The 103,083-nt window shown below is 35.5% G+C and overlaps 4 protein-coding genes across 8 annotated transcripts in view; 2 read left to right on the top strand and 2 right to left on the bottom strand.

The window, feature by feature from the left end:
• Positions 1 to 23,505: 23,505 nt before the first annotated feature.
• On the bottom strand, positions 23,506 to 28,573 carry LOC125677955 (uncharacterized). Of its 2 annotated transcripts, none has more exons than XM_048916072.2 (6): positions 28,257 to 28,573; positions 25,290 to 25,641; positions 25,025 to 25,114; positions 24,788 to 24,931; positions 24,632 to 24,681; positions 23,506 to 23,993 (listed from the first exon to the last, which is right to left on the bottom strand). In XM_048916072.2, the coding sequence occupies exons 2-6, from the start codon at positions 25,630 to 25,632 to the stop codon at positions 23,856 to 23,858; spliced, it is 765 nt and encodes a 254-aa protein (XP_048772029.2). In that variant the 5' UTR covers positions 25,633 to 25,641; positions 28,257 to 28,573; the 3' UTR covers positions 23,506 to 23,855. The 2 variants fall into 2 exon arrangements, with proteins under 2 accessions (XP_048772029.2, XP_056019647.1); XM_056163672.1 differs by having other exon boundaries at positions 27,996 to 28,260.
• A 6,800-nt stretch (positions 28,574 to 35,373) lies between these two features.
• LOC125677944 (carboxypeptidase D-like) lies at positions 35,374 to 73,864 on the bottom strand. Of its 3 annotated transcripts, none has more exons than XM_048916055.2 (11): positions 73,743 to 73,864; positions 60,947 to 61,091; positions 53,815 to 53,939; positions 51,255 to 51,417; positions 47,165 to 47,262; positions 45,791 to 45,963; positions 44,762 to 44,946; positions 43,080 to 43,241; positions 40,857 to 41,009; positions 38,121 to 38,266; positions 35,374 to 35,657 (listed from the first exon to the last, which is right to left on the bottom strand). In XM_048916055.2, the coding sequence occupies exons 4-11, from the start codon at positions 51,409 to 51,411 to the stop codon at positions 35,460 to 35,462; spliced, it is 1,272 nt and encodes a 423-aa protein (XP_048772012.1). In that variant the 5' UTR covers positions 51,412 to 51,417; positions 53,815 to 53,939; positions 60,947 to 61,091; positions 73,743 to 73,864; the 3' UTR covers positions 35,374 to 35,459. The 3 variants fall into 3 exon arrangements, with proteins under 3 accessions (XP_048772012.1, XP_056019637.1, XP_048772020.1); XM_056163662.1 differs by having other exon boundaries at positions 51,255 to 51,315; XM_048916063.2 differs by lacking the exons at positions 60,947 to 61,091; positions 73,743 to 73,864 and adding an exon at positions 56,432 to 56,533.
• Positions 73,865 to 74,111: 247 nt separating this feature from the next.
• On the top strand, positions 74,112 to 93,164 carry LOC125677980 (serine/threonine-protein kinase NLK-like). 2 transcript variants are annotated; one of them, XM_048916104.2, is made up of 11 exons: positions 74,122 to 74,534; positions 76,653 to 76,782; positions 80,164 to 80,219; positions 82,561 to 82,667; positions 82,974 to 83,059; positions 83,931 to 84,140; positions 87,264 to 87,452; positions 87,900 to 88,098; positions 89,412 to 89,505; positions 89,892 to 89,944; positions 90,539 to 90,627. In XM_048916104.2, exons 1-10 carry the CDS (start codon positions 74,344 to 74,346, stop codon positions 89,932 to 89,934), a joined length of 1,305 nt encoding a protein of 434 aa, XP_048772061.1. In that variant the 5' UTR covers positions 74,122 to 74,343; the 3' UTR covers positions 89,935 to 89,944; positions 90,539 to 90,627. The 2 variants fall into 2 exon arrangements, with proteins under 2 accessions (XP_048772055.1, XP_048772061.1); XM_048916098.2 differs by lacking the exon at positions 89,892 to 89,944 and having other exon boundaries at positions 74,112 to 74,534; positions 90,539 to 93,164.
• Positions 93,165 to 101,442: 8,278 nt separating this feature from the next.
• LOC125678024 (tectonic-like complex member MKS1) overlaps positions 101,443 to 103,083 on the top strand; it is a 17,199-nt gene continuing 15,558 nt past the window's right edge. The window contains exon 1 of the mRNA XM_048916138.2: positions 101,443 to 101,544. Coding sequence (XP_048772095.2) covers positions 101,468 to 101,544 — 77 coding nt within the window. The 5' untranslated portion in view covers positions 101,443 to 101,467. The remainder of the gene's footprint in view (positions 101,545 to 103,083) is intronic.

Here is a 103,083-nt window from a genome sequence, read left to right as displayed (position 1 = left end):
CAGTAATAGTGAAAAACATGGGTTACCTGGGAGTCAGAGGCAACCATACTAGTATGTTTAATCTTTCAAGGTATTGAGTAGACATTTCCATTTAACTTGTCATTCGAATCATGACTTTTGACCTTGTGATCTGAAAACCAATAGAAGCTATTTACTCTCTAGGGGCACCATTTACAAGTTTATGTCTGTCAAGGAAATGGCTCTCAAAATATTGAGTGGACAGTATCTTATTATATCCAGTTTAACTCTTGACCTTTGATCTTGTCATTTCAAAAGTTACTCCATAGGTAGAAACAGTGTACTATTTGATAAACTATCAAACTAAGTTTGGTACATGTATCTGCCACGCAAAGCGTTTTCGAGATATTGAGTAACAAATATCTTACTATGACTAGTTTGACCATTGACCTTGTGACCTAAAACAATTGGAGTATTCTACTCCCAAGGGGCAACCACTGTACCAATGGGTTCTTTAGATATTGAGAGGATAATATCTTATGTCCAGAGAACTTTGACCATTGACCCTAACATCAAAATGAACAGGAGTCATCTACTCCTCATGTAGAACCAGTGAACCAAGATTGGCGTATGTCAAGCAAAGAGTTCTCAATCTATTGAGTGGGCAATATCTTACTATATTCTGTTTGACCTTGAGATTTGATCTTATTCTTAGGATAACTCAGTGCACTAAGTTTTATGTTTGTCAAGCGAATGGTTCTAAAGATATTGAGACAATATTTTATCATATCCAGTTTGACTGTTGACTTTGTGACCTTAAAATCTATAGGGGTCATATTCCCTCTTGGTGCAACCACTGTACCACGTTTGGTAACTGTCAAGCAAAGGGTTCTTTAGATACTGAGCGGACAAGACTTGGTGTACAGACCGACAGACAGAGCGACTGACAAAACAATATTTTCAAAGGGGGCTTAAAATGTGAGATGTGTTCTATTCACATTGTTCCTTATGCATCGTGTGTGGGTACCTTTAGTTGATGTTCAAATATGTTGTACAAGATTTTAAAATAACAATATAGTTTGTTTTGTTTTGCGTCCCCAGGGGCCCATTATTTGGCAATAAATAATTGTATTGCATTTTATTGTATAATAAACGAGATAATTTAAACACATGTAAGAAAACCCCAGGAAAGCGACGATATTTCATCAATTTTTACATAAAATTCCCGTATCTATTGAGGATACACCATGATAACAAATGCATGATTTGATTAATAGTCCGTTATGAATCGGTTTTTTACGAAAGCCCATTAAGCTCTTTTTCGTACCAGTAAACAAAATTCGCTTTATAACGCTAAACTTTCGCGAATACTTCCTATTACCAGCCCGTCAGAGTTATCGCGCTTTGATGACTCTTGCGCGTCAATGAACAAGTCTCGCGAGCAAGTGCGAGATTAGCGGGACATAATTAAAACGTTGATAACCCCCCACCCCCCCCCCTTTTTTTAAATATATATATATATATATATATATATATATATATATATATATATATATATATATATAAACGTGGTGTCATATGGTAAAATAGCCATTAAAAAAAACCTAACACTAATATATAAAACTAACGTGTTTTTGAACGCTACATAATGTATCACATCTATTTCAAAAATCGATGTTTTCTATCCGAATTCCATCGACAGTTGTAATTTATGAAATAGCTTAGATGAAGTTCGGAAACATATCAGTTGTGTTCATTAGTGTTATAAACGTAACAATTTTTTTAAAATGCAGTTTGAGAGATGGATAATTTATTTTAAAATATTGGAAAAGGAGGGGGGTGCATGTATACTTATAAAGTCAATGCCATATGAACTTGCGCTAATTCTATGATAAAATATCTTCATAGTCTGAGAGAATAACTTTAAAAGCATATGGATCCCATTATTTGCAAGAAAATTTCGTTATGTTGGATGTGCATTGGTTTTTTTCCGTTACAGTTCTTCTTGCTCTTGCAGTTGATGCTTTATATCTGTCAAATTTAGCAAATTCAGTACCTGTGCTCCCTCACATAGTTTAACAAGTTTGTCTTTTTTCTTGTTAACATAATTTTATTTATTTCAACTTTATAATTCTGATCAGTGTTGTGATTTGCAGTTCTTTATAATTTGTATTCAATGCCGTATTACGTGTGCCTAATGTTTACGTTGTCCCGGTAGCACGACTTTACGCGCCTTTAATTTGAAGAGTTCCACTAATGGAAATCAAAAGTATTAACGCAAAACGTGAGGGTTATACATGTACTGAGAAACTCTCTCTATAAATATATTTATGTAAATCAGGAACTCGTGATTAGTATAATGAACGAAAACTGACGTTTTAATATGCATTTATAAGGTACCTCAAGGTAAAATTTGTTTTTTTAATTATATACAGGTACACTCTAACACGCCTACATTTTGCTCAGGCATATTTCGGAATGTTTGGCTATTAAAGTTTTAGTGAATGCAAAGTTGACTGCGTATTTCTAATTGATTAATACCGGTGTTGATTAGTTAACAACAGCTTTGAATACGGGGGTATAGACTTTCGTCCAATGAAATCAAGCTTCACAATGTCACAGAATTTTAAAGAACTACTGGATTATTAGCCACTCTAAATCTCTGAATTTATGTACTAAGTTAACAATGTTTAATCTACGTTTTCGTTTGATTCATTTGATAACCTGAAAACCCCACTCATACTGTCTCTAGAAAGCACTTGGTGACCTAAGTCATTTTCTTCCAATAATTGATGAATCCACACTTTTCAAAGGTTATGTCCCTTGGTTGTCATCTTTTGAAAATACCAGTAAAATCTCAACGCAACCTTAGTAACTGACTGTTTTATAACTTTGTCATGAAAGGTGAAGATAACGAACAGTGATCAACCCCCATAATTCCCACAAGCAATACAAAATAGACAGCTGGGCAAACACGGACCCCTGGACTTACCAGGGTGGGACCAGGCGCCTGGGAGGAGTAAGCATCCCCTGTCGACTGGTCACACCCGCCTTGAGTCCTATATCCTGATCAGGTAAACGGAGTTATCCGTAGTCAAAATCAGTGTGCCAAGAACGGTCTAACAATCGGTATGAAACATGTAAGACAGCATTTGACCCAATGATAGGTTGTGTTGGCAAACTAGATCGTTGACCATAGAATTAGCGAAATGTTGTCTTCAATCGAGACTGTTCAAACCCCTGTACCATCATCTTATTTGTAAGTAGCTTGCCTCGATTTAAAAACTGACAATACACAGAACCAGCTCTTGCGTATTGAATCAGTTGAGAGATATATGCAACCATATGCAGGTGATAATGGAATATTGCTGGGAAGTTGACGATGGAGAAGCTGATATCATCACGTTTGTCATACAGTTGAATTGTCAGTTTGCCGTTAATGTCTCCTTTCAATAAATTATCTAAAGTACAGAATGAAGCAGAAGTGGACGACTCTGTGGTGTCCTTTACTTCGAGCTCACAGGGATATATCGAATCGACATATGAATGAAAGTTATTATTGTTAATAGACAAAACGTTGTCGATATATCTAAATGTCGAATTGAAGGCCACAGCAAGATATTTTTTTCTTCTCACGTAGAAGTTTTTAAATAAATTCTGCTTCATATGAATATAAAAACAGGTCAGCTAACAAAGGAGCACAATTCGTGCCCATCCGAATTCCAACAGACTGTTGGAAGAGCTGATCAGCTAAGACCACGAAGATATTGTCAATAAGAAACTCTAGCGTATTTTTTATTTGGTATGGGTTTGGTTTGGATATAATTTGTTATCTAGAAAGACCTCTCCTGTGACACAAAATATGTTTCAAAATTTAAGTACAATGGGATCAAAGGTCAATAAGAGATGATCTACTTACATAAAGCAGTCAAATTATATCAAGAGGTATGCGTGTACAAAAACTACAAAGTACAGCTGGACAAGTCTTTTGTCATTTTTCTTCAATGTAATGAACAAATTATTCCATGCTTCTCATGGAGCGCAATTAATCGATAAATTCTTTGCTGTTTATAAGCAAACTCTGCACTTTATTAAGTAAATGTTTCGCGTTATAATGTGTGATTTTTGCGTTATAAAGCGAAAATTACGCGATTATTTGCGAAAGTCACGAGTTTATTTGCGAAATGTTCGCGTTACAACGCAAAATTCTGCTACGAAAATTAGGTCAATTGGCTTTCGTACTAAACACAATAAAATAAAATTAGTCATGTTTTTGCTTAAAGTGATTTAGTATTACAGATTTTGACATTTTGTGAAGGTAACTTTAATTATAGCTGATCAAAAACTGAAATAAGCGGTCGCGGAAACTCAATAGTGGAGCTTTGTAACAAGAAAGTCGTGTCACAGTCGCGTCAAACCTAAGGCTTGCATACAGGTAGTGATAGTTAGAATAATCTAACTATTTCTTGGGACAGGCTCTCACCACAGTTAGAATGCCTCCCATATACCCGTAATGTAGCAGAAAATTGCAGAATCGTTCCAAAACGATTCTAAAATCACCAAAGAATAAATGCGTAAATTTGAAGCTAAAATTGAATACATCTAACCTCACTGATAATTCGTAAGTCCTTAACATTGTAAAAATACGTAAGATAATATTTTTAACTGAACACTTTAAAATGTCACTTTTTTCGATTCAAATTGACTGCCATTTTACCGGAAACTGTTATCGGAACACCCTGCAGTGTTTTCGAAAACGAATGCTCAAAGAAGAACCGCCCACTACCATATATGGAAAACAGTGAAACGTACCTTTTTCAAAGAGCTTGAAGATAAAAAAAAAAAGTACGATGTGCAGTGAACACAGAATTACCGTGTAGAATTGAAAGACGAACAGGCAGAAATAATCTCTGCAGTGCTAAAGGGAAAAGATATGTGTTTGCCAATGCAATCTAGTTAATTTTCCTCATTCAGGCCTTATGAAAGCAATTTTCATCAGAAGTAGAATATTAAACCTTCATATTAATTCAATTTGATGCTGCATTGTTGACTTAACTTATATTTCTTAATTTACAACCTTTGTTGGAAGCCATACGTTAATTTTCTTGTAAAATAACGGCGTAGTAAAGATCATAGTACATTTTCCGTTAAAGGCCATATTTGGAAGCTGTTCGCTTACGCAATGATAAGTTCCGGTAGAATGGAAGCTGTACACAGCGAAATTCCAATTCTTAGGTTTTAATTCTCTTTCTACGCTAATTAAGATGGAATGGCGAGTCAGTTGTGAAGGTACCTTTCTTGGTTGTATATGTGACATGATTTTACCGAAACATGTACTGAGTGCAATTTTTATTTTGCTACATAGCGGGTATATGGGAGGCATTCTATCGTTAAACCGGGTCCGTAGGACATTATCACTTGAACGATAGAACATTCTATCTACGGTAGTGATTGCTCCTTCGCCAAACGCTCGGTATTCACAAGGTAAGTACCATGGCGAATGATACGCAAGAAAAAGCGGATGTACAAACAAGCTTTGAAATAAGGAGAGAATAGCCATCAGTCTACAACATTTAAAGAATAAAGGAAATTAGTACGTAACAAGATCCATTCATCCTACCATAATTATCTAAATACGTTATTGGACCCAGAAGAAGACACAACATCAAAAAACTTCTGGAAATACATCAAAATCCGTAAGCAAGATACTATGGGGATCGGAACACTGAAAGGAAATGGAAAAATTGCAGAAACACCTTTAGAAAAAGCAAACATATTAAACGAGCAGTTTACATCAGTCTTACGAAAGAGGACACAAACAACATTCCCGAGAAAGGACCATCACCATATACACCAATGAAAAACATTAACATCTCCAACACAGGAGTCAAAAAGAGTATCCAGCACCTGAACGAAAAGAAAGCAAGCGGACCAGATAAGATACCCATCACTTTCCTGAAACAAACAGCTGATATCATAACACCAGTATTATCCTTTATATTCCAACAATCACTAGATAAAGGAGAGATACCAACAGATTGGAAGAACGCCAACATTGTGCCTATTTACAAGAAGGGCGATAGAACCACACCAGAAAACTATAGGCCAGTATCACTAACAGCTGTCATATCAAAAATGTTTGAACATATTATTGTATCCCAGATCATGGACCACCTTGATAGCCAAAACATCCTACATGAAAACCAACATGGATTTCGGGCCAAACGGTCTTGCGAATCGCAACTGTTAATGACAACAGATGACATCGCCAAACACCTAGACCAGGGAAAGCAAGTAGACATGGGAATATTGGAGTTCTCTAAAGCATTCGACAAAGTTCCACACATCCGATTGTCGAAGAACGTAAACAGCAGGTAGTAGTCGACAACGCAACATCTAGCACAACACCAGTAACATCCGGAGTTCCCCAGGGAACGGTACTTGGTCCGACGCTGTTTCTAATTTTCATCAACGTAACATAACCTCATCCATCAGACTGTTCGCAGATGACTGTGTCATATACCGACCCGTACTTAGCCAACAAGATCATGAATACCTGCAGAACGACCTAAATACTTTTGTAGACTGGAGCAATACATGGCAAATGAAGTTCAACGTTAAAAAGTGTGCCATCATGCAGTTCGGAACAAAAACAACCAAGAGAACCTTCAATTATACCATGAAGGGGGGCCACTTGAAATAGTTAACCATCATTCCTATCTCGGCGTTGAGCTCAGTGACAACCTGAAGTATAACATACATATCGATAACATCTGTAAGAAAGCTTCCAGTGTATTGGGATTCCTGAAGCGCAATTTCCGGCATTGTCCATCAAAGGTTAAGGAAAGAGCATACCATAGTTTAGTAAGACCAAAACTGGAATACGCAACACCATTATGGAACCCAATCCAAAATAACAAAAAGAAACAGATAGAACAAGTCCAACGTAATGCGGCAAGATTTGTAAAGAACAAGCCATACAATCCAAAAAAGCCGGAGAGCGTAACATCATTGATACAAGAAATGAAGTGGAACACCCTAAAACAGAGACGTATATGGACCGATGCAACACTCATGTATAAAGCAGTAAACCAACTGATAGCTATTTCAACAATCTACTTACCATCATTAGCAATAGTACGAGGAACGAGGAATAGTCACTGCGTGAAGTTTGTGCCACCCCACTGCCGAATCAATATTTACAAACATTCATTCTTTCCGCGAACAATACAATACTGGAACACTCTACCACAATCAGTTGTGATTTCACCATCGTTGGAGGTGTTCAAATCACCCATCCAAACCCTCCAGCCATGGCCCCGGCATTCACCGTACTAGACAGTTACAGTGACCTGTACAGTATATATATATATATATATATATATATATATATATAAATATATATATATATATATATATATATATATATATATATACAAACTTGTGGTTATTTTTGTTGTTCATTAACTATTTAATTGTTGTTTTCTATTTTGGACACTGCCATTCCATTATATGCATGAGCAATAGATTACTCATTAGTAAATGTCCATTTGGATTTTAATGAGTAAACACATTGAACTTGAAAATGGGTCTTTCCGATATGACCTTAAAGAGGCTTTGGCATGTTAAAGAACCTTCACTGTTACGAACGCTAATCATGGGCCTAAATTTGTGGTATTTCGCCTAAAGCTGGTAACGTCTCAATATAAGTGAAAATTTATCGATGGGATGTAAAACAAACAAATAAAGACAACCTTAATGTATTGTTTATACACTGTACAACAGAGAAGTCTGATGATAAAGTAGTCCACTTTGTCAGTTCCACAATATTTCTGCTGTGACACAGGACCTCGATCTTTGCGAATTCTTACAAGCTGCTTTCCAGTAATAGATGGACATTAACGTTAACACAACGTAAAGGCAATTGCGACGTCTCCATATGAGTGAAAAATTCTCAAGCGGGACGTTAAACATTTAGATGCCATGTGCTTCTATGTATTTGAGGAAATGAAACTAACCTTGACTTCAGTATGATTTTTACACAAATGAATTCAGTAATTCTCTGGTAATGGGCTTGAAAGAGCGTTGGTCTCTTATGCACCAGATCTAAATCCAATTTGAAATTTCCGGATTTTGGTAGCAGTTTTGCTTAATGACTCACGACCGACTCCAGTCCTATCTGATGTCATTCATTTGCTGGACATTAAACCGAGTTACTGCATTGTCAATGGTTCTGTGGGCCATATGAAGACTCTGAAGGTTCTCTCTTCTTGCTCTGGAAAAAACATTCTGAATGTTTCTGGAGTATGTTTGGTCTAATTATCGAAATGACAGTGAAAGAAATTTCTTGTCATACTAATGGCAGTTTTTGAGAGAAGACTAAAGGAAAGGTTGTACAATCTCAGTGCACGTATTTTCTTTGTTATTCTTTGCTAATATTCCAAAACTTCACAAAAACCCTTACAGAGATACATTGCTGGATCCAGTAAATATTCTACCAAGTCCTTATATTTGCTCCTCGCGAAAATATTAACAGATGTAAAGGAGAAACTTTGAATGTATTCAACATATACCAGAAATGGTGTAAATCAAATGTATATACTTAAACCTTCTAAAGAACTTAAGTAAATTTGAAATAACAAAACAGTTTTCAAATCAATAACATCAAAACACATGACTTTTTAACACTTTACACAATCATTCCTCACATAAATTAAAGTCTAGACTTTTTGATATCATAGGCAGTTGCTTCTTCAACAAAAAAGGAAATATCTACATCTAGTAATCAGTCATTCAAAAATTACTTTGTTAAACACCACTCTGATTCTAAAGTTGGTATCAATATTATGCAGCTGGTGTTCCTCATTGACAATATTTTCGTGGTTTTTTTTGGTGATCAGGTCTTCCAAAAGTTGTTTGGAATTCCCATGGATACGAATTGTACTTCTTTGTTAGCTGACCTGTGTTTATATTCTTATGAGGCAGAATTTGTTCAAAAGCTTGTACATGAGAAGAAAAAAAAACCTTGCTGTGGCCTTCAACTCGACATTAGATTTATCGACGACGTGTTTTATCCAGTAACAATAATCATTTTCATCTCTATGTCGATTCTATATTCTAGTGAACTCGAAATAAAAGACATCACAGTCGTCCACATTTGCTTTGTATTTAGTTATTTTATTGAACTTAGATGCTAACGGCAAACTAACAATTCAACTTTATGACAAACGGGATATCCCGATGATAGACAAGTTGATATTACAGGGGTTTCAACAGTCTCGTTTAAAGTCAACATTTCGCAAATTCGGGTGTCGTTATTACGATCTAGTTTGCCAATACAACCAGCTATTGGTGTCAAATGCTATCCGATGTTTTTCATACCGTAAAAACCGTTAAGCCGTTCTTTACACACTGATTTTCACTACAGATCACTCCGTTTACTACCTGATCAAAATACGGGGCTAACGGCGGGTGTGACCAGTCGACAGGGGACGCTTACTCCTCCTAGGCACCTGATCCCACCTCTGGTGTGTCCAGGGGTCCGTGTTTGTCCAACTATCTATTTTGTATTGCTTATAAGAGTTATGAGATTGATCACTGCTTGTCATCTTCACCTTTTCATTCACTGCAACACATGGAATAATTCTAACTGACGTTGTGCAAAGCTCATAGACACATCTGTCTTTGCTGATGTTTTTCTAAGAATTTTATGTGAGCATGTTGGCTAAGTTGACTGCAAAAAGGCGAGCATCGGACCCCTTCAGCTGATTTTTGTCCTTATGCATCGGACCCCTTCAGCTGATTTTTGTCCTCGAGCATCGGACCCCTTCAGCTGATTTTTGTCCTCAATCGTTGAAACGGCAATTTTTTTTAAATTCCTGTTATGTTGAAAAATTTTCAATATGGCATGGTAGTTCTATAATCAAATTTTGTACATTTGTGATAGCATGAAGGGGCTCGCAAGGTGGAATCTTGTATTGGTGAAGCAAATTTGAAATGTTTGCTGTCATTAGTGCTGGGGATATCTAAACCCCTCTCAGAATTGATGTCAACTCTTCCTGTAGTTCCCCTTGCTTTTGTGTACTACATCATGGCCTCTGGCTCTCAATTCTTTTCAAGGTCTTGTTTCTTAAGGTTTGAAAACGGAGATGGATTTATGACTGATTTTGTCTTCATAAGATTTCATCTTTGAATATGTATTTGATAAAAAATATATGGTCCTTTGACATTCTTCTGCAAATGTAGCTGTAATTGGGGCAATTTGGCGACCTGCTTCATACTGGGTCAATCTCCACTGAAATTTTAAAAATTTGAAAATCCCCAACGCGAGTCTGTATATACGGATATACAAGTATGACTCTTTTTTTTTTTTTTTACCTTTACATCTGTTGTTTTCAATAGGTAACGTGTAAATATGATTGAAAAATTCTCGACGGGACGTGAAACAAACAAACAATCAATCAATCAATAGTTTCGTTGGTTGTCCAGCATGGTTTCCATGATCTTGCCTATGGGAACCATCTTTCCATACGCTGCCACCTCCTTGTCAACAAGCCTTCCATTTCCATCAATCCTATATTTGATGTTGTGACTTTAGGGACTCTCCTTTCTCCTACGTGCAATTCCTTGCTTCCTAGTTTTCTTTGGATTTCGATTTTCAGTGCTGTAGAAGAGGTACCGGTATGTATAGAGACTTTCAAATAATGTTATCTCTTTGCCCTGCGTATTTACTGCACAAAGTATCGACCACTCATGCGTTGATTAGTGTCGAATTTGTCACAATCCACACCATTTAATTTCACAAACATCTGCATTGCTAGAGATAATACCCTTTTTGTTCTTTACATACAAATATCAAAGCAAGCTTAAGGTATCTGCAAATGACCCGAGATTCTAGTATCTCCAAATGACCTGAGGTCCCAGTGCTAAATTTCTTATACATTTGAAAAAAGTCTTCTCGGTCAAACAGACAGTCATCTAAATTGCCTTTGTGTTTCCTGACATTCTTTGTCCCGTCTTTTATTTTATTTTAGGTTTTTCTACAACTCTCCTTTTTATGATGGTTTTTGCATCAAAGAAGGTTGATAAACGATCTCTGTCAGCTGCCAGGAAAACTTCATTTTTATATGTTCCTATCGGTTTATGTATTTCTTGATTTTGTAGTTTTCCCAGTCATGATGAATTTTGGTGCAGATTTCAAATTTATCTTGAAAGTCTTTTTCATGAGAGATTCCAGAATATTTATAAGTTGTTTTGCTCCGTTCCTGTTTTAATGACACATATCAGCAACAATTTGTCATTTTAACCAGATTTTCTGCGTTTTTTTAGTTGGAATTATGTGACATTGAGTCATTGATAAGAAATGTTTCGCAAAGCCCTATTTCATAGAAATGTGTCTCTCTGCGAAAGGCATCTCATTGTGATGGGAGAATTATGTTATAAATCTTTTTCTCCACGTTCGTTGTAATGTTTCTAGTGCTTTCCTTCGCTGATATAGTTTTGCACGCCAGGTGCTGTTGGCGGACAAATTTGTCATACGGCAAATGCATCCTTGGGTACATATGCTTTACATTTCTGTAAAAATCTAAATCTAAATGATGGAGAAACATTGGATGATTTATTGTTAGTATTGGAGTAAAGTAGTGACGCACCTTTGTTTGAAATGTCTTTTCGTTTAGAGATTTTACTGTATGTAGTCATATTACGTGTAAAATCTATACATATTATTCCACGTCTGGAATAATAAAAAGAATATTCTACTGTGTTTTCATGTAATTTTGTTTGTTCATGATAAGACATAATGGTGCAAACATATTGTTATGAAATAGATTGCATATTGCCCATTAAGTCGGAACATACATGCACTGTTCGTGTGATTTTAAAAGAAAGTTGTTTTCAAAAGGGAGGTAATTAGCTAATATATCTGTAAGTGTTAAAAGTCATAAGTAAAGTCATTTTGCTTTGATGAACGTTATTAAATGAATGAACAATAATAATACATGAAGAGACATTTTTTGTCGAAATGTGCATCTGGTGCATCAAAATTCGTACCGTATAAGTTTTATATTATGACATCTGGGTCGAGGCCTCTGCTGGTGGACTGTTAGACCCTGAGGGTCTCTACAATCCAGTAGCTTAGTACGAATACTAGCTTGATAACATATTAGACATATTAAAACAAAAGTACGCACCATTAACCCTTCTGTGTTTAGTAAACCTGAAGTGATAGAATAATTAGATTGGTTACATGAGGAATATGTTTTGGTTCCAGCTGACAAAGCTTGTAACAACATTCTCTTTGTAAGGTTCATTATTACAACTGTATCTTTGACGAACTTGGCATTAACTCCAATTTTGGTAATCGTACTAAATATTCCAACTGACCTTTCAAAAGATGAAATTCTTCAAAACCATGCTTCAGTTTTAGGCACATTTGGTATCGCAGTCGGTAGGTCGAATGAATATGAGTTACCGTACCTACACTGGATTTCTAAACTACATAAAAACCTTTACAAACAAAGATACATCGCTGGATCCAGTAAGTGCTCTATCAAGCCCTTATCTTTGCTCCTCACGAAAATATTAACAGCTGTGAAGGAGAAATGCCAGAAGTGGTGTAAATGAAATGTGGATTTTAAAAAATTCTAAAGAAATTTTAGCAAACTTGAAATCGCAAAACTTTTCTCAGATCAACATTAAAACCTACGACTTTTCAACATTTTACACGACCATTCCTCACGATGAATTAAAGACTAGACTTTTTGAAATCATAGATAGTTGCTTCTTCAACAAAAATGAAAAACGGAAATATTCATATCTAGTGATCAGTCATCCTAAAACTTACTTTGTTAAACACCACTTTGATTCCACGCACAAGTACTCTGAAGTTGAAATAAAAATATGCCAGAGTTCCTCACTGACAATATCTTTGTGGTCTTTGGTGATCAGGTCTTCCAACAGTCTGACGGAATTCCCAAGGGCACAAATTGTGCTCCTTTGTTAGCTGACCTGTTTTTGTATTCATATGAAGCAGAATTTGTTAAGAAACTTTTATGTGAGAAGGAAAAATATGTCCTTCAATTCGCCATTTAGATATATCGACGACTTTTTTTCCATTAACAATATTAACTTTCATACATATGTCGATTCGATATATCCCTGTGAGCTCGAAATAAAAGACACCACAGAGTCCTTCAAGTTCTGATTCATAATTAGATATTTTATTGAAAGTAGATATTAACGGCAAACTAACATCTCAACTTTATGACAAACGGGATGATTTCAGCTTCTCCATCGTCAACTTCCCAAATTTATGTAGCAATATTCCATTATCACCTGCATATGGAGTTTATATCTCTCAACTGATTCGATACGCAAGGCTTGTTCTGCGTATGGTCAGTTTTTAAATCGAGGTAAGCTACTGACAAACAAGTTGATGGTACAGGGGTTTGAACAGTCTCGTTTAAAGTTAGCATTTCGCAAATTTTTATGCGTCTTTTATTTACCTTCAGTGTGTGTAAGTAAAGGATATAAGCGAAAAACTGTCCACTCTATGAGAGAAAGAACTGATTGAGGCCCGTAAGGCCGAGATCAGTTCTTTCTCTCACAGAATGGGCAGTTTTATATTCACTCTTTCTATAACACTGAGCCATATCAACATGTCTTCCTCTGGTGGGGAGAACATTTTCATTGCACAGTCAAAATTTAAGGATTTTAGTGAAAGTATTGCAAATATTCTGGATATGGAGGGTGAGAAAGTTATGGAGCCAAATTTTGATCTGAAAAGCATTGTGTTTTCGAATATTTGGATGAGGAAATAACTAACGCCAGCCAAAAAAACCCAATACACCTATCTCGTGAAATGAAATTATTCATGAAAGCGAAAATAATAACTCAGAATTAGGATATGCAAATAAAGAAAACATAAAAAAGCGTTGTGCAGAAGTTTCGGAATGTGCCTCTGAATCCAGCGAAATTCAAATACAGTATGGAAATGTGTCTTTCAAATTTAAGTTTTGATGCGATATAGTAATGGCCAATGGAATTAAAAATTTTTGAATCTTACGAGTTGAAGCAGAGAATTCTACCGAAGGGAAATATCGTTTTTAAGTGTTTCAGTGATTTTTCCGATATTTGTGTTGATTCTTACTTGTAGGATTTTAAAATTAAATTTGTATCTCTTTGACAAATGTATTGTCTTTCTCTTATTTTCAGCCTACCTGTAGATGTCTAAGTTATTGGGTTTACCTGGCACTGTCCAATAAGTTGATAATTACTGTCCATTATTTTTAAGAACGGACAGTATTTGTCCATTCTTAAAAATAATGGGCAGCAATTGTCAACTTATTGGACACCCACAGGTAACCTTTTCACTACCAGTGGACTTTCTTCTATATAAAAGCCTAAAAAGACAAAGGATTGCGTAACAAAAATGTTTTAAGAGAAAATGAAAACGAACTGACGGAGTTTTTGTTCACTTGAGAGATTTCTGTTGTAGGATTTTAATGAAGACTCGCACCGGTACCCTGACATAAACATATAAATTTTTCGAGCCTCGAAACCAGCCTCGCTTATGGTCATGCCGAGATATAGCCGTGATGGCAATTGCCAGGAAACAACAGGTTAACTTATCATCATAAAGTAAATAAGCTTATAACTCTGCCTACATTTTTTGATAACTAACAAAGGTAGTGATGAACTCCGCCATGGCTGGTCCCAAGCCCGGATGAGAAAGGAGGAGGGTTGTGCGCAGGGCCAGCAACCCTGCCATGTAAAAAACCAAACCCGTTACAGAAACCAACACTGAGGAACTTGGAACTGGGGAGAGGATAGACGCTACCCAGGGTACTGGATCCATGACGGATGACAGCCAAAGCCGACAGGACACTGACATCCAGACGGCAGACGTTCTCACCCCTAAAGACGTATGTAGAGTTGGATGCTGGAACGTACGCACCCTCTACCAAACAGGAAGGCTAGCACAAGTCATCAAGGAGATGGAGTTGAATAACATCGAGATGTTAGGAGTTTGTGAAACGAAGTGGACTGGAAGTGGATCCCGGAAGCTAGCTACGGGACATACCATCATTTATTCAGGAAGGAAGGATGACCATCATAGCAGAGGAGTAGGTCTTATAACCAACAGAAGACTCAGTAGATGCATGATTGGATGGAAGCCAGTGAGTGACAGGATTCTGACTTCAAGATTTCACTCAAAGTATTCCAAGCTGACAGTCGTTATCTGCTACTCTCCTATAGAAGACTCCGAGGAGGAAGAGAAAGAGGCATTCTACGACCAACTTCAGAAGACAGTGGAAGATACACCAGTCCACGACGTGATTCTGTTATTAGGATATCTCAATGCAAAAGTTGGGACAAACAACGAAGGAAAAGAACGGGCGATGGGAAAACAAGGATGTGGTATCATTAATGACAATGGAAGCAGACTTGTCAACTTCTGCGAGGACAATAACCTGGTTATTGGAGGCACCATCTTCCAGCACAAGAACATCCACAAATGGACGTGGACATCGCCAGATGGACATACCAGGAATCAGATAGACCATGTCCTGATAAACAAGAGATGGAGAGGGACACTACAAGATTTAAGAGTTTTACGGGGAGCTGATGCTGGAAGTGACCATTCTCTTATCCTGACAAAGCTGAAACTGAAGTTGAGGAAAGCCAAGAAAGGGGAACAACAGAACCTGAAAGATCCAGTGATAATGAGAGCATTCCAGCTGAAAGTCAGGAACAGATTCGAGGTGCTACAAGATCAACAGCAACTCGACCTAGATGACTTCAACACAGTGATGATGGAAGTAGGACAGGAGGCACTTGGGTTGAGAAGGAGGAAGAAAGAAGAATGGATATCAGCCAAAACCTGGGATATGATTGTGAGGAGAAAAGCTACGAAGAGCAAGCTTCTGTCAACTAAGTCACCAAGGCTGAAGGAGAGCTTGAAGAGAACATATTCTCAACAGGACAAAGAGGTCAAGAAGAGCGCAAAGAAGGACAAGAAGGACTACATAGAGAGGTTAACTACTGATGCAGAGGATGCAGCTGCTAGAAAGGATATGGGCACATTATACCGTATCTCTAAATCTCTCAGCGGAGGCTTCAAGAATGCAGAAACACCAGTCAGGAAACAGGATGGGGAACTGACAAGCTGTACGGAAGAGGAGCTAACATGTTGGAAGGAACACTTTGAACGAGTGCTCAACAGAGAGGACTCATCAGCAGAAGCAGAGATCAGCCCTTCGGATGAAGTCCTTGATATAGACACTGATAAACCAACACTGGAAGAGGTAACAAAAGCCATCAGGACCCTCAAAAATGGAAAAGCACCGGAATGTGACCAGGTACACGCAGAGATGCTGAAAGCAGAGGACGTGGTAACACCAAGAGTACTGACGGATATCCTGCAGAACATCTGGGAGACAGAGATAGCACCCAGCCAATGGAAAATTTACCTGATTGTGAAGCTGCCCAAGAAAGGAGACCTGACAGACACCAACAACTGGAGGGGAATCATGCTACTGTCCATCACAAGCAAGGTCCTCTGCAGAGTCATCTTGAACAGAATAACAGACATGGTGGACCCTCTCCTACGGAATGAGCAGGCAGGGTTTCGGAGAGGAAGGTCGTGCGCAGACCATATCTTCACATTGAGACAGATTATGGAACAGAGTAACGAATGGAACGCCACAGTATATGCCAATTTCATAGACTTCGCCAAGGCATTTGACAGTGTCCATCGACCTGCAATGTGGAAGATCATGGCACACTACGGAATACCAGACAAGATCATATCCATCATCAAGATGCTCTATCAGGATTTCCAGGCCAGAGTGATCTGTGGCACAAACCTCACGAACAGCTTCCCACTACAGACTGGAGTGAGACAGGGATGTTTACTATCTCCCCTACTTTTTGTGATGTGTATTGACTGGGTGATGAAATAGACAACCAGTCAGAACAACAAGGGATTGCTTTGGACATTTAAAAAGTCTCTAGAAGATCTAGACTTCGTAGATGACATCGCACTCCTGGCTCATCGTTTCCAACACATCCAAGGGAAGACAACCGACTTGGCAAATTATGGCAGCCAGATAGGTCTCAACATCAACGCCGGAAAGACGAAGATCATGAAAGTTAACAACAAAACAGAAAGAGAAGTGACTATTGGGAACAACGTAGTAGAGGAAGTCTCAGAGTTTGTTTACCTCGGCAGTAAGATCACAGCCGATGGGGATTCAACATCTGATGTAGAGAGCAGAATAGCCAAAGCAAGAGCAGCCTTCGCAAGCCTGAGGAACATCTGGAAGTCAACAGCCATCAGCATCAAGACCAAGATCAGGATATTCAAGAGTAACATCATTGGAGTCCTCCTATATGGTGCCGAGTCGTGGAAGGTGACCAAAGGTATTGTCCACAGACTGGATGTCTTCCAGACCAAATGCCTACGACGGATTCTGAAGGTCTTCTGGCCCAACACCATCAGCAACAAAGATCTATATCAGAGAACGTCAACATCACCAATATCTGAGATGATCAAGATGAGACGATGGAAATGGATCGGACATGTCCACAGGATGGGAGCAACATCAATCCCAAAGATCGCCATGAGATGGACACCAGCAGGAAAGAGAAATAGAGGGAGACCAAAGGAAACATGGCGGCGATCAGTAGAGAAAGAGATGAAGGAGTGTGGATGGACTTGGGGTCGGATTCAGAACATGGCAGCAGACAGACAGAGATGGCGATCCTCAGTGAAGGCCTTATGTGCTTTCTAGCACGAAGAGGATTAAGTAAGTAAGTAAAGATAGTGATGGTTTATTCGCTCATTACACGGAATTAGATGTGAAACTAACAAGACTTTTATGTAGCAATATTCCATTATCACCTCCTGTTTTTGGCTCTCAACTCATTCGATACGCAAGAGCTTGTCCTGCGTATGGTCAGTTTTTAAATCGAGGCAGACAACTGACAAACAAGTTGATGTTACAAGGGTTTCAACAGTCTCGATTGAAGTCAGCATTTCGCAAATTCTATGGTCGTTATAACGATCTAGTTTGCCAATACAACCTATCATTGGGTCAAATGCTGCTTCATACCAATTGTTTGGCCGTTCCTTACATACTGATTTTGACTACGGATTCCTCTGTTTACGTGGTCAAGATATAGCGCTCACGGCGGGTGAGACCGGTCGACAGAGGATGCTTACTCCTCCTAGGCACCTAGGACCCCATCTCTGGTATATCCAGGGGGCTCGTGTTTGCCAACTCTTAATTTTCTATTTCTTAAAGGAATTATGAGATAGATCACTGTTCTCTATCTTCACCTTTTGATATAACCTTTAAAATAAAGGTCCCAAGTCACAGTGCACCTTACCACGACTTTCATGTCTCTATCTCGAATGAGTAGGGGGACGTCTTGAAACACCGGATGTGGTTTCAGGTGCCTAGAGGGAATAAGTATACTCCTGTTTTAGTGCACCCATGTTATACGCAATTTTATCAAAACATATGTAGAATAGCACGATAAAACGATAGATTTAGTGCGTGCTTGGAGTTTTTAATGCAAAATCTAGATCGGGAAATGGCAATTAATAAACTTACCGCAACCCTCAGCCTTGAACTTTAAATCATATTAATTAACTCACCCAAACCTTCAGTCTTGAACAGTTGATAACTCACCGAAACCCTCAGTCTTGAACAGTAAATTATACTAATTGCATACCGAAACCCTCAGTCTTGAGACAGCACACAGCACCTGTGTGAACAACATCATTTTGACTGTTTTGTTGGGTACTTCAACGTTTCACAATTGCCAAGAGGTGTAATGTCCTGATAAAAATAAGATAGCACCTAGTGCATTGATTAAAAGCAGGAAGGGGTTACAGTGTGTGATTTGTGACTCCTTTATTTTTTTGGGTAGAGTTTCTCAATTACCCCACCCCCAACAATTAATGTTTTGCATTATACAGATATTTTCCCTACTTTCTAACCCACCGCTACCTTCACCCCCATTCCCACCTCCACAGTGTGTTACAGTTTGTGAAAATGTTTGGCATGGACATCAATTATTTTTTGTGCGATTTTCCGATTTCAATGGTTTTAGCAGATGAAACCTGACCCCTGTACCATTTACTTTATTTTAGCATTCGACTTAGAACTGCGTTAGCAATGCAGTTGCTCTACAAATATTTGGAATATTTACTGATGAAATACACTGTAGTTATATATTTTCTAAAGGAAATTATGATTCATAGTAGTCAATTAAACAGATGCAGTGTATTCTAAACCCTTTTCCATCCCGGACATGTTTATGTGTTGACTTTTGAAATCAAACAATGCGTGGCACCGAGCTATTTTATCGGATACGTTGTGTACATTGATTTGTTGATATCTTGTGTGTTTTCACGGATCTCTGGTGGTTCATCGAGTTCCCAGCAGGTACACTTGTAAGGTTTACCGAAAGACGCAATGTTATCAAATCAGACTATGTAACACACGTCAAAATTCAACAACGCAGCACATAGAACTTTCCTTGTTCCTTGTAACTATGAATAATTTATGCAAATTAGGTTAAATATGACGTCGCAACACTGAAGCAGGCCGTTTAATAATACTGCCTTATCAGGTTTTTCAGAAAGGTTTTCCCCTTGCACATGCGCACTGATCAGGAGTTGAGAAAAGTATAAACTCTTGCGTGAAAAAAAGTTTTTTGAAATTGATCAAGAAATGAATATTTTATGATTTTTGATTGGTCGTGACTTTAAAGATTGATTTACTCCCGCGCAGAGTTGTTTTGTGGCCCGCAATCCAAAAGCATTATTTGATATAGATTATATTTTCATTGTTATGTCATCAGAAAATGGTCCACACACAGACGTATCATAGATTTCATGTACTCGAGCTTCGCCATTTTCAGTTTTGAGATTGGTAAAGTTAGCTACCTAGTAACATGCTACTTAAAAAGAGAAAAGTTAGCTACTAGTAGCCAACTACTTGAACCAGGAAAAGTTAGCTACTAGTAGCCAGCTACTTAATTAAAGTAAGAAAAGTTAGCTAATAGTAGCCAGCTACTTAAAGATATCTTTCTAGATTCAGTCAGGATTTCTACTTATGAATCTCGGACGGTCTGCTCTTCCCCAACATTGTCAAAGGGAGGAGATGGAGCCTTTCCTCGTGCCCTACTTTTACCCTTCCCAATTTTTGTAGACCTTCCTTTTGGAGATATGTCCGCGAGGGTGATAAGATATCCGTTTTGTCAGTCACGTGGCCGTTACAAGTCCGTTCGTCTAACGTTGAAAAAACGTTATAGCAGTTTCTCATGCGTCCCACGTTCGTTTAACCCTGTACTTGTCCTATGGTTTTTAATCGACCGTGGCCGAGTGGTTAGAGCATCGCGCTCAAAATCACGCGGCCTCTTACCTCTGTCGGCGCCGGTTCGAATCCCGCTCGCGCCGGTAAGTGAGAAAGTTTCCCAGTTTACTTTCGGAAGGTCGGTGGTCTTTTCCCAGTTACATTGTAACTTAGCTGCATTAATGTAGCCCTATCCAATTTTTTTTTATTCTGACGTTTTCGGGATAGGGCTACAATTCCATAGGATCTCCGTAATGGTGCAAAATAATTTTATGAATAACCGATAATAAACTCTGTGTATTAGTCCCAAATGTTGTTTACACCAAAAGGAGTACCAACTTTGTGCTCGGGCATGTCTAATAAAGGTGTTTTTCATTAAATATAATGTACAGCATGCAAAATTCTTCGTCTGCTCCGCCATGCTTGTTATCGCGAGATCTCGTAGGTGGATCTAATGAAAAACCTAAACATTGACAATCAGCGCGAATATGTAGTTACTCGAGCCACTTCGACAAAGAAAGAAAAATCATATTGTTGCAGAAAGAATTTACACTCTGCTGTTCGGTTTTTAACTTGATATTAAATTCAAACCTTTTCAATACCGACGAAATAGCTTTCGCCTCCATACTTGTCCATTGATGTAAATACTACCTTATATGGCATATGCAAATGACTTGACAATCGGAAGTTGAAACTTCAGTACATCAAACATGGCGCACAAATATGAATCGAGAAATTGGAATTTATCGAAATTGTTGAAAACGGTAGAATCGAGCCTCACAAATCTTAAGTTGCAGGTTGTAAATTTATATATTGACTAAGAAACATAGAATATCATTTTATTTACGTAAAGAAAGTCAGGAAATGTTTAGAATGAGCGCAAATGTTGCGGGAGTGAATCACTCCCGCATTTGCACCATTACGGAGATCCGAAGGAGTTGTAGCCCTCTCCCTAAAAAAAAAAAAAATCAGAGAGGGCTACATTATTGCAGCTAATTGTAACTGGGTTCTCTCTCCCACATATAAAAACTGGGCACCACCATATAACTGAAAAATTGTTGAGTGTGGCGGAAAACATCAAACAATAACCAACCTTAATCGACCGTTCATTCAAAGGCACTTGTTTCATACATGGGTCCCCCTCCTTAATAATACCACAAGGTACCTAACTAGATTTCGGACACCTCTCGCTTCAAGTCTCATTTTACGATTAGTTCGCTATTCATCTTCACTTTTATGATATAAGTCGCTTTGATAAACATTGTCCTTGCTGGTATATCGTTTTCAGCACCTTAAACGAAGCCCCACGTATGTAAACTACGTGTTTATTCATTTATGATTAATTACTGATAGCCAGCTACCAGATAAAGATTACTGGGTTTGAATATAATTATCTGCAGATTTATTTAAATGGCGGGAGTCGTATGAAATCCCAAACCTCATGCTCAATTTCCCCAGTTACTTAACTTTGCAATGCAAAATACGAATAAACTTTTCCAGCTGAGTGTTTACTTTGAAAATGATTCGGATTGAATTCAGACCTTCATTCATTTGATATCCCATCTATTTTCAGATATCATCTACTGAAACATTTTCATTCGAGATCCCCTGAAATTTCAACATCTGTGTGTATACCATAAGGAACCATAAGATATCTGACTAATTTACTACTATGTACAATCATGTGTATGATGAGGTTTTCAGATACATGTACCACGCTCAAGGAAATGAGCTAATTATACATTTTGATTCGAGATACCCTGATCACGCTTAAGGAAATGAGCTAATTACACACTTTATTTCGCGATACCCTGGGATTTCATTATTAAAGTACTCTACATTCATATTTGATATCTGACTAATTTACGACTATACATATGATGAGGAGTGATATTGGGTATCTTGATATACCATCAGTTTTCTGATATCACGCTTATCAAATACTTAATTACACTTGTTGAATGAAGGTACCCCAACATTTCCATTGTTCGTGAAAACCCTAAAGGAGCTGTGTATTTGTGAAAGGTGAAGATAACGAACAGTGATCAATCTCATAGCTCCTTTAAGCAATGGAAAATAGAAAGTTGGGCAAACACGGACCCATGGACACACCAGAGGTGGGATCAGGTGCCTAGGAGGAGTGAACATCCCCTGTCGACCGGTCACACCCGCCGTGAGCCCTATATTCTGATCAGGTAAACGGAATTATCCGTAGTCAAAATCAGTGTGCCAAGAACGGCCTAACAATCGGTATGAAACACGTCAGACAGCATTTGACCCAATGATAGGTTGTTATACATGACTGCATGTTGAAGCTAGCAGTCACTGATTGGTTGTATATTGTTAAAGTCCCGCTTGAGAATTTTTCACTTGTATGGAGACGTCACCAATGCCGGTAAAGGGTTGCAAAATTTAGGCCTATACTCGGCGCTTACGGCCTTTATCGTGACACACCTGCTGTGACTCGGGGCCTCGGTTTTTGCGGTCTTATCCGAAGGACCGTCCCAAGTCGTTTCTAACGACAAGCAAGGAGCACTGAGGACCTATTCTAATCCGGATCTCCACGGGACCAGTCGGTAAGGAAAATCATCAAAGGACTGATAGTACTCATAGAAAAGAAAAGATTTATACACATCAATTATGAATTCAATTCACATATATCAGTAACGAAAGAAACCAACACAAGAAATCTTTTGAGAAAGGACCATAAGGAAAAATGTTCAACACTAAAACTAGCACTTCCTCTATAATAACCGGGGAGGAATACCAAGAAAGTAGATCAGTGTCATCAAAGATTATGGTTTAGCTCACCTTAACTTTGACATTATGCATCAAATACTTAATACAGGAGTTTCATGATGGCCTCTTTGACGCTAACATTTAAAGACAAAACAGAATGAATATTTGGGTGAGGTAGGGGATCCATAGGGCTATCAATTCCTTGATTCAATTTGAGCCTGTAGGGGTATCGCTTGTTGGATTAAGGGCATCATCGCAAGTCACATCTGAAACGTACGCCCCTCTTCCCTTTTAAATTCAACATTTTTTCTATGAGTACTCTCAGTCCATTGATGATTTTTCGGGGGGGGGGGGGATTCACTATTATAGCCAGTCTTCCGGGGAAGTCTCACTATGTAACATCGATCCGCATTTCATAATCAAAATTAAGTAACAAATGTTTATTCATCAACAAATTTTATTAAATGATCTAACACAATTGAATATATATGTATATCCCTTTAGAGAGTTAAGGACACGCCCACCGCTTACCCTAGGAGATTCTTTAGTCACACGCTGATATTGGAAACAACATGTCAACAATAAACTGTTGAAGCTAACATGTGAAAGGATTATGCGCTGGAATCTGGATGAAAACATTTAGATGGAAACTCACGAAAACAGTACGTGTTCTCTTTAAATCGGAGACACAATTGCACAAGCAAGGAAATGGTGCTAATAATGACATGAAGTGAAAAATGAAATTTCGTGAAAGTCAAGAGAGGATTTGTATATGGAACTTAAAATGATTTAAACGATAACTTGTGGAAATGGGTGAGCAAATCTGTTTGCCGATGGCACGATCTTCAAGGTCATGTTCAGACAGCCGAACAATGGTTGCGATTTGGATGCATAACTAAAGATCTTCAGCACGATGGTGTAGCTTCCCTGAAAGTGAAAACATCACAATTAACTCCTAGACGTAATGAAATTATCAGTAATCAACTCCTATAGACGTAATGAAATTATCATTAATTAACTCCAAGAGGTAATGAAATTATCATTAATTAACTCCAAGACGTAATGAAATTATCATTAATTGACTCCTATAGACGTAATGAAATTATTAATTAACTCCTAGAGGTAATGAAATTATCATTAATTAACTCCAAGACGTAATGAAATTATCATTAATTAACTCCTATAGACGTAATGAAATTATTGATTAACTCTTAGAGGTAATGAAATTATCATTAATTAACTCCAAGAGGTGATGAAATTATCATTAATTAACTCCTATAGACGTAATGAAATTATCATTAATTAACTCCAAGACGTAATGAAATTATCATTAATTAACTCCTATAGACGTAATGAAATTATTAATTAACTCTTAGAGGTAATGAAATTATCATTAATTAACTCCAAGAGGTGATGAAATTATCATTAATTAACTCCTATAGACGTAATGAAATTATCATTAATTAACTCCTAGATGTAATGAAATTATCATTAATTAACCCTAGACCTAATGAAATTATCATTAATTGCACGTTAAATCACGAGAAAGGAAGACTGAGTCTTACCATTGGTAGTTTGGACAGATCTGAGTAAGTGAAGCTAGTCTTGTGAGATTCTGCAAGTAAACATATATGTTACAACAAGAACATATGAATTAAATCTACTACTAGATAGAGAGTCAGTTGTGTTATAAATTTGGAGTTATAAATCGCGGTACATACCTCCTTTCTTCATTGGACAATGGAAGAGGGGAAGCTGTTTGGCAAGATCCTGACAGGCGATATCTTGGTCCACTGAAAAAATGGGGTCAGGACTGTCTTCCATGTACACATCTATATGAGCCTTACCCTTGTCAAAGTCAATAGCTGTCGGCGAAGAAAAAGGAATATTTTAATGAATCCCAGGGTTTTCAGTGAAAGAGAATTTTGTGATATTAATTGTCATCTAAAGGAACTTACGATTCGTAATGTCTAAGGAAATAAACACAGATTTCTGTGGGTCGATGATTCGGGGTTTCCATGTCACGATTAAATGTGAACCCGCCGGTCCTGAAAATATAATTTCGCTAAGTGTGCAAGTTCCCTACCATTTAAAACGGATTTTCTTCAACAAACATATCAATTTGTAAAGATGTAGATTTATCATTTATAACACAAACCTTTAAACACAAAATTGATATACATTGTCAAATTCAATCCATTTATCAAATGTGTATAAACGTACCACAATTAATGGCTTTTCCGGTGTCGTCGTCTTTAAGCCATTGGATTCCTGACAAGGGGAGCATGTTTTTAACCTTCCTTATTTTGGCAGCATTGGACAGCATGGTCAGCATGGAAGAAGCAGAGAACCCACGGGAGCCAGCCTCCTCTGGGACTTCAGATTCCTCAACATCATTCTGTCCCTCACCTTCTCTTCCCCCAAATCGAATAATTTCTCTGACATTGATCTGTTTGTCCACTACGGCGTATTTAGCAAATTTCTGTCCCTCCCATTGTTCTTGAGAGTAGGAGAGGGAGACAAAAAGCAGAATGGCAGCTAGCACTTGTACGGCCAGACCTTTCATAGTCACGGGCTGTGAATAAGAAATATTAATTTCCGTGATTAGATTATGATTAGTTTATTGAACTGAACGTTAGTTGTGCAAAATGGCATATACAAATATATATAAGAACCCATTTTAATCTTCCGTGTATTTGATCATGTGCGCAAAACGTGATTATCAAAGTCAGTCACGGCCAAGTGGACGGGATGAAAAAAGGACATTTTTAAAAGTAGACATTTCTACGTAGGGGCGATATTTGATCAATAATTTACATGTATTTATTATATTCATTGACCGTGACAGCAAATCTTAGGTTCCATGTAGTTGCAATATTCACATTTAATATTGCATTAATATTCAACCATGCATTGACTTGCAATAGAATTATGCAACTATTGAATCCTTCCCCTCTCCTGAAAATGTATGGTTAACAGATCTCCAATCGGGAACAAAATATTGGCTTTAACTGTAAAACTATTTAAATATTGCACTAATATATTTATCATCAAAAGAGCAAGACAGACATTCGTATTGATCTTCGAGGCCAAGGATCAATGTTTAAGGAGGGTTAGAATTCAGCAATTTGGCCCTTATGGAAAATCTGTTTGATAAAAAGTTTAAACGAGCCATGTTTGTAAAACATAATTCCCCCGCCCCTAAATCGATATCCCTTTTTAAAAGAAAGAAATGTTGACATTTTGACCCGGAAACTAATATACAGTGTAGTAATAATCATCAATGCGCCTATGAAGTTTAGTGCCTGCAGTATTGATTGTACATTTAGTAAAACATTCTTTACGGGGCGCCAAATTAACATACAATGTAAACTCAAATAATTGAAAACATCTTTAATTGTTTGAGGATATTATCAATTCAATTATTGCTCTCATTAATTCAATTCAAATGATGAGCTCATCAATGTGGTAGAATTGTTGCTCTCATTAATTCAAATGATGAGCGCATCAATGTGGTAGAATTGTTGCTCGCAAAACCTAATTTGGAGCTCGGTATAAATATAATGATCTTTTTAAATCAACTGAAGATACCTTTGTATTATTTACAACGATTGTGCAGAAGGAATTAATGCGCGCGTCAACTCTTTTCACGATAGCAGCAGTTTAAAAAAAGATGACGAATTCAGTTGTGGATATGTTGAATTGAATAAACATTCTTATCTCCAATTAGATAGTTGCTTTCTCTAGAAGATTAGCATGCGCATCAATTGAATTGATGATACCGTGCAGTCAATGGAAGGGAGCAATAATTCAATTATTGTGCACCTTAATTGAATTGATGCGCGCTGTAATTCAATTGAAGAGAGCAATAATTCAATTCTCTCTTTAATTGAATAGTAGCGTGCATCAATTCAATGGTTGATATCATCAATTCATTTGAAGATAGCAACAATTCAATTGAAGTGGGCATCAATTCAGCAGAATAAAGCATCAATTCAGCAGAATAATTAAAGCTACAATGTAATTCCAAGTCAATTAATGTGCGCAATGATTCAAAATGGAAGATATCATTCGTCATTTTAAGATATTTTTAATTAAATTGTTGTGTGCATCAAATGAATTGATAACGCATTGAAATGATTATAAATATCTTCAATCGAAGTTTATGCTAACTTAGCGCCCCATAGGCGTGATAAGGCTATAAACGCAACCCAAACTTCAGGCATTTAGAAGCGAAAATCGCGGGTCTATCAGATATGGCCTTAAAAACGGAGGTCCCGTATCTCGACAAGGCGTTGGCACGTTAAAGAACTCTCACTGCCACAGCCCTGAGTGCTGAGCATAGGTCTACATTTGTGGTACTTCACCTACAGCTGGTGACGTCTCAATATTTAAGTGAAAAATTCTTGATGGGATGTAAAACAACCAGCCAACGTTCGCAAGATTCAGACAATTTAATATCAACATCTGCGCGGTGTACTATATAGCTAATGCCGTGAAAAGTGACAAAAGGTAATGTGGTCATTTGCCAAAAAATAAATTTTTCAATGAGTGCAGTAAAAATCACGCAATGACCACAGGTCACATGACAAAAAAAAATCTAGTTTTATTTGGCCATGATACAAGTAAATCATCCATGCTTTAAAAGGAAGTAAGAAATTATGACGATGTAAAGTACTTCCTTAATTCCTACATAAAATAAAACTGTGTTCATTTTTTATCACTAAGAAAAATTAATTCGAGTTTCTGGGGTCTGATTCGCGGGGGGAAAACCCGATAGGCCTCTACAGTACACGCCTTTTGGAAGGGATATCCCTTCTTTTACATAAACTTGAATCCCCCTTACTCAAGAATGCTTTTCGTAAAGTGGTTGGTTCGAAACTTGAGAAGAATTGGAGAATGTGAAAAGTTTACGGACGAAAAACAGACCATCAGAATAAAAATGGGTGATCACAAACTGTAGACATCTTCAGATTACCCCGCCTTAACAGACGAATCGCGTGTCAATTAAGTTATACATGTAATGTTTCCTGATTGAGAGTGCAGAAGGAAAACCGTCCTCGTTTTTAACAGGAATAAACTTGTTCCTTAACACAATCGTTTGACAGTGAATTGTAAATCAATTTGCAAGCAATCATTCACAAAGATAAAGTCTTTCTTTCAAGCTATTTGAGAGGAAATATTCCTTACCTTTACTTCCAAACGCGGAAAATGGGGAACTTTCTTGTATTAAAACACAGGAAGAATTTTAAACTTCCGGGATGAACTCTGGGGGATTTCCCCTCACATGGGTATTTAAATGTCGGTCTATTAAAAAAAAAAAGTCAAATGTCGATGAATCGAACAACGTTATCAAGGTACACGGTGCATCATTTGAAGGGAATCGTGTCATACTGTTTATTTATCACTAATTCCTATTTCGGACAAAAAATAAATGACTGCAACAGATTTTTGTAGTACAAGTTCTGTATTACTTTACAAACTTACAATGTTTATTATGTTTTTAAGGGGGTACTATTTGTGGTTGATTTTTTTTTTATACTTGTTGATTTTTTAGGGATTTTTTTTTTTTTTTTTGGTAAACAATATACTGCGGTGATAATTATGAATTGATGACGCGACGAAAATTTTCATACCGCTTTACTCATTGTGGCAGACCACGTGATACACGAGTGATTAGTACCACGCTAAAATGGTGGGCAAGAAGTACGCTTCGAGGGAATTTTGAACAAAAAGTTATACATTTTCCTACTTTTTACAGTTTTAACATCGCCAAATTATAATAATTTTTATTCTATATTATTATACGTTAGTATTTCCACGTATCGAGCTATGGAGCGTATTTATAAATGTATTTACATGTAATGAAGATCATTCATACCCAATCTCTGGACTCAGTCAACGTCGTTCGGCTTTGTTTCCATGGAGCAAATCTACTATATTTTTAAAATTAATAATATTCCAGGTGTATAACATGTACAAAGGACCTCTACTGTTTGGTGCGGATATACTTTAGCATATATATATAATTGTATATGTCTCGGATTCTAGTGGATTATGTGTAAATACTCGAAAAGTTGCGTCATTAAAATTGATCATTAACGATATACATAATAGGATCTACGATCCAAATAAACAAAACCCATGTGAATTAGTAAGATATTAGGGCCAATGTAACCTGCCATTAGGTAAGATGCTGTCTGACACGTTTCATACCAATCGAGACCGTTCGTTACACAATAATTTTGATTACGAATTACTCCGTCTATCCGATTGTTATATAGGGTCGTGATTGCCCTATTTTTGATATTGTATTCTTCATAGGAGTTGAGATTAATCACTGTTCGTTCATCGTTCAAAGAGATTATACAGTCAAGATTTATTCTTCAGAGGCACAAGTAAATTGACAATGTACTTGAATTCGAGCGTGGAATTATGCCAAGAAGGACATAATTTCCAAAATGACAAGAAACTGAGGAAAACACACAACATGAAACATATAGTCAGTTATTAAGTTTGAAGGTATATCGTAAACATGGCGATGCACAGACAAGTTTTTTTTTTAAACTTCATTCAAAGCAATTTATTTATTAATCCATTAGCATCAAACTAAATACTTGAAATACTTTTTTGCAAAAAGATTTTGAATACCCCTACCATTTCACATTTTTCGTCAGCAAAAACAGTGTAGGCCGTTTCGAAAACTACCATGACGTCAAAGTGACATGTAGGAAAACGATCGGCTGTACATTTCTGAGCCGTAATAAAATAAAGTTCTTGTTTTCGTGTAAACATTCTTGGTCTCGTAATGTTGTTTCGAAATATAAAAGCCGAGACATCAAATCAATTATAGCTCTCATCAATTGAACTCATTGATGAGAGCATATTATACAATTATGGACTGTTTAGGAGGGAAACATCAACAATTATCAGGTCTTAGTAGAGTTATCACCCGAGGGCGCCAATGCGCCCGTGGGTGATAACCGTACTCAGACATGATAATTTGTATTCTTATATGATTGAATAATTCCTAGCTCTCTAATTGGCTGAGATCCAACAATGTAGAAATCATACTACGTTATGTTTACCTGCATGTGACCTTCCAGGTGAACATTAGGAATTATTTTTTCCACATAGGACCAAAAATAGGTCTTGAGCGATCGATTATACTTATTTTTGCCGTCCAATGAAATTCCGCGTTTCTCACTGGGTTCGGCTAAAAAACTTACAATTAAAGCAAAGAACAATCTTGAAGGGTTTTTTAATCATATAATAATATACAATTATTGCTGTTTTTGAGGTCAATACGATGATTTAGACCTGAGGAGTACAATATTCACCGAGCCCGAAGAGCGAGGTGAATATTGTACTCCTCAGGTGTCTAAATCATCGTATTGACCTCAAAAAACAGCAATAATTGTATAATGTCTCCCTGATAAACAGTCCATAATAGTTTTAAATCCTGAAGAATCTGAACGTTAAAAAAACTATCACATTTATTGACTTGTACCATACTTCTTTTTTTATTTAAAACGTCAACAAATTCGCAACAACTTTCTCTGCAGACAATTCTTATAACTTTTCAATTTTCAAGTGGTGAAACCAATGCTACCCTCAACTACATGCACTATTTTGTTTTACATTCAATGTGATTGTCATACATTTATTAGATGCAAAGCAAAACACTGAGATTAGAGAAAGTTAAACGAGAGAAAGCTTTCAATTGTTATGTCACAGTAGAATGATGCAAAAAACAACGTCAAACGTACACATTTCGTAACGTATTTCAAAACAAAAATGCAAAATTGCATTCGAATTGGAATATTTTTCTTCTCAATTGTTATTTGTGATCGTTACTGTTAACACTAAAGTTATCGCTTTCTCCCTTGTGCCATTAATTCATCTTCTAGAGGGAAACAACACAGTTGTCACCCTGCGCGTGAGGGAGACATCACGAATTGTCTCCCTCCATATGACCAGCCCTCGACCAATGAAATTGACTGTATTATTCTGAAGGATAATAAACTTGTTTGATGTGCGCATTACTTCATTTGACGAGAACAATAATTGATTTCAAGCGCTTTATTCAACTGACGAGAGCATGCGCACATCAATGTGGCGGGATTATTGTTCGCAAAATCTAATTTGGAGATCGGTATAAATGATTTGATGATCTCTTCAATTCAATTGAAGATATCTTTAATTATTTACAATGCTTTTGTATAAGGAATTAATGCGCGCATAAATTCTTTTAAAGAGAGCCACAACTCAATTTTTGATATCATAAATTCATTTAAAGAAAACAATTCAATTATATCAATTCTGTAGAATAATTAATGCTATCATCAATTCAATTAATGCAAATGATAATTCAGAATTGAAGATATCATTAATTATTTGAAGAGATCTTTAATTGAATTGTTGCTCACATCAAATGAATTAATGATATATTTAATGATTAAATATATCTTCAATTATTTGAGTTAATGTTAATTTGGTGCTCCATAGGACAGGTGGTGCTAAAATAAACCCAGATAGAACTAGTTTGCAACAAATATGTATTCTTTTTCTATGATGAAAGGAATGTCATTTTCCAAAAAAAAAGAAAAAAAAAAAAGAACAGATTCAATGAATGTAAATATTTGACTTTATTCATATTTCCCCCATCTGTTTCCATACGTCTCTAGAAAAAACATATTGCATCATTACTTATGCTTCAATAAGCTTACATTAAAATCATGGTAGATTCGTGTAATCAGAAATAGTAAATTAAAACAGAGGGTTTGTAAAAACATCAATTAAGTTTGTAATTAGTACGTTGACATGCAATATACTTTATTAGCATTAACGAGGATTCAAAACCTAAATTGCCATTAGTCAGTTTACATATCTATACACACCTCCTATTAGAGGGATCGGCATAATATGTAAAATATGTCTGTCTTTCAGAATTTCATATATGATTAGCCTGCTTCCCGAGGCCTCCCAATTCTGAGTTTTAGGGGGCCCAAAAAGGCTGTCATCATGTACAGTCCTTTGAGCATAGCTTTAGGTAACCTTGTCAACAATACACACACAAATACATGCATCTAAATAAACAGGACTCCATGTTGGAGAGGATAAAGGGGAGGAATATGTCTGAATACGAGTTACTTACTTGTTGGCTTCACTTTCCTGAATTTCATAAGATTGTAATACATTGAAATAATATATTGTCAAGAATATTTACATCCAACATTAACACATTCACATAAAAATTCTTTGATGGTTCAGACGATATGTAAAAGGAAATGATATCACAGAAAAAGTCTGCTGCAAGTTCTGATAGCCTGATTAAAATTCATATAGGCATCATAAATCAAATAACACCGTTCTATCATATTGATGGGATCCTAATGTTATTCATACATACAGTAAGGCAATCAAACTCTGAACAAAAATCTAAACAAGAAAGCATCAACATAATTATCAATTATATTACAGCGGTCAGATAGGTTCGAACACTGGTGGAGATTCAGGTAGCCCGGGTTCGAATCCTGGTCTGGTCCGATGCTTTTTTCCCCATCCTTTTACAATGTTGTCTGACTCTATCTAACACATTTTAGAAAATTATCTTTGCATACAACGATTTGGTCCAAATTAACAGTCTCTTTGATTCAACAATATGAGTGGTCAAAATAAATACATATTTCACTTTATCACATCTTCTGCAAAAGGTTTGATGCATGTCCTAGCTAGTACTAAATGTCAAATTTCTGACCAAATGAACTTCTTCCAGTTTTAATGAAATTAGAACTGGAAACCTAGAATATCCACATCAAAATTTAAAATGATTACATACAAATTAATTTATATGTTTTTATACAATACAGTACAAATACTACAAGTATTTTGTAACTTTTGTCTCCCTCTTCATAAAAAGGATGCCAACTCATGCACAATTTTTTATCAAATACTATATTATACAATATACATTACTACTGAGGTAGATGCTATAAGGGGACTGTCTATTGGAACAAACTTTAAGGTGGCTCACTACACCCCGAAATAGTTTCTCAAATCAGTACGAATTGATTTAATCATAAAAGATATAATGACATGTAATAAGTTTATATGCCAAAAAGGCAGAAAATATGCAAATTTGGATAAAAACATGATTTTCAAAAAAATCATTTCTGAATCAACACATATGAACAAAAGACTCTGGCGGGTTTGAACTCGAGATCTGTGGTTCACCAGCCCAATGCTTTAACCACTGAGCTACGATGATAGACAAACAAATCGATCGATACAATAATTTCACAAAACATTTCACTCGCCATCTTGTGTCGTGGTGTCATAAAGCATATAAACTTTAGTGTAGTGAGCTACCTTAACATGAGCTGACTTCATAAGAAAGGAATTGCAAGGGTCAACAAAAATTAATGACCGTAATGAATCTCTCATTTTTACCTCACAGTGTTGCAGATAGAAGTAGTAGAAAACATCAAAGGAAATCAAATTTCCAGTATATGTTGATCTCCTATATTGTGACCTCACCCTAACCCCAAGGGGTCACGATATAAACAAACTTGAATTGGAACTACCTGTAGATGCTTTATACACATCAATATGACTAATCATGGCCTTGCTGGTCTTGAGAAGATTTTAAAATTGTTCCCTAAATATTACCATATAAAACTTTGATCCCATATTGTGGCCCCACCCTAACTCTGCAGGGGGTTATGATTTAAACAAACTTAAATCTGCACTACCTGTGGATGCTTGTAGGACTAATCATGGCTGTTGCTGAGATGAAGATCTTGAAAGATGTTTCCCTATACTGTGTATATTCTTATGTAACACTTTGAACCCCTAATGTGGCCCCACTCTACCCCCAGATGCCACAATTTGAACAAACTTGAATCTGCACTACCTGGAGAGGCTTGCATATCTTAAAATATTACTCATCATAGCCCCATTCTTCTTGAGGTTTTTCCTTTACATCCCAATGTAAAACTTTTGATTCCCCTACACAGGATGTGCCGGAACGACCAATTAGACTTGACGTTTATACACCTGAGTCACGTGATAGTAAGCAATTGTGGGGCAAAGTTGGCATCGATACAACTGGTGTTTCGTTAGCAGACGTTCCATAGAGAGCTATGCGCAGTCCCTCAATGACGATCCAAGTCACTATTGGTACTCAATACCTGGGTGTAAATTAGATGGAAGGAAAAAGGCGCATTTAGACGCGTATCATTGGATGGAAGGTATGAAGTTTTACCGATATCCTCAAGATATTCCCTAGATTTGTTTTCCTCGCCAACTCCCATGATTTAATCAAATGCGTTTTCCCATAAATGGTTGTAGGGATTCCTTTCTTTGAAAAATAGCATTTTAATACAGTAATTTGACAGCAGTTGAAGTATTCCATGCTTGTTTAATTAGTTGTTATTGTAATCCGGAAGAGACATGCCTTACAAATTACGTTCAACGCGTGATAAAAGTCAGAGTGGATCCGTATCTCGAAAGTACCGTATTGGGTCTTTACCCCCCCCCCCCCCCCCCCCCCCCCAAAGGGGCAATGAATTTAAGAAACTTGAATCTATTCATGTCAGAAAACTTTCATGTAAATTTCAATTTTTCTGGTCCAGTGGTTCTTGAGACTAAAGTTTTAAATGACCCCACCTTATTTTTGCCTTTTCTTGATTATTTTCCATTTCAAGGGGGAATGACTCTTCATTGATCAAACTTGAATTCCCTTTACCCATGGCTCATTTGTACCAAGTTTGATTGAAATTGGCCCAGAGGTTCTGAAGAAGATGAAAAATGTGAAAAGACAACGACGACAACAACAGATGCAAGACAAATTTCAACCAGAAAAGCTCACTTAGGGGAGCTAAAAACTGCCCATTCCTGGAGTCTGGTCTTTGTGTTTGAAGATCTTACAATCCTTATGAATATAATTGCTTATTTTACACCATTTCTGTCCTCAAAATACAAATAAACACCACACATTCCACAGTGACACCCTGACAAATTCAGGAAGATTATAAGTCTGCCTACAGAATAATCACGACATACAGCCTTGTATTTTGTTCTCATCCATTTTGTTATCACAGCGTGTGTACACATATATTAACATATCTAAACTAATGAGGATAATTAAAGCTTAGGCACAATTTGATATCACTCTGTTTATATGTGTGTGGTAAGATGACGGGAGATAAACACTGGAGTCAAAGGAGCAAAAATATAAATCCCACTAAAAATAGGTACTGACACACAAACAGGTCACTGATTATTTACAGCAAAGTTTACATCGCTAGTTTTGTTATTCTAGTACATATACTGCAATAATGCTGAATAAGGTATATAAAGGTATGTGTATCATACTCATATACATGGCACTTAAGAAATAATAATGACCATCAGGTGATAACATGCAATGAGCAATGGCTGAAACATAAAAATGCCACCAAACAGTGAATATCCTTGATTTAATGTGCTACTGGATGAAACTGGGTTCCATGAGTTGATGTCTAATCTGGTAGCCTGCCCATTTTTGACAACAAAACTTCTTTCGGTGCTGTTTATTCCATTGTACACCTATTAGAAGATATTGATAGTCAATAAAATTAAAACCTTATATATAGCTGACAAAAATATTTAATTCACTGATAAAAACAATACACAAAATCTTTGAAATTTAAAATAACCAGTATATTCCATTGTTACCTGACTTTTTGTTTCCTTGTTACCTGGAGGTTTATTTCCTTGTTACCTGGCTGTTTATTTCCTTGTTACCTCGCTGTTATTTCATTGTTACCTGGCTGTTTATTTCCTTGTTACCTGGCTGTTATTTCCTTGTTACCTGGCTGTTTATTTCCTTGTTACCTGGCTGTTATTTCATTGTTACCTGGCTGTTTATTTCCTTGTTACCTGACTGTTTATTTCCTTGTTACCTGACTGTTTATTTCCTTGTTACCTGACTGTTTATTTCCTTGTTACCTAGCTGTTTATTTCATTGTTACCTGACTGTTATTTCATTGTTACCTGACTGTTATTTCATTGTTACCTGACTGTTATTTCATTGTTATCTGGCTGTTCATTTCATTGTTATCTGGCTGTTTATTTCATTGTTATCTGGCTGTTTGTTTCATTGTTACCTGGATGTTTATTTCCTTGTTACCTGACTGTTATTTCCTTGTTACCTGACTGTTATTTCATTGTTACCTGGATGTTATTTCATTGTTACCTGACTGTTATTTCATTGTTACCTGGATGTTTATATCATTGTTACCTGGTTATTTCTTTCATTGTTACCTGGCTGTTTATATCCTTGTTACCTGATTGTTATTTCATTGTTACCTGGCTGTTTATTTCATTGTTACCTGACTGTTTATTTCCTTGTTACCTGGCTGTTTATTTCATTGTTATCTGACTGTTTATTTCCTTGTTACCTAGCTGTTTATTTCATTGTTACCTGACTGTTATTTCATTGTTACCTGACTGTTATTTCATTGTTACCTGACTGTTATTTCATTGTTATCTGGCTGTTCATTTCATTGTTATCTGGCTGTTTATTTCATTGTTATCTGGCTGTTTGTTTCATTGTTACCTGGATGTTTATTTCCTTGTTACCTGACTGTTATTTCCTTGTTACCTGACTGTTATTTCATTGTTACCTGACTGTTATTTCATTGTTACCTGGATGTTTATATCATTGTTACCTGGTTATTTCTTTCATTGTTACCTGGCTGTTTATATCCTTGTTACCTGATTGTTATTTCATTGTTACCTGGCTGTTCATTTCATTGTTACCTGGTTGTTATTTCATTGTTACCTGGTTGTTTATTTCATTGTTACCTGGCTGTTTATTTCCTTGTTACCTGACTGTTTATTTCCTTGTTACCTGGCTGTTTATTTCATTGTTATCTGGCTGTTTATTTCATTGTTATCTGACTGTTTATTTCCTTGTTACCTAGCTGTTTATTTCATTGTTACCTGACTGTTATTTCATTGTTACCTGGCTGTTTATTTCATTGTTACCTGGATGTTTGTTTCATTGTTACCTGATTATTATTTCATTGTTACCTGACTGTTATTTCATTGTTACCTGACTGTTATTTCATTGTTACCTGACTGTTATTTCCTTGTTACCTGGCTGTTTTTTTCATTGTTACCTGGTTGTTTATTTCATTGTTACCTGACTGTTATTCCCTTGTTACCTGACTGTTTATTTTATTGTTACCTGACTGTTTATTTCATTGTTACCTGGCTGTTTATTTCATTGTTACCTGACTGTTTATTTCCTTGTTACCTGACTGTTTATTTCATTGATACCTGGCTGTTTATTTCCTTGTTAACTGACTGTTATTTCATTGTTACCTGACTGTTAGTTCATTGTTACCTGACTGTTACTTCATTGTTACCTGACTGTTATTTCCTTGTTACCTGATTTTTGGTTTCATTGTTACCTGACTGTTTATTTAATTGTTACCTGACTGTTTATTTAATTGTTACCTGACTGTTATTTCATTGTTACCTGACTGTTATTTCATTGTTATCTGGCTGTTTATTTCATTGATACCTGGCTGTTTATTTCCTTGTTAACTGATTGTTTGTTTCCTTGTTATCTGGCTGTTTATTTCATTGTTATCTGGCTGTTTATTTCCTTGTTAACTTACTGTTATTTCCTTGTTAACTGATTGTTATTTCATTGATACCTGGCTGTTTATTTCATTGATTCCTGGCTGTTTATTTCATTGTTACCTGACTGTTATTTCCTTGTTACCTGGCTGTTTATTTCATTGATACCTGGCTGTTTATTTCATTGTTACCTGACTGTTATTTCACTGTTACCTGGTTGTTTATTTCCTTGTTACCTGGCTGTTTATTTCCTTGTTACCTGGCTGTTTATTTCATTGTTATCTGGCTGTTTATTTCCTTGTTACCTGGCTGTTTATTTCATTGTTATCTGACTGTTTATTTCCTTGTTACCTGGCTTTTGGTTCCATTGCTACCTGACTTTTTGTTTTATTGTTACCTAGCTTTTTGTTTCATTGTTACCTGGATGGTGTAGGTTCCAGGGAGAAGTATCCTCCAGTACTCCCCATTCTTTGAGGAACGGAAGTACACCAGTTCACGACCTTTGATTTTCAATGTTGCTGCTGGAACAATTTTCCCCTCTTCATCATATATAATGCCTTTAACACCTAAAAGAATGGGAAGAAAACTTGTTACTTAATTACGCCAAAATTCAAAATGGCAACTAATGTGAGCTAAAACACAACATGAAACCCCCACCTTTATACATATTTTGAAAAAAATACGAAAATTAAAATTTTTGTGATGCTATATTAATATTTGCTTACTTTTGTTTGATTACTTTTTTTAATAAGTAGTCTGTGATTTTAATGCCCAAGGACAACAAGAAGCTTATTTGCATTAAGATTTATATATTTACAAGTGTCTTCTACAATTACCTATCAATCAGGTATTGGTTGTCCCGAATATGATTCATAAAACAAGACATGTTTGTTAACTTTGTGGGACATGAATGTTCCCAAACATGGTCAGTTCTATAGTTGCAGGATTGTTCTTCACATAAGACATTGATCTCAACTTAAAGGGACTGGTTCACATTTTTTCGAAAGAAATGTTTTAATTTTTGATGTTAAGAATTAAGATTATAGCTCATTTAATGTTGACAACCAAAATTTGGACCATCTGAATGCAAGGATAAGAGCAATGTTTTAGCTTTGATTCTGTGTTATGTAAACAAAGAGTCTTTCTATGTAAACAAACAAACCAGTGAAACGTTTATTTTGTAATTTAAGGCATCTTCATTTTGTACCGTCACAAAATTTAACTTTCAAATGACACATTTTACCTAAAGTATACTTGATATGTGATATATATATGACATACTTGGATCAATATCCATTTATTTTGAAAACCCCGTAAACAATAACACACCTCAATCTTTGTTTTCAAAACAAATAATAAACTCCCCATAATGAGCTTCTGTCATGATGAATAACCTTAATTTTTTGTGAAACCTTCTTAATATATAGTGAAAAACAAAATTTGGAGGAAAATCGTGAATCAGTCCCTTTAACACTTGATTAAATATAGAACAGCATATTGTTCAAAACTGATGGCTAAATTACAATATGACCTTGCCATAAACTCTATATATGTCATGCTATAACTTTGTCCTTCTATGGCCTTGGAATATGACCTTGACTTCCAGTGCCATAACTGTGCCCTTTAATGACCTTGCTATAACTTTGTCCTTTTATGACCTTAATCTTTATCTGACTGTGCTATAACTTTGTTCTTTTATGACCTCGATCTTTATCTGACCTTGCTATAACTTTGTCCTTTTATGACTTTAATCTTTATCTGACTGCTATAACTTTGTTCTTTTATGACCTCGATCTTTATCTGACCTTGCTATAACTTTGTCCTTTTATGACCTTAATCTTTATCTGACTGTGCTATAACTTTGTTCTTTTATGACCTCGATCTTTATCTGACCTTGCTATAACTTTGTCCTTTTATGACTTTAATCTTTATCTGACTGCTATAACTTTGTTCTTTTATGACCTCGATCTTTATCTGACCTTGCTATAACTTTGTCCTTTTATGACCTTAATCTTTATCTGACTGTGCTATAACTTTGTTCTTTTATGACCTCGATCTTTATCTGACCTTGCTATAACCTTGTTCTTTTATGACCTTGATCTTTATCTGACATAATGTTATGGCCTGGACCTCCAGACCTTGATATATAACTTTGATATTAATGTGATATAATGCTATGATATTGTCTTTTTCATGTCTTGAATTATGAACCTGATCTTTATTTGACATAACCATTTAACCTTCAGGTTGTTGACAAACAAGCAGGTCTAAACAAATATGCCCCAGTCTTTGATCACCAGAACATAGAAAGAGAAACAGGGAGGGCTGAATGAGAAATTAATATGTCATGGATATGTTTTACCAGTATTAATATATGTCACGGATATGTTTTACCAGTATTAATATGTCACGGATATGTTTTATTAGTATTAATATGTCACGGTTATGTTATATCAGTATTAATATGTCACGGATATGTTTTATCAGTATTAATATGTCACGGATATGTTTTATCAGTATTGATATGTCACGGATATGTTTTATCAGTATTGATATGTCACGGATATGTTTTATCAGTATTAATATGTCACGGATATGTTTTATTAGTATTAATATGTCACGGATATGTTTTATCAGTATTAATATGTCACGGTTATGTTATATCAGTATTAATATGTCACGGATATGTTTTATCAGTATTAATATGTCACAGATATGTTTTATCAGTATTAATATGTCACGGTTATGTTATATCAGTATTAATATGTCACGGATATGTTTTATTAGTATTAATATGTCACGGATATGTTTTATCAGTATTAATTTGTCACGGATATGTTTTATCAGTATTGATATGTCACGGATATGTTTTATCAGTATTGATATGTCACGGATATGTTTTACCACTATTAATTTGTCACGGATATGTTTTATCAGTATGCTTGAGAATTTACTCTACTCTCCCGACTTTTAAGTTGCACTAAGATCAAACAAAGGTCAATTACTTTACACCCAGATTAATCTTATGCATGGTAAATAAAAAGGAAAAGCACTCCTGATTATAAGTCAACAGATTATTCCCCAACAACAAAATTACATGACCCCCCCCCCCCCCCCCCCCTAATATAAGTGACAGTGCTTAGAAGGTACATTCACCTGAGTGAACCCTTGTCAGGTAGTCCACTAGAGCATCCTTGTTAGCAGTCCAGAAGCCCTGAAGTGTGTTAGCTGCTGGGTACTTACAACAGCTTATCTCCAGCGTTACCTCCATACACCCTGCCATTATGTAGTTCCAATCCTGCATACCACCTGACCAAGTAAAACGAGAATATCAAACAAACTGATGGATGCTCCCTGAACTGCATCTATATAATGAACTACTTCATATGACGAATGACTTGCACAATGATCAATATCTGTTGAAATATTGTTTAAATGATGTTTTTTCATATACATGTACAAGGCATGTGTTATGTGACCTTGACCTTTACAAAATGACCTTGAGTGACCTCTATCTGAAAGCCATTTGCATATTGCATATTTGTGTGATACATCATCAATACCTGTTCAAAAATTGTTGACATAAGGAACTTTTCCCTAATATAAGACATATGTTCCAAGTGTCCTTGACCTTTTAAAAATGACCTTGAGAGACCTTGGTCCAACAGATCAATAACTGTTGAATTATTGATGAAATGAAAAGGGTTGATTGATTGATTGAATATTGTTTAACGTCCCTCTCGAGAATATTTCACTCATATGGAGACGTCACCACTGCCGGTGAAGGGCTGGAAAATTTAGGCCCATGCTTGGCGCTTATTGTCATTGAGCAGGGAGGGATCTTTATCGTACCACACCTGCTGTGACACGGGACCTCGGTTTTTGCGGTCTCATCCGAAGGATCGCCCAATTTAGTTGCCTCTTATGACAAGCAAGGGGGTATTGAGGATCTATTCTAACCCAGATCCCCACGGGATAAATGAAAAGGGTTTTTTTTTCAAATAAAAGGTATATCTTCTGAGTGACCTTGACCTTTACAAAATGACCTTAAGAGACCTTGGTCCAAAAGATTAATAAGAGACCTTGGTCCAAAAGATTAATAACTGTTGAAATATTGATCAAATTTTTTTGCAAATAAAGGGTATGCCTTTTGAGTGACCTTGATCTTTACAAAATAACCTTGAGTGACCTTTGTCTGAAAGCCTTTGCCTATTACTTATTTGTGTGATATACGATCAATACCTGTTCAAAAAGTGTTGAAATAAGGAACTTTTTCCTTACATAAGGTTTGTGTGCTGAGTGACCTTGATCTTTCAAAAATGACCTTGGTCCAAAAGTCTAATTCCCAAGGAATATTTGTGATCAATTATGATCAATTTCTGATGAAAGCTTTAGGAGATATGAGCTCGGACAGACACAACAGCGACTATATACTCCCCCGAAAAATTTTCAGGGAACATAATAAAATGGTTAGGACACTGCATTCTAAACTTTTATTGAGAATTGGTCAATTGTATCAAAGTAAAGCAAGTAATTACAAAATAAACCCACAATTTTGGTCAGTTACTTCTTTTTTTGTGACTCATTTAAACCTGTATCATTCTCACCATTACTTACAGAAGCCACTCCTCACTCGCTCATTTAAACCTATCATTCTCACCATTACTTACAGAAGCCACTCCTCACTTGCTCATTTAAACCTGTATCATTCTGACCATTACATAAAGAAGCCACTCCTCACTCGCTCTTTTAAACCTGTATCATTCTGACCATTACATACAGAAGCCACTCCTCACTCGCTCATTTAAACCTGTATCATTCTGACCATTACATACAGAAGCCACTCCTCACTCGCTCATTTAAACCTGTATCATTCTCACCATTACATACAGAAGCCACTCCTCACTTGCTCATTTAAACCTGTATCATTCTCACCATTACATACAGAAGCCACTCCTCACTCGCTCATTTAAACCTGTATCATTCTGACCATTACTTACAGAAGCCACTCCTCACTCGCTCATTTAAACCTGTATCATTCTCACCATTACTTACAGAAGCCACTCCTCACTCGCTCATTTAAACCTGTATCATTCTGACCATTACTTACAGAAGCCACTCCTCACTCGCTCATTTAAACCTGTATCATTCTGACCATTACTTACAGAAGCCACTCCTCACTCGCTCATTTAAACCTGTATCATTCTGACCATTACTTACAGAAGCCACTCCTCACTCGCTCTTTTTACTCAGCTTTTGGTACTTGACAACAATTGCATATGTACAAAGTACTTCACAAAACTTTGAATTTTAAGGTCAATCATGAATTCTTTTCTCTGTTTTGAATCTGATCTTGGAAATTTACGAGAAAGGTCATACCAGTGACAGGATACCAGAGGGCGCCGTTGGTGATTCCCTCTGGGAACTTGTCACCACAGTGACTTCCAGTATACATGTCCTTGTGTTTGTAGGAATAAGTCTTTGATAACGATTTAAAAATATCATCATCTGGAGATGTCACATACTTCCGAACACCATTGGCTGAAAATAGGTCAAAGTTCAGATAAACTGTTAAGCCATGTAACAATCTATCTCATTGATAAAAATCCCTTCATTTGTTTGTAAATATACATGTACAGCTTGGTTTCATAATTTTTCATTGAATATATCCATTTTTGATATTTTCGTGGCTGTGCCAAATCATGAAATCAAATTTATCAATGATGTACAATTTCTAGTAGACTCAAGTGAAAAACATGTCTTCCATTAAAATTTTCCAAGTACCAAGAATTAGTGTTTCACCGTGTTCAGTGTGTTGTGAACAAAACAGAATTAGTGTTTCTCTGTGTTCGGTGTGTTGTATACAAAATAAAATTAGTGTTTCACCGTGTTCAGTGTGTTGTGAACAAAACAGAATTAGTGTTTCTCTGTGTTCAGTGTGTTGTGAACAAAAAAGAATTAGTGTTTCTCTGTGTTCAGTGCGTTGTGAGAAAAAAGAATTAGTGATTCACCATGTTCAGTTTGTTGTGAACAAAACAGAATTAGTGTTTCTGTGTTCAGTGTGTTGTGAACAAAAAAGAATTAGTGTTTCTCTGTGTTCAGTGTGTTGTGAACAAAAAAGAATGAGTGTTTCTCTGTGTTCAATGTGTTGTGAACAAAAAAGAATGAGTGTTTCTCTGTGTTCAATGTGTTGTGAACAAAACATAATTAGTGTTTCTCTGTGTTCAGTGTGTTGTGAACAAAACAGAATTAGTGTTTCTCTGTGTTCAGTGTGTTGTGAACAAAACAAAATGGAACTGAACAATACTTAGGACATTTCTGGAAGTATTGCACAATTAGGACAAACAATTTAAACAAAGGTAAAATCTCTTGTAAAAGTAGGTCAGCAATAATGAAAGATACATATGTACACATGTTCTATACATTTTCAATAGTCAATATATCAAAGCATATAAAAAGTGGAAAAAATGAAGTAAGACAGATTGACAAACAGATGAATAAGAAGATGGTCTCTCTGGAAAAGTGAAGACACATACAAGTTTTCTGTTAAAGTGAAAAATTACGTTCACAATAAACCTTAGTCAAAAATAAACAAGCTATCTATAATATATTATCTTTCTTGATTGAGTAATACTGCGTATCAAAGAAAAAAACTTGATATCATGTGGTATTTATAACCACTATCAATCAACCCATGTAAGACACTAAGTATTAGTCTCCGGAGGAATCAGTCATATATCATTTATTGACCCTCAATACAATACTAATCCAATAAAACTGTCAATTTCTCCCAAGGTTTGAAAATTTTACAATGATTTTTTTTTACAGTCAAGAATGATAACTCTGTAAGAGCTGTAATTTATCATCATAACTTGAATATCTTATTACTGTTCCTTTGTAGAAAAATGAATCCTGTTTTCGAGGCTAGAGGCCAGTGAACCCTGCAAAGTGACACAGCAAACAGTTTGTGTTTTCTGTGCATGGATTCAACCTTTGCCTGATTTTTATAGACCTACATTTAATTAATACCAGCGGACTATTAGCATCGATCCTTCACCTACCATTAGGGTAATTGTCAAAGGGATAGTTGGCCACTAGGGTTCCACCATGAAGATTGGCCGAGAGGACAAATGGAATCTGCTGAGTCCAGTTCATCACAGCCAAGGTCTCTGGCTGGATCGGAGCAGAGTTTACAGCAAAGTAGTCTGGGAAGTTCCTATTCAAATCATAGCCATTCTTGTTGTTTCTAGAATGGAACACAAGAAATTCAATGTTAGAAACTGCAAGCTAGAGTTCAGTGATAGAATGCAGATTTTGATTCTGCACAGAGCTGTAGAAACAAGAGGTACTGTGAGCAATGCTCACTAAAAATACCCCCGCTTACCCCAATCTCCCAAAGGGTGTTGTTAATAGGTATAAATTACCTCTTTCCTGGATGTAAAAAAGAAAGGGCATGACAAAACCTTGGGTAGTTTCTTTTCTATGGAGAAATGCATCAGAGATGAAACCATATTCCTACTTTTATATCCAGTGCACTTGACCTTTGACCTTAAATTCAATAGGGAACATCTTCATCCCATGGGTAGTCCATATGTATGATATGGTGACTCTAGTTGGAAAGGATAACGCTTTAGAGCCCGTAAACCATATTGCTACTACAATGTCCTGTGCGCTTGACCTTGGACCTTTTGACCCCAAATTCGTTAGGGAACATCTTCCTCCCATGGGTAGTCCATACATGATATGGTAACTGCAGGTGGAAAACTTAATGCTTTAGAGCCCGGAAACTATATTGCTACAATGTCTAGTGCACTTTACCTTTGACCTTTTGACCCCAAATTCGATAGGGAACATCTTCATCCCATGGGTAGTCCATATGTATGATACTGTGACTGTAGGTGGAAAGGATAACGCTTTAGAGCCCGGAAACCATTGCCTCTACAGACAGACAATCTGATTCCAGTATACACCCCCCCCCAACTTTATTGTGGGGGGGGGGGGGGGATAATAACTATTGATAATCCCTATCAGTGAAAGAGTAGACAACATAGAGTTAACCTAGTAACATACTACACACTACACATGTTTACCTTCCTACAATTCCAGTACAGTCCCCAACATTTGCCTGGCTGAAGCCATCTGGATTCATGGAGGGCATGATATGGACGACAGTATTATCTAGGAAGTTTGTGATTGTGTTGTTGTTACCGTATGATGTCAGATAGTACTCCACCAGATGTAGCAGAACCTCACGACTTACGACCTGTAAATGAAGGTCAAATTAATGTCAAATCTTCTTCTTTTAACAAAGAGTACTGCAAATGGTACAACATACGCCCATTGGACCTGTCAGTACATTATGCACTCTGAATTGATATCACCATACACATTTAGAATAGAAAAGAAAGTTAGCTCCTGAGCTGTTGAACACAACTGTGCAGGATGCTACAACTAAGTATTTACTGGTTCAATACTGATCCTAGTGGTGCAAACGTATTACACATCTATTACTGAACCCTATCCAGTTGAAAAAATTTGTGTCAATTCAAATATTGAATTGGTTTTGCAGGGACTATATTTTGTGGTGGAAGGATTTCTAAATCTGTGTGATATTACCATTTCTGGTTCATCTAATATATCTTCTATATCAATTTTAGCTGTTTTGAATCCACTACCACTTCTCAAGTTAGATGTTTAGGAAGCAGTGGCGTATTCAAAACAGTTAATTTTAATTAGATTGATCATATTCTTTTCTAATATCATAGAAAAGATAAATGAATGATAATATCAACTTTAAACTGATTGCATGTTTGTCAGAAGTTATACACAGGAAATGACTTGTAAATGTCATTTCAACTCATTTTAATTCTTTGAAGAAATTTGACCACAATGACCTTTACTTTAAAAAACATTTTTCTCATTACATCAACTGTAGAATTGATATGTAGGCATTCTTCTGTGGTGTAAATCGACTCACACATCGTGACCCCCTGAACCAGGTAAAGGAAACAAACAATGTAATCGTTCAGGTAAGTGATGTGGCCTATGGGCCTCTTGATCAAGTTATCATTTGATAACAACTTTCACTTCTAATGCCAAGCAGTCTTTTAAAATGAAAGGGACAGTCGCTACTTATTTTAATGACTTAAGACTGTCATGTCGCTACTTATTTTAATGACTTAAGACTGTCATGTCGCTATATTATTTTAATGACTGATGACTGTCATGGCTGTGACTTTGTCCTGCTGACGACTATTTCATGAAACGAGTCAGTTTCATTAGACTCCTCACACTGCTTAGTCATTCTGATTATTACTGAATGGAGGTTCCTGCCACACACTGTATGGAAGTTCTCCCACACAGCATCACTCAAAGCATGATAGGTTTTATTTCAATCAGACCAGCAAGAGGCACCCTACCAACATGGCAACCAAAAAATGTGAAAAGACACTGAAAATAGTTACCTCATTTCCATGCATGTTGCCAATGTATTTGACATGAGGTCGTAGTGTCTCGTGTATATCTAGATTTCTTCCAATTGCAATCACCCATAGATCTCTATCTGAAAGTAATAAAGCTTTCTGAATATATGCTTGTAACATGATAAGAAAATGCTCAAATGAATTTCCTTTATGAATTTATTTGCTCTGTCACTGAATGAGGCATTGCTCAAGATGCATATAAAATTCACATTAAACTTCATTTATAACATCATATTCCTGTGACCTTGGCCTGAAAATAGGTTCATAGCATATTTGTTGGTTAAATATACTTCAATAAATTTTTGCTTCATGACATTCTTTCATAAACTAATAAAATTATATTTACTCAACACAACAACAAGATGTCCTCACAGGACTGATACTGCTCCATGGGACTCATTTAGTCAGGGACATACTTACGATATAGTAAAGAGGACAGACTATGTACCTGTTGTAATTTACAAGAGATTGGAGATGAATTTCATTATGTACTCAACTGTAATTCAATACCAGAACAGAGAATGAAATGTTTATCACCTAAAGAAATAAGAATTAAAAATCTCTTTACATTTAAACAAATCATGTCTAACAATAAATGCTGGGTGTTTTTTTTTTTTTTTTTTTTTTTTTTTTTTAGAAAACTCGACTGTACTTTCATTAAGTAAATAAATGCCCCCCTACCTAGAATGTCCATACTTCACATTAATAATAACACATTTGTTTTTGTTTACTTGATAAATACTTTATTACATGCATGTATTATTTGCTAATATGTATGTAACATCTCTGTATATCATGTATACATCCTATTATTACTGTTTGAGTATAACCTTATTTTTTTACCTACATGCAGGGCATATGCACTCTTGAACAGAAAGTGGACAATTGTTTGTTATAAAAATGTCACACAGGACAATTTGATTTAAATTTACCAGCAAGAAACTTCATGTCAAATGCTGAGAAAAATACAACCAAATTACAAAATACACACTGTACATGTGTGTGTGTGTGTTAAGGATGAATAAGTAGAAAACAGCCAATGTAAAAATATGTCACAACAAGACACTCATTGAGAGGAAAAAAAATATATCTTAAAAGCTACAATGTGTAAAAGTACTGATAAAAATGTCAAGAAAATATTTGGTGTAGGGCATCCATGCTCCCGCCAAACAGAAAGTATCATAATGAATTGTCATGTAAAGGATATAAAAACGTGTCACACACCGGTAGTATAGCCCACCACAAGAAAACCCCAAATCTAGTACTAAAAAGCTGTTAAAAATAGTGACCATAGTTGCTATGAAATTTGAGAAAAACGTTTATACTCATTAATTTCCATGAGGTTTCATTCTCGCTGTTTTCCTTGTATGGACCAGTCAAGGCCTTAATTGTTCCCATATCAAACAATACTATATAATCATCATCAGGCAACTATACATTAAACTACGAGGGATGTTAAAAAAGTTCGCAAACTATCTGTGATGTACATAACCATAGTTCAGATCAGAATGAATTTTGATACACATAAGTTACACATTTTGGTACATATGAGTTACATAATAATTTGTGTCGCATTTGTGACGTCACAATGTAACAAGAGCACCGCAAACGGGACCAACATAATGCCCTTCGGACAGTGAAATTCGACCTGGAAGCATATTATGCACTCTGAATTGATACCACACACATTCTGAATAGGAAAACCTTAAAGTGGGTCATGGTGCACCAATCCATCTGACATGTGAACTGATTAATATCCCCCCCTCCATGGTGCAAAATTGAAAAGGGTTATACACATGCATCATTTGATTGATAGTACATGTAGTGCCAAACCAATTCAAAATATTGAGCAGACAATTATATATTGTCCTATGCTCAGAGTGGATTAACCATGTTACCTAAAAATTAATGAAGGTCATCTACTGCTTATATGCTGTATCAAGGGTACCAAGTTTGGTGTCAATCAAACAAATGATTCTTAAAATATAGGAGACAATATATTACTATGTTCAGTTTAACCCTTGACCTTTGACCATGTTACCTCAAAATCAATGGGGATCATCTACTTCTTTAGTTTGATGTCTGTCAAGCAAAGGGTTCTCTAGACATTGAGCAGTCAGCATATTCCTAAGTCCAGTTTGACCCTTGACCTTTCACCATGTGGCTTCAAAATCAGTAGGGGTCATCTTCTTTTCACAATGTATCAGTGTACCAAGTTTAATGTTTGTCAAGGAAAGGTTTATCAAGATATTGAGCAGACAATATCTTCCTATGTCCAGAGTATATTGACTTTTGACCCTTTGACCTGAAAATCAATAGGTGTCCTCTTCTACTCATAACCAACCCACATATGAAATATCATAACAATCAAGTGAATGGTTCTCAAGATATTGAGCGGACAACATGTGGTCTACCGACCGACAGGTGCAAAGCAAATATGCCCCTCTTCTTTGAAAGGGGGGGGGGGGGGGGGGGGCATAAAAATGTGACAAACATGGGTACATGAACCAGACAGTAAACAACAAAGTTCAATTTGGAAGCATCCATCCTCTCCATCACCACTGAAAGCACGGGTAAGGAAGTCAGCAGGGAAGGTTATGCTCATTGTTTTCTGCAACATCAACAGAATTACTCTTAATCACAACTAGTTCCCCTAAAAACTTCAGTTACTGAAGACTACTATGCACTTGTTACCAAATCAGATTTCATGAGAGCCTTAAAGAGAAAGTGCCTAGATTTGATCCAAACTGGATTCATTCTGCACCAGGACAGCACACCTAGTCATAAGAGTTGGATTGTGATGGATACCATGGAAACACTAGGTAAAAAATTTCTAACTCACCCCCTTACAGCCCAGATTTGGCAGTTTGTGACTTCTGACTATTTCCAGTTGCAGGGAGAGAAATAAGAGACCTGGGAAGATCTTGGTACTGCTGTTAACAGTGTGCTACAGAGCATGTCACGGGATGACTTAGATCACATGTTTAGCAGATCGATGGCAGAAGTGCATAAAAGCTGCAGGGCCCCTACTTTGAAAAAAAAAAGAATAAACTTGGAAACCCACTTTGATTAGTATTTTTTATGCTATTCAACTAGTTCACAAACTTGTTGATCACCCCTCTTATATAGTGTCCTGATGATATTATTTTGACATCATTGTTTCATATGCCAGGAGCAAGGTCCTGTGTATGAACATACCCAACCATTCAAATTCCCTACACAAGAAACTGTATAGAAACAGTGAACTACCAAAAAGATGAACACTAATTTTCATCAAACCGCAAATATTTCACACCAAAAAATAGCTGACTCAACTGTATGGTGATTCTTTACCCAAACTTAATGTCAGATACATGCATATCAAGTCAGTTGGCATTCCCTTCAACTGGGATAGAAAAAAAAAATGAGAAAAATTAGTTATTTTCAAAAATGTAAAATTGGGAAATTATTCAAATTCAAGAACATGTAAAAGACTTTTCAAATGAGTATAAGTAGAACAGAATTTTTCAAATCAAATTTTAATGAAGAAGTTGTCATGGATTGATTTGGACATCCCACAAATTAAATTGGTAAAGAAATGTATGCATGATAGTTTCGGTTTTGAGGGAATTTGAGGCAAAATTCGATGACATGCAATCCAATATGGCTGGCTTGTTACCGGTGGACCTTGTAGATATTTAGGGTAGGTTATTTTCATTTATGTGACCTTTGGTATATCAGTGGCACCTTGAATTGTGTTCAGCATTTGTGTAAAGATGCATAAAGGGCTTGAAGTTCAAAAACTGATCTGGAACTTTACAGATTACTCTCAACTAGGAAACTTCTCAGTATTTGGACAGAGTTTAGTTCTAAGAAACTTATTAATTAAGACCTGTGCTAGTCACTACAAATGTAAGTAACAAATCTCAAGCAAGCTGCAGAACTGTAGCTCTATGAGAAAATATTGGGACAGATTTCTGATCTGTCCCAATCTTTTCTCAGAGCGCTAGTTCTGCGCTAATCCCATTTAAGCTTCATTTCCCTTATCCAACATTCATCACAAAGAGAGCACTAAAAATTCAAAGATACTTACTTTCCACAGTTTTGCCAACACTATACAGCTTGGTCAAGTTTGGGTAGATATTGGACATATTCTGAAGGAAATTATTCATGCTTTCATTGTCATGGTAGTTGAAGTCTAGACAGAGTATACCACCCCAAAACAGTATACCTATAAATACCGTCTTCATCTTTTTCTGAAAAAGCAAACACTTTATCAGTATGCCTAAAAATACATTTTCATCTTTTTCTGGAAAAGCATAATTTTTTCCTGTCTGAATCAAAATGCAAACAGTATGCCTATAAATACTGTCTTCATCTGTTTTTGAAAAATCAAACAGTACAACTATAAACGCTGCCTATAGTGTCCCCAGCACACCATGGTGTGTGCATGCATAATTTGGTCAAGAAAGAAAGAAATGAGCCATAAAAGTTATACAAAGCAACCATAGATTAAGTAGTTTGTAACTAAATTTACTAAATACTTATTTTGTTGAATGATTAAATTAGTGTATTTAAATTCATATTGGCATTTTTCGAATCTAAGAGTTTGTTCACAAAAAATGCTAAAACCCAGGAGCTTCCGGGAGATTTGCCCCCTAGGGCTTTGACCTGCACCTACTGGGCACCTTAAAGACCCAAAAATAATACCCTATGGTTTCTTCACGGATCACTGGATGTGGGCTGAGCTCATCTATGGTCATTGTTATTTACCTGGAATTTACCTGACCAAAAGATCAGGGTGTTAGGTATACTTTTGATATACACAGGACATGTCTCAGGGGCGTCTGCAGAGTTTCAGTGGTGATAGTGTTTGTATAATGGTTGTATCTCTAACGGTAGCTGACACACAGTCTACACCCACCACCCCTTTTTTTCTTACTTTCGTTCATTGGCTGAATGAATAATTTCTTTTATAAATATTTATAGAGCTATCATAAATCAATAACATAAATTATTTCAGTAAGTTACAAGTTTAAGAAATTAATGTGCAAAGTATTGTTTGATTTCTGATTGTGTAATTTATAAAACATGTATATAGAGGAGAAAAGAATACAATTATATTAAAATTATATTGTTAATAATTGTGAGAAAATAGCAGTTGTGGACAGGTCCATGCTATCAAAACTCTCTTATACTGGGTTTCCTCAAGATCTAAAGAATGCCTGTACTAATTGACTGATATTGCTATCAAAACAGGTCTAATCACAGAATCTGGTCAAGCATAAAATCGACTGGATGGGAAAAATCATGCATCGCTGACCATGCAATACCCAACAAACCATATCTGGACTGAAGCATTCAACTGTAGTGAGACTGCAGCTTAAATGCTATAGTGTATTTACAAGTGTTAAAACATACTTATATCAAAATTGTTGATTGGTGAAAATTATTGAAAATAGAACTGTTGCATTTTCATTGATTGTGAGTATATATAGACAAAAATAGGTCTCATAATCATAAAAAGTTACATCTTAGTTTTAACATGAAGGTCACCTTTATCCAAAATTTATGCAATGGGATTAAAGCACAGTGATAGCAATGATGCACATTATGAATGTGGAACTAATGCCCTCTTTCTGATGTACAAAATGTTGAACTTGTCAAGGCTGTTCAATCTTTTCTACATGATCGAAAAATAATTGATGAAGTCTATGACTATAATTTAATAATGATGCTACCATTACACTCTGTAAGAGACATGGGCCTAACATGCATTATATTTCTCTGTATTCGTTGTAGATTACTCATAATGTTTGTAAATTTTATAAATTGTTGTATTATGGGAGAGGGCTATCTAAGTTTTTGAACTTGTGCCCAATCCTTTTGATGGTTTTGTCAATAAAATATGTTCAATTCAATTCATGTAAACCTTCTGATCAAACCTCTATTTTGATCTCATCTTCATCACACTGGTGATGGCATGAAAAACTGAAATCTGATCCTCATGACAGATCAAATACTTCAATCTCTTGAAGGTCAATCAATTCAAAATGAGGTAATTAACCTATTTTCATGTCTTAATTATCTTCCTCAGGAATTAGAGCATGGTGGGAGGGTTGACCCTTCATTTGAAAATGAGTTATGAATCTTAGATTTGATAGAGAAATTTAACAGCTGCATTATGTGACATACATACATTGAATGAATTTTGATGCAGGTGAGCTAAAAATTGAATACATGTGGATAAATGTATTAATTATTGCCTCCTTCATATGGAGAGTTTAGTACTTTGAAAATTGATTCACATTAAACTGTTTTGGGAACACTATAAGCAAATATAATTTGAATTACACGTAAATTTTGATGGATGCACGTACATTCCGAAAAACATATCCGATTTTAATATCTTTAAATGTAATGTAACTGAATTTTGTTATCATACACGTATACCAATCCATGCACATGTAAATGTAATTTGAATTACATGATTGATTCTGCATCCATCTTGCCGTGTGAATGTGAATGCAGCCAACGCAGTTCAATGAGAAAAAAAATTCACATGAACAAGGCATAAATCTACACTAAATTAATGCATCTAATTACATTTCATGTTTGATTACAATTAAAAAATCTTTCAACATTGAACTTACCTGCTAACCTGTTGAAGGTTTTTAAATGAATAAAGATGTCACTGAAAATTCCAGCCTAGGTAACAGGGGGGTCCACTTCACATTCTTCCCATCAGACATATATATGACATGTTTCTTCTGAGTCTCTGGGTAACAAAGTTATATAGTCCTGATAAGTAATGGTCAAGTACACAAACCCAGGGTTCTAGCACATGTATTCCTGTATAAGTCTGAAACTACTGAAGAATTTTAGCAGGTCTTGAATATCGCAGGCTAGGTTATTCAATCTATCCGATTCAGGATGGATATTTAGCCAAATTCTATCTACAGAAATTTCATTGTCTCATGTCCACTACATGCAAGCATTTGTCTTTTCAAGCAGGGCAATATAACAAAACAAGACATTAATAATTGCAAAAACTTTTGGACACATATAATTAATTGCCAGATTTATAATACATTGTACATTATTCAGGGAGAGTTCATGTAACATTTTTTTTAGTTTCCTGGGACAGTGGGTTTTATTATCCATATAGAACCATTCTCTCTTAATTGACTATAAAGTAACTGGTAACACATTAGCCACAGGACTATATTAGTCTAAATATAGGTATATGGCTGTAATTTGACAATAATAAAAAGAAAAAAAAAATTAGTTACCAACTCGAAAAATTTCTGATCAAACAAGAAGCCAGAAAGTGCAGAAGAAATTTTAGATTGAATGTACATAGAGGCCCCACATAGGACATTCTACTGCAGTATAAAACATATAAATAAAATGGATCGTTACATAACTGACATTTGATCATAGGTTACAAGAGGCCCATGGGCCACATCACTCATCTATGTAGTTGCATGTTTCTGAAAAGGCATGTTAATATGAAAAATCCTCTCATGGTCCCTGTCCTAGTCCCAAGTGTCAGTGTAAACAGCTTGAATGTACACTACACAAAGATACCTGCACATCAATTTAACAAACACTGTTGCAATATCACTGTGACTCTTGAAAAGAAGATTTTTTAAAAAGAATTTCTTCATATATCTCATCTCAAACTTTAAACTCTTATTCTAACTGCTCACAGGGGTCATGCTGTGAATAAGTGAGAATTAACACTACTTAAAGATTCTTTCTTATCAGTCTGCCATTGCACCCTTGTAATTATTGCTGAGAATATATACAATACATATATATATATAATCCAAATAAAAAAAATAAAAAAAAAAAATATATATATATATATATATATATATATATATATATATATAATAATAATAATAATAATAAAAGTCAAGAAACACAAAACTCGAATAACATTTCACTGTTAGCGCTTTCGGCTTTAATGCCTCTTCAGACAGTTATAAAATGAAATAATATTGCTAAGTAACGTCAACATATCACGACGTAAGTAATTGTCCTTTGTGACGTCATAATAAGTTACACTGGTAGCGGTACAATACACACAATATTAGACAAAACTTGGAAATCAATTACAGATTTCAGTTCAATGTAGTTTCAATTTTACACAGTTATTTTCTATTAAGTTTGGGATTAAACAATTTTATAAAGTATTCCTCCTTTGTAACTCTGGAAATTTCGCAGTCATTATACATTTTATAAAATGGAAATATGTTGAAATCTCCATGACCACAGTTGGCAAAATGTTCGGAACATGGTGAATTTCTGATACTTGGATCGCGAATTTGCTGCTTGTGGACGCGCACACGGGCGTTCAGTTTGTTGGTTTGTCCGATATAGTTTTCATTACAGGTAGGGCCTACATACATATATAATCATAATATTATTATAATAATAGAAACTTATATAGTGCTTTATCTTGAATAAACTCTAAAGCACTATACACAAGTACAGCAAAATAACATAATAAAACAGAATTAAGGAAACTTAAATTATCTATAAAGAGTCAGAGTCCAAAATTCAATTACCCAATAAAACCATAAACGTATGGAAGGCTTTAAAAAAACCAAGAAAAAACTCCCCATGGGTCTTATGCTCTGTTCTAAAAGCTTTGAGATTGTCAATTTTTCTCCTCTTCACTGGATGTTCATTCCAAAGAGATGTTGCCACTCTGTCAAATCTACTGTCACCGTACATTTTCGATCGGATTCGGGGCACAATCAATTGGTTTGACAAGTCGGAGCGAAGTGACCTCACAGGTCTGTGTTTGCGGACTATAATTCAGATATATAGCCCAGTACTAAACCATGAAGTGATTTAAAAACATATACCAAAAGTTGTATTGCACTCTATATTTGACAGGAAGCCAGTACTGTAGTTTGAAAAGGTTTGACTGAATATAACTTCACGCTTGCCTGTCCTGGTAATAAGTCATCTAAATGCACATCTTCAATACCTACACAATGACTCTGTAAAATAAAATTAGAAGGTCCTCACTGTGGTAAGACAAACAAATGAAGTAAATTCAAGAGTTCTGTCTGAAAAATATCTCCCCAAAAATTTAAAACTAAGTCAAACATGTAGATATTTCAAACAACATTTGAAGTAAATTAGAAAACAATTGAGAATCTAAATCCTTGCAATATGCACATTATAAAGTTCAAGTTGTTTACAAAGGCCCTCTATAGCTTTAAAACTGTGAAAGGAGTTAAAAGGACAAACCATGTATTTCCTCAAAACTGACTAAATTCAACAACATGTAATTTTTCTCAAAAGTTGAAGAAAATCAAAATCCTTGCCACATCCACATCTTCAATATCCATACAAACACTCTATAAAATAAGATCTTCACTTGAAAACCGTGGGAGGAATTATCCACTCATACAAATACTTACAATTTGTAAAATAAGAATTATGTGAATTATGTGATACAAAAATGAAAACAGAAAACTCCAAACGGGCAGATGTATACACATTGTTGTACCATAATACATCCCTTCTACAGATGTGCATATAAAGAATTATAAAAATCCTTAGATTCAAAATAACACAAGAACCCTGTTTCAGGGTCACTGTGGGTATTGTGGTGTATGGTGGGTAAGTGAATAGTGTCATACCATATAAATTTTTATAATTCTAGCAAGACACAAATTATGGGTATATATATTTAGCTAAAGCTAATTTTAGCGACTTTATGATTCCAAGAAAGATAACTATTACCTCTGATATGGAATAAATTGTTAACGATATTCAATTTTAGCGATCTCAACACTGTTGCTAATAATGCCAAAATTAAATCCTTGCTAAAAGTTCTGCTTATACAGTAATTTAAAATTTCTTGTTTGTCTCAAATATATATATAGTAATAAACAAAAGCTCCACAAGACAGAGCATATCCCCTCACAATGAGTGTCTGCAAGCTTTTTCTATGAAGTCCAACAGTGATCTTGACCTTTGACCTTTTGATTCCTAACTCGAGAGGGTTCTTCCACTCTTGAAAACAAAGCTATATGTGAAGTATCAAATCAATGGAGCAACAAATATGGCCTACAGAGTATACAGAGTTTTTCTATGAAGTCCCATAGTGACCTTGAAATTTCACCTTTTGACCCCAAAATTAATATGGTTCTTTCTCTCTTGAAAACAAAGCTACCACCTGTGAAGTACATAACAAATCAATCAACCAAAAAATGTGGCCTCACTCATGACTTACTGTTATCCATTTGTCAGTTGATGACTCCATAAAATACAGCGAGCTAATAATTCAAGATATTCAAAATGACCATTGTATAATAAAAAGAATAAAATTTAATCAACAAACAAATAGTAGTACAATATCAGAGTGTTTTTCACATGGTAGCAGTAGGAGTTCTGTCAGAATTTATTTGACAGATATGGATCCAAATCTTCTAGAAAAATGGGTATAATCTCTCGGAGAAGGTCTGTATTTAAAACTTTTATACCACACTGTTAAAAGAAGTGGATTTCTTGTGAGTGAGGAAGAAGAAACATTAAATTATGTCAATCAAAAACAAATGAAGTATATAGTGCACAGAATTAATGGAATACATGCAACCTTAAAACCCCTCACTCTAGATTTACCAGTTGTTATCCAGCTGATCAAATTATACAATAATCAATCTCGTATTTTCCAAAGATGTTGCAAAATAAAAAACTTGTAAAAAATATATGGAGGAAACGTACCAAAACAACTTTCCCTTCCTAAACGCCTGAAGAACCTCCTTTTTCAACCACTAAAGTTAAATTGGATAAACTGCATGTTAATTAACTGACAGTTAAAGCCATGTGTTTCTAATGATTTTGAGCTCTTACAACAGGAGGCTAGTTTAGGGACCCATTCAGTTGTTCTTCACACCAATTCTTCTTCATGCCAGTGATATAATGACTTCTTTCATTTTCAAATTATTATTCTGAATATCCAATGATAATTTCTAGGACTTGTGAGAATTCCATAAGGAAATATTAATATTCAGTGCATCCAGTATAGGCAAAATATGGCACTGCATGTAATCATTGTTTGCAAGCCACGTACAGCTGAAATGTACGCTCCTCTTCCTTTTCATCATATTTCAGCCGTGGCTTTCGATTAGGCATTGTAATATTTTTTTTACTGTGATCTGCCATTATCTTACTTTTTAAGTGAGTATGAAAAGCATACAGGAATATAGCCTAGCTATAACCATCACATTTGCCGGTACATAGAATGGATATAAAAACTGAATTTAAACATGTATTACGGAATAAGGCAAGAAACAAATTATGAAAATTAATTACTATATTCATCTTAAGGAGTGTCTTAGAAAAGTGGAGAAAGGAATTGGGTGTTATTTAGTAATTTCCAGTGAAATTTTGACTTTGAGAAATGCTTAAATAAATAAGAAATTCTAAGTACTAAGTTACATATGTACTGATCTACTTTCCTTTATTATAATATAATCCACACAGGTCTAAAATGATTCATTAATTTACATTGTCAAAACAGCCTGAGTAAATACACAAAGATGTAGTTACTATTACTATCGCAAGGTATGTTGTATGTGTTTAAAAGGGGGAGGTTTTTTTTTAATTTTTGAGAGTTGAAAAAAAGTCATTAGAAAAGGGGGAGTTTTTTTTTTAATTTTTGAGAGTTGAAAAAAAGTCATTAGAAAAGGGGGAGTTTTTTTTTTTTTTTTTGAGAGTTGAAAAAAAGTCATTAGAAAAGGGGGAGTTTTTTTTTTTTTTTTTGAGAGTTGAAAAAAAGTCATTAGAAAAGGGGGAGTTTTTTTTATAATTTTTGAGAGTTGAAAAAAAGTCATTAGAAAAGGGGGAGTTTTTTTTATAATTTTTGAGAGTTGAAAAAAAGTCATTAGAAAAGGGGGAGTTTTTTTTTTTAATTTTTGAGAGTTGAAAAAAAAGTCATTAGGGGCACTTATAGGGTTAGGAGCACTCACTAGGATAAATATGGTAAATCTGTATACAGTATAAAATAAGGCGTAGCACTAAGAAAATTGAACTCTTTAAGAAATGAATCTTATAATTCTTTTCTTGATGGCGGTATCATAGGGAAAATTGGACAGAAAACTTCATCAAGAAAAGAATTATAAGATACATTTCCTTTCATTTTATTACGTTTTCAAATATCAAAACAAATTGTTTCTCTCATCAAAAAGCTTTAATTAACGTTTTTGAAATGTTTTTGTTTTCAAATTCATATGACGTCTTTGATGTAGAAATAAAAAAAAAATTTCAGCCAATCAAATTTAAATCACCATAATTTCATCAAGACAATGAATATTAAAATGATTTATACATCTATAGTCCTTATTACATTAATTGCTTTACTGTGTGCATACCTTCTTCGAAATCATAGGATGCAATTAAAACCCATATACCTCATGCATCAGAAATTTTTTTTTCTTGTAAAAATGTCATCTAAATCTCTTAAATGTTTTAAAAAAATTTCAACTTCTATAAATACAAAAAGATATAATGTACTTACCTGCATACTAGAAATGAATATTTGCCAGGCAGTTGGTGAGAAAAGGTCAATGACATTTAAAATGGGGCAAAACCCACGCTATATTATTATTCATCCTTTCCAATCACACTAGTCCAAAGCATTTTTTCAAACATTCTGGCATATATGAAAGCTCAAAATCAAACGAATTTTATGATGATTCAAAATTTTCTTGTGCTCCACAAGATAAGAAATCACTATACACTGCCAATTAGCTGCTTAAATATTTTTCAAAATAATTTGTTTAAGGAAGAGACTAGCAGGTGCTGATGTGTAAATCTGTATTAAAAGATGTTCCATCTCTTCAGAACAGCTTCATTAATGCACAGTGCTAACAGAGTGTCATATATATATATATATAAATCAATACGTAGCATCGGATAAAATCTACTTCGTGCTCAGCACACACACACCCCCAAAGAATAAACAGGATGATAAACAATGCAGTAAATGCTTTCAAACTTCACCTATTATTCTTAGACTGTTATATCAGAATGAAATCTTCTACATAAAATCAATACGACACTACACGAACCTTTTTATATTCAATACATATATAGTACCACAAACAAATTCAATGTGGCACTAAAACATTTACCTATTCAACACACATATATATATAGTACCACAAACAAATTCAATGTGGCACTAAAACATTTACCTATTCAACACATATATATATAGTACCACAAACAAATTCAATGTGGCACTAAAACATTTACCTGTTCAACACATATATATATAGTACCACAAACAAATTCAATGTGGCACTAAAACATTTACCTATTCAACACATATATATATAGTACCACAAACAAATTCAATGTGGCACTAAAACATTTACCTATTCAACACATATATTTAGTACCACAAACAAATTCAATGTGGCACAAAAACATTTACCTATTCAACACATATATATATAGTACCACAAACAAATTCAATGTGGCACTAAAACATTTACCTATTCAACACATATATTTAGTACCACAAACAAATTCAATGTGGCACTAAAACATTTACCTATTCAACACATATATATATATAGTACCACAAACAAATTCAATGTGGCACTAAAACATTTACCTGTTCAACACATATATATATAGTACCACAAACAAATTCAATGTGGCACTAAAACATTTACCTATTCAACACATATATATATAGTACCACAAACAAATTCAATGTGGCACTAAAACTTGTTTACTGATATTTACCTATGTGTAAGATGATGGCGATCATTTTCAGCCATGTGCAGCTGGTGTTATTATTCTTCTAGACTGGCAACATTATGGCATTTTGTCTGAAGGTACGGGGTCATACTGCTTTCTGTGAAGTGTTTTGTAGAAATCATTGCGACACCTGACGAGAAGGTAAAACATATATTAAAGTATGCCTGCAGGGGACAGCTTATTAATATCATACCATTAGTACACCTGTTAATGAACATCAAGTGATTAGGCTAACTAGGTATAAAGATTAATACCTTGTATAAATGTAGGGGCAGTAAAAACAACAAATATAGATTTATAATGCACATATTGATGCTAAGAATCCTGCATTATATCTATATACTGTACAGAATGCAGTGGTTATTCTGTAATTTGTATGTTGGTTATTTCATGTTTTTGCATGAATCATTGGGAAAACCCCACATATCTAATTATTTTTTCTAATTAAGTTATATATATACACCCACCCAGATCTAATTTAATTGAGACAATTCTTCATGAAGGTAAAATAAAATCTTTATTGAATCATAGCATTTAAAGATCCCCACTGCAAAACCATTTCCACAGGATTATGTCTTTCTGCTTCATTCCTTCTGTATTTAAAAATGATATGTATGGTCGTGACATAATTATAGATAAATACAAGTTTTGGATATCAATTGCTAAGTAATATTGTATCATATCATTATGATATGATATGATACAGTAGATCCATAAAATATGTGACTATCATTCTCTATTGCTTATCCCATAGACAATGTTATATTGCTTGGGTTCGAAGTTACTATTGTAATGATAGCCAATTCAAATCCAAGCAATATAATAGCATCCAATATTTTACTTGGTTACTCTATCTTTATTAAGAGCTACTCCATCTTTATTAAGAGTTTTGGGCAATCAAGTGTGCAAGTTATCAAATGAGTGGGTGGACTAGTGAGTGAATGTGTGACTTAGGGAGGGAGCTACCAAAAGAGTGAGAGAGCTTGTGAGTGAATGTCTGAGTTAGGGAGGGAGCTAGTAAAAGAGTGAGCTTGTGTGTGAATGTGTGAGTTAGGGAGGGATCTAGTAAAAGAGTGAGCTTGTGAGTGAATGTGTGAGTTAGGGAGGGAGCTAGTGAAAGAGTGAGCTTGTGAGTGAATGTGTGAGTTAGGGAGGGAGCTAGTAAAAGAGTGAGCTTGTGAGTGAATGTGTGAGTTAGGGAGGGAGCTAGTAAAAGAGTAAGCTTGTGAGTGAATGTGTGAGTTAGGGAGGGAGCTAGTGAAAGAGTGAGCTTGTGAGTGAATGTGTGAGTTAGGGAGGGAGCTAGTAAAAGAGTGAGCTTGTGAGTGAATGTGTGAGTTAGGGAGGGATCTAGTAAAAGAGTGAGCTTGTGAGTGAATGTGTGAGTTAGGGAGGGAGCTAGTAAAAGAGTGAGCTTGTGAGTGAATGTGTGAGTTAGGGAGGGAGCTAGTAAAAGAGTGAGCTTGTGCGTGAATGTGTGAGTTAGGGAGGGATCTAGTAAAAGAGTGAGCTTGTGCGTGAATGTGTGAGTTAGGGAGAGAGCTAGTAAAAGAGTGAGCTTGTGAGTGAATGTGTGAGTTAGGGAGGGAGCTAGTAAAAGAGTGAGCTTGTGAGTGAATGTCTGAGCTAGGGAGGGAGCAAGTAAAAGAGTGGATGAGCTTGTGAGTGAATGTGTGAGTTAGGGAGGAAGCTAAGAAAAGAGTGAAAGAGCTTGTGAGGGAATGTGTAAGCTAGGGAGGGAGCTACCAAAAGAGTGAAAGAGCTTGTAAGTGAATGTGTAAGTTAGGGAGGGAGCTAACAAAAGAGTGGGGGAGGTTGTGAGTGAATGTGTGAGTTAGGGAGGGAGCTAGTAAAATAGTGAGAGAGCTTGTGAGTGAATGTGTAAGTTAGAGAGGGAGCTAGTAAAAGAGTGAAAGAGCTTGTGAGTGAATGTGTGAGTTAGGGAGGGAGCTAGTAAAAGAGTGAGAGAGCTTGTGAGTGAATGTGTAAGTTAGGGAGGGAGCTAACAAAAGAGTGGGAGAGGTTGTGAGGTAATGTGTGAGTTAGGGAGGGAGCAAGTAAAAGAGTGAGAGAGCTTGTAAGTGAATGTGTGAGTTAGAGAGGGAGCTAGTAAAAGAGTGAGAGAACTTGTGAGTGAATGTGTGAGTTAGGGAGGGAGCTAGTAAAAGAGTGAGCTTGTGAGTGAATGTGTGAGTTAGGGAGGGAGCTAGTAAAAGAGTGAGAGAGCTTGTGAGTGAATGTGTGAGTTAGGGAGGGAGCGAGTAAAAGACTGGGAGAGCTTGTGGGTGATGGAGAAAATGAGTGAGAAAACTAGTGAATTAGTGAGCTAGTGAGTGAGAGATTTATACAGTATGTGAGTAATCATTTGAGTGAGAGAACTAATGCATGAATGAACTAATAAGTGAGAGAACTAATGAGTATTAGTGAGCTAGTGAGTGAGTGAGCAAGAGAGATAGTGAGCAAGTGCTTGCAAAAGAAAGTGAGTGAGTAAATGAGAAAGAAAGAGTGTGTCAGTATGTGTGTGAGAAAATGAATAAGATCTGGGAACTGAGCAAAAAATGAGATAGCGAGTGAGCAAGAGAGACAGTGAATAATTTGTTATTCAGATAGTAGGTAAATGAGAGATAGAAGCATTGAGCAAATGTGTGAAAGAGCTATTGAGTGAGTGAGTGAGTGGAGAGCTGATGAATGAATGAGCAAGCAAATGAGAACTTGCGAGAGTGCTAGTAAATGAAATAGCAAGAGAGAGAGAGAGAGAGAGAGAGAGAGAGAGAGAGAGAGAGAGAGAGAGAGAGAGAGAGAGCTGGTGAGTTAGTGAGCAAGTGAGTGCTTCTTTATAGACCCACCCTGGAATCACCAAAACAATACAAATATCTCAAGAACACTATTTGTCATCATGCCTTTTGACATAAAATCTGTAAAGATCTATGCTCCCTAAACCAAACCTACTGACCTCTCATGAAATACTGTATGTGTAGTTAATTTAGCTAAGATTCACATTTAAGTGCCTTCAGCAGTGAAGGAAGTGGTTACACTTATACATAAAATCTCCATTTATCCATTACCAAACACAGAACAAGTGCTAACTCATGATTATGCAAAATAGTGCAATAGATCAAATTCTAAAAAAGTACATATTTCTTTCAGCATATTGACAGTTGCATTCTTTTTTAAAGGGGAAAAACTCTTATAGTCTTGTATACTGAAGTCAATGTTAAAGCCTATAGTATTAATCAGAACTTGTTTCATTTTTTTAAAAACCCAAAAAACACTGTGATCAATAGCTCTGAACAACATCTGTGACTATGTAACAGAGGAACTTTTTGTAACAAGTTTGTTGAATGAAATACCACATACATATTAGACTTTGACAAATGATTGAATCATTAGCTCAGTATATGATTAGGCTAGGAAAATTAATTCCCTTTTCCAAATTTTCTTGTAATTTGGAAATTTTTAAGTTTCTGCATTATTCGGGTAATGCACCTATCAATCAGTAATTTGAATTTCCCCCTCTTGCAAGGTCAGCCAAAGTCAGTGAATGGCCAAGTTTTCATTCTTTACCCTATGTAAGAGATTACAACTGAGAATTATAGCTAATTATTAAGATTTCATAAAAGTTTATGGGTTGCCCTACCCTGGGGCATTCTTGAAGTTGACTGCAATTGATTAAAAAAAAAAAAACTAGGAAGAATTATTTAAGCACACTAAAACTTATGTCTCCCCTTCCATTTTCCAGTTTTCAAAAATATTTTTAGGGATAATCTTTAAAGTGGAAAATTAAGAGTTACGGTACAGAACAGTCACCTATATGTTTATGTGCTTTAACCAAGGAACAGTGTTGTCAACATACCAAGTATCAAAGGCCTATGTCAAAAAACAAAGAAGTTATAGTCTGGACAAAATATGCCCCCAAATTCTATCATTTGACCTTTACATAAAAGGTCAAGGGTCATAAAAAATGGCACATATCATACACTGTCTTATTAATCATCATGATATACCCACATACCAAATATCAAAGGCCTGTGTCAAAAGACAAAAATGTAATGGTCCGGAGAAAAAATGTCCAAAAGATTCTATTAATTATTTTACCTAAATGGTCAAGGTCAAAGGTCATCAAAAATGTATGAAACATGCTGTCTTATCAAGGTATACCACATACCAAATATCAAAGGCCTATGTAAAAAAGACAAAAAAGTTACTTTGCATGAGAAACGGAAGAAGATCGTCAAAGAATTCACACTAAAACACATCTTCGCTACCCAAGGGTGATGCTCCATGGTGTTTCTGATTTTTACTGTGGAGTATCACCTCTGGCTAGCGAAGATGACTAAAACAATATGTCCTCCTTCTGGGAAGGGGAGACATAATAACACAAATGTAGCTACAGATCAGAAAATTACAAAATTCAACGTAGGGAAATCAGATTATTTCACCGCAAGATAGCCATCAGTAGATTAAAGGTTGCATGTGTGTATGTAGGGGTTGGGGTGGGTGGGTGGGTTAAACTTGCTGGCTTGGGTTAAGGTGCACATAAATTAATTCCATAAAGTTAGAAACCAGGGGTATACATGTACCATCTTCTCTAATTGTTCCTGAACACCGATTATTGCGGTCTTCCACCTAACCCGTAGTACACCCCCACCAACAGGGGTGTGTAATGTAACACCGATTGTCACGGTCTTCCACCTAACCTGTAGTACATTCCCACCAACAGGGGTGTGTAATGTAACACCGATTGTCACGGTCTTCCACCTAACCCGTAGTACACCCCACCAACAGGGGTGTGTAATGTAACACCAATTGTCACGGTCTTCCACCTAACCCGTAGTACACCCCACCAACAGGGGTGTGTAATGTAACACCGATTGTCACGATCTTCCACCTAACCCGTAGTACACCCCCACCAACAGGGGTGTGTAATGTAACACCGATTGTCACGATCTTCCACCTAACCCGTAGTACACCCCACCAACAGGGGTGTGTAATGTAACACCGATTGTCACTGTCTTCCACCTAACCCGTAGTACACCCCCACCAACAGGGGTGTGTAATGTAACACCGATTGTCACGGTCTTCCACCTAACCCGTAGTACACCCCCACCAACAGGGGTGTGTAATGTAACACCGATTGTCACGGTCTTCCACCTAACCCGTAGTACACCCCCACCAACAGGGGTGTGTAATGTAACACCGATTGTCACGGTCTTCCACCTAACCTACATGTACATCCCCATTGATCATGGAACCAATTAGGCTTATGCAGGCCTTGGACTGTAAGATGATTAAATGGATCAAAGAGTTTCCAGGGGCCTTGCCCCCTAGCCTCCCAATAACCAGGGCTTAATTTAGCCTGTGCATAGTAGTAATGATCATGTCACTTTTCCACCTAACCTACCCTCCAGGATGAAACTAAACGAACATCCAAGGCGATTCACCCCCTGGACTCTTATGACAAAATTCTCTAGAAACATATATTGTATCAAAATGGAGAATATGACTTGAAAATTGTCCCAATATTGCTTTGCCTCCCTCAGGGGCAGTATCCATATAAAAACTGTTTGAACAACAATCTTACTAAATTTCCCAAGTACGTTTGCCTAAAAATTTGTATTCCTGGATTCAATTCTTTTATTTCTTTGAGCCAACTGACTCATCAGTGTAACAATTTTAATCTTAAAAGTACAATAATAACTACCCCATAGTACTAATTGTAATGGGGACCGTTACAGATGTTCCTCCAAACATTCCCCCATTTAGTAAGTGGTGTCATTTGTTTCAGTACAAGTGGTTTTGACCATATCAGTCTGTAAAGTGTATGAATATATAACAAGTTTATAATGTTCAGTCCATTTCATGCCAGAAATAATTGAGATTATTTGACTTTATATTAAATAGTCTGTATTAATTTTGAGACACCCCATTTGTTAGGTCTACATGACTTGACCTGTGCATCCTATGTCATTTACATCACAGTTAGTGCTTCCTAGGGAAGACCCCAATCTTTACGCAGATTCAACCTATGCGCCCACCCACCCCATATGATGCTATTTTACATGTATTTTCTGATTTTTCTTGGTGTCTGTTCCTTGGTTCCTTCAATAAGTTTGTAAACAGATCATGGCATACTACTGATTCCCTAGGTGCAGTAAATGATGAAGCCTGGAACAGATGGAATGTGACTGAGTTGCCATTCTGGATATAGTGGTAGTAATACAAACTTTAATTGTTAATGGGGCATTTTCTTTTCCGTAAACTGTAAAATACTACTGTGCCTAATAGTTTAGACTGTCGCATGTTTTAAGGGGGCTGGGGACTGGGGAGTCGGTAATGGTATGTGATGACCGTGTTTCTGCTCCGAAACCTGGGTTCCCCCCCCCCCCCCCTGTTTCTAAAGTAAGCAAGGGGCAGTTTACAGGACTAAAAGTCTTAGCAAGTTAAAACAAAGTTAATCTGCTATAATGAGGTCACCATCGGGGACGATTGTGGCCACATCCAAATCACTTCAATGAGGTGATGTTACAGGTTGGTGCAATGATTCCAAACCAGGTAGCATTGCAGGAGACAGGGTGAGAAGGGCGGGTTTCCTTACCTCCTTAGAGCGCTGGCGCCTGTTCGGGTATGGGCACTGGATGTTTTACCCCCATGTGCCCCTTACAAGTTAGAAGTTAGAGGTTAAACTAGCGCACCAGTCGACTCCCAAGTTACCCACAAAAATCATCATGCAGCCAATATCTTTCCATTTATGTATTCCCATGGGGATCCAGGTTAGAATAGGTCCTCAGTACCCCTTGCTTGTCATAAGAGGCGACTAAATGGGGCGGTCCTTCGGAGGAGACCGCAAAAACCGAGGTCCCGTGTCACAGCAGGTGTGGCACGATAAAGATCCCTCCCTGCTCAATGGCCATAAGCGCTGAGCATAGGCCTAAATTTTGCAGCCCTTCACCGGCAATGGTGATGTCTCCATATGAGTGAAATGTTCTTGAGAGGGACGTTAAACAATATACAATCCACATCTATGTATATCCTGAATGTACCATATACAGGTGTATATTATAATAAATTGGTAAATGTATCCTCCTGTCCTATTATGCAATTAGTTTACAGGACAATATGCATTTGTAGCGGACAGTATAAGGAGGAACTTACACTGCCTCGCTAGAGAGCTAGCTTTTCTAGTGATATGGTAGAGTCTCTCTCTTGATCACGCAAGTTAAGCAACGGCGAGGGTGATCAGCATTTGGCTGGGTAACCGCTACAAGTTACACATTCAAATATCCATGTCCATTTGGATATTCAATTATCAAAGCAGATTCAATAATTAATCAGTTACACACATTCTAATCAAAATTTATCAGACATGCATACACATTCTGGTGAGTAACTTGACCATTTCAATACATTACAAGTTTAGATATATGACTATAAGATAAATTTCAATGAAAAACATGGAATTAACGACTCCAAATTACGAAGACCAAAAACAATGCACATACATACACGCATATGCGCGTAAGTGTCAGCACAACTAACAATCTGACATTGTAGGTTTTAGTAGTGTGTATCTATGACCTGAATATCATTCCATATACTTCATTCATGAGAGAGATGTATGTAATTGAAAACCAGCCAATCAAATTCGAGCTCTCAAGCGTGTTCTTCCTGGGATTTAATTTGACAACACCAATAAGTAGAGAGTCCCAAAATATATCTGCAGCGTAAATTTCAAAACTATTCACACAAATCTAAATACATGTTATAAACCAATATTTAAATTTAGACAAAAAATTACAATGCATGAAAGAGTGATACAAACTGGAATTTGAACTTCTGGAATCGACATTTAGCATTAATTATCACATATTTAATTATCCCATATTTAATTATCATATACTCCATTGTTGTTCATCAACCCACGTACCCGACATTTAGCATTAATTATCATATACTCCATTGTTGTTCATCACCCCACGTACCCGACATTTAGCATTAATTATCACATACTCCATTGCACAGGGGCTAAGCCCGTTTTGGGCCCGAACTCTGTATCTATATTTATGGTATCACAGAGTTCGGGCCCAAAACGGGCTTAGCCCGTGCTCCATTGTAGTTATATAATCACCTTTAGTAAATAACAAACTCGACAGCCATTTCTTAAACAAATGTGTGCTGTTTGAGGTACTGTGTGTATAGACAACAAACAATATTTATTTTTCTCCAAGTCTTTGTAACCTTGTTTTTAAAAAAAGTCCTATCACCTATTCTCTGTCAATTGTTTTATTTCCACCTTTTGTGCATTGCCAAAGCATATTCTCCAAATAAGTGATAAAATTTAATAATTTCTCTATTTCTAGTTTTGACTTACACACATAATCTATGATATAGAAGGGTTACAATATGTATCATTAAAATTTCTGCTTAATTAAGCTGAGAGGGTGGAATTTTGACATTTTCCCTATATAAAGAATGTTCACTTTCATTTTATGTAATATAGTAGACTTTACATTAACTGCCGAAACACCATTTTATTCTGAATTCATGCACAGCAGTCACATGATTTCAAAGTTTGCCAAGCTCTTGATACTTCTGGTGCAGACAATACATGAACAAGAAGTGATCTGGAGAGAGTACGTGGAGATGAAAGAAACGACAACAAAAGGTCACATAGAGAATTGAGCAGAAACAGCCACAAGTACAGGAGACCGCAGGACTTTACACAACACCACAAAACAATTATGTGGAAAGTTTTTTGCTGGAAGCTCAAAGATCAGAGATGAGAATGGCAACACCTTGCAAAAGGAAGATGAAGTTGGGAGATGGAAGGAACACTTCTGCTCTGTGCTCAACAGAGAAGACCTTGAAAACACAAGAGAAATTGTGATGAAACAACCTTCAAAATTACCGTATATACTCGCCTATAAGTCGGTTAGGCGGTTGTATAGTTTTTAGGTTATTTTGGAGGGAATTGCCATTGACCCATTTATAAGTCGGTCGAACTTTTAAAAAAAAAATTGGTTGATAATTTCAAATCAATGCTCTAATATTTTTACCTGTGTTTCAAATAATAGTTTGAGAAATGTTCCAATATTTGATATTTTTTCTCGACAAATCAATTCCATATCAATACTCTTATTTATTTATCCGTGTTTCAATAATGTTTTGGGATATGACATCAATATTTCATTTTTTATTCTCAACAAATTGCAGTTACTATTTTGTTTATTCCGTCCATGTTTTTGTTGTTTAAAAAAATACTAGGCTATACATTACACCGTCCAGAAAAATACTAATCTTCATAGGACACCCCTATAAGTCGAACATAGAGTTTTGGACCAAAATTTAACTCCAAAAAAATCCGACTTATAGGCGAGTATATACGGTAGATATAGATTGTTAAGAATAAAAAGAGGGGGAGATCAGATGATCTATCAGAAAACAAAAGAACAACAAAGCAACAGGGCCAGATAACATCAAGGCTGAAATAATTATTATAAAAGAAAGTCAAGACATTTTAAAAAGTGTTATTTTTTACACACTCTCCTAACAAGATCTGGGGAAAAGTGAGAGTGCCTGAACAATGGAAAGAAGGTATTACTGTGAAAAGTCCAAAGAAATGGGGACCTAACACCACGCAACAACTGGAGAGGTATCACGTACACTACTATCTTTACCAGGAAAGATTCTCTGCAGGATTATACTTGATAGAATGAAAGAGGAAGTAGATAACAACAGAGTGGGGTTAGGAAGGAAAGATAATGTATTGATAATATATTCTGCTTATGTGACATCATTGAAAAGAAACAGGAATGGAGATCATCCTTGTATATAAACTTGGTTGACTTTGAGAAGGTGTCTGATAGAATCCATGGTATCATGCTATGGAAAATAATGAAAAGATATGGAGTGTCATCAAATATTATCCAAATCATAAAGAACTGTATGAAGGGTTCAGATAAAATAATGGAAAGATATGGAGTGCCGTCAAATATTATCCAAATCATAAAGAACTGTATGAAGGGTTCAGATGTTCAGTAAGGCATGAAAGATCAACTTCAGTCTAGTTTCTTGTAACAACAGGTGTACATCAGGGATGCACTTTATCACCATTCCTGTTCCTAATGGGTATTGACTGGTTGATGAGGAAGGTGATGCAATAACAATGAGAAATACACAAGACATTTATTACTACATTGGAAGACATCACCTTTGCAGATGATATTAGTTTAGTCAGCCATTCACAACAGCAAAGACAGACATGAAGTTGAAAGAAGGGCGAGACAAGCCGGGCCTTAAAACTAACCAAACCAAATTAAAGATCATGAAAACAGAAATAAAATAGAAATCACAAGAAAAAGATCAACAAATTCTGCTACCTGGGAAGTGTTGTCAACAAGAATGGAGATATTATAAATGAAGAAATAATCAACACAATTGGAAAAACAGCATCAGCATTTAAAAAGGTAAAAAAAAAAAAAGAAATCAAGGAAAACAGAGATGAAGCTGTATAAAAGTAATGTAAGAACAGCGTTTTTATTTGCTGCTGAGACTTGGGGAACAAACAAGAAGATAGAAAGCAGACTTCGTGGGTTTGAGGGCAGATGTATAAGGCGAATAATTTGGGAATTAGATGGAAGATCAGGTATGCAACAAGGAAGTGCATGGCAGAAGAAACTGGAAGATTTTATAGACATTAATGTTAAATCAAAAAGAGACACTGAAAATATATATGTCCTGTGAAAAGACTAGATATAGAGAGTATAACGAGAAGAGCTATCAAATAGACACCACCTTGAAAGAGAAAGCCTGGAAGATCAAAGTGCACATGGAGGAAAATTGAAATGGAAATGAATGAAGAAAACCAGTGGTTATAACTGAAACAACGTCAACAGAGTTGCAAATGACAGAAGCCAATGGAGAGACCTTAATTGTTGTCACCTTATGTTCAGAAATGCATGAAGAAGATTATAGCAAGTAATACATGCATAATGTTAAATTTTATTCACTCTAAACCCCAATCTAATTAAAATCAGATCCTAAGATACGCTCACAATCACATGACCCGTAGTTGGGTTATGTCAGATCTTCTTACGCAGAGTATACGGCATGGATCTAAGAAATCTGATTTTAATTAGATTGCTCTAACCCCAGGGTTAATAATAACCTTGCATCTGCATTTTGATATGATTTTTAGTGTGGCCCTGCTAATCTTGAAAAGAATTTGTTTAAATTAATTTCCTGTATATTCCCCATATAAAACTTCAATCTCCTATTGTAACTTACCCTACTCCCATGGGTCATGGATAAACTTGAATTTGAATTACCTGAAGATGATCTCCTATTGTGACCCTCCCTGACAGTCCCAGGGCCCCTGAATTTTGAACTACATGAAGATGCTTGCATATTGATATGACTTTTAATCATGGCCTTCTGTATTTCATTGAAAGATGTTAATATCATTATAGATTCACTTGTAAAACTCTGATCTCCTATAAATGTGGCCCCATCCTACTCCCGAGACGAACTTGAATCTGCACTACATGGGGATGCTTGCATATCAATATGACTAATCATGGCCCTGTTGTTCTTGAAACGATTTTTTCCAATATATTCCCATGTAAAACTTTCACTTGTATTGTGGTCCCACCCTATCCCTGGGAGCCATGTTTTTTAATACTTGAATCTAAAATATGTCAGCAAGCTTGCATGTAAATTTCAACTTTTCTGGCCGAGTGGTTCTTGAGAAGAAGACTTTTATATGAACCCACCCTATTTTTGCTTTTTATTGATTATCTCCCCTTTGAAGGGAGTGTCAGGTCCTTCATTTGAACAAATCTAACTCCCCTTTACCAATTAATGGATGTGATTTATGCCAAGTTTCATTAAAATTTGACCCTGTGGTTCTGGATAAGATGAAAATGTGAAAAATTTACAGATAATGCCGCCAACAGACAATGGACAAATGTTCAGAAAAGCTCACTTGAGCTTTTGGCTTAGATGAGCTAAAAATATGCAACGTGAATAGGTTACAGTAATTTGTTTTGAGAAAATATACATATTAACCGTTTCACAAATGAAAATTTTGGTAACAATTACAAACTGCAAGTAAATTTTCATTAATGGATCGAAATCCTGACAAATTGTATAGTAAATAAAATACCTTATAAGATTGTGATAAAGTGCTTTAAATTATGAAGAATATATAGTAACAATGTATATATGTTATGATTCATAGTAATTGCTGATATTGGTTTTGGTTGCCCGTTTTTTTTCCGTTTCCCTCAACATCTTCTGGAACACGGTGAAGACTGCGTGATACAAAACAAGTAAAATTTATTTTACAAATGTAAATTACAGAGCATATTCAATGAATCCCTTTCTTTGTCATGTGCAAGTTCTATTAACTGTTTGAGTTCTGAAATTTGAACTGTGTTAGAATAAGTACTTATTAAGTTATCACACAAAAAAATGCTCAATATCACAACACGTACTCACTCATTCACTACTGTTCTTAAATTTTTTTTAACCACTTCACATCTGAATTTTTAATTTACTGAAAATAGGTGTCAAATCCATGGAATATGTTCTTAAAAATAAACATATAGGGAGGGGGTATCAGAGAGGGTCAGGAACATCCTCGTCTGCAAATAAGATGCCATATTCAAAGATGCTGAGTAAGGACATCATCATGCATAGTCAGCAGGCTACTTGACCTCAGCAGGCCAGAATATATTTTCCCAAGAACGTAGTACACAAAATATATATATTTGTATTTCCTTACTTCTTCAACCTGTTAGCTGTGTCCTTCCAAAGGAAGGACGATAAGGTTTGTGCACCCAGGTACCTTCTTTGTCTCCTTTTTTCCTTCTTTTGTGATTAAAACTTCCGATTTGGAAAGGTTAAGAAGGCGTGGTCTGGTGTTATTTTTAGAAATGCCACGTGTTTTCAGTCGTGAAATTATTACGTATTTTTGACTAATTAGTACGACTGATGTTTGTTGCCTTTATATATATGATAAAGAAATGTTTATATGTAATCAAATCATTTCTTAGAATAAAACCTTTATCTTTGTTTTATTCTAAAGTTAATGTTTTCCGGCTTTGTTTTGATGACCTTTCACCCTAATGTAGCATCCTGGGAAAGGTTTTATGCGTTATCACGTGACTTCTTTGTGTGCTGAGAGCTCTCCGCGTGTGAGTCAGTGAGCCCACTACACCAGTTGAAATTGCTTTTATGTCTAAGTTTTAACTCAAACTAGCACCCCAAACTCTCCAGATATACAGGAGAGACTCTCATCTACGTGAGTGTGCTGAGAAAGGAAATGATAGAAGTGTAACTAGCGGAAAAGAACACGGAAACGTGCGGATACCTGACTGGACTCAATGAAAGATATGGCGGTGGTGAGCCATCGACACGCACGTCACATTATGGCATTTCAGGGCGGACCTGCCCCGGCCCCCTCTCAACAGGCCATTCTGACGGCTGCTGTGGCTGTGCCATACTATCAAGTGGTTCCTCCACAGGACGTTCAGCCGGATAGGCCGATAGGATATGGAGCTTTCGGTGTCGTTTGGTGAGTAGAGAAAATTCGACCCCTATTGTTCCCCATTCAAGTCTGTTCACGGAAAGCACGAAATAAATGTGTTTCTGAGGAAAATCAATTTTGCGTTACTCGATGTTACTATTACTGCTAATTAGGCATTAGAACTGTACATATTAAATGTAGAGAAATTGTATTTCCGAAGTTTTCTTTGTGTGACATGTTGCAATGATCAGCTGTTCATTGACAAGACCTTGTCCCGGGGTTAAACAAAGACATCACATGGTCCTCTAGTTATTTGTCTAAGTAAAGTCTTGATTGAATGCATATATAGGAAAAGAAAACAAAGTAACTGCACATAGATCTGTCATTGTTTTGAAATGTTCAATTTATGAATTAATACAGATAGGAATTAATTACAGAGATGTATTTAGCAGTGTAGAGGATCCTCTAAATGCCATGTTGACTTGTTGGAACATTGTTATTTATTATTGTCTGGTGCTTTATTTTTGTAACCATATTATTATGATGTAAGTGTACTCTAAATACTGTACTCTTTAAGTGCTGGTGAAAAATATTTGCGTCATCACTGCTATTTACTAAAGCCAATATACCCACCTACTTTGATATCACCATGAATAAGTTATTATGACAATTCATCTTTTGTTTGTTTGAAATTTTTCCCATTGTTCTCCACTCCCAGTGTAGTAAAACAAACCCATGTTTTCTTTAAAAAAAGAAGAAGAAAGAATTAGGTTCAATATTCCATGAATAAATATTTATTGGTCTGTATCTTTAATTATTAAAAGATGAGAGATAATTCATCAATAAAATAATGTTATTAATTACAAATATTCATGTTTCGAAACATTTGATTTGCAGAGAAATAAATATATATTACCTGAGAAGCTATAATAATACATATTTCTCAATATGACAGAGTTCATTCCTCTGAAGCCATAGTAAGCATTACTCCCTGCTGATCAGAGCTTTATTGTAGAATCAGCAGGGATTTTACCCTCATCTGCAGTGTAATAAAGTCAGTGTGTGAACTAGATTCTTCACACATATACCAAACCATACACACTGAAAGGAATGCTGCATTTCATCAGCAAGCACTCCGAGCAAAGAAATTTGTATGTCAATAGAGACAGGGAAATGGTTTAATTTTTAATGGGAAATACATTTTTAACACATTTACAAATTAATTTCCAAAGATGTTTAAGTGAAGAAGTTTGTATTTTGAATTTAAAGATTGCATGCTTCAACTGTTTACTTTTCAAACATACACATGTTGAAAAGGTTAGGGAGGAATAAGAATTTAATAATTGTATACGGCAAAAGTTATCATGTTTATTAATTTTCTGAATTATCAGACCAGAAATGATAGATGCGTAGAAACATTGACAGGGAATGATGTTAACATTGATTTATAAACTAAAAATAAAAATTTATATGAAATATTCCAAATGTTTAGGTTTTGAATTTGGATGCACTCTCTCTGAATCACGGGGTATTCAGATAGATTTAGATCACAGATATGCAATGTTCTGTAATTTATACTTGCTGGAGAATGCTGTAAATGTTATCATGTTAGGATTTATGAAGGGTCACCCTGTAGTCTAATGATAAACTTGATAAAATAAGGAAAATAAATTTTTGTGATGACTGCACACTTAAGAGATCACTCTATGCTGTCCATCTGTCTGCCTGTTACATCTTAGAACTTCTAAAGTTTTAAGAGGTAGGACTGATTTTTAGCATGCATATTCCTTATGTGAAGGTCACTTGATACAATTATCTCTGATGCCCTCACAGGTGACACATTCCTAAGAACATTCTAGTCTATACATGAATGCATTGGGCATCACATTTGTCAAAATTTATACTTTTCTGTTTGTGTTGCAATATTACAGCAAGTGTCCCATATTTACAAAAGGGGAAAAAGTCAGATGTGTCGAGGGAGGATACATGTCAGAAATATAAATAAATTATTGGCTTTAATAAAAAATTTCCAGATGCATTTTATTAAAACGAGGTCAGTTATTGTGTACAAATATGGCCTGTTCAGTTTGATTTAAGAGGACAAAAATTGTTTACAGTTACGATTTGTGAAGTATGACATTGACATTACTATTGTTTATTTTTAAGGTCAGTGACTGATCCACGAGATGGTAAAAGGGTAGCTTTGAAGAAGATGCCGAATGTTTTCCAGAATCTTGTGTCCTGCAAGCGAGTGTACAGAGAGTTACGGATGTTGTGTCATTTCAAGCATGACAATGTGAGTACTGAACCGTGTCATTGACTCCTTTCTAATCACTTCAGACTGAAAACACAACATCCTTTATTAGGTCGTTGGCCACCTCTGACCTAGTTCTGTCATATGAACCCATAAAGTACTGATGAATGGTTTTGCTATTTAAAAAAAAATCTTGGATATCACTCTTATGGATAATGAACCTTTTGCATGCATTTAAAACCCACACCAAACCATCCATTTTATTTCATTGTGTGTATAAAATTATGAAGTGGGGGGAAAAAAGAAGACTTTTGACTTAACATGCAAGTTTATGAAGTTGTGGTTGCCAAAATGCAACATCTATCAGTTAAGAATGTATGAACTAAAACCATTATATCTGTATGCACTTCTTTGTTCTTATCAAAGTGGTGAAGCTCATCATTGGGTTATAACACAATTTTCCAGATGTGAATTCATGGAAAGTTTCATCAGATTTGACAGGAAATGGTCATAGGCAGCTGCTTATTAATAAACAGCTCTTTTTTTTTTAATTCTAGAAATAGTATGTCCAACAATCCCATGTATATTGCATTTATGAAGGTCAAACTTCAAAATATTGATATTCCCTGTCTTTTAAAACTTTTAAAAATTTACTTATTGAAGTGGGTTTTTTTTTAATGCAACATACCCTTGTCTAAGGACTATTGCTGAAAGGGTATACACCTCCCAATATGATACTTCTTGTAATACATCAGGGCTCTCAATTATGTATTTTGGAGCCACCAAAATGACCCATTCCCACTGCAAAATAGCCAACTTTTTCCCAATTGTATAGTGTTAATTTTCCCAATTTTCATTACCCAAAAATGAATTGAAATAAAATCAAGTGCACATAAGACAATAAACAATCGTGAAAGTTTAAGAAGCAAATAGCAGTATCAATTTACTTCACACCAATGCTATTCATATACTGGTTCTCGAGTCATTGATCGTGTACATTTTGTTTAGATATAAAGAAATGTCTTTATAGTGATGAGACTAGTTTAGTATAATTAAAGAACAATTATCGTTATTTGACAAACAATGTTAAGTATTATAAAAAGTAAATTCAGTATTCCATATATAGGATATAGCTAATGCATCATTCAAGTAAATCTAATTAAAGTAATACGACAATAGAACAAGAACGATTCTGTCTCATTGCATTTAAACTTATTTTGTTTCTCACTGTGAATTTATTGAAATCTCAAAATAGCGCGTTTACATAAAAAAAAAATGATGATTTCCCTGTACCTCAACCTTGTCGGGAGAGGCTAGTCCTCTTCCGTGTCCACCCCGTTTCCACGCAGCTCACCTCAATTAAAATTTCTGGCTTCAGGTAAGCCTACATGTGATCCATTAAATAAATGAAATACACCAAGTGCTGATATCAATCAGAAAATGTCCACAAAATGGTTTTTTAAAATTTCTTTTTAAAAACACTTTAAAAACATTTGAATGAGTTAGCAGCACCAGTCTCTACCTAATCTGTCCATATTCTGAAAGCATCCATGTTAGCAATGGAATTCGGGGGGGTCACTCGTGAGAGAGACCAATCACTGCAAGTCAAAGTTAACCATTTATAAGCAGTGCCAAAGGAAGTCTTAGACTCCAGAGGTTTCAGTATCTCCAGTCCTATTGCCATACTGTTACTTTTGATATACACTTTAGGAATAAAATGTCTAGTGTGTTCTATTGGGTTATATACAAAAACATGGGGTCATTTTGCATATTGCCTATAATATAAAGACTACTCCATGCTTCTAATGTTTTTATATGTCCCTATTGTGCAAGTAGATATTTTTATATTTACTATGTATTTATGAAATTTTAGTAACCAGGGACATTGGTTTAACAAAAGGTCACTTGAGTGTCAAATTGGCGTGTAAAAGTCTTGTTCACAGCAGTGTTTTATGGAGAATTACAATTTATAGAGAACCAGCAAAGATAGATTGTTCTCATAAACCATGGATAATGTAAATAACTAATATGAGGTTGAAATGCATGACATGCTGCTCATGATTTAACAATCTCTTATAAACACTTTAATGGTAAACACTGAACAGAAATTTTGTATTGTTTATCCATATATATGTTTAAAAACCAAATAATTCATTCACAGCAATGCGAGAAGCAGCTGGAACATTTTCATTCTCATGTCGTTGCATTCATTACCACCATTTTGATGACGAATTGAATCCCAAAATAAGTGATTTTCAATCAAATAATCAAAGTTATCTGCTCTGAACTGAATTTGGCAATAAAGTATCAGACACCAAAATAAACAAACAAAACCGAAACTACAGTGGATTGTGGTATACCAAATTAGTATCCAGAGAAGGCCTGCTTAGTGTTACTATGGTTATTGTCCCATTGAATCTCACTTTACATATTCTGCATTACAGCGATATTTTTTGCACAAAACTATCTTGAATATTCACACAGTATAGTCTATTACCAGACAAGAAAACTTGACAGTGATTTGAGAATTGGGTTTTATCATATCAAAAATGATAACTAAGAGAATTCTAAAAAGTAAAGTGGAATAAGTTGTATACCAAGAAGTGAAAGCTATCAATCAGTGCAAGGTTCAGACAGGGTGTAAGCTGATATAGGACCTGACCTTTCATTTGAAGTCACCTGAATATACAGGTGCAAGAATTTACACTGCATAGGTTGTGACGCACTGTGAAGGAAGCTATAGACATCTAATCTATTAACAATTTAAACATTTCTGAATTGAAAAGTGAACTATTCATGCTTGTATCCTGCAAATTATTACAGTTAGAATGTAGGTCATAGAAAGGAATTGAATGAGTTTTGACGTAACAGTTTGCACTCAGTCAGATGTAGATGCGAAAAAAGATGAAGCTATGAAAAGAAAGATGCAGATTTGAAAGGAAAAAAAATTGTCCAGAAGAAAAGTTAGTTTAGCTCTATTTGGCACTATCTGTTTGAATATGATTGTGACATGGTCCCCCCCCCCCCACCCCCACCCCTTTTAAAAATATTTTTTAAATGGTAGAATTATTTTCGTAACGACCAAAGGGCCCAGCAAGTGTGTAGTGTTAACATGACAGTTAAATCAGTGCTGCTGTAGAACTGTCAGCTAGAAATGTATAAAGACCCTTCTGACCCCAAAATGAAGATGGACTGATCAATGACCAGTTGTGCAGGGGTCATTCATAAAATAGGTCATTGTAGTGATGCAATTATCTGGGAAGAATGTAGGTCAATTGAAATGATGAAATCTCATGATGCATGATCTGCATATTTTTCTGTTATTAGTACACTTTCACATTTGCAGTGTTATTTTGTTTAAGATGTTGGCGAGTCTTTTCTTAAATTTATTTTGACCTATAACTAATTTGTGTTTATTGACAGGTATTATCATCACTGGACATCTTACAACCACCTCATATTGACTTCTTCCAGGAAGTGTATCCTTTTTGTTTCCTTATTATCCCGTAATCAAACCTCCCCTGTACGCAAGGAAAGGGCCTAAAGGAGGAAATTTGTAGGGCACATCCTTGTTTGTTCAATTGACAGGATACAAAACAGTCTGTTTCATCCAATCAGAAAACGGACATACAAAAAGTAAATTTTTATAGTGGTTCTAAGATTGAAAACTCTTTAAACAGTTGAAGTAAATGGCAGTTCTTAAGTAATGTAAAGATTAACATTTCAATAGCTTTGATCATTGTTTTCATGTCAGAGAGACATTTAGTATGAAATGCACCTAACGAGTTCATTGACTAAAAATCAAATAGAGCTCTGTCACTACCTAAAAGGTGACTGTTCTAAGGCTTCATTATGTCAACCTGTATTACCATTGTGTCAGACTGAGCACAAATAATTCAGCTTTGTGCCATTGTCCTCAGAAGTCAGACCAGGTTCTATTAAGACTCCTGTATTTTTTGGTTCCTGTGGCTCAACAACACCCTCATAAGCAGTAATGACTAATTATACTTTAAGTTCTAAAGTTTAGTGGTAAATTAAACAGTCATAACTTTTGGGAAGTATGAGAGTGCATGATTACCTGGCAATACTTCTAGGGTTTGGAAAGGTCATATTGTACACATTTCATTGTCTAGACTTTGTTTTGATTAATCCTTAAGTTTGCTAGTCCGGGATGGGATTGATAGTCCTATTAAACTGTGTACCAGTAATCTTCGTACAATTCGTAGTCCAACTGGTATTACTCAGTATATAAATAGCAATGTCTGTAGCTATTGATTTTTGATATACATCCTACAAGGTGTTATCATGCCAAAAAACCAATATGAAGGGATGGATTCTATTTTGAGAATATTATATATATAAACATAACAGACATGCATGTATATAAAAAAGAAAAAGAAAAACAATCTGTAGCAATCGATTTGTGTGTAGGCAAAGTCAATATTGATACAAGTTAGATTATAGTGAATAGATTGTACTACAGAGCAGTAAAGTCCTCTGGAACAATTATTTGTACTTTACACTTGGTACTCCGTATTAAGTGCACTTGTTCACTTGAGGTGACTAGCTAAAGTTTAAACATATTTTAGAAGTTTATCATCCACCTACAGTCCAGATAAAAGAGAAGCCATGCCTGATAGTGACCTTATGTTGACCTGTTTGGACAGGCTGTTGTAGCCAGTCCTTCCACTGGGTGGACAAAGGACCACTAGTGTATATGTAAACAAAGTACTGAATGGTAGCTAAGAAGGACATTTAATGGTTATGTAACAGTGGAAGGGTGTAATAAGTCCCTATAATAGTGCTTGATTAAATAATTTAGGAGAGAAATACTTGTTCTCTCCAAAGAATGAATGAAAGAAAATTTCATTTAATTTGCTGCTTTAGGCAGAGATAATCATCAGCTGACATTTTTCATTGATTCTCTTGTAAAAATTGACTGGGTGGGTTTTTTTTTCTAGTTGGGTAGAGGGAGGCTTGGTACATAAGTATTTTAAAATTTGGTTATCAACAGTATTTGTTTTGTCATAGGAATTTCTGTTGAAGCACTCTACTTATCAGTCAAAATAATCACTTAGAGGATCAAGGCAGAAATTGAGGCTTGAATGAAATGCTTGTCCAAAAGTCTTACAATATGTGCATGTATATATATTGTAGTACGAACAATGTTTTAAAAAATTGATCAATGATTTTAAAATTTCAATGTTGGATATTTAGGAAAAGCTAACGATGGAAGGGATATTTATTTTTTGAAGATTAAAATAACTCTAGGGAACAGGGACATGTATCAGGGCAGATATGGCAGAATTTTAATCATTGATAATTGAGAGAGAGAAGAATAACAGTTTTCTGACACAGGAAGCCATTGGGAGAAAGAAATTCTGTAGAAAGTTGTACTGTGGCTTAACCCTGATATTGATTGGATGGTGGTAAAAGCATTGTATGAGAAATTCAGAAACCTGGATTACTTGAGCAAGATTTGTTGACAGGTTAAAGATTTCCTTGATGACAATATATTGCCATGGTGATTGAGTCTCATTTCACATAGAATTTTTAATTAGAATCCATCTCTGATTCATTTTTGTTGAGTACATTGTTTTACAAACAATGAGTAGGAAATGAAGTACAATGCAGCCTGACTAGGATGTTGTGCAATGTAAAATGTTTAGTGCTCTTTATGTACTGTTCAGCTCTTAAGTTTGAATACTGCGTGTGCCATTTCTAAACTTCATTCTGAATGTTTTTATCCATCCAAATAGTCACAAGTGAAATAGTGATACTACCTTTTATGCATAATTGTTTTCCTTAACTAGTTATTAGTTATGTCATCACGCCATTGATGCAAAGTGATTTGCATAAAATCATTGTTTCCCCTCAGCCGCTCACATCAGACCACGTCAAAGTCTTTCTGTACCAAATACTCAGAGGTGAGATCACTTATGTAGTAGTAACTCAGTGGAACTTTCATAGACTAAAAAAACTTAAATGCCATGTAGAAGGGAAAATATTTTGTAAGCTTAAATGTCACTTGAGGTTGGAAAAGTTCAGGTTGAAGGACATGTATAAAACAAAGTCTGTAACATGTTTTTGATATGTTTGAATGTGTATATTATAAAATGTATTACACAACATGTTAAAGCATGTCATGTTGGTAAACATCATGAAATATTATACGATTATCGCAGTACATAAATGTCATTGAATGTGCTAATGAATGGTGTTGTGAATTGTAGGTTTAAAATACCTCCATTCTGCACGTGTATTACATCGAGATATCAAACCAGGGAATTTACTAGTCAACAGCAACTGTGTATTAAAGGTTTGTACCAATTACACTGGAGATTAAAGGATCAGCTAGCTGCATGCAACACCAGTTTTACTTCATTAAGTCATTAGATTGAGATAATAAAATAAAGAACTCCTACAGACATACAACAAAGACATAGTTCTCTTTTTGCCTGAAAGTGCGAGACTTCAAGCCCCACTAAGTACAATTTTCAATGTGATCTGTGTAAAAGATAAATGTTTCTACAAATACAGTTTCTCGCTTAGGCTATGTTGAAGGAAATATTACCTCTTTGTTAATTGCTTTAGAAATCTTCCTGTTAATTACAGTAGATGTAGTGTATTAATATATGCAAAAGAATTATTTTACCTATTAATAGCTTAATGAGTTCAAAATAATTTTCAGAAAACTAGGTCGAAAAGAAAGTGTTATTCTCTCTTCTTTCTACAAAGAGATTCAAGGTTTCTGTTTTCAGACATTTAGGAAAAAAACTCCTGCATGAAAAGTTTTTTAATCTCATCTTTCTAGCAAAATGGCTACATACTGTTCATCCTTTGATACATTTCAGAACAGTGAAAAAAAGTTATCTTAGATCATTACAGTCCAACAAATTACTCGAGTCTAAGAGCAGAATTTGTGATAAAAAAAATCTCTAACTAAGCTGTTTGTTGTAAAACCAGGAAGAGAATTTTTACCCACATCTTCTGTATGTTACAGATCTGTGATTTTGACCCACATCTTTTGTATGTTACAGATCTGTGATTTTTGACCCACATCTTTTGTATGTTACAGATCTGTGATTTTTGACCATATCTTCTGTATGTTACAGATCTGTGATTTTGACCCACATCTTCTGTATGTTACAGATCTGTGATTTTTGACCCACATCTTCTGTATGTTACAGATCTGTGATTTTGGGTTAGCTAGAATTGAAGAACCAGATGAATCCATCCATATGACACAAGAGGTTGTGACTCAATACTACCGTGCTCCAGAGATCCTTATGGGGGCCAAACATTACAACTCAGGGGTCGATATCTGGTCCGTTGGCTGTATATTTGCTGAACTACTGGGACGTCGAATTCTCTTCCAGGCCCAGAGTCCCATTCAGCAGGTCTGTACATAGATATACAATATATCAAGCAGAATTTTTAGTTTTCATGGATATATATGGTTACTAAATACTGTATAATTTCCTATGCAGTACTGCCTTTTACCACAAATACCAGTCAGTACATCACAAGGTTTATTTTACTGGAGGTGTAAATACATACATGTGGATGAATTTGAATCTGTTATTGTTTTTGTGGATCTTGGACCTTGTTGAGGGAAGAGATGTGGATGAATTTTAATCTTTTGTAATACTGTTTTTGTGGATCTTGGAACTTTAGTGCAAAAATGTGGACTTTTTAGTTTTCTCTTGACTTGTTTCACACAAAGATCCATCAGAATGATTGTGTTTAAATTGTGGGTTGTCATATTGGTCTGTGGAGTTTCAGATGTGTCTCACTGCTGTTTTGACTGTGATAGGAAGTGTGTCTTTAGTTTGCAAGCTGTTCAACTAAAATGCATTCAGGTTGTGCTCTATCAGATAAAAAATAAGGTGTTGTCTTCGGCTTGCATAAATATGATATGCTTCCACTAACACATGACAATATTATTGTAAGATAAAGTTACTAAGCAACATATCAACAGCTGACATATGTGTTTTAGCAAGTGCAAGTGAACATGTGTTCCAAAATTGTGCAATTTTCATATTTGAAGAAAAAAGTTAATATAATTATCTTGTAATGACGGTAATTTGTTTATTAAATTTGAGAGAGGAAGACGTTGGTACATAAAGCTTTACATTATGTCTTACCTTGCAGCACCCACTGGCTTTAGTGATAAAAATTCACAGCACTGATTAGAAGCATGATTAGCTGAAGAAAAATTCATTTATTTAATGTTACTAATTTGCACTACGATTTTGGTGAAAATGATGAAGTAATAAAGAATACCTTTTGCTTTCAATGCTTAAATGTGCAATGGCAAATAATTCATTACTACGAAATAACATGAGTACAATATAGCAAGATGCATTGAACTATAACTCTGATCATAATGTGTTGTTAGAAATGAGATTCTATTAATGACCTGGATTTTTAACAGCGCAGCAATTTCATGTATCAATTATTCATGAATGTTGGTAGTTGTGATCTGACAGAGGGATAAATTTGACTCAAATCTGTGTATTAATATATTCTGTGCCATATTAGCTAGATTTACACAGAGGTGGATGATTTATCTGCCAGAAATAGATCAAAAGTAAATTTTGGTGTAGCTAGTGCCCTGTGGTGTCTGGCTAGCCTTCCTGATGCAGTAACAGATGGGTTTTTTTCCTCCTCTGTTGTGTGTGTAAGCTGCTCTTTTATGATGGGAATCTGTATTGTTAGATCATCCAACAGTACACAAATACCCTCCCAACAATCACTGAATAGCTGGCTAATCCTTAATCACCATTGCTATATAGTCACCAGTTGCCATCATAGGTCAGAGGGAGTACTTGTCAGAAAGGAATGGATAAAGAGACACTTCAATAGTTAGAAGTCAGTTTTTTAAAATGATTTTAGTAGTGTGCACTGCTGTTGTTTCTTTGCCATTGTGGCAGTAAATGGTCTGACTCTGCAGAATTGTGGAATGCCTTCGAGGTCATTAATCTAAGATCTCAAGTCTGATAAGGCGTGATCCAGGTCACTGTTTTTAAATCTTGTAAACAAACCTCAATGACAAAGGTGCGAGTCCTTTGTCAACACATATTCTTTACATTAGTAACCAATTCCTCAGGGAAATTTTAAAAGTAAAGCAATAAGATCATAGTTTTGGATCAATATGTTGTTTCTGATGCATTCTGTAGAACTTCAGAGGGGATACTTTCTTTGTATGGTAGATAAAAAGTGCTGAACATGGCTTTGACTTTCTATCCATCTGCAGCATGAATTATGGGCTCCTAATGAAATGGACTTTTCTAGTTGGGTCCAAATATGGATAGCTTAATGAAGTAAATGGCTCCTTGTGATGGTTTTTGCCCTGGGGATGACACTGAGCTGACCAGTGGACAAATGTTTCACCTGGCCAACACACAATGCACAGGTGATTGTACGTGTCAGCACTTGTTAGTGGACAATGGAAAAGGTTCTTTGTACCTGTTTAACTAATCCAACCCCCAAATATCCCACCTCAACTGAACAGTTAACATTTCAGCACATAAAATGTTCTAAACTAAAATGTTGGTGTTTTTTTAAATATCAAAGGCTTTGCAGTTTAATTGCAAGATAAGCTGTTTTGATGTATAGTGCTAGTTATAAAAACATATACTAATAGATATTGCATGCTTTTAGTCTTATGTACAAGTATTGTGAGAGTTAATCAACCTTTTGGAGGAGCTTTGATGCAGGTGAACCTAAATTGGTCATTAACAGCAAACATCTGTCACACAAAGATGTAAATTTGATATCATACACAGCAGCTTTCAACTGATATAACAAGAAGCATTTTGGCGATGTGAATTTGTGTATATGATTAATTTTATATGGTTGGTCCATTCATGTTATTGTTTAATTTTAATATCTTCATGAGTCAAGAGGAATGACCTCTTCATGGATTGTTTTTGATTACAAAAATTTGGCTTTCAGTTTGGCCATTCACCTGTCTTCTGTTGAGTTCAAGGCTTGGACTTTATTCGGGTTTTATGTATTTTATTTTATTTTTCACTTTTACGGGTGCCCCACATATTATTTGAGAATGGTCGTGATAACTCAGTGGGTAAAGCTTTCGCTTTGTGGTCGGGAGTTTGAGCCCCTTTCGTACCATGTCTATGTCAAACCTAAGGCTTAAAGATAGGTAGTGATTACTCCTTTGCCAAATGCTTAGCGTTTAGAGGTGAGAGTTGCAGGTCTTTCAGATATGACCTTGAAAATAGAGGTCCTGTGTTGTGACAGGCATTGCCATGTTAAAGAACCCTCATTACCATACATAGGTCTAAATTTGTGGTACTTCACCTACATCTTATGATGTCTCAGCACGAGTGAACAATTCTTGAAGGATGTAGAACAAGTGAACTGAACGAAACTTAGTATTTGAAGCGTCCTTCTAGACCAAACTGTTAAAATTCAGAAAATGATAAATTCCAAAGAAACCATATGTAGATTAGATGAAAGATGATGCATCTTTTGAAAGAATACTTTTATATTTATAGCTGGACCTGATCACAGATCTTTTGGGCACTCCAAACCTTGAAGATATGAAAACAGCTTGTGAAGGGGCCAAGACTCACATTCTGCGGTCAGCACACAAACCGCCATCCCTAGCTGCACTGTACACTCTCTCCAGCCAGGCTTCCCATGAAGCTGTGCATCTCCTGTGTCGCATGCTTGTGTTTGATCCAGTAAGTCTGCTAAAGTCTGTTGTATCTTGGTGAAAGGTGTATGTTGGGGTGAAAGGACTAAAGACAGGTCAAAGGGTAAACGACTGGATAAATGTCATGCATGAATTATCTTATCGAACACCCTGTCTCACAGCTTATACAGTGAATGTCTTTAGGATATTGACTTGATGTTCCATTACTGGCTGAGAAGTAGCCAAGGGCACACTCATCAGCAATAAATATCCAATCAATATACAGATATCTTGTTTTATTCCAACTTGAAAATGAATAATTATGGTTTTTATACCAAGGACAGTTAGTTTGGGGTTTTCTTTTGAGAAGAAAAAAAATTGTAGACAAAAATCGCAATATCAGGGTTGTTTATTCCAAGGTTTGAATTATTGATTTCTGTCAGTAACCAAATAACCTTGGCTTCATACATAACATCATTATGCACTCTCTTTGTAGGAAAAAAGAATAAAAGCAGCTGATGCCCTTGCTCACCCTTATTTAGATGAGGGAAGGCTGCGCTACCACTCCTGTATGTGTAAATGTTGCCATAACACGTCTACGGGACGCCAGTATACCTCAGATTTTGAACCGGTGTGCCATCAGCCTTTCAGCTATGGCTTCGAAGATGGACTGACTTCAGTGCATCATTGCAGAGGTATATATAGTAGCTGACTTTGAGTTCAAATGGAAAAGGTTAAAGAAAAAGAGTGTGAAATATTCTTAAGTATTTCCTGCTGTATAATTTCAAGCCCTCTGTAATGTTGCAAGACAAACTCCAATCCCAATTTCATTGTGTAGTTGCAAAGCCTATGCTGTGCAATATACTATAAAGGACTATGTATGATAGAGCTCTGTTTGTCTCCCAAAATCAACAGGCATGAGGCTTAAAAAATCCAGTGTATTTTGTGCAAGAATCCCTTTGCAGTGCAGTTGTTATTCACAATTTGATCAAAATGATGTATTGGAATTATGGCAACATAAACAATGTTCTGTACAATTTTCAGTATTTTAATATAAAATAGTTGTTTTTCATGCAGTATTTCTAGTTAGAAAATGTGAGTGCAGACTTGGACAAAATTTATATTTATGCCATTGAAACAAATAGTATTAACAAGTTGAAGGGTGTTGTTATGTTGTAAACTGCAAATGACTTATTTTTTTAATAGCCAAATTATGAGAAACTAATGGACATAATATTTCTTATAAAATAAAAGAAGATAATTTTTATTGGCAGTTTTAAATTTTTATTTTATGAGGGTCCAGAAAGACTGTTATCATACATAGTCCTTTGATTAATTTTTACTGTAGAATAAGATATGATTAGTGCTATATGTAGTTATAAGAACTGGAATAAAATTTAGAATGAGATGGCAGAAATACTTTGTAATATGAGAGGATAATGACCATGAAGTGTACAGTCAGTAGTGTCCTGCTGGAGTGCGTACATTTTGTTCAAATCAAAGTATAATTCAACTGAATTTCCCTTACTTTTTAAAAGAAAACAGTTATTTCAGCTTATAAAAGGACGAGCGTAGGCATCAAGCAACAAAGTGATCTATTATAGATGATATTATAGTATTAAATTATGTATATATCCTTTAGCTCAACACATGCTCTCCATTTCCTAATTAAAAAAGATTTGCCTTTCAAAGATGAGTAATTAACGTTTTAATCTTGTTAAAACCACTTCTTGATGTTTCTACATTTACCTTGGTAATTTTGGGCTGAAATTCTGTATGTACCATACTCAATCTTTGTAGAACTTTCGCAGCTCAAATGAATTCTCAGAATAAACTCACCATGTGTTTTAGAAACAATGTATTGATTCATGAAATTTTGATACCGGTATGCAGAAATTAAACTTGCAGCATTCTGACCCAGTTCTTCAAAATTAATATTTTTATGAATATTTCCAGGTTATTTGTCTTAAGCCACTAGGTTTTATTTTTATTTTATTTTTTTCTTCAGAAAAACTACACAAATTCATTATAGAACAACAACAGAAAAACAAAGTTCCTTTATGTCTCAATCCCAATTCCATGTCATTCAAGAATTTTGCAAGGTATGGTATAGAATGATTGAATCATAGTGTGTTTTGTAGTGCATATGAAATGTTATTAACTTTGTGGTGAATTTGATATCCAAAAAAAAATTATGGAAGCGCACATAATTAAGAGACCTGTTTATTTTCAATGTATCAAACCCAACTTACTAAACTTTGTTTATGTAAAGGGGATAGCACTGCAACTGTGAACAGTTTTGCAAATATCCTGGACATGGATTTAGAACAAATATATTGCGATTGTATGCGACATCAATTTGGATTAACCTATTTATCAAATTAACTCTAAACTTTTCATCAAAATTGTTTTAGATGGGAAAGTGTAAGAATTGAAAGCACCATTGTAAATGCAACTGTATACTGACAAACTTTGTATTGTGTTTTAGGGTACCCTATACCGGGGAGGGGTCTTTGAAGAGGGGCAGATAGATGTGCTCATGTGAGAAAATTTGAATTGTCGCGCAGAAACCTTAGCATCTCATATGCCTGGCTTTTTTGTTTTTTTTTTTATCTGTGCTTGTTTGTGATTCATCGTTGCAGTGACTCCCCTTCACTTCATTTGCAGTCATTAAAACCCCTGAGCTTCAGTAATAACTAAGATATCCTTGATTACCATTTCTCCCATCTTTTTACAATTAAACAAAATTTTCTAATTTCATACTCATAAAATCTCCCGCCTGTAGAAAACATTCAGTAAAGATTTATGTAAAACTTAATTAATGAACATGTTTTGCTTTGTTTATGACTACGAGGGAAGAAAATGAAGGAATATTTCAAAGAAATGGAATTTCCAAGTCACTTCAACCACTGAAATCTATTTATATAGGCAATATTAAAATGATAAAATCAACCCACAATCTATATCAGCCTCTCTTAAAAACACATTGTATTGGTATTGTTTGTCAATAATTTCATGTTCGATTTGCTTGTTTCTTTATATGGTCATTGGTATTTGTACAGTTTCCATCACCAAAAATAAGTCAGGAATAAGTGCACTTCAATTAGTTGACTCATTATATTCCTTACATTTCAGTTCACAAGTCGCCCAACCTTCAGAACTCCCTCCGTCGCCACATGTTTGGGAGTGAAACTGCCACACCAACAGAAACCTGTGATAACAAATATGGACCAATTCTGTACAGAGAAACAGATGCAATGTAATTCTATTATAATGAGGATCTCTTTGGGTTAAACATAATGAATTCCAACGTTTGCAATTGAGTTCAAATGCATATAAAATCAAAGGTGCTCCCAGTGTGAGAAGTTTTGTATAAATCTTGAACTGCAGCTGTTAAACAGTAGTCATTTCACATTGTTGTATTTGCATTCATTGTGCGGGTGTAATCAAAGGGAGACAACCCTCATTAAGCCACTCAATGTTACATTTGATCTGATCCATTATTTATCTCCATTTGAATTCCATTTTTGTTCCATCCTAAGTTGCTCAGCAAAAATTTTACAATGAAAAACTCAGAGATGGCATTTAGATACATGTACTTGGTATTTCGTATGGTTTGAGATATGATTGTACATATAACATGGTAAATTCTTACAGTGTAACAAGTCCATTTGCCATTTCAGACACATGTGTTACAATGCAACATGTAAGTTTAAGTATTACTCTAATGCAGATAGCAACTGTCCATGCATTACAAAGTCGAAATGTGATCTCATTTTATTTATCTTCTTTTTATGTAGAATATATTGGATTTTTCCTTTTTGTACAGCATATGCACAGTTGCATTAAACAACTGAGAATTACTATATTTAATATGGAATAATTTAATTTTAAGTTCATGGGAGGTATATGAACTCAAAGGTTTTTTTTGTACGGAAAATGTATTGCTTAGATATTGAGAGCAAGTGTTCAAAACATCATTGCAACATGCTCAGGGAACAATAATGACAGCCTTTAGAATTTAAAGGTTTTTTTGTTTAACGTCTTGGGTAATTAATATTTCAGTTGACAACAAGTGTAATCTTTTCATTGACGCATGTTTAGATGTGCAGTTTTATTTGTAATATGAGAAAATTTTATTGATCTTACCAATTATGAATTTCTGTGACGAAACTAAGAGGAATATAATGTGAATTAGGCATTATATCGGAATGTGACCACACTTCAGAATTTAGACTGGTTACTCTTTAGTGTCATTGATGTTGTGTTACATTTGTCAATGCCTTATATCCATGTCAGGTATCAAATGGATAGGAAAAGTGATGAGTGTGGAAAAATTGAAATTATCAATTTTGTAGTCATGTTTTGGTTGTCTGTAGTTCCCTCCCCTTTCATAAGGAGTCACTTTGTAAACTGCATTCCAAGTGTGTCCCTCTCTATATGTGTACATTCTCATTAACCACCTAGAATTGTGTTTTTGTGTGTAGAGACATCTGATTAAATGGTTGCTGTTTTTTATGCAAATAAGAGCATGGTTCCTGAGTCTGTGTATCTATGAACAATGAAAAGCAAGTATCCTTTATAAATTTGGTTTTCTATTGAATTAAGAATTAAAAGATTATGAAGTTTTTGTTAAGTATTTGGAGAATATAATAGCAATCAATAGTTTATCATGTGTCATATGTGTGGATGATTTGTAAGTATATATATATATATATATATATATTTGCATTTGTCTGACAATGGGTTATGGTGTTGTAGCGATTTTTATAGCTACCGGTATACAATGTATTTTGGATGATTTTGATCATATATATACACATCAAGTGAGTAGTGACGTTCATACTGGGTTTTTATTTACTTTTTTTTTTTTTTTTTTTTTACATCATCTGAAAGGATGCATGCAGAGTAAATTTCGTATGAGCCATCATAATGTTAATATCATATCGGAAGTCTTTCATGTGTATTTTATGTTGAAATTCAAAGTATTTGACATCTGCAAAATTTCGAACAGATGGGCATTCCCGGCCACAATGTAAGCCTGTGTGTGATGCAATGACAAATAGTGTAGTTCAAACTTAATCTATAATACCAGTAGCATTTCTTTCATGCTTTGTGGATAAATCTTGTCAAACCAAAGGAATCTATTTTAGTGGTGCTTAACATGTGTTGTTCACAATGGATAAGAATGATCCAGTGTTTGTCTTATGAGTGAAACTGTTGGTGTCAACATTTTCTCCTGTCAGTGTAAAAATGTGTGTTTTTTTTAAAATAGCCATTACATGTATAGTATGTATCTATGTATGTTATAATTCCTTAAATATTTTAGATCATGCTAGACATTGATTTTCTATATTATGTTATTTCATGAATTTTAATTATCAGAAAAGATTTAACATCAAATTTGTAGAGTTGTATATTTTACAATCTGTCAGAGAAGCAGTGTGTTATACGAGGTCAGTATAAACTTGGCCAAGGAAAACCCAAGTGTATAAGTGATTTTCCTTTTTCTGAAATATTTTACAAAATCAGGTGTATAAAAATTAAAGTAAAAGATGCTGCTTATTCAGGTGGTCACATGACCAGTCATTATATTTCTGTTTGAGGTTGCTGTAGATGCTGCTCCTGGCAAGAGGAGAAAAATGCCAGGTTATTTATTGTTTGTAGAAATTCTAGATGTGTGTATGACTCTGGAGATGCAATATTGTATGTCTTTTTACATGTATTTAAGAATGAATAAAACCAAATGATACAAATATAATTGAATCTGTAGTCATAAATTCAGGCAACTGTCCTGCTGTAGGGTAAAACAGCTGCATTTTCAGCCGTTCTCTATACATTTATTTGCGGAAAAGATGACAAATAATGTTGTTGCAAGGCCATGATAGTATAATATACACGCACTTGAAGGTATTTAGGATGAATGTTGGGAAGTCCAAATTTTCATATTTACACCCCACGCAACGAGTTGCAAGGTGTAATTAATGTTTTTGACCTGTCCTCTGAAACCACTTGACAGAATTTCTTGAAACTTTTAGTAAATAAGGACTTGAAGTATAGTTGTGCTTATTCTCATGAAATTCCGATTTGATTTTTCTCTAGTGAGTTATGCCCCATTGCAGTTTGGCCTCTGTCAGTCCTGTTCTTATCGGCACAACCACTGAACAGAATTTCGCATAACTTTGTATTTGATATGGACATACCGTGTAGATGAGCATAATCAAAGGAAATTCTGATTTGATTTTTAGCACAGCTGAGCTGAAAGCTTGAGTTTTTCTGATCACTGTCTCTCTGTAAACTTTTGCAAAAAGCATCCTTGGGTGAAGGGGATTCAAGTTAGTTCAAATGAACGGGCGATAGTGAAAATAGAGACAAATTTTCAAAAAATTCTTCAGAACCAACAGGCCAATTTCAATCGAACATTGCACAAAGCATCCCAAGGTGAAGGGGATTCCCAAGTTTGTTCAAATGAAGGGCCATGCTTATTTCAAAGGGGAGATCATCAAGAAAATGCAAAAAAGGATTGGTTCATTTAAAAATCTCGAACCACTGGGACAGAAAAGTTAAATTTACATAAAAACATCCTGACTGTGCAGATTCAAGTTTGTTAAAACCATGGCCCCCAGGGTTAAGATGGGGCTACAATAGATGATTAAAAGTTTTACATGCAAACATAGTGAAAATCTCAAGAACTTGCTTTTATTTTCATATTGCTGAAATACATGTTATATTCTTGATTAACAGATCACTCACGAATTTATATTCTCGCGATTTGATGTCTACCAGTCATTTCACGATGTTGCAAGTAAACAGTCTCATTACTACCATGCATGCAGTTGATAACGTTTAGAAAGAAAACCAATTAGAATTTTATCCTGATATATTATAGCAGTTTTATACGGTGTAAAACTCGTGCATAAAATAATCATACAAGTGCAAAATACTTTTGGATTGTATTGAATAGTTCTTGAAAGGGAAAATATGAGTGAAGCTAATTAAATACACATCCTCCTCTCACGATTCTGGACATTATTTAATTCACACTCCACCGCAGGAAAACATATCAATATAAAATGCCTTTATGCAAATATCCACATATAAGAGTCATGTACTATTGCAAATGTGCATGTATGTATTCAACTTGGTCATTCTCTATGCTTTTATTTTATTTTTCTATGCTACGATATGGCGTGAGATATGCATTGTGTCAAGCATGCTGTGGTACTTCAACAGGGGCGGATCCACGAATTGCGGACACTTTCAGGTCTGGGGGCCGCTTTGAAGTCCTAAGTGGGTCCAGGACGAAGCCCTGGTGGGGGCCCAGGGGACAAAGCCCCCCGGAAGCTCCTGGATTTTACAGATTTTATAGGGCTTGAAATATATCTCCTATTTAGTCATTTGTACTATTTTCTATCATTTTTTATAAGGTGAAATTAAATAAAATGACGCAAATTTTAAGTTTTTTTTCTCGAAAAAATTAAGTTCTCCCAATAAAGTAATTCGAGAAATCAAATGATTTCGTCATTTATTTCTCCGGGAGTGGAAGAAATTATTACTTCTTTTATCGTTTAATACATTTTTCTAAACAAGATACCACGATTTACATTAAATTTGAAAAATTTAGGGGGGGGGGGGTGCCGGCTGAATTCATGCACACATTAATTGAATTATTACTCCCTTCAATTCAATTGTAGCGCAATGTCATCAATTCAATGGTTGATAGGATGATATCATTTCATACGAAAAGAGCAACAATTCAACTGTGACTTAATTCCTTCTCTCCTCGTGGAGAATAGGGCCATGAACAAGTCCTCTCCATTTACTTCTATCCTGGGCTGATCTTGCTTCCTCTGTCCATGACCCAAAACCTAGTTCTTTCCTCTCTCTTTCTATTGTTCTCCACGTTTCCTTCGGTCTTCCTCTCTTTCTTTTTCCTTCTGGTGTCCAACTAAGGGCTACATATGGGTGTGTTCTTTTATCCATCCGTAGCACATGTCCAATCCACTGCCATCTGCGTGTTTTTATCATAGTGCTGATCTTTGCTACTCCTGCTATCTCTCTAACTGCTACATTTGATATTTTCATTGGCCAGTAGATCTTTAAGATTTTCCTAAGACATTTGTGTTGGAAGGTATCTACAAGTTTTTCGTCCCCTTTTGTCATTTTCCAGGTCTCACTGCCATACAATAACACAGCTATTACATTTGAGCTGAAGAGCTTCATTTTTGTTTTTCTGTTGAGTTGGTTATTGCTCCAGATCTTGCGTAGCTTATGGAATGCTACTCTTGCATGGCCAATTCTTCTTCTTATATCTTCATTAGTACCTCCTGTCTTGCTTACTGTTGCTCCGAGGTAAATGAACTCATCCACATCGTTTATGTTGATCCCATTGATGGTTATTGGTGTGATGTTTGCAGCATTTAGACGCATAACTTTGGTTTTTCCTGTATTGATTTTTAAACCTGTTCTAGCTGCATATCTGTTTAGAGAGTTCAGTTTTTGTTGTATTTGATCTTTGCTGCTAGATAATAAAGCGATGTCGTCTGCAAAATCTAGATCGTCTAATTTTGTTGTCATATTCCATCTTATGCCTGAGTTGTTATCTGCTGTTGTCTTTTTCATTATCCAGTCAACTACCAGGAGGAACAAGAAACCCGACATGTTGCATCCTTGTTTGACACCAGATTTAACATTAAACAATTCAACTGTAGTGCGCATAAATTCAGCCGTAAAATCAATACTATCACAAATATCATGAACGCGCGCAATAATTCAGAATTTAAATATATTATTAATTACTTGAACATATCTTTACTTGAGTTGTTGCACGCATCAAATGGATTGATGATATCTTTAAATAATTAAAAATATCTTAAGGTAGTACTCTACATCGTCATAATGGCTGACTTCCTTTAAAAACATGGATGAAAAAATCGATATCAGCAATATTTGACTTTTCCTTTTCCATGTAAATACCTAGGCGAGTGGCTCAGTAGGTTAGAATACCGACTGCTGAACTGTAGGTTACGGGTTCGAGTTCAGTAGGGGTTTTAAATTTTTTCAGATTACCTTCTATTAAAACTGTATTTTCTAATAAAATAAAGTAAATTTGAAAATTTTCAACTTCAAAATATTGTTGTACATATCCTCCACTTTTCATCTACATCAAATTTCTCTGGTGTAGCATAAATCCTTAAATTATTTGAGTTTATGTTAATTTGACGCTCCATATAGTTCTTTACGGGGCTGTTCGATATGTAATGTCTATTGTACGATATCTCAAAAGCATTCGACTCAATAGTGAAATGAACATTACATCCCTTCAAAGTATTCTCCGCGGTTTGAAATTCTCTGAATCCATTTCTGAAATGCGTCACGGTACGCTGATTTAGGTAGACCTCTGAGGCACTGACTGATGGCTGAGCCAAGGGCTTATCGGGACTTGTAATGCCGACCAGATAAGAACTTTTTAAGTTTTGGAAGAAGGAAAAAGTTGCATGGCCTAGATCTTGAGAATATGGTGGGTGTGGCAAGACGGTAACCTTCTCCGACTTCAAAAATTGCTTCACAAGCTCAGATGTATGTGATGGAGCATTGTCATAAAGTAGACGAACATGCCTAAATCCTGACACAGGGCGTCTTTTAAAATATTTCTTGAGATGTTTTAGCATAACATCTCGGTAATACCGACCTGTAACACTTTTGCCCTTCGGCACCGGATTTTGTACGGCTATACCATCACACCAGAAGAATATGCAATAAAGAACCTTCTTTGTGCTTATGGTTCTTTTGGCAACTACAGACCTTCTACTATGTTTAGTTAGCCATATTTTGTTTCCAATTTTTCGTACTGGTTCGAAATAGTGAACCCATGTTTTGTCACCAGTAACTGTTTGCAAATTGTCTTTGATTGAATTTGGGAAACATTTTGAGCAATTGCTTAGCTGTTTGTACTCGTACCCGGTTTTGGTCATCTGTCAATATATGCGGTATCCATCTGGCAGAAATCTTTCGTACTTTCAAAATACGCTTCAAAATGAAATGCACCCGCGATAGAGATGTGCCAACAGCTTTGGCAATATCACGAATCGTGTATCTGCCATCACTTTCAATTATTTCCCTGACTTTTGATACATTTGCCTTGTCTGTTACAGTCACAGGTCGGTCAGATTTTGCTGCATCTTTGACGGACTCTGTGTCAGTCAGAAATCTCTTTCTCCATGCACCTACGAACTGTCTCATAAGATACCTTATCAGACCCATAAACTTCTCCCAAATCAGTAAAAATTTGTATTACCGAATGACCGAGTTTTGTGCGAACTTTTATATAAGCTCCAATTTCTTCAATATTCTCAATCCGTTTCCCAACCATTTTTACAACAGTGGTCAACGACTGGCTCTTTTGAAATGACTTTAAGTTTAACATTATGTGGAGCTGAAGGCTCGTGTTTATACCGTTGGAAAGGTATTGAATAGAGCTATTCAAGAGTATCATCATCCACGAAATCGTGCAAAGCGTTATCGTGCTGCGGTACAATACACATTACATATTGAACAGCCCTCGTACGTGCTGATACTTTGTTTACCTGATCAAAATAAAGGGCTCACGGCGGATGTCACCCGTCAACAGGAAATGCTTACTCCTCTTAGGTACCTGATCAAACGCTGGTGTGTCATCGTCGGAAACCCACGGTCGGTCGCACTACGTTAAACGTAGTGAGTTTCCGACGATGCTGGTGTGTCCAAGGGTCTGTGTTTGCCGCTTACTTTGATTTTGTAGGAATTATGAGATTGATCACTGTTCGTTGTCACTGTTCGTTGTCTTCACTTTTTCATGGCACGTCCGTATCATATAGCACGGGTCTTTCATACGGTATAATGTTCGTAACTCGTGTAGCTAGTTTTATTGATTTGTAGAGAACTTCTATAAGGAAAGCGTTTTAGAACAATAAGGACAAATTGTTGAAACATGTTTGCTCACTTTTTCTTTTTCTCTGGTTGTAAAGTTTACCTAGTTTATCGTGTCAAAGATCGTGCTCTTTACATTAATAGTGTTAAACATGGTGATTTTTAAAAATTGAATTTCAGCGAAGTCACAAAATCAAAGCTATACAATTTATAGATTTATTCTGTACATAAGATTATCCCTCAATTCAATATTAATGAAGTACTTAGAAGGGTACAGCGGCATAGAAAGGCCAAATAAAAAATTATTCGTTCGGACGAATTAGCAAATTGTTCGGACAAATTAGTGAAATTCATTCGGACGAATTATCAATTTGTTCGGACGAAATAGACATTCGGTTTGTACGAATTAGTAAATTGTTAGGACGAAATAGAAATTCGCGCCTGCTCGTGTCCCCTTCTCACTTTAACAGGTGGGGGCAGGAGTATGTTTGTGCCCTAACACTTGTGGGACACCAAATGAAATCCTCATCTTTATAATAATGTTTGATAACATCCTCCCCTTGATTTTGATATTAGAAATTTATATTCTAAAATTATTATTTGCTATAAAGATATGGAGCGCCAAATTAACATAAAATCAAATAATTGAAGATATCCTCAGTTATTTGAAGATATCATCAATTCATTTGATGGCGCAACAATTTAATTAAAAATCTCTTCAAATAATTAATGATATCTTCAATTCTGAATTATTGCGCACATTAATTGAATTGATGATAGCATTAATTCTTCAGCTGAATTGATGCGCGCTTTAATTGAATCAATGATCTCTTCAAATTAATTAATGATATCAACAATTAAATTGATGCGCGCTACAATTCAATGGAAGAGAGCAATAATTGATATAATGCGCGCATTAAATGAATTGATGAGAGCAATAGTTGAATTGATGCGCACATTAATTCATTTGATGAGAGCAATAATTGATTTAATGCGCGCATTGGTTCAGTTATTGCTCTCTTCAATTGAATTAATGATATCTTTAATTCACTTGAAGAGAGCAATAATTCTTTTAGAGAGAGCAACTATATAATTAAAGATATCTTCAATTCAACAAATCCACAATTGAATTAATGATCTCTTTAATTGAATTGTTGCTCTCTTTAAAAAAATTGATGCGCGCTTTAATTCCTTATACAAAAGCAATGTAAATAATTAAAGATATCTTCAATTGAATTAAAGAGATCATCAAATTATTTATACCGAGCTCTAAATTAATTATTGCGAGCAATGTTTCTACGAAATTGATGCTCTCATCAATTTGAATTGAATTGTGGGCATTAAATCAATTATTGCTCTAAATAATTCAATTGATGCGCGCATTAATTCAATTGATGAGAGCAATAATTGAATTGAAGCGCGTGGGGGGTGATATTGACAAATTAATGCGGATTCAGTCATTTGAAGATGATATTTCGTTCGTTGTTCTAGTTTTTCGTTATATAGGATACTCAAGATTTTGGACGCATCACATGAAGTAAGATTTTGCTGTGTTTGTGTGGGATTTTCTATCATTTGATCAAACAACAGATTAAACCGGTCATCAATACATGAAATGCACCAATAAAAAGACGTTCTGAAGAATTTTAATATTTGGGTAATTTTCTCAATGAATTATAGTCAATATTGCAAAAGTAACGGTGGTTTTCATAGGAAAAGTGTTTGGTAAATATGGTTTTTAGCAAGATTAGAACAGTTACAGATAGTCTTACAAAATTCTGCACGATTTTTTTTTAGTTTTCCAATATGCGGTTTTTTCCCCCAAGGTTTTTTTTTGTTTTTTTTTTTAACAAAGAGGGGGTTATTAAGCTCTCAAATTGTCCGCTATGCCATCGACTTGTTTTCTTTGTTCAGTAATCAAGTACATGCTATCATTTATAACCTGCCTCCCCCTTCGCCTCAAAAACGAAATTCCAGACTATCCACAAAGTGAATGGCAGCTGAACCCCCAGCGCTGGATCTTGATAGGAGGGATACAGGCCTTGAGGTGGCCCACTATCAGAATTTCACCATCGTTTGGGTGATTTGTTTTATCTCCATCACGATATCTACCAGATCATCATCACTGATATCTGAGAATGGTATTCTCGTTAGTCTAAAACTCTTCATTCGTCTGCAGATTGGTTTAGTGCACACATTAAAGTATTGTGCAATCTGTGTGATTGTCGTATCTTCACCGAGCAACTCTCGTAACCTTTCTATATTAATGTCTTCGTCGGGCATACACGGTTCTTGTTGAGGCCATCGTGGCGTTTGGTACCCGGTAATATCATCGTCTGTACTGCAACGAGAGGCCCTCTTACAAAATCGTGATGAGATTTTTCATTTGGATATCCATATTTGGATTCTGTAAACTAATTTGCATACAAAATTAACTCAAGTTCTGTTAGACAAAATTTACTTTTGTGATAAAAAATTCAAATGTGTCTTCAATTTTCACCTTTGTCTAATAAAACTGAATTTTGTCCACACAAAAATGGATGTTAAGTACAAAGTCTCTAAATCAACATTTTGTGTACGAATTCAATTTTGTCTCAAAATTGACCTTTGTTATCTAATTTGCAAATTAGATAACGAAAGTTAATTTTGTATGCAAATAAGTTTATATTTGCATACCTGATTGACAAAAAAATGAATTTAGTCATGACAAAAATAAAATTTTGTCCACTGAAAGATAATTTTGTATATATATATAGCCTATGTAAAAAAATTTATTTTTTGTCATTACAAAAATGAAGTTATCATAAAACTATGAATAACATATTTTTGAAAGACAAAAATGCTTTTGTTATGACAGAATTCAATTTTTGTGTACACAACATTGATTATCAAGTCCCAATCGGCGCCCCGTATTAAGACACGTTATAAAATTAGAGGAATAAATGTGAAAACGACGTGCCATACATGCCAAATGGTGCCGTCAATAAATTGAATATTTCGAAGTCTTTCTTCTCTGATATCAAACACTTGCTCAAAAAAGTTACATATTCTTTTAGCAAATCAAGTTTGATATTGATCTGAGTGTTTTCATCTTTTAGACCGTAAATATCTGCTGCTATTCAAGCATTTTATAAACCAAGATTTGGTTGGAGCGTCATGGCCGACCTGTCTGATCCTGATTTAGGAGCAGCATATTACAGGTCTAGCGACCCTGTCAAAAACTTAAAGATACGGTATTTATAAATTTTATATATATTTATACGTAATAGATCTCAAGATGTGTCAGTTCCAAGTAAACAATCACTAGAAGTTGGTTCAACAGTAGATAATAGTCATTTCGAATTTTCTCAGTTTGACAGTTCTCCATACGTTTATTGTTTATATTTGATAATTAACTATTTCTTGGGTAAATGAAACATAGGAAGACATTTTTTTTCGAATTCATGCACCACATTACAGTGAACAAGTACTACAAGCAGACAAAAACACCAGTTTAACAGGTTGGAACACTTCCTCTATAGCGAGATATTCTTGCTAAAACGCGATTATCCTTCTTTAGCGAGAAATAAACATTACCACAAACAGGTGTTTTGACGTCTTTATTGAAAATAATGGCAAATCCCGTGCAACACTGAATAAGTGTGACACGCACTCAACATGATGCGAATTGTTTCTATGAAATTGACAACATAGTCAAGAAATCGCATATCAAAGTTGCTGTGTAAGAGGCAAGCAGTCTGAAATCCAATACACATCGTGAGTGTTTTTGTTTTGATTAATATATTTGCAGAAGTATCAGACATTTTAGCACTTAATTTTTCTTCTTTTCACGTGAATCATGAAGAGATGTACTCCATGGGTGTTTTTCTCGGTTGTACGGGATATATTTATTCTCACTAGAGAGGGATAATCGCATTTTAGCGAGAATATCTCGCTATAGGGGAAGTGTTCCCAACCTGTTTAATAGGGTAGACCACAAGTGCATGCTTGGGTCTTAAAGGCCGAGGTTTTCAACCAGTCGGTTTTCCTCAGATATGTTAAATGGGGCGGAGTTAATATCAAGCAGGTGTGAAGCTCCAAGGGAACCATGCTAGCATATGTATACCTTCCTGAGTAAAGGGCTGAAATGATACGCCCCCTTCACGATACGATACATATTCAGGGTTTTTTTTAATCCGAGACTCCTCTGACTCTTACCCCCGCTTTTATATTGTGACATGTGCAGGGGAGAGTCAGAGCAGACTCCATATTGAAAAGTGGGAATTCAGTGACACCAGCTGGTGTCGCTGCTTTACCTACCTCTTACAACTTTATTTTGTGAATCTATCTTCCAAGACGCGAGGATTCATTTATTGGAAGATTATTCTACAAATAGATCATGATTAATACGATGCTCTCACCGTTTAAACGGCCTTAACACCGACAAATGAAGCATCAATTGAATTAGGTCATGCCTCGCCATTCAATTTCTTTGCTCATGACGTCAGTACATAAACACACAAAATTCCATCATTTAAATGGCGATAGCATCTTGTTACACAACTGTTGACATTTGATCCGCATATTCTTTGAATGCAGGAAATATATCACAATTGATGCAAAAAGTGCATTGTGACATCATATTTAGCGCTGGTGTTGAGCAAGTATACGAACTTAGGAAACCTGGTATAATGGGGAGTGATTATATGATTGGGAAAATAAGATTTACATGGTTTTACGGATTTTATGTAACATCTCAGAATGACGTTAACTTTTTGGGTAGATGTCCTCAC

Source organism: Ostrea edulis, chromosome 1 (genome assembly GCF_947568905.1).
Source record: "Ostrea edulis chromosome 1, xbOstEdul1.1, whole genome shotgun sequence".
In the NCBI taxonomy this organism is placed as follows: domain Eukaryota; kingdom Metazoa; phylum Mollusca; class Bivalvia; order Ostreida; family Ostreidae; genus Ostrea; species Ostrea edulis.
This window is presented reverse-complemented; position numbering and strand designations above follow the sequence as displayed.

Coding starts and splice junctions, on each gene's coding strand:
- LOC125677955 (XM_056163672.1), bottom strand. Junction 25,115..25,289: donor CGGAAAAGCCATTAATTGTG/GTACGTTTATAC, acceptor TTATATTTTCAG/GACCGGCGGGTTCACATTTA. Junction 23,994..24,631: donor ATCTGTCCAAACTACCAATG/GTAAGACTCAGT, acceptor TTTCACTTTCAG/GGAAGCTACACCATCGTGCT.
- LOC125677980 (XM_048916098.2), top strand. CDS start 74,344: ATGAAAGATATGGCGGTGGTGAGCCATCGACACGCACGTCACATTATG. Junction 76,783..80,163: donor GTCATTTCAAGCATGACAAT/GTGAGTACTGAA, acceptor GTTTATTGACAG/GTATTATCATCACTGGACAT. Junction 82,668..82,973: donor TCTGTACCAAATACTCAGAG/GTGAGATCACTT, acceptor TGTGAATTGTAG/GTTTAAAATACCTCCATTCT.
- LOC125677944 (XM_048916055.2), bottom strand. CDS start 51,411: ATGAAGACGGTATTTATAGGTATACTGTTTTGGGGTGGTATACTCTGT. Junction 47,263..51,254: donor TGTTGGCAAAACTGTGGAAA/GTAAGTATCTTT, acceptor TATTACTTTCAG/ATAGAGATCTATGGGTGATT. Junction 45,964..47,164: donor GCAACATGCATGGAAATGAG/GTAACTATTTTC, acceptor CTTCATTTACAG/GTCGTAAGTCGTGAGGTTCT.